This window comes from Erpetoichthys calabaricus, chromosome 17 (assembly GCF_900747795.2).
Source record: "Erpetoichthys calabaricus chromosome 17, fErpCal1.3, whole genome shotgun sequence".
Classification (NCBI taxonomy): Eukaryota; Metazoa; Chordata; class Cladistia; order Polypteriformes; family Polypteridae; genus Erpetoichthys; species Erpetoichthys calabaricus.
The window spans coordinates 23,416,087-23,560,265 of record NC_041410.2 but is presented as its reverse complement, the minus strand read 5'-3'; the positions used below and the strand labels follow the sequence as shown (position 1 = coordinate 23,560,265).

The 144,179-nt window shown below is 40.1% G+C and overlaps 3 protein-coding genes across 3 annotated transcripts; all 3 read right to left on the bottom strand.

The window, feature by feature from the left end:
• Positions 1-19,405: 19,405 nt before the first annotated feature.
• On the bottom strand, positions 19,406-35,619 carry LOC114667226 (chymotrypsin-like protease CTRL-1). The gene is made up of 7 exons (XM_028822440.2): positions 35,540-35,619; positions 29,981-30,084; positions 29,365-29,444; positions 27,150-27,231; positions 22,448-22,628; positions 21,576-21,703; positions 19,406-19,726 (listed from the first exon to the last, which is right to left on the bottom strand). The coding sequence occupies exons 1-7, from the start codon at positions 35,583-35,585 to the stop codon at positions 19,565-19,567; spliced, it is 783 nt and encodes a 260-aa protein (XP_028678273.2). The 5' UTR covers positions 35,586-35,619; the 3' UTR covers positions 19,406-19,564.
• Positions 35,620-46,048: 10,429 nt separating this feature from the next.
• On the bottom strand, positions 46,049-84,661 carry hsc70 (heat shock cognate 70). The gene is made up of 9 exons (XM_028822426.2): positions 84,494-84,661; positions 58,825-59,029; positions 57,931-58,136; positions 56,955-57,107; positions 54,348-54,903; positions 53,804-54,006; positions 51,730-51,928; positions 47,035-47,267; positions 46,049-46,624 (listed from the first exon to the last, which is right to left on the bottom strand). The coding sequence occupies exons 2-9, from the start codon at positions 59,027-59,029 to the stop codon at positions 46,439-46,441; spliced, it is 1,941 nt and encodes a 646-aa protein (XP_028678259.1). The 5' UTR covers positions 84,494-84,661; the 3' UTR covers positions 46,049-46,438.
• A 15,605-nt stretch (positions 84,662-100,266) lies between these two features.
• si:dkey-238d18.4 (TBC1 domain family member 15) lies at positions 100,267-128,638 on the bottom strand. The gene is made up of 10 exons (XM_028822430.2): positions 127,952-128,638; positions 116,861-117,046; positions 114,579-114,697; positions 113,359-113,462; positions 110,956-111,023; positions 109,019-109,165; positions 107,512-107,602; positions 105,666-105,814; positions 102,720-102,861; positions 100,267-101,195 (listed from the first exon to the last, which is right to left on the bottom strand). The coding sequence occupies exons 1-10, from the start codon at positions 128,220-128,222 to the stop codon at positions 101,036-101,038; spliced, it is 1,437 nt and encodes a 478-aa protein (XP_028678263.1). The 5' UTR covers positions 128,223-128,638; the 3' UTR covers positions 100,267-101,035.
• Positions 128,639-144,179: the final 15,541 nt, after the last annotated feature.

The following is a 144,179-nucleotide window of genomic DNA, read 5'->3' as shown; positions in this document are numbered from 1 at the left end:
GTAACAGAAATATGCAACTATTACATTAGCACTAATACAATGTAGGGCAAGTAATTGTAATCAACTGATTCACTTTACAATGTCCAGGGAAAAGCTATAGAGCCAACCAGGCGACCCTTTTTAACTTGCCAGTCTAAATAAACAAGTGCACAATGGCACTGCATAAACTTGAAACAGAAAAAAATGCCATCACTGGCTTCCACTTAACACCTTTTAAGTCAATCTTTGTAAGTAGCTTGCTCTAAGAGTGGGTCTTTAATTGGGAGCTCTGTCCTCACAGGCTCAGGTCCAAGAAATGACACCTCTTTGCAGGGTCAATCGACTTTTGTAATGCTGGCACAGAAAAGGCTGGGGCCTTCCTCGTATGCATCATGCGCCCTTACTGGAAGACGATGGGACAGAACAGTTGGCAACAGTGCCCCCTTGTGTTCTGAAATGGTATTACTTGCTTGCTCTGCGCTCTGAGGATGATCCTCAGACACCCATGTGTGACACAGTATAAAAATATATAGTCAGTATTACATTTGGTACATCATTCTTTGAGACAGTTTGTTTAGGTGTTATAATGAATGTACTGTATAAACAGAGTGCAGATGTATCCCTTTGTTAATTTCTACACAAACACAATACTTATGTAATAATACTAATTATCTGTGTAGATGCAATATTTGCTTGCATTTTTATGTTTTATATACAGCAAGCAAAAGTGACAAGCTAACCACACATTAAGCTAAGAGTGTACCACCACAGATCTGATATCATTTGTTGACACAGTCTAGTTTGTGATAAACAAGCCAGACGACTCTCACATAATATTCTAGTTAAAGTCATTCCTGTTTATTCACTTTGGATTAGATTCAATGGTCAGCAGTTTCTTGAACTGACTTCACTTAGAGGCCACCCTGAGAGAAAAAAGGACAAAATACATCACTCATTCAAATAACACATTCCTTTCAAGTGCAATATTGTTTGTTATTGTAAAATAGCTTCTGACACTTTGCAAACACCCTCACATTACAGTTGCATTTACTGATTTACTGATAAGATGAATGCCATCAACTTACCACGAGCCAGAGTCACAGGGAGCCAGCACCCACCCTGACTGCACGAGGCACCATGCAGGACACATTCGCTCACAGACATCACTCTGAACCCTGGGCCAATTGGATTTGTTAGCCATCATACAACTCTGTGTCTTTCTGTTCTTACAGAAAGCCTTTTAGAAAATCCTCATGAACATGGGGGGCAATGAGCCGAGCCAGAGAAGATAGTGATTGGCTTGTTTGTGAGCTCAAGTCTGTGGTATACAACAGCTATGAATTGCAAAAGGGCTTCACTGGTACATTACAAACACACAGCCAACAAATGCAAAGGGAAGTGGGCAGTAAATTTTGAAAGTCAGAGGGGTAGTAGACTTAAAAGAAGGGGGGGGGGGGGTAGTTAATAAAAAATAACAAGTGGGTTATCCATCCATCCATCCATTATCCAACCCACTATATCCTAACTAAGGGGTCACAAGGGTCTGCTGGAGCCAAATCCAGCCAATAAAGGGCGCAAGGCAGGAAACAAATCCCGGGCAGGGTGCCAGCCCACCGCAGACAAGTGGGTTATGTCTTTTAAAAAATAGGCAGGTTCTGGTAGTTTCGCATGCATGAAAAAGCATGTAAAACCCCCTATTTTTTTCTTTAATAATTTTCATTTAGCAACTTCAATTTTTTACTTACCAATAAACCAAATTAATTTCGATGCAAATAAATATGTAGCAGCCATCACTAATGATAAGGAGTAGCATTGCACACTACAGATGTTTTCATCATTTTCAGTTATTTTGTGCGGCAAATAAAACCAGCAGCATGCAAAGCCATGCAGAGAGCTTAGTCACAAGTTTAGTCGATCGGCATCTGGCTGTAATTCCCACCATCCTTAGCGTATATCTCAGGATGTAAAATTGCTGGAATGAAGAAATAACGCTCATAGTCGTCCACCAGCAAAAACAGCCCTTGTTATCGAATGTAACCAGCTACAAGAAATGAGCTCAGTCACGAGTAATAGTCAGCCGTTTGTCAAGCTGAAGATGAGTAAAGCCATTACGCCTCAAAATAAATGAGAGTAACTCAGCATCAATGGTCAAAACAAAGCCAAAAAGTCTCAAAAACATTAAACTATCACAATTCTCTTGATACACAATCAGCATCTATCTGTAATTTCTAGTTTGCTAAGTATGCATCTCATCCGTTTTTTACTGGTTTTCTGCTTATAGTCTTTTATTTAGATTCTTTATTTTGAAGTTGATCGTGTTTTCCTGTCTTTTTCAGTGTCGTTTTGTTTTTCTTCTGAGCATCGCTTGTTGTCACTGGAAAATTTCCCACAATACACCAGTGTCACGTGACAGTGACCTCATTGGCATATTCACATAAGGGTCACCTGAACCGGCCTCGTGCTTTCTGAGATCAGATTAATTTATTGTGAGCTACATGTTTTATTTTATGGGGTTGAGTTTTGCTGTGAGCTTAGGCTTTGGTTTTTAGGTTAACCTTTATAACTGTGGTAATCCAAGTGGCATTGACCATTTCCTTCTATTTATAATGTTGTCACTTTTCCCAGTCCTTCATATTTTTTTTCCTGTCTTTTTCTGAAATAAGCACAGTAACCAGGAGTGTACATCTGCAGAATAAGCCAGAATAAGCCTGAGTAGGCTGCTATCTGTTTAGCTGAGGATAAGTACGAATTGCAGCCATGTCATCTCAGAAAGTACAGCTTTTAGGAGGGGGAAGTGACACTCTTAGTGCTCCTTCAGCAAAGTCAGCATATCTCTGCTGGGGAATGAATCGTCAGCTAGTCATGGCTTTTCATGCCATCATTAATAGTTTTCCAACTCTATTAAGCAGATAGATAGTGTCACACACAGAGACAGTTTATGGGGTCAAATAAATGTGTTTCTCAACCAGAACCAGGGGTTGGCGCTTCTAACACTTTCTCTTTTGTCCCCCTGCAGACTATCTAAAGAACCTGCTTACTAGAACGCATCACTTCTGCGTCCTGTCTTCATCAGCCTGTCTATCAAAGATGTCACTTTCACCTCCTGGCCTGTTGAGCTCCCATCATTCTCACTATCACCTGAATAACAGCCATCTTAGCTCTAAATTGTCAGTTCTGTTTTGGACGTACGTCTGTAAAAACATATTGTTGTTTTTGCTTCAATTTTCTGGATATTCCAAGCATATGGGGTGACTACCCCAAACCTTATTCTATGTTCCTCTGTTTAATTTAAGATAGATAGATAGATAGATAGATAGATAGATAGATAGATAGATAGATAGATAGATAGATAGATAGATAGATAGATAGATAGATAGATAGATAGATAGATAGATAGATAGATAGATAGATAGATAGATAGATAGATAGATAGATAGATAGATAGATAGATAGATAGATAGGTCATTTAAAGCCCGTTTTTGCTCTTCATAATGCAAACCCTGATTGATGTTTCAGATTCCACTCTGGGGAAATTACTCTACTGTTTCATTATCAATAACTGTAGGATGTTTAAGCATAAGGTCAACATACTGCTGGCTCCTTTTAGTTTAAAGATGTATTTAGTTATTTAGAGTACAGTAATATTCCTTCATTCTCATTTTATAAATACATGAAAATATAAATAAATGAACTTAAAATAAGTAATAAAGCAGTGGCCATTTTTTGTACTTTTTCATTACATACATCATTCATTATCCACATGCTGCCTGTATTTTACTAGGCACACTTGAGTAGCATTTAGAGAAGATTGTTGCACTGATGTGGATTGAGTGGTTTTGAAAATGATAGGTTAAGTAATGTTGACATGATTACATCTTCAGCTTTCTCAACAGTTGCTGAAACCTTCTTTGCATTGTTGCCTGTTGCATCTCCATCAAGATACCCTTCACAGATATTTTGCCACTTAAATCCTGGAACATCTCAGGATGGTGAGGCAGTGGTCTGGGACATCTCCCTGCCACTCTCTGCACCTGGATTGAGATCCTCAGGAGCCCCCTTGACTCACTAGCTGATTTGTTAAGTCCCTTAATTCTTGTCTTTCCTTTGCAGCTACAGCCCAAAACTTACTTTCTCAGCATCCTCATCAATATCTTTCTTTGCCTTCTGTAGGTTTGAGGAAGTCATCCCAATGTCTTTTAGAAAGCACTTCACTGAAAAGCTCACACAGCCATGGCAGTTGGTTTTCCACTGGGAAATGTGTGACCCTCAAGCCCTCATTCTCAATTCTTGATGTCACAGACTTCTTTACTGCCCTCTTTCCAGGAAGCTGTTGGCTCAACCAGCAATGCTTGTGTATTGGTTATCACCCACTTGATGATGTCAGGTCTCAATGAGGGTATGGTGACCTCAGTTGGGAACCTTAGATGGTTACATATGTCTGCTCTTATGATTTAATCTTTCCCATGGGCCAAGATTGATGTCCTTTCTTGTGCTGATTAGAACTACACATCTCATGCTGTTACAGACAGCAGCTGGACACAGAGAATGTCACAATGCAAAATTGCAAATGGAAGCCACTGTTATGAATATTAGTTGCTCTGGTGAATTTTTTCTGGGTTTGAAACTTTTTTCTTTGGGACCTTTATTGTTTCTAAGTGGGTTTTGAACTATGTAGAATCTAGTTCCATTTTCATGTCTTACATTTTGCTTTAGCACCTAGCAGACTTCTTTTATCATTATAACCATGATGGCATCTCTTTTTAGTGTCCACTATAATGACATGAGGGATCATTGTTAAGGGCTTTGGTTTTCAAAATATTTAAGTCAGAACAGCATGGGTATCCTTGTGCAAGTTTGAGGTCCTTTACTCATATTTATGTCTTAGAGTTCTCAAGATAAAGTCACAATCCTAGTGAGCCATTATGTAGAAATATTGCTTTGGTATAAAGGAGCCCCGGTTGCGTTTCTTGACACACTTCTGCTGAATAATTCATTCGCTAAAAATCCTCAGTGTTAGTGTGTCAGAGAGAGGATGTGCAGCATTGTTCATGATGGCACTCAAGTTTGTTTTAATTCTCTTCAAAGTGTGATCTACAACTGAGCTTGCCCTTTGAATTTGCTTATGGATTCGGGGGGCCTCTCTTGAAGTGATGTTACCAGCCCAGCACACCACAGCTTAGAAACCTGCACTGGCCATCACAAAGTTATGTATTGTATGATGTGAACATTTAAGCTTAAATTGTAATATGCTCACTTTTTTTGTACAGTATATCTTATTCATATTAAAAGGCAAGGTCAGTTATGAGACGCACTCTCAACCTGCTGGAGGTAGTAGAGGAGAAGAGAATGAAGACAAACCTGATAACCATTATGAACAATGCTGCACATCCTCTATCTGACACACCAACAGTGAGGGTCTATCTATCTATCTATCTATCTATCTATCTATCTATCTATCTATCTATCTATCTATCTATCTATCTATCTATCTATCTATCTATCTATCTATCTATCTATCTATCTATCTATCTATCTATCAGCTCACATATCAGCTCACAAATTATTCTTTAGAAGAATGTAAAGAAACTCTACTTCATACCTATGGCAATATGCCTTTATAATGCCTCACTGGGAGTGTAACTGCTCTTTTTATTCTTTGGCCAAGTCTCTTTTGTTTTAGTTTTCTGTTTTTGAACAACTCTCATGTGCGTTTGTTTCTTATAATATTTATGTATTTATTCACTTTTTTATTTAGCATCTGTAAAAAGCAAAACTTTGCCTGAAACAAATAGAGTTCTATCTATCTATCTATCTATCTATCTATCTATCTATCTATCTATCTATCTATCTATCTATCTATCTATCTATCTATCTATCTATCTATCTATCTATCTATCTATCTATCTATCGAGTCAGAGCAGGCCATAAAGAAAGCTTTCTTATTCTTTTTAATCTGTCTGTCCATGCAGTTTAGAAGACCTGCAGCCTTGTTGCTCTCCATCTCCAGTGTGAGAGATGCAATTGCTAAATATTTTCCTGATCTCTAACTTAAAAAAGCCAAAGTATCAAAGGTGATTCTTTTTTGTTTTGCGTTTGTGAACATTTTGGCTTAAATGTTAAAGTCAATCAAGGACAGTCAAAGGATCTGCATGTCAGTGCCTTCCCTCTTCTTCATGGTGGTTTTCATAAAGTAGAAAAATAGGAACAGTGACCACAAGGGAGGAGTGCAGACTTTAGTAATAATAATTCTTCGCATTTCTATAGTGCTTTTCTTACTACTCAAAGCGCTCAGCAATTGTAGGTTAAGGGCCTTGCTCAAGGGCCCAACAGAGCAGAGTCCCTATTGTCATTTACGGGATTCAAACCAGCAACCTTCCAATTGCTAGTGCAGATCCCTACCTCAGAGCCACCACTCCACGTAGTGAACTAGTGATCCAGTCAGTCTACCAATAACTATAACTAATAACCTGACTCTATCTGGGCTGAGATTCAGACTCCTGTGAGGTGCTCACCAGTTTACCATCATTACCTTGTAGAAGTAACAAAGTTCACTCTCAAGAGAACATGGGAATCAGCGAGTACTTCATTGATTAACTTGTCAAAAAAGACAGCAGACTAACGCTATTATTGCTATTCTATAGCCATGTGAACACTGGATATGAAAATGAAGTACAGTAATCCCTCCTCCATCGCGGGGGTTGCGTTCCAGAGCCACCCGCGAAATAGGAAAATCCGCGAAGTAGAAACCATATGTTTATATGGTTATTTTTATATTGTCCTGCTTGGGTCACAGATTTGCGCAGAAACACAGGAGGTTGTAGAGAGACAGGAACGTTATTCAAACACTGCAAACAAACATTTGTCTCTTTTTCAAAAGTTTAAACTGTGCTCCATGACAAGACAGAGATGACAGTTCTGTCTCACAATTAAAAGAATGCAAACATATCTTCCTTTTCAAAGGAGTGCAAAGCAAGCAGTCAAAAAAAATCAATAGGGCTTTTTGGCTTTATGCGAAGCACCGCCGGTACAAAGCTGTTGAAGGCGGCAGCTCACACCCCCTCTGTCAGGAGCAGGAAGAGAGAGAGAGAGAGTGACAGAGAAAAACAAAGCCAAAAATCAATACGTGCCCCTTGAGCTTTTAAGTATGCGAAGCTCCGTGCAGCATGTCCTTTCAGGAAGCAGCTGCACACAGCCCCCCTGCTCACACACCCCTACGTCAGCGCAAGAGAGAGAGAGAGAGAGAGAAAGTAAGTTGGGTAGCTTCTCAGCCATCTGCCAATAGCGTCCCTTGTATGAAATCAACTGGGCAAACCAACTGAGGAAGCATGTACCAGAAATTAAAAGACCCATTGTTCGCAGAAACCCGCGAAGCAGCGAAAAATCCGCGATATATATTTAAATATGCTTACATATAAAATCCGCGATGGAGTGAAGCCACGAATGGCGAAGCGCGATATAGCGAGGGATCACTGTATCCCAAATACTGATCGGTCATCCTAACTCCTATTGATCAAGTCCTTGTGATTGGCAGTGCCTCTGTCCTAACAGAAACAAGAGCAAAAAAGTAAATGCAAGATGAGAATATGTATGGTTAAGGTAGCACAGTTCTCCAGAGTGTAACCCTTAACTGACTGCCCTCTCCTCCCCTCAGACGCTCAAGGCCCACACAAATGCTAGTCAATAGACAACTTTAACCAAATTGGAGACAAGGTCCTTTACTACACTTTTTTTAAGATTAGTCTTTCTTAAGCCTTTTGTACAGGAAGATTAACTTTCTCTCAGACCTTGAAGAACGTAACAAACATCAGATATTTTAACAGAACTCAAGTCTCTCTAAGTGTTTTACTATAAGATCAACACACAGAATTAATAAGCAAGTTAAGTGCAATGTGAGCTCCATGAGCCCTAACCGCAGAAATGTCCATAGAAAGAAGACTCCTGCAGTGGCGCCAGGAAGTTTCCTACTGATCTGCAGATTTGGACCCCTGCCATGTTATAATGCAGGAAAAAGCACAAATGTCCTCTCAAGCATCTAACCAGGGTGTGCTGTGCTTCTTATTAGTCCTTCATAATTAAATTGATTTCATTATTTAACTTTTGTTTTCTAAAAAATTTCACAATGTCCCCTCAGGGGCTCCGTAGTTTTCTAAACACAGTGCAATGGTAAATGCAGGTTGGAAGACTTATGGACGAAAATAATTTCACCAGTATAATTATTAGTTTATTGGACAGATTTGATTTAATAAGCATATATGATTTTGAAGTGCATGTCTTGAAGACCTAGTTAAAATTCATATGTTTTACTAATTCACCAAAGCATTCAATTCTGAACCTGCTTTTTCATTACATGGTTGTGGGACAGAGAACTCCCACCTGGCGGCATCAAGCTTAAGTGAGAAATCCACTGTGAATGGGGTCTTAATTCAAAACAAGGCAAAATAAATGTAGGAAATTAAATGTATGATGCCAAATTTTGGAAACGGTTAAAAGTTACAAAGCACTTGTAACGTTCATTCCTGTAATCTTAGATTTTCTGGCACATTCATCCATCCATCCATCCATTGTCTCCCGCTTATCCGAGGTCGATTCGCGGGGGCAGCAGCTTGAGCAGAGATGCCCAGACTTCCCTCTCCTGGCCACTTCTTCTAGCTCTTCCGGGAGAATCCCAAGGCGTTCCCAGGCCAGTCAAGAGACATAGTCCCTCCAACGTGTCTTGGGTCTTCCCCGGGGCCTCCTCCCGGTTAGACGTGCCCGGAACACCTCACCAGGGAGGCGTCCAGGAGGCATCCTGATCAGATGCCCGAGCCACCTCATCTGGCTCCTCTCGATGCGGAGGAGCAGCGGCTCTACTCTGAGCCCCTCCCGGATGACTGAGCTTCTCACCCTATCTTTAAGGGAAAGCCCAGACACCCTGCGGAGGAAACTCATTTCAGCCGCTTGTATTCGCGATCTCGTTCTTTCGGTCACTACCCATAGCTCATGATCATAGGTGAGGGTACGAACATAGATCGACTGGTAAATTGAGAGCTTCGCCTTGCGGCTCAGCTCCTTTTTCACCACGACAGACCGATGCAGCGCCCGCATTACTGCGGATGCTGCACCGATCCGCCTGTCGATCTCACGCTCCATTCTTCCCTCACTCGTGAACAAGACCCCGAGATACTTGAACTCCTCCACTTGGGGCAGGATCTCGCTACCAACCCTGAGAGGGCACTCCACCCTTTTCCGGCTGAGGACCATGGTCTCGGATTTGGAGGTGCTGATTCTCATCCCAGCCGCTTCACACTCGGCTGCGAACCGATCCAGAGAGAGCTGAAGATCACGGCCTGATGAAGCAAACAGGACAACATCATCTGGCACATTGCTTATCCGAATTCATGCAGTTCCTGCTGGGTTGTGAAAGTAAAACCTTCACACCTGTGCAGTGAATTGTGGCAAATATGCCATGTTCGGTGGCGGTCTTGTTCGCCGAATATATTTGTAGAAATTCCCTGTGCTGTTGACTTAAGACCAGCATTTGTTTCACTGTGCCCCATGATGCTTTGTGAAGCTAGCATGACAACAGAGAGCAGGTGCAGAACTTTCATGCACGCTGTCACACTTTTGCTCATGAGAGGCAGCTAAAGAGATCAAATGAAGGTAATTCCATGCCAGACCAGGGGGTGGCAGGGTACACTGATCCTTTCTCCTTTTCATCGGCAGACCGACCATGGGAAATTTCACCTGGATTCGATGACGTCACTTCCCCTGCCTGACTTTAAAACCGCCATGTTTGCCTGTCTGTTTGTTCTTGTTTTGGACTGAAGTCTGTACAAAATCAAACCACAAACCTTCACTATCGGCAGACTATTTCAAGCATACGGGCGGCTGCCCCCAAACCTCTTTCTGTGTCCTTTTGAGTTCTTTCACAATGTGTACTGTAAGATCGTTGCTGATATGCTTCGCACATGCATGATGCCACTATTTGAGCAGTACTCCAACTGGATTTCCACCATGCAGTTCCACTTGCAGTTTTTTCATTTGAGGGGTACATTAGCTGACCCAAGTGAGAATATTATGAGTACTGCCATTTGAAATATTATATAACACTGATCCCTGTGTGCTGGCAGGTGTACTCTGCACAGATTTGTAGATCTGCATGCAAAAATTGTCCATGTCCTGCAACTATAAGGAGCCCTCCCTTTCCCCCTATCCTTGTCAGAAACCACATGAGACCCTGTGAAATATTAATAACAAAAGATTTATTACTTGATGAAAGGAGAAAGAACAAAGCACCTGCACAGATATATGGGAAACAAAAAAAGATGTTCCATTTGTGGCCAGAGCTCATCTTCAAACAATGAAACAAAACAAGTCTCACCCCACTATTTCGTGGCTTGGCCAATATGTGCCCCTATTTACTTATTGCTAGTTTGTGGCCAGGGCAGCACGGTGGCGCAGTGGGTAGCATTGCTGCCTCGCAGTTGGGTGATCTGGGGACCCGGGTTCGCTTCCTGGGTCCTCCCTGCGTGGAGTTTGCATGTTCTCCCCGTGTCTGCGTGGGTTTCCTCCGGGCGCTCCGGTTTCCTCCCACAGTCCAAAGACATGCGGTTAGGTGGATTGGCGATTCTAAATTGGCCCTAGTGTGTGCTTGGTGTGTGGGTGTGTTTGTGTGTGTGTCCTGCGGTGGGTTGGCACCCTGCCCGGGATTGGTTCCTGCCTTGTGCCCTGTGTTGGCTGGGATTGGCTCCAGCAGAACCCCGTGACCCTGTGTTCGGATTCAGCGGGTTGGAAAATGGATGGATGGATGGATAGTTTGTGGCCATTTGTTGTACTTTGTTTGAGGTATTTGTTCCATCTACCTTTTTTGTTGTTTGAGGAACAGTGGCACAGTTTTTAGCCTGACTGCTTTAGAGCTCATGTCATATTTTAGTCCACAGTAATTGGCCCAGCATACTTGCCAGACACTTCCATAACCATCAGAAACACTTAAAAGACCATTGCACCATTATATTCCACTCAAAACTACTTCAGTTCCTTCTCTCCCATTGACTTGCAATGCATTTTGCAAAGTTTGTCGAAGTTCCCAAACATTTCCTTGATTTTACTAAACTCATATAAAAGTGAACTCCTCTGGGGTTACTTACCACTAATGGTAGGTTAGGATGGCTATAGGATGCTGTTATGGACTGACACAGGCTTATGACTAGAATGGTTAAATTCCATCTGCATTTTCAGGGTTATCACTATGGAGGTCCTGCAAGGGCAAGGCCCCCCATTCCAGACACATTTTCTCTCCAAATGAATATATTACAATAATTGTTTAGATATGTATATAAATTGTTAATGCATGTGTAATAAAAAAAGAACTGAATAAAAATTAGTATTTGGCAAACTGTAAAATGTGAGGTGCGCAGTCCAGGGCTTGTTCCTGCTTTGCACCCTGTGCTAACTTGGATAAGCTCCAGAAGACCCCCACAACCTGTTAAAGAACTAAGTGGGTTAGAAAATGACTGACTGACTATGTGATATCTTTCCTCAACACCAGTTAACTAATAGTTAATATCACCTCGATTTTCCTTAAGATGTTCACATATAATAAATATATACTTTTTGAATGTTCTTCAGATCCTGACAGATCCATCCATCCATCCATCCATTATCCAACCCGCTATATCCTATATCCTAACTACTATATCCTGTCTGATATGAGTCGGATTATCCGCAAACTTCACAACCATATTTGTGGCATGGATGGCAGAGCAATCATGCGTAAATAACGTGAAGAGTGCTGGGCTGAGCACACAACCCTGTGGCATGCCTGTGTTCAGAACCAGTGTGGCTGATGTACGATCTCCAATTCTAACCACCTGAGGCCTGTTGGTGAGAAAGTCCCTGATCCAGAGACACAACGATGTGGACAGACCCAGATTATGAAGCAGCTTTGTACCAGCTTGTCTGAAATTTATGTCCCCTTAAAGTTCCCAGTTTCTTCTTTCATAGGTTCTGGTTCTTCTGTTTTGCTACATCTTTGTGGTCCTACATTTTCATTTCTCTTTCTATCCAATTAGACATTACTATTCCTTGTCCTCCACAGCTTCCCCTACTTTTAAATGTTGGGAAATTAAGGCGCTTTCTAAATTAACAGGATTCTGAGAAATTAATTAATGCATTTATTTCTAGTAGGATTCGCTACTGCAATGCGGTGTTCACTGGATCTTCTAATTGTTCTTTATACAGCCTCCAGTTAATCCAAAATGCTACTGCAAGAATTATTACAAGAACAAGAAAATATGAACACATCACTCCAGTTCTTAAATCCTTTCACTGGCTCCCGGTTAAGTTTAGGGCAGATTTCAAAATCCTCCTTTTAACATATAAAGCATTAAATGGCCGAGGTCCGGCTTACTTGTCTGAACTTATCATGACTTACAAACCAGAGGCACATTAAGATCTCAAAATGCCAGTCTGCTTATGATTCCGAGGATTAATAAAATAACAGCGGGAGGTCGAGCTTTTAGTTACAGGGCCCCTAAACTGTGGAGTGGTCTTCCTGCAACTACAAGAGACGCCCCTTTGCTCTCAACTTTCAAATCCCGGCTGAAGACTCACTACTTCAATTTAGCACACCCTGACTAGAGCTGCTGATTAACTGTACAGACTGCATCTCTGTTGTTAGTCATTAGCACTAAAACATAAGTAACATCCATCCATCCAGCTATATCCTAACACATGGTCATGGGGGTCTGCTGGAGCCAATTCCAGCCAGCACAGGAACAAACCCTGGGCAGGGACAATTTAGGATCGCCAATGCACCTAACCTGCATGTCTTTGGACTGTGGGAGGAAACTGGAGCACCCGGAGGGAATCCATGCAGACACGGGGAGAACATGCAAATTCCACGCAGAGAGGACCCGGGAAGCAAACCCAGCACTACCACTGCACCACAGTGCCACCCCATAAGTAACATGATAGTTTGAATTTGTTATTAACCCTCACCTATTCTGTTTCTCTTCTCAGTACTCAAATGTGGCACTTGGTGCCACGGCCCACCTGCCAAGTTGTTTTGCTTGCCTAAGGTAAAGTCATCTCTGATGGAGGATCGCAGGAATCATCGGGTAAAGGGGTCTTTTGATCGGATTGGCTGGCCCAGCGTTGTCTCAGCTGTGGAATTGCCAATTGGGGGAGGCAGCTTGATGGCTGAGGTCTCCAGGACTCTAAACAAATCCAAATCATATTATGTGATATCATCTACTTCTAAATTCTGCTCCGTACTTGTAATATTTTTACTATTATACTGTATTGAGGATTACTTGTGTTTTGTTCTGTGTATCGTATTGTATTGACCCCCTTCTTTTTGACACTCACTACCTAACCTACCTGGAAAGGGGTCTCTTTTTGAAATGCCTATCCTAAGGTTTCTTCCATTTTCTCCCTGCTAGGGTTTTTTTGGGAGTTTTTCTTGTCTTCTTAGAGGGTCAAGGCTGAGGGGCTGTCAAGAGGCAGGGCCTGTTAAAGCCCATTGCGGCACTTCTTGTGTGATTTTGGGCAATACAAAAATAAATTCTATTGTATTGTAATGTATTGTATTTTAGATTTTCACAACCATTAACAAGAAGGTGATTTCCATACTTTACAGCTCCTAACATCCTTCTGGCAGCTCACTGGAAAAGTCAACATAAGTTCGATTCATGTCCAGTGGAATTTATTTTACAGCTTTTTAGCTGCTTGCATTCACTTCTTTTTTTATCAACTATGTCATTTCTTGAAAAGATACCACAGTTAGCAAGAACTATTTATGTTACTGTAAATGGGATGTGTAGGTGTCAGTGCAACTGGTCTCCTTCTCGTTATGCTTGCTTCTCTTCTCAGTTATTGTCTGAATGAGATGAGATTGTTAGCAGGTGGGGACTTTTCCCTTATTGATGCTTTTTTGTGAGTCGAGGTGGGCACACTGAGGTTTGATGGCAAAGATATCTGTGGAATGAAAGCTCCTGCAGTGGCACATTTGAAATGCCGCGATCTCCCCTGCGGAGCTGCAGATTGGCATCCTGCTATGTTATAATGCAAGAAGATGCACAGATGTCTTCTCAAGCATCTAACCAGCATGTGTTGTGCTTCTTATTAATGTTCCATGATTAAGTTAGTTCATTATTTACCTTTGTGTTGATTGTACAGTTTCTGTCAGTTAATTCCATAGTCAGTACAGTGGTCAGTCTTATGACTAACAACTAATGGGCTTTTTCTTCCCCGTTTGTTTCTTGGCAGTACTGCCATCCTTTGAGGAATGCTCAGTTCAGTTGAATTCAGTTTATGTTTCTGCGTGAAGGCACAGACTACTGTGAAACAAGGTCTCAGCTACAATGCAAATACAAATGACTAGTTTCTAATTACTTAATGAATACTCATAAAGATATGGATTTTGTTCAAAAAGGAAAACAAAAATATCTGAAACTCATTAACATAAATATAACCCAACAATATCTGTCCATTAATTGAAAGACATGGCACTCAGCTTACTGGCGTTCCTCCAGAATTATTGCACTGCTGCTGCACCGCCTAGACATTCGAGTCAGTGTGAGTTCAAGGCAGTCGGACAAACCCTCCACCTCAGGCTGTGATCTTCACACAAGTCATTATCTGCAACCTTGTATGGCTTGTCATGTTCGTGTGACTTTGATGCCTTCTTGAAGAAGTTGATGTGTGACTTCCTTGTGAAGACATCAAACCCACAAGATGGAAATGACTCTAAAAACAGGATGACCTCACATTGAATTTGAATTGTTTATCATCTGGCAGCCTCTCTACCCACCTTACCCGGCCTGTTGAAGATGACACTGACTTTCCAGGTCATATTTACAGGTTAATCAATCACGTTGCCACCACAGGTTTGCCCAGGTCAGGGATAACAGTGTTGGCACCTGTTTTGTCTTGGTAGAGTAATAATATACAGTATGTTGCACTACTTTCCCCTATTGTATTATTAATATGTAGCCTTAGAATGCCTAATCTCACAGATTTACCACTGTTTATAAGGTATTATTGTATATAACTTATCCCCACCTTCCTTTCTATATCTATAACCTCAGGCAATTAGATGTAGTAAAAAGACAAGCAGAAGTTAAGTTACAGTTTAAACAATGTATTATTGATAATATTCATAAATAATAACAAAATGCAAAGTATATTTGAATATTGGCAACCATACAACCTGATTAAATGGTGATATGTAGTTCAGGCGGCACACAGACTTGTAGTTACTTAAATGTCTCTAGTTAAGGTATCATTGGTGCTGTCAGCCACATGTCTGTTCAAAATGGCTGCTAAACTGTGCTCTTCATTGTGTTGTCTTCATCATCACAGGTTAGCAAGAGAGAGATACTTCTTCATCATACGTTGGTTGGTAAGAGAGAGATACTTCTACATCATCACAGGTTAGCAAGAGAGAGAGAGAATGTGGTTGAACACGTACATTTATAGATGTTCTGTCCAACCCCTACAGCCAATAGGACATCATGGTACCTAAAGGCCTCTGAGACAAGCCAATTCCAAACAGCCATACCTCAGACCAATGGGGGAATAGAACATCTTAACACCTGCCCCCAAACCATATGTTACAGTGCGGGGGGTAGAAATTACTTTAGCAAAGAAACACTCGGCAAACTGGTTTAAGACACATCCCCCAAATCCTGTCGTAAAATTCAAACAGACCCATTCCTGAGGGGGGGAGGGGGGGGAGGTAAACACTAAATTACATTGCTTTGCCTAAATTACAAATAAAGACATACAAAATATTTATCAAGTTATATGTAAAATCTCACATCACAACAGCACCATTTGGCATCTCTCCACTTATTCAGAAGGTGCTGACCAATCCATTCACCCTATGAACTCTAACCTGCCTACATTTAAAACCTGCCATGTTTCTCTTAACAAAGAGTATCTACCAGAGACAAGACGTAAAAGATGAAATGCACCGATCTTATTGACACATCGGAACAATAATTTAGTCATCTAATGTTCAGCCCAGCTCTTCCCTACTCTCCAGTCTGGATCTGACAACTTTCAGATGGAGGATCACACAAGGTGGCACAACAGTCACCTGCAAGAAGACTCTGTCCCTCTTCCCCTGAATGGCACTACTTGTACTTGTGCCTTGATGTCTTCTAGACTGACACAACCGCACGGATACCTCAGAATGTCAAGTCCAAGTCCCCAGTATTGGCTCATTCTAAAAATATGAGGGAATAGTGATTTTGGTTACTTCTGGGTGCAACACACACAAGGCAGGTGGATGTTCCATTTCTGCAAGCAAATCTTCAATCAGACAAATAATGCATTTTTTGAAAGGTCAAGTAGTGTGCCTGCTTGGTAACTGTAATAGATGTCACACGTGGACTGGCATCCCGACTGGGACTGAACGAGAATCCTTTACGCATCCGGCAGGTCAGTATTCAGGTAATTTGTTTTTGCCTATAACGCTAGGTAGCTATAGTAAGTGTATAAGTTTAATATGTCATTGTGCTCTGTGCAGATATATTTTATAAATCTGTCTTTTTCTGCTCACGTGCACAGCTGACACAGAGCCAGATTTAGCACACAGGGGTTCACCATACAAGAACTGCTAGGCAAGCATTATAAGACAAGACAAGTTAGGGACAACTGACAAATGGGCAGTCAGACTGAAGACCACTGTTTACTATTTCTGTGTGTCAAAGTCAGCATGAAACTGTATCCTCTTTGCATTGTTTGGAATTGCATGATTCACCTAAGTGGGGGCCTGCACATAAAGAAAGAGTATAAAGCCTTGGAACATTGCCCGGCACACCTTTGAAGCCGACAGATGGATGGGAGATAACGTCATCCGATCCTGAAAATCCTTCCAACGCAGCAATGAAAAATGGCAGACTCTTCACTCCCGAGCTGGGTTTTTGTCATGGCCTCCTTCATCTGTTATGCAGCGTAAGCCATCATTAAAGAAAGCTAAGATATTTCTCCTATGTGATTTCTTACCGCCATATCACTAAGGGAGGGGTATTGCCTTTTAATATTATATCTATATAGAAATGGGTTATGTAACACGCCACAATTACAAAAGAACTCATTCCAACAAGGGAGCTGGCACCCCCTGCTGGATACAGTAGCAGGGTCACTGGGTTTCAGTACCTATATGAATACCCACAGGGCATTTTGGGAATTGTAATCCCATGGAACAGCCCTGTTCGGTTCTGTAGGTAGTCCCAGGTGGTACCGAAGGGATTAATAGTCCCTACTTTATGGGACTTCAACCCTTAGCCAGAAGTGCTTCCTAAGGACAGTCTCTCAACACCAGGAGTACTCTTGGGCCCTGTATAAATGAAGCAGCTCCGTTTCACGACAAAGAGCCAGAGTCGGGTGGAAGTGAACAAAGCTTGCCTGGAGGAGTGGAAGAAGAGAAGGAAAGAGAGACTGAAGAATTGTAGTGGCTTTGGTTTTATACCCCTTCTTGTAACTTTTGTACCAGGTATTTGTGAGATTAAACCTTTTATTTAAACCAGCACTTGTGTCTGGAATTGGGGGTGTTGCATTGCCCCCTGGTGGTTACATAACACATATAAACACATAACACGTATAAAAGGTATTCACCCATTTGGAACTCTTTATTGTCATATAACATGAAATCACAGTTTATTTATTAGATTTTTTGACACTGATCAAAAGAAACTCAATGTCAAAATGAAAACAGGTCTCTGCAAAATGATCTAAATTAATTACAAATATAAAAACACAAAATAATTATTTGCTAAAGTATTCCATCCATCCATTTTCCAACCCACTATATCCTAACACAGGGGTCTGCTGGAGCCAATCCCTGCCAGCACAGGGTGCAAGGCAGAAACCAATCCTAGGCAGGGTACCAACCCACCACAGGGGACACACACACACGAGGGACAATTGAGGATCGGCAATACACCTAACCTGCAAGTCTTTGGACCGTGGGAGGAAACCCACTCAGACACGGAGAGAACATGCAAACACCACGCAGGGAGGACCCGGGAAGCGAACCCGGGTCTCCTTAATGCGAGGCAGCAGCACTACCACTGTGCCACCCTGCTGAAGTATTCACCCTCATCAAATCAGTATTTAGTAGATCCCACTTTGAATAGCCATGACAGCCTTAAGTGTGTGTGCACAGGTCTCTATCAGCTTTGTATACCTGCACACTGATATTTCTTCCATTTTTCTGCTCAAGCTCAGTCAGGTAACATGGAAATCACAAGTGAGCAGCTTTTGTCAAGCCCAGAACCGAGATCTGGACTCTGACTTGGCCACTCCAGGACATTCAAATTATTGTTTTTAAGTAGTGCTGGCGTAGCTTTGGTTTTAAGCTTGAGGTTGTTGTCCTACTGGAAAATAAATCTTCTCCAAAGGTGTAGGGTTCTTGCAGACTACATCAGGATTTCCTTGTATTTTGCTTCATTCATTTTCCCCTCTGGTCTCACAAGCCTTCTTGAGTCTGCTGCGGATGAGCATCCCCACAGCATGACACTTTTACCAGTGTGATTCACAGTGGAGATGTTGAGTGTTTGTTAATGTGAAGTATTTGGCCTACTCCAGAAATGGAATTTAATCTACTGGTCAATTTTGTTCTCATTAGACCATCAGATCTTTTTCCAGCTGATTTCGAAGACTTCTGTGTGCCTTCTGGCAAATTCTACCAGAGATGTCCTGGGTGTTTTATTTCTCTTTGCCCCTCTCCATTAAAGACGTGACTGGTGAAGCACCTGGACAGCAATTGTCGTCTGCACAGTCTCACCAGTCAGAGCCACTGTAACCTGTAACTCCTTCAGTATTCTCAGAGTCCTAACGGTGGCCTCCCTCATTTGTCTTCTTCACTCAGGTTTTGTGGATGGCCCACTCAAGGCCGATTTTCAGCTGTGCCTTACTCTTCCCATTTCCTAATGGCTGATTTAAATCCAAGGGATTTTCACTTACATGGATAATTTTTAGTCTCCATCCTGACCTGCGCTTATCATTTACTATTCCATGGAGCTGCTTGGAGTGTCCTTTTGTCTTCATTCTGTAGGTTAGGCCACCATACTGACACACTACAAGTTGGATCTTCCACAGATAGATGCATTTAGATGACAATCAACTGAAAGCCCTGACAGATGATCTCCATGTGACTTCTAAAGCCGGCTGGCTGCACCAGTGATGGCTTACTGTAGGTGTGTCATATTAAAGGCGGTGAATGCTTATGTGAGTATTTATTTTTTGTTTTGTATTTGTAATGAATTTTGATCACTTTGCAGAGATCTGCTTTTACTTTGACATTAAGGAGTGTCAAAAAAGCCAAATTAAATCCATTGTGAGTCATTGTTGTATAACAATATAATGTGAAAACGTCCAAGGGGTGAATACATTTTATAGACACTGTATATAAAGAAATGAACTGAAGTACGCAGCCTTACCTCCAGACAGAAATGTTTTAATGATCTTAATAATGCAGATAATGCGATGATTCTAAAAGCTACATCTATAAGCTGGTTGACAACTCTCTTTGGACATCTCACGGACATCTTTACATGCACATCTCTCAGGCTTGTCAGCTTTTGCCATTCTGGCTTTAATTGTTGGCCACAACCTGATCAATCCAACTGCGGAAGCTGGAAACACGGGCATAGACAGCTGGTGCCCGCACGTTGCAGTCCTGGGTGCCCCAAGACACGATGCCAATCAGGTCCCAAGTGCCGCTTCTTTCACAGACCAGTGGGCCACCTGAATCCCCCTGTATTAGGGAGGAAAAGAAAGAGTCAAAGATCCAGTAGGTGATTGGATTTTGTCCTTGTTTAAGTACATTTTCTAATTTTGCACTCATGCCCTTGTTTGTTCTCTCTTGATTGTAATGTTTGTAATTCTGCCCAGTCCCTTTCTACACTGTTACTGATAAACTAATGGAACACGCGGAGCCATGGTCTCAAAATAAAATGCAATTGAAAAGCAAATTAAAGATAAGGAGCTGTTGACACTTCTTATGGCTTCTAAATAGATATTTCTCGCAGTTGCTTTTGAAGTCAAAATGTATTTTATTACTTCTGGTGGCTCATCTTGAGTAAGCAGAAATTTTCTATTTTGGCAGCACATTCTTAAAAAATGCAGCTTGACCTTCACCACATTGTTGATGTAATCTTGCTAAACAGTAGTCTTTAAAGAAACATTGATGTAAGGATGTGAAATGCAGATGTGAAAGCAATGCATTCATATGGTAAGAGGTTTTGACTATATGACGATCTTCTCAATTGTTACCATGCATGTCTGCCTCTATGGCATTCTTGCATTCGCTGTTCTGGATTTTTTTCTTGCATGCCTATGAGCCGTCATGTTTATCTTCTGCTCACTTGCTCCATGGTCAGAATTACTTGGTCTTCTTCTTCTGTCTTGATGTTCATCACTTAATCACCTTTTGTGATATGCTTGACACTCAGCAGATGTTACTGTTCTTCTTTGTCTTTCTGCCATTATGGTGATTATCACTTGGTTTTGTGATCATTTTGCTGTAAACACCCAAGCACAGGTAAGTTTGCCACCCTTTATTTATGTTTAATAAAGTTCACTGTTTGATGGATAATAAACACAACAGTTACACTGAATTAAGAATTCTAGATCTGTATGTAATGTGTCCTGCAGGATTATCAGTAGATGGAATAACGCACACATTGGTTTTATTACAATAAACATTTCTGGGCACAAGGTTGTTGTAACCTAAAATGTCTTTAATTTCCAGAACATACAAGGCTTTATTCAGGATTAGACCTTGCTTGTATGTATGCTTTAGCATCTTGTCTTCTTATTCTTTCTTGTTCTTTATCCCTTAATCACTTTCTGCAATAGGCTGAATGCTCAGCAGATGTCACTGCTCTTCTTTTTCTTTCTGCCATTTTGGTGGGAATCAATTGTTTTCTCAATCACTGTCATAAACACATGAGCTCAGGTCCTTTTGCCGTCCTTTATGGCCACCAGGGCAGCCAACTCAAATGTTATATTCAGGATTACTTCATGTTTATCAATGAGCTCCAGCGTTTTCTCTTCTTATTGTTTCTCATTTGTTGTCACTTAATCCTCATCTGTGATATGCCTAATGATCACCTGATGTTGCTGCTATTCTTTTACTTTCTGACATAATGGTGATTATCACTTGGTTTCTCAATGACTCTGCCACAGGTCCTGGTCACCAGGTTTCTGCTACCTAAAAATGTGTGAATTTCTAGAACATATTAGTTTGTGAGTAATTGTGTGACAGATGGATGGACCTTAGCATTTTATATACTGCATATATATATATATATATATATATATATATATATATATATATATATATATATATATATATATTTAGGCCTTGAGGTGTGACCTAAGTAGGCCTATATAAACCCCGTATTGGCCTCAAGGTGGCTGATGAGACATTCTCTCCTGCTTAGGATTGCTCAGCCCCCTTCTCTGAAATCCTTTTGTGATTCTTGAAGGTTTTCTTTTTTTGGTTTTCTCAGTTTTCTTTAATTTCTTTCTATTGTATTATGTCTAAAGATCCCGGCAGCCATGTATGTGTTATGGTGCTGGATAGGCCTGCTGATGCTTACCTGGCAAGATGAGACCCCAGAGGAGCCAGCGCAGATCATCACATCAGAAATTTTGTTGCCCCAATACTGTCTGCAAGTGGCAGGAGACAGAAGTGGGAGAGCGACCTGCTGGAGACGAGGTGGGCTGGCTGTCCACAAAAGAAGATTTTATGTTAGAAAACTGACTGTAAGGCTGTTCACAATTTGTGACAACAATTGCATTTTTATTGTAGCAATGATCTTTGGACTTCCTGTGTAAAACCACTATAAAATGTGTATAACTTGTGAGGGATGGCCGGAATGCCCTCAACCTAGAAGAACAGGGGAGACAGCTTACACAGGGCTTTGTCTCCCCCAGGACACTAGATGGCAGTCAGCCCAGGCTGGGATCGCCTCATGGGTGCCCACGAGGCATGCTGGGTATTGTAGTCCCAGGGGACAGCACAGTTGGGCCCCATGAGTCCACCAGGGAGAGCTGTGGGATTTGGGAGTCCCTATACGCCATAGGGCTCCAATCTCGCCGAGGTGTTTTGGAGCCACAGCTTCATATAACCAGAAGTACTCCCGGGGATTGGATAAAAGGGGCTGCCTTCCACAACTCAATGAGCAAAAGTCTTGAGGAACATTTGGGTGGAGGAATGGAGGCAATGGCAAAATCAGAGAGAAGAGATGGAAAAGTATTGCTGTGTTTATTGCACTTGTGGCTGGGGTGGGAAACACTTACTTGAAGAGTTTCCCAAAATAAAACTCTTTCATTCCTTTTATATTTGTGTCCAAGGCTTTGTGTCAGGTGTTTAGGGAGCTGGAGCACCCCCTGGTATCCACAAACTGCATTGTGAATTTAAGCTCTACCTCCAAGGTAAAACAATACACTACAAGGAAAGGTTACTCACTAGTGGTGAGAGTGCGACCCCATCCAGTTGTCACACAACGGGTCCCTGATGGAATATTGACACTTGAAGGTGCAAGGCAAACAGGTGACACCCGAGCTGTGATTTGGGCTTGCGAGGACAACTTGAGCAAGGTAATGTCATTGTTGAAATTGGAAGGATTCCAGTATGGGTGGGTGATGGCCTAAATGAGCAAACAAAAGAGACTTTAAAAAATGGAATAAAAACATTGACTGGCACTTTGAAATCACTCACTTTTAATTTGATATAATGCCTTTCACATCAGTTGCATAGAACAGAATATACCACTCATAAGTCGACATCACAGTGACCGCTTGATGGTAACTTAATTGGTAATGCTATTGTGAGGGACAGCCCTGGTGAAGGCAGTAGGGGGGCCTTGAGTTATGCTGGATATTGTGGACAGAACCCTGTGAGGACAGCAGGTTCCTCTTGAGAGATCTCTGACCAGGTGTCTCTCTCCAAAGGACATTCCAGCTTTTTTTCCCAAAGTGTTACAGTGTAATATCAGAAGTATTTACAAGCTGGGGCTTACAAAGAGGCCTTAGCCACAAAGTCAATGAACTTGGACACTGGGGAAGAGCTGGACAAGAGTTCAAATAGTGAGTGGCAGAATGGCCTGGTGTGATTCAGAAAGGGTATTTGGGGTAAGAAAGAAAGTGTGTTGGTACTGGAATGAGGTGGGAAACTGCTATTTACAGTCCACCAGTTAGTCAGGACCTTTTACTTGTTACTCAGTGTTGCTTTCCTTCCTAGTGTTTATCATTTGTGTAATAAACCACCTTATTGTAGTAGTGTGATCTCTATAGTGTATTTTTTTGGGTTTAGGGATATATCCCCAATTGATCACAGTGTGTTATCACTTTAATAGCGCTCACAAAATTGTAAGATGCTTTACAGAAATACTTATTTGGGGCCTTCTAACGTTTCCACTATGCTATATGTAGATTCATGGCCTTCACTTCTAGTCTATTATGGAGACACAAGCTGTACTAACTGTCTAAGATGGGTTGAAATCTAAGTAATCAATGTAAACCCCAGCTTTAACATTTGAACATTTATTACAAATAGTAATAAAATGCATTGCATTTTTTCTTCCAACAGATGGCACATCTCAAGAAGTTGAAGTATTAAAATGCATTCCTACAAATTTTTGTGATGTGTCATCTCTTGGAATGACAAATGTAATGCATTTGTCTCTATTATTTGCCATTTGGTATGGAATTTGTAAAAGATTAATGATTGTGATGTGCCATCCATTGGAATGACAAACGCATTACATATGTCTCTTTAATATACTGTACTAGCTGTCCCCTGTGGCTCTGACCACGTAGTAGTGAAATGGGACATTGAGGAGGGCCCTGCCCGGCTCTCTACTCCTGAGGTCACGCTTCCACCTCCCCTTGGCACGCAGCCTCTGTCTCAGATTGGCATGAATATATCGCTCCTGCAAGTGAACTATGATTCTTAGCACGATGAGAGACGTCACAAAATCAACCGGAATGTTCAAGCAAATTATAGAAAAAAACATGATCTAAATCTGTTAAGTAGTTCTCTCGTGAAAGTGGACAGACAGACAGACAGACAGAGAGACGTTGGATTTTATATACAGTATATAGAGATGGCATTTGGTATGGTATTCATAAAAACTATTAATGTTTGTGATATGCCATCTGTTGGAATGACAAAGCCATAGCAACTGGACAAACACACAGATACACAGAACCACTGACACTTCTCCTTTTATTAAGGTGGACTACAGAATATCCATCCATCCTTTATCCAACCCGCTATATCCTAACTACATGGTCACGGGGGTCTGCTGGAGCCAATCCCAGCCAACACAGGGCGCAAGGCAGGAAACAAACCCCGGGCAGGGTGCCAGCCCACCACAGGGCACACACACACACACCAAGCACACACTAGGGCCAATTTAGAATCGCCAATCCACCTAACCTGCATGTCTTTGGACCGTGGGAGGAAACCGGAGCACCGGAGGAAACCCTCGCAGACACGTGGAGAACATGTAAATTCCACGCAGGGAGGACCCGGGAAGCGAACCCAGGTCTTCTAACTGTGAGGCAGCACTGCTATCACTGTGCCACCGTGCCGCTCTATCTAGCGTTATGCTAATTGTATATTATAAGGTCATTAAAGGATGAGTTTGAATTGGTTGCTTAAAAAGAAAGACGCAGCCTTCTAATAATAACTAATCAGTCCTGCCGTTTCATTTCATGGTTTTGCAGGCTTTGACTATGATCCCCACAGAGTGAGAAGTCTACTTAGAACTGACTTCACAAAGGTTCTACGCTATAACTCTGTTGGTATGAGCTCCAATATATGAGACAGCGACACTTTAGATCTTATGAAGAAAACCTGGAGTGGGAGAGATAAGTAAAATGTATGAGCGTTTAGTAATACTGGTGGCAGAGATGAAAGGGCATGAACGGGCTAACAGCTGGACTGCCAGGGATGGAGGCCGAGTCTGATCTCATTGGAAAACACATGTCCCCCCAATGCCCACTAGTTCAAGAAATGTGTCAAGAAGTCACAAGATTCCTTAAAGTTAAGGCTTATACAGAGGCTTAGTCTCTTTCTGACTGTCTGCTGCTTCATTCATTCAGAGGACCATCCATCCAAGGGTCACGCTGCGCTACGCTACACTAGAGGCCAAGTCAACATACTAAGACAGAGAGCCACCTGTTAGTAAGAATGTTGGATGCAAGATGAGCTGCTTATTATGCATTATTTTACCTGCCCTCATTTTACTTTATTGTGGGGACAAATGGAAATCCTAAATTAATCTGTCTATGAATAAAAAGTGTATTTTTTTCCTCCAGCTTGTTCTGGTGCTCTGTCTAATTGCCTGGAGTTATGGATGTAAAGGTAAGGAGGATGTGTTAAACTCTAGGAGACGGCAACTCTGACCATAACCAGTTAACCAAGGGCTATACATGGGATTTGGGGCATTCTGTTAAGGTCTACATAATAAGGAATCTGAAAGAGAAAACAGGGTCACCCTAGGACCCCAGCATGTCAAAATAATAATTTACAATGCAGACATTCAAGTATAGCATATTAGTGCCAGACTGACATAAAAATCTTCAACCCACTTAATTCAACTGAGCTCTGTGGAAGATGGAGTTATCTCACTAGCATTAGGTGTAAGACAGGGGTCAGGCCACTAAGGAGAATCAGTCCACTGTATGATCCACTAATACTGGGCTAAGTTTGAATTTCCAGTGTCTCCTGACACACACGTCTTTGGGATGTGTGGGGAAAACTGAAGCAACCAGAAAAAAATGTCTCTAAAACACAGGAAAAACATACTAACTGTCAGTGGAAGCTGAACCCAGAATGGCAAATCAACCAGCACTAATGGCTGTGCCTCTGTGCCTAGTGTTAGACTATTCACAGAAAAGATTAAAATGTGATCCAATAAAAAAAATCAATGATATGGGTTAAGATCTCTAATAACATTTATAGTACTAGGGTGTTGTACCGTGGTAGCCATTATAGAAATACAATTGGAACCTGTTGTGATGTGAGATTTTGTATATAACTTGATAAATATTTTGTATGTCTTTATTTGTAACTTAGACAAAGCAATGTAATTTAGTGTTACATTAGTGAAAAGCATTCATGTTTACAACCCAACCCCAGGACCGAGTCTCGTTGAATTTTACAGCAGAGTTAGGGGGAAGTGCCTGAAACAAGTTTGGTAAATGCTTCTCTGTAGTCTCTCAACTCCCACACAAAGCCAGGCTGCTTAACTGGCAAACTTTACCTTAACATATGGTTTTGGGAGATGGCAGGTGTTAAGATGTTCTATTCCCCCATTGGTCTGAAGTATGGCTGTTTGGGACTGGCTTGTATCAGAAGCCTTTAAGTACCATGACACCCTATTGGCTGTAGGGGTTGGACAGAACATCTATAAATTTGCTCACTCCCTCACTCTCTCTTTCTCTTACCAATGGATGAAGGAGCACCTCACACACACCATGAACTGAGAAGGACAACACAATGAAGAGCACAGCTCGGCAGCCATATTGAGACAGGCATGTGACCTGTTCTGAAGAAAGCTGACCACAAAATGATGCCTTAACTAGAGACATTTTTAAGTAGCTAACAAGTCTATGTGACGCCTGAAACAACACATCAACATTTATCAGGTTGTATGGTTGCCAATATTCAAATATACTTTGCATATTGTTATTATTTATGAATATTATCCATAATACATTATTTTATGTGTAACTTAACTCTTGCTTGTCTTTTACTACACCTAATTGCCTGAGGTTATAGATGTAGGAGGGAAGGTGGGGAGAAGTTATATACTATAATACCTTATAAACAGTGGTACAGGTAAATCTGTGAGATTTGAGGCGTTCTGACAAAGGGTACATATTAATAATACAAAAGGGGAAAGTAGAGCAATATATTACTTTACGTAGACAAAACAGAATTAAACCAAAAGAAGGCAGAAAATGTAAAGGTCAGAAGGTCACACACTAGTGCCAATTTAATGATGCTAATCCACTTGCATGTTTTTGGACTTTGGCAGGAAATCCACACAGACGCATGGAGAACATACATACATCACACAGGGAGGACCCAAGTTCTGGTCACGTTGCTGAGAGACAGCAGTGATACCACTGGGTAAAATAAGAGTCAAAAAGCCTACCCTGGAAACAGTCTTGATTTGGATGACCTCTGCGTTGGAAGACCTGTCATACTCTCCAAGAATTACACGGTGACGGCTGGGACTGGAAAGAAAAAGCAAAAAAAAAATAATTCCAAAGCAATTGAAAATCAATTTTGCTTCGCCTAGCTTATAATTCGTTTATGTTAATCACGCCATTCATCACCAACGTTCATGTGTTTTTAATGGTTCAAGCAAAGGCATTCCTAGAAAGGCTAAGGAATCTGATGCTTAAACTTAAATGTTGTGTGGGAGGTATGATTGTTCACATATGTCTGATGGCACTGAGCAGATGAAATCTCAAGGACGGGTTGCGTAACTCACATACTGTATCTGTCTGTTTCATCTGTCGCTCTTGGAGGAAAGTCTATGAGTGATGTGCCACTTCGTCATTGGCTGGTCCTTCATATTAGACGTTTAAGAAAGAAGTTACACCAACAAGATGTCATTCGGGGTGACCTAAGAATTGTGACAGGTTTGCCAATGCACTGTGCTTTTATCAGACACTATTCTGTTAATTAAGTTCTATTAATTAGCTGGCAAACACATGGGCTTTGCTAATGTCCTACAGGGACCAATTTAACTGTACACCAGAAGTAATGGAGAGAGGCTGACACCATCTATAATAAGGCTGGGTTCACATGTTATCAAACAGACAGGAAATACGAGTATCTGAGTCAGTAATTCCAAATAAACACCCTAGAAACTCGGAGTCCGAAAATAGAGATAACACAATGCTAACCAAACTATCCAAGTTGCAATGTAACGCTAACCTTTCACCTTACTCAATTTATATCAAGTAAAAAATGTAACCTGATCAGCCAGAAATGCATTTTTTAGTTAAATTACATGTGGAATAAAGTAATAAATTATAAGATTTTCTAAGCTGGCGTAATCCTGAGCAACGTCATGTGGGACTGGAGACTATTCCAGCAAGCATAGGGTGTAAGGCAGGATCAATCCCTGGACAGGGTGCCGGTCCATCACAGGGTGAACACACGCACATTAGTGCCAATTTAGTGATGCCAATCCACTTGCATGTTTTTGGACTTTGGCAGGAAATCCACACAGACACATGGAGAACATGCAAACTTCACACAAGGAGGACCCAAACTCTGGTCTCGTTACTGAGAGACAGCAGTGATACCACTGCACCACCATACCCCCCCAGTTCAAAGTAACAGACATTTAATATGTGTAGTTTGCGCTTTATTATCAAGAAACAAATGTCATTTATGTTTAATTACTTTTTTGGCAGGGCAGCACGGTGGTGCAGTGGGTAGCGGTGCTGCCTCACAGTTAGGAGACACGGGTTCGCTTCCTGGGTCCTCCCTGTGAGGAGTTTGCATGTTCTCCCCGTGTCTGAGTGGATTTCCTCCCACAGTCCAAAGACATGCAGGTTAGGTGCATTGGTGATCCTAAATTGTGCTTGGTGTGTGTGGGCTGGCGCCCTGCTCGGGGATTTGTTCCTGCCTTGCACCCTGTGCTGGCTGGGATTGGCTCCAGCAGACCCCTGTGTTAGGATATAGCGGGTTGGGTAATGACTGACTGACTTTTTTTGGCAAGTAACAAATCAATGGTAACTTTGCATTTCCCCAAAAAGTCCAAGTAGAAATAAACGTGAATGTAATGAAGTGAGAAATGGTGACATGTCACAAGTTGGGGCTCCAAAAAACTGATAGCTCACAAACACAGCTTAACTCTTTCTGTTCTCATTTCCAGAAGAAAGGAAGTCCTGCCCAGTGATCTGTTCATCCCGGATTCCACCTTTACCTCCATAAAAGGAAGACTTTAGTGGAAAAATGTTTGTCATTTGATCAACGCACCACTGGAGGATGAACCTCACAGCAAAGCACCACTATAATTTCCTCAGACTTATGTCTCACTTCACACCAATACTGCAAATAAACGGGACTCTCCCGGCGGGGATGCCAACACTCTTTATGCTTCATTCTTCTCATTCTTACACAGGTTATGTCTGATTCTTTTCACACAAGTGATACACTTAAAAACACAACAAAAATGTTATTGTGCAACAAAGCATAAAAAACTCTTTCTTGAGAATATTCTGTTATGTATTTAAGGGAACACAGGTGGAATGCTGGACATCAAGATGGTCAGGCAGAGCTCCGTAAGGTGGCATTAACAACAAATAATGATCTAATGATGAATTATTCAATTAAAAATTGACGCTTACTTGAAATTGCAGTGAGCTGCTGTCACAACCCAGTATGGACTAATCAGGGATCCTCCACAGAAGTGAAAACCATTGGTTTCCTAAAAGAAGAAACATCTTTTATTGAAAAATGCTAGAATGGCTTCTGTAATAGTAATAGTTATAAACAGTATTGCCACGTGTACCCTGTATTGAAATGTCCAAATTCATTTCCAAAAAATTCAAAGCAGGATCTTGAAAGCCTGCAAAACTATTATTAGTGATCTATAAGAAGCCACTCTATCACAGGATGCACTCATTCACTAAAGCTCTGACCAGAGTTGACAGTCAACCTAAGGTGAACATCTTTGGAATGTGGGATAAAAGTCCAATAATAGGAAAAAGTCCACATAGATATCAGTAGAATACACAAAAACAGAATTCAAGTTAAGTCTTCTGGTGTTGTTAGGTAGCAGGGTTAAGCACTGAACCACAAAGCCTCCCATTGTTATCAATTCTTGTATTAAAATTGGACATTCTATTCACTCCTGCCATGTTGTAGACTGAGCTTCAAAATACCAGAATAAACAGAAACTTCTTGAATTGTTAACAAGTAGTTGACTAACATCAGGCGTCTTCTTATGAAGTATTAGTTTACCTGCAGGGACACTTGCCAGGGCCAGGATCCTGGAACAGCATTCTCTCCATTAATGATTTTCGAGTAGCCACTTACAACTGGCCTTATAGATGGGACTCCACAGCCTGAGGAGAAAAGCAATGGTGGGAAAACTCGATAAAAGGAAAACCAACTCTTTTACATTTAACAGTAATCCATCCATCCGTCCACCCACCCATCTTATTTACTAACCCTCTTGTTCAGTGCAGAGTTATGGCGAACCAAAGCTGCCTACAGAGAAGGAACCAACACTGGACTGGGCATCACAGGGTGTGTGTCGTGAACATGTTCACTTTCAGCATTAGTTTAGATTCTCCAACTAGTCTAACACACATGACTTTGAGATGCAGAAGACAAACCAGAGTGATTGGAATTATCTAAATTATCTTTCATAATAATAGTAGGCAAAATGGGCAGCACATCCATATGTGTGGATCCCAGTGAATTTATTAGTAACTTTTTTGTGTATTGTTCAATGAGGTGATGAAGCATGATCCATTTAGAAGAACTATTTAATAACGATGACCGTTCTGGACACCTAACTGATTTGAATCATTTGGCTTATTTCATTGGAGAGATGATCATTGACTCACTAATTTAATTACATGTAGGACGTCCTGTCAAGGGTTTATCCCTGCTTTCTACCTGATGATGCTCCACCATTGAAGTAGTTTGAGAATGTTATCAAAATTGGATCCAAAGTGCAAAGCCCTACTTTTCACCCACCCATAAAATGTAATCAGCAGATTTGTAGTAGTAGGGTGTTGTACCCTTTTAGCCATTATGGATGTATTGAGAAGTCAAGCAAAATTACACCTTTTATTGGCTAACTAAAAAGATTACAATATGCAAGCATTTGAGACAACTCAGGCCCTTTCTTCAGGCGAGATGTACTGTAATTCTTACCGTGATTACATCTTTCCTGAAGAAGGGGCCTGAGTTGCCTCGAAAGTTTGCATATTGTAATCTTTTTAGTTAGCCAATAAAAGGTGTCATTTTGCTTGACTTCTCACTACATCAGCAGATTCAGAAGACTCATAATCAATTCTCTTGTCATTTTCACACTTATAATTATCAGGCAGTCACTTGATAGTCACCATGACCATCATCCTGTTGGATCTCTGACATGGAGATGTAGTGGGGCCGACACAAGGGACACGTCAGTTCACCTGTTGATTCATTCAGCATTTTAGCTTTTTAAATCATCACAAGTTCTTAATGATACTGTAGTGTTCGCATTCTGTAGATCTACTGCTTAAATAAAATCATTTTTGAAAAATATTTAGATTTCTGAGGGAAACTTGATCTGTTAGTTTATTTATCTATTTATTAAATTTTATTTCTGGACATTTGATCCTGGAGAGTTCAAATTCTGGTGTGATTTGATGTCATTCACGTAACTAACGGTGTCCATTCAGAAAGGAGTCACAGCTCTTCACCTGATCTTGTCTACCTGACTCTACCAGTGGCCTAAACGTTGTCCTCTTACGGCTCTTAAAATTGGCCCTTCCACCCTAAGTGTCAGCCAATATGAGATTTATTAAGCCATGTCTGATTTAGCCTTACAAGATCAAGCATCACTATGGCAAATGTAACATATGAAAACAAAAATAACCAACAGGTAAACCGTCAACAGCACGAAAGGGACTCTCCTTCATCATTTCTTGTAATTTGCATTTGAAAGGAAAATTGTTTACAACCCCCAAATATTTTCTACTCACATTACTAATTTTCTTTATGTTTTTTCCTGCTCACATTTCAGATTAGCGCTCTTTTCTAATGAATCCATCCTTCTTGTTTTAAATCATTTGCCTAACCATTCCTCATGTGGATTTTGCACATTATACTCAGGTTTGTGTGAGCTTTACTCTTGGTACTCCAATTATTTTCCCACATTTGAGTATGTTGGTATTATTGGTGATTCTAAATGTTCCAAAATGGACCTTACTATATGGTGTGGCTTGCTCTCCAAGGCTGTTTCTTGTCTTGAGCCCAGTACTGTTGGAATGGGCTGTGGAAAACAGGGGCAGGGAAATGATATGTAGTGAGTTCTTAGATCAGCCTAAATCACTGTTCATATACACCCCTTGGTACTTATGGTCCCGAACAATCTCCATTTCTACACCCCAAATCCACCACTAGTTCTTTAGCTTTATTGGTGTTGACCTACAGCTGACTCGGCTCACACCAGACAACAAAACTGTCCACTACTCTCCCATATTCCATCTTATCACCATGCCCGATACTTCCCACTTATCCAAAATCATCAGAGAATTTCTGCAAATGGCAGCTTTCTGTGTTGTAGCTAAAATCTGTAGTATACAAGGTGAATAGGAACAGTGACAGAACTGTTCCTTGTGGAGAACCAGTACTACACAGGAAAATGTCAGACACACTGCTTTGTAGGCACACATACAGTGGCCTTCCAGTTAAATAGTCCTTGATCCATGAGACTAAGGGAGCATCCGCCTGCATTGCAGACAGCTTACTCCCCAGTCTGGCTGGCTGGATGGTGTTAAAGGCAAATGAGAAATCAAAGGACATAATCCTAAGAGTTCCTCCTGGCTTGTCTAGGTGACTGTAGGCACTGTGCAGCGGGTAGATGATGGCCTCTTCAACCCCAATCCTCTCCTGGTAGGCAAATTGGAGGGAATCCAATGCAAACCTAACCAGGGGGCATTATTATCTCTCTATTATAAAAAAAATCTTGGGAGGGAGACAAGGGAAACGAGACGTGATATTCTGAGACGAAACATTATCTTCTTCGAAGACACTTTGATGTCACGCGGGACAAGGCAGTGAGACAAAAGGACAGCTGCTGTACAGGTTTTTAAATGATCGATAAGCAACACGACAAGTAGAACACGCAGCTTGCCAGCAGCAAGCCAGCAGATGATCTGACTGCATCTCCTTAGTGTGCGTTCAGCCCACCCCACCTTCACAATGCGAGCAGCCTTATACGTCCCGCAAGAATGAGATTTAACCACACCTGGGGCCGGAAATAAAGGACAAAGAGTAGATGACAAAGTAGAATGTCATAAAGAATTTAAAAATATTGGCGCGGTACACATGCACAACAGGTTAGAGATAATGGAATTCAAAAAAAGATGGCGCAAACAAATGAAAATTATTACTCTGTGAAATAAAGGAACAGCGAAAAGAGATCGAATATCCATCCATTTTTCAACCCGCTGAATCTGAGCGCAGGGGTCTGCTGGAGCCAATCCCAGCCAACACAGGGCGCAAGGCAGGAACCAATCCCGGGCAGGGCACCAACCCACCGCAGGACACACACACACACTGAGGACAATTTAGGATCGCCAATGCACATAACCTGCATGTTTTTGGACTGTGGGAGGAAACTGGAGCACCACGCAGACATTGGAAGAACATGGAGAGAACATACAAACTCCACGCAGGGAGGACCCGGGAAACAAACCCAGGTCTCCTTACTGCAAGGCAGCAGCACTACCACTGCACCACCGTGCCACCCCCAGAGATCGGGTATATTGTTCAGGTTTAAACTTTAAGTCAGAGACTTGTAGATCGTCTAATTCGTGTTGCCAGCGAAAATTAAAAGATTCCAAAAACGTTGTTGGGTATGAAGTCCCGTGAGATGGAGACTTTTAACATGAGATTCTTTCAAGTCACGCCCTATTTACAACTATTTGCAAACAAGACCAGGGTCATCTAACCTCAGTCATGTGAATGTTTTTGGCAGACACACTTCCTGTGCTCTCAGCTCTTATAGATTTTATCAGGACAATAAATTTATATGTTCCAGATGACACGTCAACAGCAAAGCGAAGAAAGAGTGTGGACAAACATTCGAGAAAGTCATTTTATTTATTAGAGAGAAAGAAACGATAGACACTCACAGGCAGATATATGTGGCGTTGTCACGATGTAAGTCCAAACAAGGAATCAAAATTCAATGCGATCTTGCAGAAAAGATAATTCCAAATATTGTTTTTACAAAAGTTTTAAGCCCTAAACCCTTAACTAGAACCTGTGAGTTTAGTAATAAAAATAATAATCATTCTCCAACACAAGCAATTGAAGATGTGAGTTCCAAAATCTGATGGAACTGAAGCGCACGGATAATCTGTACGACAGAGTAATTGAACTGTTTTTGAGGAAAGAGAGGAGGATGGATTTTGTTTATAAATAATCCGAATTTTTGGTGCGTAAAACGTTGCGATTTTCCTAAATAATATTGCAAGTTTTTATTGATGTTTTTTATGTGTGTCACGGACTGTAGCGGCAGTAGAAAGGAACTTGTTCACCTCTGGTTTGTCTATTCAATAAAGGCATTTATTGTGACTACAAGAGTTATCTATCTGCGATGCAACGGCTCTTTATACTGTATTTCTGCATATTAAGATGGTTTTTATAACCATAAATTAGTTTTTGAGGGGCGGGTTAATTCAGATGGAGCACTACTGAAGGCCTAGGTGTGAAATGCATGGTCCGCCACTGTGTGAATGTGACTTTTCATGCAGTTGGTCATGCATCGAAAAAATATTTGAGCTTCAAAACCTGCTAATTACAACAGTGTAGCGCTATAGTTTAAGGGATTTAGTTTCAAAATCTGTCTTACGGACCCAGATTTTCCTATTTATCTCCAAAATTTATCTTTTGTACTTAGCTGATTTTGGAACTGAGCTCTTCAATTACTCAAGGCTGATTTTTGGGTTCACTTTTTGCATTTATAAATCTGTGTAATGAGTCAGATTTCAGAGGAGAGCACTATATTAGACATTTAACTGCATAGATCTGAAGTGGGTTTGTCTTCTTATTTGTAGTCTACTTTGACTGATCTTGTCCCATCTAACTATAGATTGGGCCCAGGAAGTTAGGTGCACATCAATTATGATCAAAGCTACTGATGCAACTGATATTCACAAATCCTCAGTTCAAAGGGTTACTTTAACACAGACAGATTTGGATAGAAACAATGAGAACCATCACACCTTTCCATAGGACCCAGGCTTCAGTGATATCTCTTCAAAATGGAGGTGGTGGTTCACATGAAAATAATTTATTAAAGTCCACTAGAATATTGTTATACTGTAAATAGGTAGTTTTGCTTATTAATTCTCTGTCTGTGTTAACTGGTCATGTATTACGTGTGTGATGTCTACCTGCCTACACAGCACCCATGATTGATGTTTTCATCGAATGCCTGCCTGAAACAGTTTAACTCAAATCTACCAATGGACCAACCAATAAGCCTTCATTCAGTAGAGGTGCCTGCTCTACGTCTTTATGACGATCAAATGTTCTGTCTGAGAGTTTTAATAATAATAATAATAATAAATCTTTTCATTTATATAGTGCTTTTCTCACTACTCAAAGCGCTTAGCTCAAGGGCCCAACAGAGCAGAGTCCCTGTTGGCATTTACGGGATTCAAACCGGCAACCTTCCGATTGCCAGTGCAGATCCCTAGCCTCAGAGCCACCACTTTTTTTAAAGCTCAGTTTTAAAAGTGAAAGACACTTCGTAAAGAAGCATACAGATCAACTAGTTAGAAAACTCACCCAAGGCAGAGCCCACCAACGCCAGGCAGCTCAGCAACCAAAGCATTTCCACCTCAGTTCTTGACTACTAAGTACTTCAGGAGTCTGTGCAGGACCTTGGGTTAGGGGACCATTTTATTTTTTAATGGCAACCTTGAGCTTCGGACCTGTTATCACCATCTTTGTTGATAACATGAGAATATTTAGATTAATGTTCTTTATTTGTCCCCTAGAGGAAATTATATTTTACAGAGGCTCCAAAATATATAATATGATAAAAACCAAAAACAACAAGGAAAAAAAAATGTTTGCTTGGGTAATAGAGAGCTGCTACTGTCAGTACAGACTTGTAGGTGGCAGTAAGGTCAGACCTGCTTAGACTGTGTCACGGGTTGATATTTAGAGTCAATAATACTTGGATAGAGCAGTGGCCATGACTGAACAGACCTAACAGGCCTTGATTCCTTCTTTAAAATCAATTGATTCATGGTACAGAATGAAACGTGTCTGTTGCTAAGTCAGTCAGGATGATGTAATTTACTTTTCAGGGCAGTAACATGGACCAGGGGTCCCTAACATCCGGTCCTGGAGGACCACCATGGCTGCAGGTTTTCATTCTAACCCTTTTCTTAATGAGTGACCTGTTTTTGCTGCTAATTAACTTCTTTTGAACTCATTTTAATTGACTTGTTCTTGAAGACTCAGAACTCTTTTTCTTTTTCCGTAATTAGCAGCCAAACAATAATGAGATACAAAATGAGCCAAAACAACTGGTGTCCACCATACAATATGTGAAAATAAAGAAAGATGAAGGTCTCAGGAATGTCGATCTGCTCAGGTCCCCAAAATATTTTAACAGAGCTCCTAGAAGGAGAAAATCAACAATTTCGGAAATTTCTGCTATTGCACAATGCGCGCAGCAACAAGCCATGGAATTAAAGAACGAGTTTAATTAAGAATAAGAATCAGCACCTCATTAAGCAACTGCATGGAGTGAAATTGGTTGGAGTTTGAGGCCCTGACTTGGTTGGCCTTCTGTTGGCTCCCTCACTTCACATTTCATTTCTATTTGGGTGCCATTTAAGGCAAGAAATTAAGCAATTCAGAGGAACAATGAAGAAATTCAGAGGAACAAATCTTAAACAAGCAATCCAATTAAAATGAATTCACAATGAGTTAATTAGCAGCACAAACGAGGCATTCATTTTAAAAAAAGGGTTAGAATGAAAGCCTGCAGGACCGGAGTTGGCGACCCCTGACATGGACAAATTCAGTCTGCAATTCAATGCCTGGATCACACATTTAGTTTTAATTGTACTGTGCTCCCTTTGTTATCACTGCACATTCACAAAAAGCTCAAGTCCTCCTCTTGCTTTATCCACTCAGTCTGATGAATCTCGTCCAGCATTAAAATAATGTCTGAAATAAGAGGCATAAGCCAGTTCTCCACAGTACCTGAGCGCGCCATAACTCACTATAAGATATAACAGTTCAAATAAAGTGATACCAGGTCTGAATCCTTTCCATGTTGATTTAGTCCTCACCCCAGATGTTTGCCTCTTTGACCTCCAGGCAAGCCTGCAACCTCCATCTTTGCTTTGGACATTCGCCCCTTTGCCCAACTTCATCCACAGATGAGCAGCTCTTCCAACAGGGTGTAACGGAGTTCTTTTAGGCGACGATGAACGCATTGCTACCAAAGTAAATGCAGGAATGTTTAATACGTCCCACTTTACTTTTACTTTTTAGGGTCTTTAATATTCTCTGATGTTACAGACATTGGCAGCCATCAGATCTTTTACACTCACTGCGTGACATTTCTCAAGTTCGCAGCTTGTCTGAGAGGCAGGTCTGAGTTGACAGCAGCAACTCTTCAGTTCAGTTCAGTTTAAAAATTCATTAAAAAATGTATGGTAACAAGCCAGAGGCCAACATTTAACATTATAAATTAATAACATTAATTAATTACATTAAAACCATTACTACTTCTAAAATAATTCTAAATAAATTTTAAAACAAGAAAAGCGAGTCTGGGTGGCGCAGTGGGTAGCGCTGCTGCCTTGCAGTTAGGAGACCCGGGTTCACTTCCCTGGTCCTCCCTGCGTGGAGTTTGCATGTTCTCCCCGTGTCTGCGTGGGTTTCCTCCCACAGTCCAAAGACATGCAGGTTAGGTACATTGGCGATCTTAAATTGTCCTTAGTGTGTGCTTGGTGTGTGCCCTGCGGTGGGCTGGCGTCCTGCCTGGGGTTTCTTTCCTGCCTTGCGCTCTGTGTTGGCTGGGATTGGCTCCAGCAGACCCCCGTGACCCTGTAGTTAGGATATAGTGGGTTGGATAATGGATGGATGGATGGATGGATGGATGGATGGATGGATGGATGGATGGATGGATGGATGGAAAAGAGAGCCTTTGCTAAGGCTGCTGCATGGTGTGGCACCCTCTTGGGAAGCACACATTCCCAAATAGAAAAGCCCAACCATGTTTCATGTACTTACCTATTTACAGATTTTTTATTTTAATACTTCTAAGTGCAAGGTGACCCAGTGGTGCAATGGTACCAATTCTACCTCACAACAAGAAGCTCGAGTTTCACATCCCAGTTTGCTCCCACGGCCCAAAGACACGCAGGCGATGCAGGTGGATTGGCAATGTTAATTGGCCCTATTGTGTGTGTGTGTGTGTGTGGTGTGAGTGTGTCCACCCTGAAATGCACTGGGGTCCTGTCCAGGGATTGTTCCTGCCTTATGCTCTGTCTTTCCTACAATGCTGCTCAGTATAAAGCAGGTTAAGAAGATGGCTGGATCGGTAGCTCTAAGTGCACAGTGAGTTGCATGGCTGCAAGTGTTGAGGGGTATCACAGTTATAAGAATTAAAGTTCAATTTGTCATCTGTTACTTGATGAGCCAAGTCTTGTTTTTTGTCCTCTTCTCTCCTACATTCTACAAAGGAGCACATTGAGTGAAATTGTCCAACATGAGAGTTGTAAGTCAGTGTCGGATTGGGCGCTGCATCTGCCTGGCATCCTGGCTAACACTTGTACCGTCATTGTACTCAAAAAGAGCTGTGCACCATGACAGCATCTAGCCACCTACAATCATATGGACAAAGTGAGCTAAGAACATGTATGGATGGTAACAACAGACAGAGTACAGCATTTTGTGTCCTGGATGGAAGAGCCATCTAATCACTTTGATCACATATGAAAAGAAAGCTTTTTAAGGTTTTCAAACTTACTAAAAGCAAGTCTTGTTAATACTGTGAGCCCCATAAGGACATATATGACAAAGTCAGACTAACTCCGGGGTGTCTAACTCCGGTCCTGGAGGGCCGCGGTGGCTGCAGGTTTTTATTCTAACCGTCTTCTTAATTGGTGACCAGTTTTTGTTGCTAATTAACTTCTTTTGCTTTAGTTTTAATTGACTTGACTCGGGCCCTTTAGTTTTCTCTTTTTCCTTAAGTAGCAGCCAAACAACAATGAGACACAAAATGAGCCACCACATGACCAGCTCACATGTGCCCATCACACAGTATCACTCAGTAAGGTTGATCTCTCAGGTCACTAAAACATTTTGACAGTGTTCTAATAAAAACAGAAAATCAACAGTTTTTGGAAATGTCTGTCGTGACAGAATGACAGCAGCAACAAGCCATGAAATAAAATAACGAGTTGTTGAATTAGCAGCAAGAATCGACTTCTCATTAAGGAATTGGCTGGAGTTTGAAGCCCCAATTTAGCTGATGATCTGTCGGCTTGTTTCATGTCTCATTTATGGTTGGCAGCCATTTAATGAAGAAAGGAATCAATTCAGAGGAGTGAATCCTTAAAAACAAGGCTATTAAAATGAAGGGACAAGAAGTTAATTAGCAGTGAAAACTGGTCACTGATAAGGAAAAGGGTTAGAATGAAAACCTGCAGCCACTGCGGCCCTCCAGGCCTGGAATTCGACACCCCTGGACTAACTGGATCTTGTTTAGATTTTGCACATTTTGGTCTCCCTGTCATTTCCACCTGCTGCCTGATTAATGGCTCACTTTCATTTACTTTCCGCTCTGCGGAGTTAAAAAAACTGTCAGCAGCTGCTGCACACCATGAAAATTCCCACAGAAGTTGTAACTAATCCTTTTTATCTTTACAATTTGCTCCTGATTTGGTCTTTGTTAATTTTTTGCAGATTAACAGATGTCAGCGTCGAAAACATTCAAGTGGCAGGAGCAATCCATGCACAGGGCGCCAGTCCATCACAAAGTGAACGCACATACAATATGGATATCAGGGCTAATTTAGTATCATCAGTACACCTAACCTGCATGTCCTTGAGCTGTGGGTGGAAACTCACGCAGAAACAGGGAGAACATGCAAACTCCACACAGGGGGCACCCAGGATGTGAACCCTGGTTTCTTTATTGCAAGGCGGAATCACAGCACCGTGCCACCCAAAATGTAAATTCACACACCTAACATGTCTTAACCCTTCTATTCAAATCCTAGAGTTAACATTTGTGTTTGTCTTTTTCTTTTTCTTTAATACTCCACTGAGGAGGTCTGTTTTCAAACCTATTATTGCTTCTTCATTTAGTTAATCTTTACTCTAGTAGAGAACAATGGGGTTCTAGATTTAAATATAAAATATTTTCTTCCTTTTGATGGTTTCTGAGAGTGATTTATTTTTGATTTCACGGACTGAGTTGCAAACACTAACAATGGAGTATGTATCATGAACTCTCTGTTTCAAGTGCTGTTCTTATTTTACAACAAATAGAAACGAAGTGAGCTAATCACCAATTACAAAATGTCATTTGTGTGGTTATGTTTGGAGATTGTTATGTTTTAGCCAGGGTGTGTTTATTTTTGTATATTTTAAGACATTTAACACGGGAAAGGTACTATATAAATAAAATATATTATTATCATTATTATTACGATGTTAAAAACGTTTTCTGTCGTGTCTGTGTTATTCAGCCTTGACCACTCCCCTCCTCACTGCTCGTCCAATCATTACTCCTACTGCGCATATCCTCTCTCCGAAGCACTCTATGACACTCTCAGTGCTGCTAACTCGCCCCTCAACACAGTCATTACACTGGCAAGATAGAAAATCAATAATTATCTATTCAAGAACGATGAATTATAGATCGCAATAGAAAAAGAGCAGAACGACCTGATGAAGAACGTCGAAAAAAAGAAAATGAAAAAAAAGAGCGGCATTTAATAAAAATCAATAACAAAGAGAATCATCCAGTAAATGAAACAGAGAAAAATATCCCGAACAATATGCGAACAGAAATGCAAAAAAGTAACGTTTATAGAATGTGAGTTAGAGGATAAAGTAATTCATAATATTGTTTTGATGAGGTATTAATGTAATTTAATTTTTTATCCACTTTTTATTATGTGTTATTATGTATTACTTATTTACTTTTACTTTTTACTATGTTTTATTACTCATTGGTATTTAAAATAGACAGTTGTAGTGAAATATTCAAGTAACTGATTTTCTATCTATAATAACTAAGGACTAAACCGTCTTCCTCCCATGCCCTGCATACTCTTCTATATACCACTTCTTTGAGCAGTTCAGCCACAAGACAGCAAGTGCCCAGCACCGCCCAGGAGGGTTGGCAAGTGAAGCGAGCAGGTTCGGAGCCCCCTAGTTATTATTATTATTATTATTATTATTATTAAAGAAGTACTTTGAACATTTGACACCAATTCTCCTTGTGAACCTTTTTAGGCCAAAGCCTGCCTGTGGATTTGGGGTCAGGCTGCTTAGGGTGAGAACTTTCTGGACAGGATAGGGGAAAATCCTGGCCTGGTTTATGAGTTTTTGTGAAGCCATCACTACTTTCGCTGTTTGGAGTGCACTCAAGTCATGACAGAAATGGCACACCCAAACAAACGTTCAAGAAGGGTTTGAACAGCAGATATGTGTGTGTTTTCTCTTTAGGGGCTGATCAAAGGAGTCATCTGTGAAAAAGCATGTCACACACATTAGTTAGTCAATATTCCCTCATAAAAACCATCAATAGTATAAAATTGTCTGTCAAAAGTTTAAGCCGGTTTACTTTCTTTTGTCTTTGGAACCTAAGATTTGTTTCAGATTTTGTTTTCCTGGATTGCTTTAGCTCTCAACTCAAGATCTCCAACTTCAGTCCTAGAGCACTAGCATGGCTGCTGGTTTTCATCCTAGTCCTTTTTCTTATTAGTGATCAGATTTTGTTGCTAGTTAGTTTATTATTTCAGACTCAGACCCCTTAATTATTTCGTTTTTCCTTAAATAGCAGCCAAACAATAACGAGATACTAAACGAGACAACACATGACCAGGTAACCTGTGTCCATCATGCAATATCTGAAAATAAAGGAAGGTGAAGGTCTCAGTAATGTTGATCTGCTCAATCCACAAAACATTTTGACAGCAACCTTAGAAAAAAGAAAATCAAACAGTTTTGGGAATGTCTGCTATGGCAGAATGAGAGCACCAATAATCCACGGAATTAAATAACGTGTTTAATTAACAACAAGAATTTGTTGGAGTTTAAAGACCCAACTTAGCTGGTCATCTGTTGGCTTACTTCACATCTCATTTTTGTTTGGCTACCATTTAAGGAAAAAACAAGAAATTCAAAAGACTGAACCTTAAAAACATGGCAGTTAAAATAAAGGGAAAAGAAGTCAATGAACAGCAGAAATTGGTCACTGACTGCGAAAGTGGCAGGAAGGAAGAACTACAGCCACTGCAGTCCTCCAAGATCAGAGTTGGACAGCATTGCTCTTGACTATCACTGACCTATCTTTTGGAGAAGTTCCAAAATTCAAATTCAAGTTGATGTGCATGTCTGTCTTTTATAATGATGGTGCAGTGATGTCACAAACAGTTCACTTGGCTAGCAAAGGACATCATTGATGACAACAACATTGCGCTGCATAGAAAAACATGCTAAACATTGCTGCTTCTCAAAAACAAAAAAATGGTGATCCACTGACATCCCAAACATGCTCCTGGTAAAAGAATCAACTAAAATAACAATGGTAATAAAGCAAATAAAAGTGAACAATACAAGCCAGGATAGTAACCAACAAATTCCTGGCACACCCCGTATTAAACTAAGGTCATTACACTTTCCTTCACTCTAAGAAGGAGCTGCGCTTGGTAGAGTATTGACCTAACTGTAAGTTATTCCATTATCTTCCACATCAAATGAGCTTAATGGGGAGACGGGACAGCGAGGCTTTGCTATTTACAGTTAGACTTCTTTGAAGTGTTTGAAGTCGACTTCAAAGACTTGCTAAAACGCCCAATATTGCACTCAAGGAAGAACTGCCAGGGTGTCATGTCCTGAATGGCAAGAATTCAAACAAATGAGACAGAGTAAGAGAAGTCCAAAGGTGGAATAAAGAGGCCTACTGACTTTTCCTCAGCCAGACCTTTCCCTCTTGAAGGTGATAAAGAAGCTTCTTGGATGTACATTGCATGGTGGTAGTGCTAGAAATGGAGAGCTTCTGTCTCTAAGGATCCCAACTGTCTGTAAGACTGCCCTGTAGACATGCTGTTCGTCCTTTAAGCTCCTCATGCTCAAGCTGTCTGGATCTTCCTCTTTGGAATTCCCACAGGATAATCATGGCAGACACAATGAGAACATGCAAACCTAAGCAGATGATGCCTGACAAAGAAATTAAACCAGTGAGCTGTGAGGCAGCAATGGTAACCATTGTGCCATAGTTCCACTTCTTAATTGTTTTACATAAATATCCTATACAGTAGTTAGTTACAAATGGATTATCACTTGAAAGTCATCTCCTAAACAAATAGTATTGCAATTCTTATACTATGGGTTCTTACCATTCTCATATTTAATAATAATATACTAGAGTGTTGTACCGTGTTAGCCATTATGAATGTAGAGAGTAGAGAAAAGCCAAGCAAAATGACACCTTTTATTGGACATCTTGCCTGAAGAAGGGGCCTGAGTTGCCTCGAAAGCTTGCATATTGTAATCTTTTTAGTTAGCCAATAAAAGGTGTCATTTTGCTTGGCTTTTCTTTACTCTCTACAATAATTACATACTAAATAATAGACAGCTGGGGTATATGAGAGGAATATCCTGCCATTCCAATCTTTTAGGCTTTTTTGAACAGGCAAGAAGAATACCTAACTAAAATAAAGCATACAACATTATTTACGTAGACCTTCAAAAAGCCTTTGACTCAATCCCACACGAAGATTAATTCTGAAACGAGAATCCTGCAGGTAGGTTACCTGCAAAACTGGATCTCATGTTGGTTAACCTGGAGGAGAAAAGGAGTACAGATAAGAGGAGAATGCACCATGTGGAGTGAGGTCATCAGTGGAGTCCCCACAGAGTCTGTCTTTGGACTGTTATGTTTTCTGATTTATATTAATTGGTTCTTGTATAATTAACTTGTAAATATTGCAAATAATACTAAAAGAGGAGGAACTGCAGATGTTTAGGATACATCAAAAAGATCTGGACAAGCTTCAGAGCTGGGTGAACACCTTGAAAAATGTAGTTTAATGCAGAAAAGTGCAAAGTGCTAAATGAGAGCAAAAGGAACATCAAGTATAATTACAAGATGGGTGACACTGTCATACAGGAAGCAACCTCTGAAAAGGATTTAGGGGTTTATGTTGACACAACACTTTTATCATTTAAGCCACGGGTGTCAAACTCCAGGCCTCGAGGGCCACAGTGGCTGCAGGTTTTCATTCTAACCCTTTTCCTAATCAGTGAGTCGTTTTCACTGCTAATTAACTCCTTTTCCCTTCATTTTAATAGCCCTGTTTTTAAGGATTCAGTCCTCTGAATTTGTTCTTTTCTTCATTAAATGATAGCCACACAGAAATGAGATGTGAAATGAGCAGACAGATGACCAGCTAAACTGGGGCTTCAAACTCCAACCAGTTTCTTAATAAGAAACCAATTCTTGCTGTTAGTTAAACCTGTTATTTAATTCCACGGCTTGTTGCTATTCTCATTCTGCCATAGCAGACATTTTCGAAACTGTTTGATTTTCTGTTTTTTCAAAGAATGCCATCAAAATGTTTTGGTGACCTGAGAGATCAGCCTTACTGAGACCTCCAACTTTCTTTATTTTCAGATATTGTGTGATGGGCACAGGTGAGCTGGTCATGTGGCAGCTCGTTTGGTGTTGCATTATTGTTTGGCTGTGTGGGAGATGGCCGGCTGTTCATCCCGGCCAATACCCCCAGGCCGCCAGATGGAGCCCTCCCTGTAGCATGGAAGGGCCCCAAAGACCAACAGGGAATTACGGACAATGGAGTTTTTATTCCCAACCCTGCTGGACACCGTGGGGCCCACCAGAGGATGCTGCAGGGAGGCTCAAGGACTTATACGTGCTCTATAACCCGGAAGCACGTCATGATCATATGACCAGAGGGAACGACGTGTTTCCGGGTTGAAGAGTAGGACTTTTTATCTGACCCGGAAGTGATAAGAAATCACATAGACTGTAGGATGGGAAACACTTCCGGGTCAGGAAATATAAATGGACTGTGGGAAAGCCCAGACGCTGAGCTGAGCTGGGAGGTAGGGTGGCAAAGTGTCTGGGAGTGGAGGATTGGTGATTATTGATTATTGTAGTGTATGTATATGTGTAGTGTGGAGTGGAGGGTGCTTTGTGCACATAGTTATTATAAAATAAATAATAATTATAATTTTACCCGGTGTTTGGAGTGGTACCTGAGGGTTCAAGGGAGCTCTAGTGCCCCCTATTGCTACAGCTGCTAATTAAGGAAAAAGAAATAACTAAGGGGCCTGAGTCAAGTTAATCAAAACTAAGGCAAAAGAAGTTCATTAGCAACAAAAACTGGTCGCTAAAGAAGAAGAAGGTTAGACTGAAAACCTACAGCCACTGCAGCCCTCCAGGCCCGGAGGTCAACTCCCCAAATACAGTATAAGCAATTTGCTTAAGTAATTTAAAGGGCACATAAAATGTTAGGTTAGATTGTTAAAAATATTGAAAATAAATTTAGGGACATTATGCTCAGACTATATAGTGCACTAGTGAGACCACATCTGGAGTATTGTGTGCAATTCTGGTCACCATGATGCAAAAAAGATATAGCAGCACTTGAAGCTGTGCAGATGAGTACAGCCAACTGCATCCCAGGAATTAAGGACAAGTCCTACTCTGAGAACCTCAGAGAATTAAACCTGTTTAGTCTCGAGCAGAGGAGACTCCATGGGAACTTAATCCAGGTCTTCAAACTCATCAAAGACATTGATAAAGCAGACCCAGCAGAATTCTTTCAGTTTAATGGTGAATCACATACTCAAGGGCTCCAGTGGAAATTAAGGGGAAGGACATTACTGAAGTCAGGAAGCACTATTGAGACATGAAGATGAAGCAGAGACCGTGACAACCTTTATGAAATATCAGGATGAGATATTGAGACAGCTTCGCTATTAGCTAAACAAACAAACTTATTGGACTGAATTGTCTCCTCCAGTTTGTCAAATGTCTTATGTTCCTGATAAAGAAGACACTATATATTTTATATTATAGACATTTATTTATGTAGCCATTCACTCCATAAAAGAACTAAAGCAACAGACATCGTGAATTGAAATATTAAACATGGAAATCATTTGTTAACTATACTGATTTTTTTTCTTTTAAAATGACATACATTACCGCCCTTTAAACCTTTCCAGTGGGAACAAAATCTTTATCTATCAAATATTGAGAGGCAAAAATTTCTTTTGCAAATAAAAGTGTCTTATTTACTGTGAAAGGACAAATAATGACATTTGTCACTTCAAGCCGACAACCTTCAGGGGTTTTCCATGGAAAACAAATATGACAAGAAAAACTTGACTGCGTGGAGCTTTGGCTGAAAGACTTTGATTTTTGTGTTTTGTCCATTTATAATCCCATGATGTTTAGTCCACTTCTTCAATGGTGGGACCTGAAGAGGAACCTGAGGCGCCTCCAGCTCCTCCTGGGAAGCCCCCTGGCATTCCACCAGGCATCCCACCTGCTGCTCCCTGGTAGAGTTTGGTAATGATGGGATTACAGACCTTCTCCAGTTCCTTCTGTTGGTGTTCATATTCATCTTTCTCAGCCATCTGTAAAAAAAAGTTGAGTGAATTTTATTATTATAGAGAACATTAATGTAACCAATCCTGGAAAGTAAAGAAATGTGCTGGTGACAACAAAAGACATTGGACAGGTGGAAGGGTCAGAATGGACTGTCAGGGCATTGCTTCCAGGCAGCTTGCGTACTAACACGTATATTACATATAGTTAACTAGTATTTGGAGATCATGGAGATGAGGATCTGTTTTACAAGGTCACTATTTACTTTTGAAAGGACCACATTTTCCTAATGAATCAAACATTTAACAGGTTCAGAAAATGAAGGGATGGATGGATGGATGGATGGATGGATGGATGGATGGATGGATGGATGGATGGATGGATGGGTGTAAAACATGGCAAAGACCTCCAGCTGTCAACCTGGCCTAATGCTGCCCACCTGGTTTCTATCAAGCCAAGCAATGACTTCATTGCACTTGTCAATGATTGTCTTCTTGTCTTCTGGACTGATCTTGTCCTTGAGCTTCTCATCGTCTACCGTGCTCTTCATGTTGAAGGCCAGTGACTCGAGCGAGTTCTTAGCTGTCACTTTCTCTCGTTGTACGTCATCTTCAGCCTTGTACTGTTCTGCTTCCTGCACCATCCTCTCAATGTCCTCTTTGCTCAGGCGACCTGTTCCAAAGCAAGAGAAGAAAAGGTAAATACATGTAGACCAAAAACATTATAGTTTTATTGATGTTAATTAAGTACTTTAATTGCTCATTTTACTCTACTATTGTAAATTAGTTTAGTTGTTATATAATTGTGGGGTGAGGACTGACTGTTTTTAATTGAGAAGGTGCACAATGACACACAAGTTGAATTAATTACCCAGTTAGATATTTTTTCTATTTAAATTTTCCTTTATTAAGTTATAGTGTCAGTTTCTCTGTTGCCTCAGTTATACACCATTTGGTATCTATCTGTCCGTTATTTCCTACGTGACAAATATGTTTTGAGAGTTTTCTAATAAGGAAGACAGACGTGTCAAGGTAAACCTATATATCTATAGGATTGTCACCAACAGTGCTAATGTTTGCAATGCACCATCTGTTGGAATGAAAAGTGCAATGCATTATATCACTACATGCATTACAAAACACATTAACACTGAATATGTCCAATGGAGTGTAACTGTCAGACAGACAGATATTGACTTAAATTATATTGATGTTTTTTTCCTTCCTAAACCTCATGTTACGTGAATATAACTGGTCTACTACACAACCTAAAAATGGCCTATCCTACATAGGATAAGCTACACCCACTTATAGTCTGTCAGAGTCTGGATGATGCCTGACATTCACATCTGATAGGCAATGCACACTAATTTCTTCCTTTGGGTATTGAACCCATAATTCAAGATGTTTTACTGTTTCCATATGAATCTCTTTACTATTTTTGGGAAAGTAGGAATGGGGGAGTTTTAAGAGTTCAAGCATCCCATCCCCTTCTGATGACAGAAGATGGCTCCACACCACTAAATCACCAGTTGGAAAACAACAGGACATGTGCCAGATATGTGAAACTGGTCTGTTGTTACTCTTCGCAGCAACAGTAGAACTCGAGGATTTGAAAAAACAGGAAGGTAAAATGATGTTTGTTTACAGTGTCATAAAGTCACACTTCTTCTGTCTCAGAATACATAGGGGACCTCAGTGGAGGTGTCAACAGTCAAGTAATCCATCACTTAACCTTTAGCATGAGGAATCCTACCTCAGCACTCTCCAGACACCATGGCTCAGGAATAAGCTTTGCAATTTTGCACAGTAAAGTGTGAGAAACTATGTGCAGTGAGATGGTTCTGATGAAGTAAACATACAGCGTGAAAATGGTAAAAACATCCATCCATCCATTCATCCTCTTCTGCTTATCCGAGGTCGGGTCGCGGGGGCAGCAGCTTGAGCAGAGATGCCCAGACTTCCCTCTCCCCGGCCACTTCTTCTAGCTCTTCCGGGAGAATCCCGAGGCGTTCCCAGGCCAGCCGGGAGACATAGTCCCTCCAGCGTGTCCTGGGTCTTCCCCGGGGCCTCCTCCCGGTTGGACATGCCCGGAACACTTCACCAGGGAGGCGTCCAGGAGGCATCCTGATCAGATGCCCGAGCCACCTCATCTGACTCCTCTCGATGCAGAGGAGCAGCGGCTCTACTCTGAGCCATACCCGGATGACTGAGCTTCTCACCCTATCTTTAAGGGAGAGCCCAGACACCCTGCGGAGGAAACTCATTTCGGCCGCTTGTATTCGCAATCTCGTTCTTTCGGTCACTACCCATAGCTCATGACCATAGGTGAGGGTAGGAACATAGATCGACCGGTAAATTGACTGCTTTGCCTTATGGCTCAGCTCCTTTTTCACCACGACAGACCGATGCAGAGCCCGCATCACTGCGGACGCCGCACCGATCCGCCTGTCGATCTCACGCTCCATTCTTCCCTCACTCGTGAACAAGACCCCAAGATACTTGAACTCCTCCACTTGAGGCAGGATCTCGCTCCCAACCCTGAGAGGGCACTCCACCCTTTTCCGGCTGAGGACCATGGTCTCGGATTTGGAGGTGCTGATTCCCATCCCAGCCGCTTCACACTCAGCTGCGAACCGATCCAGAGAGAGCTGAAGATCACGGCCTGATGAAGCAAACAGGACAACATCATCTGCAAAAAGCAGTGACCCAATCCTGAGTCCACCAAACCGGACCCCCTCAACACCCTGGCTGCGCCTAGAAATTCTGTCCATAAAAGTTATGAACAGAATCGGTGACAATGGGCAGCCCTGGCGGAGTCCAACTCTCACTGGGAACGGGTTCGACTTACTGCCAGCAATGCGGACCAAGCTCTGACACCGGTTGTATAGGGACCGAACCGCCCTTATCAGGGGGTCCGGTACTCCATACTCCCGGAGCACCCCCCACAGGATTCCCCGAGGGACACGGTCGAACGCCTTTTCCATGTCCACAAAACACATGTAGACTGGTTGGGCGAACTCCCATGCACCCTCCAGGACCCTGCTAAGGGTGTAGAGCTGGTCCACTGTTCCGCGACCAGGACGAAAACCACACTGTTCCTCCTGAATCTGAGGTTCAACTATCCGACGGAACCCCTGAATAGACTTTTCCAGGGAGGCTGAGGAGTGTGATCCCTCTGTAGTTGGAACACACCCTCCGGTCCCCCTTCTTAAAGAGGGGGACCACCACCCCGGTCTGCCAATCCAGAGGCACTGTCCCTGATGTCCATGCGATGTTGTAGAGACGTGTCAACCAAGACAGCCCTACAACATCCAGAGCCTTTAGGAACTCCGGGCGTATCTCATCCACCCCCGGGGCCCTGCCACCAAGGAGTTTTTTGACCACCTCGGTGACCTCAGTCCCAGAGATGGGGGAGCCCACCTCCGAGTCCCCAGGCTCTGCTTCCTCATTGGAAGGCATGTTATTGGGATTGAGGAGGTCTTCGAAGTACTCCCCCCACCGACCCACAACGTCCCGAGTCGAGGTCAGCAGCGCACCATCCCCACCATATACAGTGTTGACACTGCACTGCTTCCCCCTCCTGAGACGCCGGACGGTGGACCAGAATCTCCTCGAAGCCGTCCGAAAGTCGTTCTCCATGGCCTCCCCAAACTCCTCCCACGCCCGAGTTTTTGCCTCAGCAACCACCGAAGCTGCATTCTGCTTGGCCTGCCGGTACCTATTAGCTGCCTCCAGAGTCCCACAGGACAAAAGGGACCGGTAGGACTCCTTCTTCAGCTTGACGGCATCCTTCACCGCCGGTGTCCACCAACGGGTTCGGGGATTGCCGCCACGACAGGCACCGACCACCTTACGGCCACAGCTCCGGTCAGCTGCCTCAACAATAGAGGCACAGAACATGGCCCATTCGGACTCAATGTCCCCCACCTTCCTCGGGACATGGTCAAAGTTCTGCCGGAGGTGGGAGTTGAAGCTACTTCTGACAGGGGGCTCTGCCAGACGTTCCCAGCAGACCCTCACAACACGTTTGGGCCTACCAGGCCTGACCGGCATCCTCCCCCACCATCGAAGCCAACTCACCACCAGGTGGTGATCAGTTGATAGCTCCGCCCCTCTCTTCACCCGAGTGTCTAAGACATGTGGCCACAAGTCCGACGACACGACCACAAAGTCGATCATCGAACTGAGGCCTAGGGTGTCCTGGTGCCAAGTGCACATATGAACACCCCTATGCTTGAACATGGTGTTCGTTATGGACAATCCGTGACGAGCACAGAAGTCCAATAACAAAACACCACTCGGGTTCAGATCGGGGGGGCCATTCTTCCCAATCATGCCCTTCCAGGTCTCACTGTCATTGCCCACGTGAGCATTGAAGTCTCCCAGCAGAACGAGGGAGTCCCCAGATGGTATGCCCTCTAGCACACCCTCCAGGGACTCCAAAAAGGGTGGGTACTCCGAACTGCTGTTCGGTGCATACGCACAAACAACAGTTAGGACCCGTCCCCCCACCCGAAGGCGAAGGGAGGCTACCCTCTCGTCCACCGGGGTAAACCCCAATGTACAGGCTCCAAGTCGGGGGGCAATAAGTATACCCACACCCGCTCGGTGCCTCTCACCGGGGGCAACTCCAGAGTGGTAGAGAGTCCAGCCCCTCTCAAGGAGATTGGTTCCAGAGTCCAAGCTGTGCGTCGAGGTGAGTCCGACTATATCTAGCCGGAACCTCTCAACCTCACGCACTAGCTCAGGCTCCTTCCCCTTCAGAGAGGTGACATTCCACGTCCCAAGAGCCAGCTTCTGTAGCCGAGGATCAGACCGCCAAGGTCCCCGCCTTCGGCCACCACCCAACTCACACTGCACCCGACCTCCTTGGCCCCTCCCATAGGTGGTGAGCCCATGGGAAGGGGTGGTAAAAACATATCCTGAAAAGTGAGAACTCCCTCTGAAGGCAAATTCACAGGAACAACAAAAGAGTAAAGGAAATACTAAGAACTGGAATAAACTGATCATCAAGTGTGAGCGAGGGTTAAGTTGTATTAAGTTCCCTTGAATGTTGTTCTAATGAACAACAGATATCAGATCATTTGGCACTTGCTTTGAGATCTGCTTCATATAGACTGTGGTTCTGTTACCTTTGTCGTTGGTAATAGTGATCTTATTTTCTTTTCCTGTGCTCTTGTCAACTGCCGACACGTTGAGGATTCCATTGGCATCGATATCAAAAGTGACTTCAATTTGTGGGACTCCTCTTGGAGCCGGAGGAATGCCAGTCAGCTCAAACTTCCCAAGGAGATTGTTGTCCTTGGTCATTGCTCTCTCACCTTCAAACACCTGTGCAGAAAAAAATGCAGTTAAAAATGTAAAAGTAATATCTTTGGATACCTCAACTCTGCCACAGAAACAGCAGGCAGTGTGACGTAGTGGTTATGGCACTGGACCACGTGTGATTTCAAGTTCAAATCTCACTGCTGACAATGTGCAACCATGAGCAAGTCACTTCACCTGCCTGTGCTCCATTTGGAAAGACAAAAGAAATGGAAGCAATTGTATTTCAAATGTTGTAGGATGCCTTGGACAAAGGCATCAGCCAAATAAATAAATGTAAATAAACATTAATGAATCCATTATTAATTGCCACACATGCTCACAAAATAGGATCAAGTCTCCTCAGAGTTCCAATCCCAATAATAGGAAAAATACTACAAACAGGAGATAACAGTTAAAAGTAATCAGTCAAATTCAAATGTGACATCATAAAGTAATACTGTGGTCATCATAGTGCCAAAGATTGGCAACTGGCTGCATATTGTTCAGGCATGCAAGCAAAAATGTATTGTACTCTGTATGTATTACAATACTGCTACTACTTCTGTTACTACTTGGTCTCGATTTGAAATCTCAGATTATTTCATTCCTATGTAAAATATTATATCAGGCAGCTAGTACAGTACTTGGAAATGTTCTGCGTCTGTGTCATAACGTGTCCTGTTAGGCTGCTAAACAAAGAAGAAGAGCTTCCTTCGAATCTCCTGTTGTGGACTTCACCAAATGTTGATACTGTAATTGTACTAATCTCTTTTCCAGTGTTACAGACCTCAGAACATAACAGCCATCACTAAAGGTGGAGCATTCCATTCCAGGTTTTTAACCTTATCCGGGTGAAGAGCTTTGCATGTTTGAGTTAACTTAGGGGTTCTGGCATCCACTGGCCCCCAGATGTTTGCTATAGGACTCACTAATGCAGAAATTGCCAAAGAATGGGCTCTAAATTAAAATTATCTACCTAAAGAGTTCCTCCTGAATTGGTTGCTTGAATAGAGAACATCGAAATTTTGGGTCCATGGCCAAGAAACTCCCCAGACCTTAATCCTATTGAGACCTTAAGGTCAATCCTCAAGAGGCGAGTTTAAAAACAAAAACCCACCAATTCTAACAAACTCCAAGCATTGATTATGCAAGAATGGGCTGCCATCAGTCAGGATTTGGCCCAGAAGTTGGTTGACAGCATGCCAAGGCGAATTGCAGACGTCTTGAAAAAGAAGGGCCAACAATGAAAATATTGACTCTGTGCATAAACGTAATATAATTGTCAATAAAATCCTTTGAAACTTATGAAATGCTATCCCGAAGGTTGCCAGTTCGAATCCCGGTCACTGCCAAAAGAGATCCTACTCTGCTGGGCCCTTGAGCAAGACCCTTAACCTTCAATTGCTCCAGGGGCACTGTACAATGGCTGACCCTGCGCTCTGACCCCAAGGGGTATGCGAAAAGTAACAAATTCTTAATATGAGAATTGTATAAGGTGAAATAAAGAACAAAAAAAAAAACATCTGACAAAAAGATCTAAAAACACTGAAGCAGCGAACTTTGTGAAAACCAATACCTGTGTCATTCTCAAAACTTTTGGCCACAACTATAAATGCTATGTTGTGCAGCATTTTACTTTCTCTGCTCTTTTTCCATAAAATGCCTTCAAATTAAAATGTCCAAGGAACTGTGATTTGTATATTTTGCCATAATGACACTTGCAACTTGTACATTCTCATGTTAGTATGCAATTATAATCTCTAAAGATGAGACTGCACAGATGATCAGTAGCAGATGGAGATGACCTATTTACTCTATACCAATCTGCCTTTTTATTCAGAAATAAGAGATGTTCACTGAAATTTCAAAAGTAAGAACTTAATCCATAAAAAAAGGTACCTGGATGAGCACACCAGGCTGGTTGTCCGAGTAGGTGGTGAAGGTCTGTGTCTGCTTGGTTGGAATTGTGGTGTTCCGCTTGATCAGAACTGTCATTACACCCCCAGCAGTTTCAATGCCCAGAGACAGAGGAGTAACATCCAGCAGTAAGAGGTCCTGCACATTTTCAGACTTGTCTCCAGCAAGGATAGCAGCCTGGACAGCTGTGCCAGAGACACAGAGATGAAAGTCACTCTATCCATGCAATGCAAAAAGAAGACTGAATGGCAGCTAATTAACATTCTGATCCTGTTAACTGTGCGTCTTTCCTAGGAATGTGTAAAAGGCTAAATCAAACACTTGGCATTAACTGTTGGGTCATGTAACTAATGCAATTTGTAATAAAACTAGAAAGAAGTAATACATTGATTTTATTATAGGAATGATTGATAATGATGTCACTGAGGCTCTATTTGGGTGACGCAACTCATTAGCTTTTTTTTTTTTTCATTTTTAATGCCGTCAAATACCAAAACTATCCAGAAATAGAAAGGTGGAACTGTACCTGCACCATATGCCACAGCTTCATCTGGGTTAATACTCTTATTGAGATCTCTTCCATTGAAAAAGTCTTGCAAGAGCTTCTGAATTTTGGGAATCCGAGTGGAACCCCCGACTAGCACTATGTCATGAATCTGGGCTTTGTCCAGCTTGGCATCCCGCAGTGCCTTCTCCACCGGTTCCAAAGTTCCACGGAACAAGTCAGCATTGAGCTCTTCAAACCGAGCTCTAGTAATGGATGTGTAGAAGTCTACTCCTTCATAGAGGGAGTCGATCTCGATGCTGGCCTGGGTGCTTGAGGATAAGGTGCGTTTAGCTCTCTCACAGGCAGTGCGCAGTCGTCGTACGGCCCGTTTGTTGTCCGTGATGTCCTTCTTGAATTTCCTCTTGAATTCCCCAATGAAGTGATTGACCATCCGATTATCAAAGTCCTCACCACCAAGATGTGTGTCTCCTGCAGTCGACTTCACCTCAAATATGCCATCCTCAATGGTCAGAATGGATACGTCAAAAGTGCCACCGCCAAGATCAAAGATAAGTACGTTACGCTCACCACCAACCTGTATTGGAAGAGAGTGACCACAAAGTACACACAAAGTCTCATTAAAATCTGTGAAAGGAACACAGTGCTTGATGTGAGCCTGAGGTCACCAATAAAGTCGGCAAGACATCCACAGCTTTTGGAAGGGCGTGGACCAGGAAAAGGAATTCACAAATGGAAGAGGCATCTTTAAACAGACATGCCTGAAGGACTAAATCAAAGTCAAACACAAAAGGTAAGAATGAAAGTCGGAATGAATATAATGAACGGTTCTTTAAGTTGATGCAACCTCCTCCAAATAACTCTAAGCCTTGCTTTGTAGATATGCTTCATAGACAACGTGGACAACAAGTGCTGTGTAATGCCCTCTTAAATAAGTTTCCAATGATGATGTCACGCACAACGATGCTGGATGAGGTGCTCAGTAGCAAAAATAGTAAGTTATAAGCAACATGGCCACAGTGTGAACATACAAAAAGGCAGCAATCACGGCGAAACAAAAAACACACGTGAAACTTTTAGAGAGGAGAGAAATTAATTCAAGGTTTCGAAAAGCAATGGGTTATAACACATAAAACCTGTGGTCAAAATCAACTTGTTTTTCATCCCTTCAAGGTGAAGGACGCAGAGCTGCATATTCAATTGCAGTCTATGGCTGGCTATTTCAAAATGGACGATTATCAAGTCATTTATACGATCGATTCTTTGGTCATGGAGACATGGATGATTTTTGAGACAGGCATGATTTTTGGAGGCCCAGACCCCTCATGGACCCCATGATCATCAAAGGTGACTGTGTACAGATGGTGCAGACCTATAAATATCTGGGAGTGCAGCTGGATGATAAATTAGTCTGGACTGCCAATACTGATGCTTTGTGCAAGAAAGGACAGAGCCGACTATACTTCCTTAGAAGGCTGGCATCCTTCAACATCTACAATAAGATGCTGCAGATGTTCTATCAGACAGTTGTGGCGAGCGCCCTCTTCTACGCGGTGGTGTGCTGGGGAGGCAGTATTAAGAAGAAAGATGCCTCACGCCTGGACAAACTGGTGAGGAAGGCAGGCTCTATTGTTGGCATGGAGCTGGACAGTTTGACATCTGTGGCAGAGCGAAGGGCGCTCAGCAGGCTCCTATCAATTATGGAGAATCCACTGCATCCACTAAATAGTGTCATCTCCAGACAGAAGAGCAGCTTCAGCGACAGACTGCTGTCACTGTCCTGCTCCACTGACAGACTGAGAAGATCGTTCCTCCCCCACACTATGCGACTCTTCAATTCCACCCGGGGGGGTAAACGTTAACATTTAACATTATACAAAGTTATTGTCTGTTTTTCACCTGCATTATTATTATTATCAATCTTTAATTTAATATTATTTATTGTATCAGTATGCTGCTGCTGGATAATGTGAATTTCCCATTGGGATTAATAAAGTATCTATCTATCTATCTATCTATCTATCTATCTATCTATCTATCTATCTATCTATCTATCTATCTATCTATCTATCTATCTATCTATCTATCTATCTATCTATCTATCTATCTAACCTGTCCTAGCATCAATGGAGGTAAGGCAGTAAGTGAACTGAAATGGGAGCAGCCCATCCTTCAGAGGAACGCGACCAAACTCATTCATACAATTCAGGGTCATCTATCTATCTATCTATCTATCTATCTATCTATCTATCTATCTATCTATCTATCTATCTATCTATCTATCTATCTATCTATCTATCTATCTATCTATCTATCTATCTATCTATCTATCTATCTATCTATCTATCTATCTATTTATCTATCTAACCTGTCCTAGCATCAATGGAGGTAAGGCAGTAAGTGAACTGAAATGGGAGCAGCCCATCCTTCAGAGGAACGCGACCAAACTCATTCATATAATTCAGGGTCACCAGTTGGCCTAATTGCACATATTTGGATTGTAGGAGGAAAGCCACATGAACAGGAGGTGAACACCTAAACTCTGCCATATTAGTAGCAGATCATTCATTTTTTTTTCCTATATGTAGGCTTTTGACCTGATTCTTAAATGACAGACAATGCCATTACCTTCTTGTCAAGCCCATAAGCAATGGCGGCAGCAGTGGGCTCGTTGATGATACGCAGTACATTAAGTCCAGCAATAGTGCCTGCATCTTTGGTGGCCTGACGCTGGGAGTCATTGAAATAAGCAGGTACAGTGATGACAGCATTGGTCACAGTCTAAGGAGAGAAGGAGGTTAGAGAGCATTATCATACGGTTCTTCAAAAAATCCTGATGTGAAAAATACTTAATTTAGTAAAACATGTCATATAATTTAGTTTCCATTTTGCCCTAAACTTTTTAATCTGTTTCTTTGCTAATCTAAACAGAACTAACACTTAAGGGGTATTCTTAGTAGTTCAAAGGAAAAACGAGGGTCAACATTATAAACATTGAATCCAATTTAAATGGAAATATTATGAAATAGTGTAATTTTTTCCAAGTTAAAAAAAATGAAATCAGTTAAGCCACTTAAGCGATTATTTTTTTAACATGTAAGCACCTGTATACTGCCTTGAGCTGATATTCAGTACAGAATGGTCAGTCAGTCATTGTCCAACCTGCTAAATTCTAACTACAGGGTCATGAGGGTCTGCTGGAGTCAATCCCAGCCAACACAGGGTGCAAGGCATGAAACAAACCCTGGGCAGGGCGCCAGCCCACCGCAGAGTTTAGAATGGTGCTATATGAAATAATGGGTGCCTATTGGATTCTATGTTTAATTATAAATTAAATCACAACAACATTAGGTTCCCTGAGGAGAGGAGAGTCTCTGAATCAGACTTGCAAAAATGAGACTCCCACAACTAAAGAACTAATGGCTGCCCTCAAATTACAGCACTTTTAGTGGGTATCACAATCAAAATGGTTTCAGATATTCGATCAGTTTTATAACTTCTCCTATATGGAAAACACAACTAGAAAATGGCTACAGCCCTTGTCCCACTGATTTCCATGGCAGCATGTAAAAGAATTAAAAAGTAATCTACTAAATACCCTCACCTTCCCCAGGTAGGCCTCAGAGATCTCCTTCATCTTGGTGAGCACCATTGAAGACACTTCCTCAGGGTAGAAAGTCTTCATCTCCCCCTTGTACTCAACCTGCATTTTGGGCCGGCCGCAATCATTGATCACTTTAAAGGGCCAGTGCTTCATATCTGACTGTACCACCTGGTCATCAAACCGCCGACCAATCAGCCGCTTGGCATCTACAAGAAAGCGAAACTAAACTAAACATGCGGAACACCACACAAAGCGATCAGAACTCAACAGGACACTTTAGAATTCTGGGAGGCAATTCCTTCATATCACTTCATGTGTGTAATACGGATATAATATGGGAAATTACATGATATAAAGGATAAAATGACATACAAGTTGAAATGGCGTGTTTCTTAATTTTGATTTTGAAAATATATTCTTATATTTCTCAGAGCAAAGGCTTCTCAGGTTTGGCGATTTTTTTTAATGTTTCATTTTATTTGGTCAGTTATGACCTTTTACCACAAGTGGGGAGAACTTTCACAAACCCCAGTCACAAAAAAAATGTTTAATTATTATATCTAATAGAGAGATTAATAGACGCATATGTAGAAAAGGAACTATATAACAGAGATGCCTCTGTGTTATGTGCAGCTTCCATCCAGACAGCAGCGATGAAACAGAATCCACCCAATAAAAAATATTTGCAGCAGACATTACAATATTGAACATGTAAAGAAGAGTGAAAAGATCTGCCAGAAATCCTGTACTCAGTAAGGAAACAAAGATTTCACAGTCTTACTTTTTAAATGTATAAAATCACTATAATTGTCCTTTTCTTACAGTGCTTCATACATTCAATAAAAACCTTGCTAAGTTCTACAGACCTCAATCCATTGTTGAAGCTGATCTTACCAAACACAGTGTTGGAAGGGTTCATGGCCACCTGATTCTTGGCAGCATCTCCAATGAGCCTCTCAGTATCAGTGAATGCCACGTAGCTCGGTGTGGTCCTGTTACCCTGGTCATTGGCAATGATCTCCACTTTGCCATGCTGGAAAATTCCCACACAGGAATAGGTGGTCCCAAGATCGATGCCTACAGCAGGTCCCTTAGACATCTGAAGGAAATGTAGAAGTATGAATCAAGATATAATTAACAGAAATGGTTTATTCTCTTCAACCAAGCAGAATGAAGTGCCTAGCCTTATCTGTCAAGGCTCTACAGCATAAGGATGGAAAAGTCAATTACATTTATTATTCAAATATCTGACAAGACACGCCACATTTGTAAAAATGAATAGCATTTCCAAGAGTTGGTTTTCTCTCATCACATATATGTTGTTTAGGATCATTTCCATTTTAAAATTAAGGGAATGGCATCTTAATACAAAACAAAAAATATTTTTTATCTCAGCCACAGTACTAATCTATCTCTATATTATACTGTACAGTACCTTTCACATCTATCTATCTATCTATCTATCTATCTATCTATCTATCTATCTATTATATAGTGCCTTTCATATCTATCTATCTATCTATCTATCTATCTATCTATCTATCTATCTATCTATCTATCTATCTGTTATATAGTGCCTTTCATATCTATCTATCTATCTATCTATCTATCTATCTATCTATCTATCTATCTATCTATCTATCTATCTATCTATCTATCTATCTATCTGTTATATAGTGCCTTTCATATCTATCTATCTATCTATCTATCTATCTATCTATCTGTTATATAGTGCCTTTCATATCTATCTATCTATCTATCTATCTATCTATCTATCTATCTATCTATCTATCTGTTATATAGTGCCTTTCATATCTATCTATCTATCTATCTATCTATCTATCTATCTATCTATCTGTTATATAGTGCCTTTCATATCTATCTATCTATCTATCTATCTATCTATCTATCTATCTATCTGTTATATAGTGCCTTTCATATCTATCTATCTATCTATCTATCTATCTATCTATCTATCTATCTATCTATCTATCTATCTGTTATATAGTGCCTTTCATATCTATCTATCTATCTATCTATCTATCTATCTATCTATCTGTTATATAGTGCCTTTCATATCTATCTATCTATCTATCTATCTATCTGTTATATAGTGCCTTTCATATCTATCTATCTATCTATCTATCTATCTATCTATCTATCTATCTATCTATCTATCTATCTATCTGTTATATAGTGCCTTTCATATCTATCTATCTATCTATCTATCTATCTATCTATCTATCTATCTATCTATCTATCTATCTATCTAAACATACACTTTTTCATATATTTTGATTATTTATACCATATCTTGCCATTACAGTATTATTCTGGTCCTGTGAAAAAGTATTAAAAGTGAGGCATCAGGACAGCACACAGGTATTACTTGTCTTGAAAATGCCCTGCAGTACTATGACATGCCCTCATGCCAAGAATGGGTGGTTTTTAGAGCTCAGCCACTCCTTGGGGGTCCTCCTGCTCCATTAGATGTATGTGTGGCAAACAAAGTGGTGGTATCACAGAGCCTGGTCAGCCCGCTCCTCTACACCCTCTACACATATGACTGTGTCCCCACTCACCATAGCAACAAGATTATAAAGTTTGCGGATGACACGACGGTGGTCGGACTCATCTCGGACAAGGAGGGTGAGCTAGCATACAGGGACGAGGTGGAGCGACTGTCAGAGTGGTGCACAGTCAATAACCTGCTCCTCAACAACAAAAAAACAAAGGAGCTTGTTATTGACTTTAGGAAAAACAAAACTGACATCCAGCCACTCACCATTGGCGGGGCCTGTGTGGAGAGGGTCCCGGTGTTCAGGTTTCTGGGTATGGAGCTGGAGGATGACCTGACCTGGAGTGCCAACACCAAGGAGCTGCTAAAGAAGGCACAGCAGAGACTGTATTTTCTGAGAATTCTCAGAAAGAACCACCTCCCAAAAAATCTGCTCCTTGCTTTTTATCATTGTTCCATTGAGAGTGTGCTCACGTACGGACTGTGTGTGTGGTACGGCAGTTGCACTTCCTCAGAAAAGAAAGCGCTTCACAGGGTCGTCAGGATAGCGGAGAGAACAATTGGTTGTACCCTCCCCACTCTGGAACAAATCTACACATCCCGAAGCCGCAAAAAAGCGATAGACATTTCGCAGGACTCATCACATCCCGGTCATTGCCTCTTCCAGCTTTTGCCATCGGGCAAGAGATACAGAGCTATGAAAACTAGGACAAACCGCCTTAAAAACAGCTTTTATCCGAAAGCAATCATGGCCCTGAACTCAAAATAAAACTGCTCTATATTATTCTTCCAATGTGCAATATATACCTTAGGTCAACAAGTGCAATTTGTATATTTATTACTATTCGGTTTGTTATTATATTCTGTCTTTTTGTCATTTTAACCCTTATTCCTCACACTGAGTTGATTGCACCTTCAATTTCGTTGTTCCTTTGTAAAAGTGACAATGACAATAAAGATCTATCTATCTATCTATCTATTAAAGGTACTGTAGTTAGAATTTAAGTTGTTGTTTTCCTACTGGCCAGCAGATGGTAGTGTTGTCATTCAGGCACAGAATGTTGAATGACTCTTGAGCCCTGAAGTGGCTTCCAGAAGGTCTTTGGTCTGCTCTTGCCAGAAGGTTCAGAACGTGGTTGTGTAATGCTATAGCTGTGAAGTAATGACATGTACAGTATCTCCAGGTGTCTGGCATGCCGTCTACAGTGGCCATATAATGTCATCAATTAAGCTTCAACAAATCCATGTGTTGTGAAAAACAAAAGTCATCTGACTGCCAAGATAAAATGGATCATTTTAAAGAGAACACTGTCAACTTTTAAAAAGCTGTAAAAAGCATAGTTGGCATACAGAGTCAGCAATAAATCTCACAAAATGTTAAAAGACGTCAAAGATGATCCGCAGGCCAGATGCCAAGAACTAAAAAATGGCAGGAACAGAATATCTTATGTTAAAAGAAGTGCTAATGGAGCTTCAAGTGTGAACAAGGAAGTGTAGCAGATGTTCACTTATATGGAGTTGGTAACCAAAGTCCAGGTGTAAAGGATCATTGTGGGAGCCCAACCGCAACTCAGGAAGCTGTTTCATGTGGACTGTCTCCCTGATCTCCTGAATAAACTGACAACTTCTTCATTTATGAGATTCCCCTCAGCTCCTCAGATTGTAGGCTTTGTACTTTTATAAAGGAGACCCTACACACAACCCTGTCACAACTTATAATGAAGCAAAAAAAACGTTTCAGTCCCAATGACACCACTTCCGGTTCTGCCCATTAATGGCGTGACTTCCTGTCTTGCCCTTTAAAGCCACCGTATTTCTCATCCTAACTCAGTTCCGTTTGGGATTTAAAACCTGTAAAGAACTCAACACGAATTACCCATTTGCAGCCAGGGCACAATATATGGGTGGCTGCCCCAAACCTTTTTGACGTCTTTGGACTATTCTTGTGACACTGTTTATATGGACCCCCAAGGTACTTGTCACTCTGCACCACCTCCAATTCCTCCTTTAGGATGGTGACTGGTTTTAAAAGCTCTTTGGCTCACATGATGAACTGGGTGCCCCATCCATGGTTAGTTCCTGGCTTGAACCCAGTGCTGTCAGGACAGGTAATGGCTGTCCAAATCTGGCTAAGAAGGTTAGAAAACGGACGAATGAAAATTAGAGGATAGAAGTCAGAAGTCCAACACCGTTTTGTTTCGCTGATGTTGCCCCCTGCAGGTGGTCCTCCCTGCACCACAAGACAAAGTACTCCACAAGCCTCCTGTACTCTGACTTGTCTGCATTCTCAATACAATCTGTGATGGAGGAATCATCTCAGACCTTCTGTAGATGGCAAGAACTGTTTTTATAATGGAAGTCCTTTGTGTAGAGGGTAAGCAGGAAGGGTTTTTATTTAAAGCATTTATTTTCTATAACTTTGTGGTCATGCAACTATGGCGGTACAGGAATGTGAGGAGTGAGAGTCCATCCTAGTAACTCTGAGTGTAAGGCAGGAATAACCTCTGGAAGGGATGCCGGCTCAGCAAAAGGCACAGTGACAGACATTTATAGTGTGCAAGTCAAAGTAAAAATATTTGTCTGGATTGTTGGTGGAATACAACGCCCCCTGGAGGAATCCCACATGAACTCGGGGAGAAACTGACGCAGATGTGAACTTGAACACAAACACAAAGAAGCAACAGCAGTAGTCATTGTACCGCCATGCCACCCTATACAAAATATGAATATCTCAGAAAAATTTAATTTCATAATATACAAGAAAATGGGTCAGATATTTTACTTTTAATTTAATTCCTACTCACTAAGCAGAGAACACTGGAGTGATGCCCAAAGCTTAACTTCTACGCTGTTTGCTATCAAATGCAAACTTTTCCATTTCATTGTTTGTGCCAAGGCACACGCTCACCAAGGGCAGAGCACTGGTCTCCTGAACGCTGTGAAGCGGAGCATTCCTTCATGATAAGGCAATCTTATGTGTTTGTGTGTGTGATGGTCCTGGCACCCATCACACACTCCGAGCAGCAGGCCCCTGCCACGCTGTGGCTTTCTTTGTTTTTACAGAATTTCTCTGGTAAATGAACGTGTATTTACTTACAGAATTTGTGTTTGCTCAGTCTCGACCTGGTCCTTGGTGAATGTTCTAAAATTAGAAGCCATGAAATCAGTGCTGTGGGGGACACGTTTGCACAAAGCAGACTGCTGGGAAGCTGAACTGCAAGTCACATTGTGGGCATTTCAGTTTAAGTGAAGTTGTGGCACGGTGGTTTGAGATGCTGCTTCACAACTCTGAGGACCTCAGCTCAGGTTTTGGCTTCTTCACTGTCCTTGTGGTCCTTGCATGCTCTCCCCATGTCCACATGGGTTTAATCTCATTTAAGATTCATGGGGAACCAGAGCCTATCCTGACAGCTTGAAGTGCAGGGCAGGAACCAACTGTGAATAGGATGGCAGATATGAGAACGATTTGATCCTGCTTTCTTCATAGTGATGTTGGGAGTGGCTCCAGCTAACATCTCAAAATTTAATAAGCATGCTGGATGGATGCTCAGATAGTGGGTCGGCGGTTTCTAACCATATGAGATGTCTATCCTCACAGGTGGTGCAGTGGTAGTACTGCTGCTTTGCAGTAAGAAGATTGTGGGTTCGGTTCCTCCCTGTGTGGATAGCGTTTTGAGTACTGAGAAAAAGCACTATATAAATATAATGAATTATTATTATTATTATTATTAAAGGTGGACAGCGCCCTGTGCTTCTCTATGATATGTGCGGTGCCTAAAAAGAAACTTAATTCAGTATTAAACGGGGCAGAGGCGGACTTAGGGGTGTGCGGCGCCCCACGCGGGGCCGGTTATGTCAAACGCTGTTACCGGTATGTGTGAACTGTATAAACTTCCGCGCGAATTTAATACAAATAATGTTAACATGCAACGGATTTGCTCATTACAGTATTCAGCTAAATTTTTGCAAGATAACACGCGGACTTTATTAAAATAAAACTGGAGAATATAACTTGACAAATTCGCTCGAATGGGACACGCGGACCTCAAAAGCGGGGCCCTCCAAATGCCACTCAGAAACGGGGACACAGCGGGCCATGGCAAACAGACTGTGTGCTCCAGTATGCTTGGCGCTGTTTTTATCGTCGGTGTCTCCAGGTATCCTGATCCTTGGTAGACCCACTTACTGGGCACCATAACATGTTTCTAAAGTTTATGTTCAACGATCCACACAATCAGATGCGATCAATGTATTAAGCCAGGGGTCCCTAAGAGAACTGCCGACAACGGAGACTCGCACAGTGGCTGCCCCCTTCACTGGGGACACTTTTCAGAACGCTAGGGGGGCGGGGCTTTGCAGCGGCTCAGAGAGAGGAGAGATACATGCACATACTCCAAGTAAAATTCCGTTACAACGAATATCTTTACAACGAAATTTTCATTATCACGAAGTATTTTTATGGTCCCGACAATTTCCCCATATTACATGAGTCTATGGAAATCTCGTTACTACCAAGTACATTCAGCAGATACTTTCATTACAACGAAGTGACCTTGAAATGCTTGAATGAATCATCCACCGAGCAGTTAGTTCTGTGGTCGCTGCTCAGTTGTGCACAACAATCCCCAAACAGAAACATTGTAAAAAAAAGTCTTTCTTCGAACTTCCTTCGTGTTTTTTTTTTTTTGCTATTTTAGTTTTCTGTGGTTTTCAGTGATATCTTTTCCTTATTGCTTGTCGACATTTGAAAAATATCCATTGAAATTTAACTCTTTGACACCCTCCTATAGAAACGGCAGACACGAAAAAACGATAACAGTTTATATTAGAAAAAAAAAAACTTTACATTTTTGCAGTTCTGGATTGCGACAAAAAGATTGAGACTCAGTCTCGTGTTTTGGGGTGTAAGACAGGGACTTATAGCGCAACCCCGATCTATTAGGATTCGCTTCAGTGGCGCCTCACTGCACCGCTGTGAGCCTGCTGTTATTTCACGCGTCCTCTGAGGAAGTCCTCAGAAATTAACACGACGCGTGCGCGAGTTGCAGTACCAGCAAAAAGTCGGGGGCGTAGTGTTCTAAAAGTTGGAATGTGACGTCAGAGTCTCTGTTTACTGTCTACATGTGACAGAAAGCCTCCATGCGGATCCTACGAGATCGGTGTGCGCGCTTCGATGTTTGATGAATGGTTCGATGTGGTGAAGCAAAATACCGACATACAGATGTATTCGTGGTGCCTTTATATTCAAGCATCGCACATTCCCGATTGTAATGACACGATACATTTTAAAATTTTTACCCCAGTCCCAAAGGTATCACGTCCTAGTGAGCTGAATGACTTTCGGCCTGTTGCTCTGACATCACATGTGATGAAGACCATGGAGAGGCTGCTGCTTCACCACCTTAGGCCACAGGTTCAACATGCCCTTGACCCTCTGCAGTTTGCATATCAGGAGAAGGTGGGAGCGGAAGATGCCATCATCTATATGCTACACCGATCCCTCTCTCACTTGGACAGAGGCAGTGGTGCTGTAAGAATTATGTTTCTAGACTTCTCTAGCGCCTTCAACACAATCCAACCTCTGCTCCTTAGGGACAAGCTGACAGAGATGGGATTAGATTCATACCTAGTGGCATGGATCGTGGACTATCTTAAAGACAGACCTCAGTATGTGCGTCTTGGGAACTGCACGTCTGACATTGTGGTCAGCAACACAGGAGCGCCACAAGGGACTGTACTTTCTCCGGTCCTGTTCAGCCTATATACATCGGACTTCCAATACAACTCGGAGTCCTGCCATGTGCAAAAGTTCGCTGATGACACTGCTATCGTGGGCTGTATCAGGAATGGGCTGGAGGAGGAGTATAGGGACCTAATCAATGACTTTGTTAAATGGTCCGACTCAAACCACCTACACCTGAACACCAGCAAAACCAAGGAGCTGGTGGTGGATTTTAGGAGGCCCAGACCCCTCATAGACCCAGTGATCATCAAAGGTGACTGTGTGCAGATGGTGCAGACCTATAAATATCTGGGAGTGCAGCTGGATGATAAATTAGACTGGACTGCCAATTCTGATGCGCTGTGCAAGAAAGGACAAAGCCGGTTATACTTCCTTAGAAGGCTGGCTTCCTTCAACATCTGCAATAAGATGCTGCAGATGTTCTATCAGACGGTTGTGGCGAGCGCCCTCTTCTACGCAGTGGTGTGCTGGGGAGGCAGCATTAAGAGGAAAGACGCCTCACGCCTGGACAAACTGGTGAGGAAGGCAGGCTCTATTGTTGGCATGGAGCTGGACAGTTTAACATCTGTGGCAGAGCGAAGGGCGCTCAGCAGGCTCCTATCAATTATGGAGAATCCACTGCATCCACTAAATAATGTCATCTCCAGACAGAAGAGCAGCTTCAGCGACAGACTGCTGTCACTGTCCTGCTCCACAGACAGATTGAGGAGATCGTTCCTCCCCCAAACTATGCGACTCTTTAATTCCACCAGGGGGGGTAAACGTTAATATTTAACATTATACATAGTTATTGTCTGTTTTTTTTCACCTGTATTATTATCATTCTTTAATTTAATATTATTTATTGTATCAGTATGCTGCTGCTGAAGAATGTGAATTTCCCATCGGGATTAATAAAGTATCTATCTATCTATCTATCTATCTATCTATCTATCTATCTATCTATCTATCTATCTATCTATCTATCTATCTATCTATCTATCTATCTATCTAAAAGTCTCACATACCATCTTATGTGCCGTCTTTTTTTCTGTGGCTTCCTCCGGACCTGACAGCAGCATCAAACAGCAATAGATCGCCACACAGAACACATTAAATGTATGATATTCCAGCTCTCTGCACATTTAGAATTCTAAGATGTATACTTGGTATCACTTTGGTGATGAAATGCATTAAAGTATGTATGTTACATTTTACAGATAAATCGTTAATTTTGTTTAAATAATGAATACTGTTAATAATTACACACATGGGGATGACACGGTGGCAGAGCGGTAGCACTGCTGTCTCACAGAGAGTCACGTCGCTGGTATTCTCTGCCTGGAGTTTGCATGTTTTCCTGCTGGGTTTCCACAGTGATTTCTGGTTTGCAGATTTGGTGACTCTAAAATGACGCTAGTGTATGTATGTGCTTGTGTTTACCCTGCGATTAGCTGATGCCTCGTCCGGGGATTGTTTCAGCCTTGTGCCTAATGCTTACTGGAATGGACATATCCCTGGATTGATGGATTTAATCATAAAACTTTTGATTCAGAGATATTGCGGTAAGGTGTCATCGGAATGTAATGGGTGTTCTAGGCAATTCACAACATAGCGAAGCCGAACCTGTTCTCACCGTGATGATATCTCTCACTGCCACCTGCTGGATTCATCCAGATTTATGTAAAGTGCGCGCGCAAGTATACACAGTACAACGCTTGCATAGCAGGAGAGTCCGCTAGAGCATGCGTCATGTCGCATAAAGCATAAACCCTGACGCGGCAATCACACTTCGGGACGCACTTCAGTGTGACGTTCCTGTTATTGGGGGGATGGTTTAGGGAGGGGGAGTTACCAAAAGAGTTCAGAAACCTCACAATACGAAGAAGAAAGAAAAGAATGACTCGGCTTCTGATTGATAATTGTGCTGCCCACAACATGCTTCCGCATTTCGATAATGTTCGTGTTGAATTTCTCCCACCCAATTGCACAGCAGTGCTTCGGCCATTGGGTTTGGGCATCATTCGCACCCTGAAAGTGTATTATCACAAGGAAATGCTGAGAAAAATTCTCGTCAGCATAACTTGTAGACAGGAGAAGATTAAAATTAACACGAAAGAAGCAATTGAAATGATTACAAATGCCTGGACGCAAATTAAAGAAAGCACTTATAGCTACAAATACAGAATCTCATTACTGTACAATGAAATATTTTTTAGGTCCCTGGCAGTTCGTTGTAATGGAATTGTACCTGCATTTGCACTACAGGCATACAGGCACTATTGGGCACCCCACCTTTACCCACTTTGCAGACTCAGGATCCAGCCAGGCTGGAGGAGTGCTGAAGGAGCCTGAGGAGGAAAATCTGAGGCAGCGATGGAGCAGCAGCACGTGGGGCAGAGGCAGAAGATAACCGTTGTTCAAGTTGGCAGATAAAGTGGCTGCTTTCAAAGCCAAACTTGATTTATGGGACTGACCAGTGAACACTGGGATTTTTGATATGTTTCAAACGTTAGTAGAGGTTGTTAAAGATACCAAGCCAAGGTCTTGTTTCTCCCAGCTGGTGTATGATCACCTATCTCAGCTTTCAATAGAGTTTGAGCATTATTCCCAACCACAGAAGACCCCCGAAATGGGAGGGAATGGATCCATGACCCATTTGTGAATAAGCCAAGTGAAACACCTTTGTCTGTGCTTGAAGAGGATCAACTGCTTGAGGTTGCAAATGATGGTGGCCTTAAAAGTATGTTTGAGACAACTTCAAATCTCCATACGTTTTGGATTAAAGTCAAGGAGGAATATCCTGAGGTTGCCACAAAAGCACTGAAAAGTCTGCTTCCATTTCCAACATCCTATCTTTGCGAGGAAGTGTTTTCTGCAGTGACAGCAACCAAAACGAGATTACGGAGTAGACTGAACATAAGCAACACACTTCGCGTGTCACTGTCTTCCATCGTCCCCAGATGGGATTGTCTGGTTGAAGGAAAACAAGCTCAGGGCTCTCTCGTGTATAAAAATGCCCTACGAACCCGCCCCGAATTTGCTTCTATAAAAGCAGTCCTTGGTGTCAAAAGGGTTGAGGACCACTGCATTAAGCAACATAAGGGCGAAATGGCGCCGTTGCTGGAAGTTAAAGAGGGAGATCCGCATAATAAGGGGTGCTGTTTACGTACCTCAAGCGATGAGCGATCCATAAAGTTATGTCCGTGCTGTGGAAAGTGAGGTCGTAGTTTTGGTAATGGAAAGTCAGGCTGTGCGCGCACCGGAGCTTCGTCCTTCCCCCATCCTTCCACGCTATTGATTACGAGGGTACTGCTTAGGTAACTAAAGGGCATCTCACAGGATCCAGAGGTTTACTTAGGGATTCTAGAACCTACTGGGGAGGCGGGGATTGATTGGCCATCGGCAACAACAGGACATTTCTTGATGGGACAAGCAAGTTCCCGTGTATACCCTTAAAAATTCTCATAAATAAATGCACGGGAATTTTTTTAGTAAATCCGTGAAAAGTCGACCCATACCCAAGTGGTATAACCCCGTTTTCAGGCCCGGCATCCATTCAAGTGAAAAATGAGGACACCCCTCGCCAAATGGTACAACCCTCGCGCGCGTAGAATTGAAACTATCCGACCATTCTTTTAACTCGCACACTACAGTTAGCCAATTTACGATGGACACCCAAAGGTTAAACAAAACATGAAAAGGGGTGCTGAGAGAACAGGGATTAAGCGAAGGAAGAAAAAAAAACGACACTAAAGGAGGAAGCAGCGTAATGTGCGAAAATATCAGCTTTATTTAGAACAGGTGCAAAAAGTTGTCATTCGTCCACTTTACAACACTGCATTGGTTTATATCTTAAGTAGCATTCGGTGACAGTAAAGTTGCCTGGTCGCTCCATTATCATGTGATGTGATGTGATGTTGGTCCAAGAGTCTATCGTATTGCTTAATAAAAGGCACTGAGTTTCTAGCATTATCAGCACGCCGTGTCGAGCTGAAGAACGACACCACTGTTAACGTCAGCTCTCTACATAACTTAGCGCCAATACAGAGCTTTCGTTGGTAGCTTTAGAATTTAGGCTATGCGTAGCCTGTTAAGAAAGGGAAAATGTTTAGTGAATGTACGATGCAAGTTTTATGGGTATCCGTCAATAAGGGCACGCACATAAAGGCGACCTTCAAAAGGGCGACCTCAATTGGGCGCTGCGAATAAAACCGCACATAAATAAAAGCGATCTTCAAAAGGGGGCGGCACGGTGGCGCAGTGGGTAGCGCTGCTGCCTCGCAGTTGGGAGATCTGGGGACCTGGGTTCGCTTCCCGGGTCCTCCCTGCGTGGAGTTTGCATGTTCTCCCCGTGTCTGCGTGGGTTTCCTCCGGACGCTCCGGTTTCCTCCCACAGTCCAAGGACATGCTGGTTAGGTGGATTGGCGTTTCTAAATTGGCCCTAGTGTGTGCTTGGTGTGTTTGTGTGTGTCCTGCGGTGGGTTGGCACCCTGCCCAGGATTGGTTCCTGCCTTGTGCCCTGTGTTGGCTGGGATTGGCTCCAGCAGATCCCCGTGACCCTGTGTTCGGATTCAGCGGGTTGGAAAATGGATGGATGGATGGATCTTCAAAAGGGCGACTTCAATTGAGCGCCGAATAAAGGCACGCGTAAATAAAGGCGAGCTTCAAAAGGATGACCTCAATTGAGCGCCGAATAACTGCGCGCATAAATAAAGGAGTGCTTCAAAAGGGTGACGTCAATTGGGCGCAGCGAATAAAGGCAAACGCAACAAAATTACAGAAAATGTATTAGATAAAGGCAATGATTGAACGTATAAAAAGGTGAAAGCAAGAATATTAAAACATCCAATTAATTAATGCATGAACTTCTAACGAACTATTTCTAAAGCTCTCTATATTTCCTTGTTTTCAAAATTACAGAAAATTAGATTAAGGCAATGACTGACTGTATAAAAAGGTGAAAGCAAGTTACACTTGAAGCTGTAGATTATGTGCAATGCCACGTAGATATTCGAGATGCGGTCTATTAGCATAATCAAGGACAATTAATTTAATTCGCTCCGAAGGTCATCCTTTTGAAGCGCTCCTTTATTTGCGCACGCATTTATTCGGCGCTCAATTGAGGTCGTCCTTTTGAAGATCGCTTTTATTTATGTGCGCTTTTATTCTCCGCGCCCAATTGAGGTCGCCCTTTTGAAGGTCGCCTTTTTGTGCGCGCCCTTATTGAATAGAACCAGTTTTATGCAACCAAAACGCTACCTGCTAGTAATGCCAGTGAAAAAAAACGCCGCCCGTGTTTTTACGGTTCTACTCCAACTAGCAGCCACATAATGTCACTCTATAGTGACAGTGATCAGGCAGGGATAGAGGGTCGTAAATAACGACAGCACCAGGTACACTCAACAATAAAGATGCCACTGTGGTTCTTCAAAGCGATGCAATGGGGGAACCATTTTTGGTTATCAAAAGACCCATCCACATGAAGGTTCCAGAAAGAACCTTTATTAATTTAGAACTGTAACAGGCTCCATACAGTAAATAACCATGAACAGAAGGCAACAGATTTGTGACATACCAATGGCTCATGATTTTAAAAGCAGTCTTGCAGCATACAGTAACACAGGTTAAGTCCAGGTTTTCTTAATCTGTTAGTGTTCTGATAGAATGCCTACCGAAATATTAAAGATTTCTGATTTTTCTACACATTAGGTGGTATTTTAAACACAAAGAACCAACTTCATATGCAAAGAACCCTTCTCAGAATGCAATGGCTATTTGTCCAGCAATTGTTCTGCAAGAAACTACATACATACACTACACTACAAGTGCTGTTGAAGAAACATTATTTTTAAGAGTGTATGTGCAACATTGTGGAGCTGTGGTGTGATGATAAAATGGAGGTATTTTTCATTATTTCAAAAAATATAAGACCATTATTATGACTGCACGATATGAAGAAATTATATGTAATAATATAGTATATCTGTACAGGCATTATGTATTATACATAAGTAGCATATGTATTATAAGTAGCCATGGTACATTGCAGTAGTCCTATTAATTACTTAATTTATTTGTGTCCCTGTGGGAAGGGAGGAATTTAGTTCAACTGCAGGATCCATGCCAGAGGCAAAAGAGAGTTGCACTTCTGGGTACAAAATTGAGGCAAAAGAGCCATGGAGGATAAAGAAAGAGATACTCAGGTAGGTGAGAGCAACATTAAGAAGGCTGTTGATGACTTTGCACATCCCCAGTCCAAAGAACTTGATCTGTTTTTCTGTTCTCACTTCCAGCGATCCCCAAGACAGAGTGTGTTGTTAATGTGTTAAAAGTGATTGAAAAGCGAGGGTACAAAGGTAAAGCTACATATGCTCAACCAGACAATATTCTTGATCATGGCAACATGTTGCTCCAGCATCTACATGAGTGCATTGAAAAGAGCAGGAGGGCGCTGATTTAGGAGTCGTGTGTCTCCTTTTCTTTTGTTGGTAAATACTGTTCTGTCTAGTAATAATGCTCTCCCTCTACCACCAACACTGGGCGTTTGGTCTATATCATGTTACGCCAGGGCTGAAAGATATTCCCACTCCGCCCCTGACTCCATCATTTTACATCTTGTCTGTCAGTCAGAGCCGATAAGCCCATTAGGCAACAACATAGTCCTGTCTGCCTACGGCACCATCATCTGAGGGGTGCCGTTTATGAAGATTGAGGGACACATGCTTTGAAATCTAAACCCCCTTTCTCCACTCCCCACTGTGGTCCAGACACCGGGGGGGGGGGGGACGGGGGGGGGGCACTGCATCATGTAGGGTCCTATATGGCTTTTGACCAGCACTGCTGCCAGTACCTTGTTGTTGCTCCAAATTGTAATGTGCCATATCAGTATATGGTACACTATAAGTGACTGACTAGATTCAGTCGTTTATTTTGTAACCTGCAAAACCAGTTCAAAGACACTCTGTCTTGGCAGCATTGAACACACGGCAGAATACATCCCTAAACCAGACCCCAATCCACTTCAGGGTATCCTCAGATCTGTCAGTTTAGAGTCACCAGGTCTTTGAGTGAAAGGAAAACCCACACAGACACAGAGAGAATGTACAGACTCCACACAGATGGAGCACAGGCTGGGCTTTGAACCCAGGTCGCTCAAGACAAGTCCCCAGGCAACAGTATTAACCCCTGTGCCACCATGAACTGGATGAGAAAAGTAAAACGGAGCACAATTACTATTTACAAAGTGTAAATGGAAATATTGACACCCCAGACTTGGGCTCTTGTGGGTGTCACAGTGGCGCAGTGGCAGATCTGTTGCCACAATAATCCAGCTTCCTAACTTCAAAATCCGCACCCTGTTACTGTTCATTTGGATTTAGCATGTTCTCCCTACTTTCCCCAAAGAAGCAGGTTTAAAGTGGCCTAGTGTGTGTGTACATGGAGCCTACAATAAACCAGCACCCTGCCCAGGTACTGATTCCTGCCTTGAACCCAGCACTTTCAGGACAGGCTCCAGTCCCCCACGTCTGAGTGTTTCATGTTTGGGGTAGCGAGACTGCCGTGTGACTGCGCCAAGGGGTGTCATCCACTAACATCTGCCAGGCCAGGGGTCAGCACTGGCACTTTCACTGTGAACACCATCACAAGCTACTTTGCAGAACAAACTGATATAAGAATACATAAAACTAGTCAAGGACAAGGTAAGCACAGGAGAAACATTAGGAAGGGCATCAAAAGTCCTCATTTCAAATGAAAATTGGAAAAAAAAAAACTGGAGTTGAAACATTTAAACTATGTTCTTGATTTTGACCCACTTTGTCCGCATGACTAAGCCAGTCTATTCAATCTGCTCAAACTGAAGTCCCCTCAGAAAGCCATTTGGCCGAACTCCCAATGGCTTCAGGCTGTAGCTCTGATTTGAAAGGTCACAAGCCTCTCAAGTCTTTGACAGAAGTGAACAGAAGTTCTAGAAAACTCTGTGGTTTGACCTGCTGCCATGACTGAGGCTTTCAGCGTGTGCACATCCTGCTGTCGGCGAGAGGGAGTGTTTTAAGCTTGGCACCGGGATGACAAATCTGTTAATTTGTTCATTGAACTTGTGACCCTGAGAGGGTCATTGGCTCCTTCATCCATTGAAGCTTCGACTAAAAGGGTCAAATCACTTGTTTCATTAAACCTGTGACCCTGAGAGTGACATCAGATGATTCGTTCATTTATTGGTTCAGGTCACTTAATTCATTCATTGAACATTTAGTTCTAGTTGTCTGCATCATGGATTAATGGAGCATTCTGTGAGTTTATTCATAACTGGGACTCAGCTGCCTCCACAGTTAAATCTTTTATGTGCAGGGACCCGTGATGCAGGCACTGCCTGGTTTGTGTGTGGTTTTGTGGTCAGTTAACATGGCTGCCATTCCTGTTGGTATGGCACCCAACGTGGGACGGGGTATGAGGGGCCCCGTATGGGCTTATTTCACATGTTGATTATTTCCCATGTTGAAACATTGACTTATTTTTGACTTTGTGAAAAAAAATAAACAGTTGATCGCAAAAAATCTTATATTTACCTCTGAAAGTCAGATCTGTTTGTTCAGTTGTCAAATATAGACATGATGAGAGTGCACAAAATCATGAAGCTGTGATACTAACAACTGTGCCGTCATGCTGACCTTGACAGAAAATGTATTTCTCATTAATTGCAAATTTTTCTCGACCACACATGAAGTGATCATTAAACCTTAAAATGTTAGGATTGTGTTAAGTCCCAAAAGAAGTATAGATTGTACATTTATATTACATACAATAAAGCCTTGTAATACATGATATGCATAATTGTTCTGGCTCCTTCGATGTTCAGTTTATTTTTATTTTAATGTATGCTAGTGAAACATGCAGACCTACAGTTCTAAAATAAAATGCAAATGAAAACCTATTTATGTTTTCTAAATAGTTACTTTTTCAGTTCCTTTATAAGTCATAATCCAGTTTTCTACTAGCCATTACCCGCCTAAGACAGGTTGAAATCTAAATAATGAACACAGACCTCAGCGTTAACGTTTGTAGTGCACCGTGCAATGCATATGTCTCTGTTATATGCCATTTGGTATGGGATTCGTAATAGCAGTGTCAATGTATGTGATGCACCATCTATTAGAATGGCAAATGCAAAGCATTTTATTATTACAAATGTTTGTGATGCGCCATCTGTTGGAATGACAAATACAATGCATATGTCTCTGTTATATGCCATTTGGTATGGGATTCGTAAAAACAGTATTAAGGTGTGTGATGTGCCATCTACTGGAATGGTGAATGCTGTGTATTTTCTTACTACAAAAATCTGTGATTCACTATCTTTTGGAATGACAGAGGTATAGCAACCAGATGGACACACAGACACTTATCCTTCTATTAAGGTGGACTAGCTAGTCAAAGACAGAGAATAGAATAAGTGTAAAAATATGTGGCTTCTCTTTCAATAATGTGTACTTTTAGTGCCTTTCCTCAGTATTCTTGTGTGTCTGAACCTCTCTTGACCAGTGCTCCCTCACTCAAACACATTCCTGTAAAACTTGCTTCTCAGACTCTGTTATTTCAAGGCCCCTTATGGCAATGTGCTGTATCAGTGCACACTCCCAACCTTGCTCACCACCTATCTGGTTTATACTTCCTGTCTTTGAAGGCGACTCACAGCCTGCCTCCTAAGTTTTTACTCCTGAGCGTGTGTCTCACACTCAAACATTCTCTTTTGATTCCGTTATCAAAGCCAAACTGACCAATCCGATTACTCATTGGAGCCGGACACACACACAGACCTTTGTATTTTATTATATAGTAGATGGAGGATCATCTACAACAAGCTGAACACATTGGTAATCTAACTTTCCTAAGTAGCACTTTTCAAATAAACATGAATCTAATGATGTAAAAGCAATACTTGCACATGGTTTTTTTGATGATCTTTTCATTTGTTAGCATGCATTTCTGTTTCATTGGCATTCTTGCATTCTGTACGCTGGACTTTGACTTGCATGCCTATGAGCCCTTGTGTTTGCCTTTTGCTTAACTGATGTCTTTTTATTTCTTGTTTTTTGTCATTAAGCACTTTCTACAATTTGTTTGATGCTCAGCAGATGTCATTGCCCTTTTTCTTCTTTTTGCCATTATGGTAGTGAACAATTTTTTTTTCAATTACTTTGACATAAACACACAAGGATCAGACTCTTTGCCTCTCTTTGTGTATGTTTAAGCTTGATGTTCACTGATAAATAAATGCATTCAAAATTAGGATGTTATTTTTATGAGCATAATTTTTTTAGAAGGTAAAGTGACAAGTCTTTTGAGTTAAGGAGTGGGGTGTGTGATATAACAAAAGGCTAGATAAAAATAGTAAACTCTCTGCCAGTTGTTTACACGCATTACAAACTCATACTTGATTATGAATTCTCATCATGTATTTAACGAACTTCTCGATTGCCGGCATGCATTTCTCCATGTTTGTTCTGTATCCTGCACTTAATGCTCAGCAGGTGTCACTGCTCTTCTTCTTCTTTTTCTTCCTATTATGGTGTTTTTCAACACGTAATTGGCTTCTCTGATTTACTTCCATGATTTGCTTGACACTCAGCAGATGTGGCTGCTCTTCCTTCTTCCCACCCTGTCACTTTGTATTGCAATCAATTTACCATAATAGACCCATGACTGTGTGTTACTTTGCTGAGGCTTTCCCTGCCTAAAATTGTTTGAATTTCCAGAACATATCAGGTCATAAACTTTGGATTAAGACCAAGATCAAGGCTTCAGCCGCAGTAGTCCACGAGTCATCACATAATAGACAGATAGACTTTAGCATTTTATATACAGAGATGTTTGAACCTCTACTAGACAAGCAAAGCGTGGAGGTTAGTGTCTCACAGCTGTAGAGTCCTGTCACGTCTCCCTGCTCCATTTCATTTTTTTTCTTTTATTTTGATTTTGAAATACTGTATTAATTTCTTGTGCTTTCACATGACCTTTGGGGTCAGAGTGCAGGGTCAGCCATTGTACAGCGCCCCGGAGCAATTTTCAGGTTAAGAACCTTATTCTGCTATTAAATTCATTGACAAGACTAAACTGGCCTGGAGTGAGTGAATATCATAATATTATACCACAGATGCTTCTTCCTTTGGCCTTAATGTGGGCTACACAAACTTTGCCTTGAGAGAATTTGTATCAAGAAGAGAGGCATTGATATAATTAGCCGGATCACAGTGCTGGCATATCTAAAGTTGGTAAGTTCATCCCTTCTCTAATCTGTGACTAGGCTGATGATTGTGAGGTTGTGGGCTCGAGTTTGGGGGAGACTTGCATGTGGGAGGCCAGACTAATGGTTTGAGGAGGATTAGCAATGCTGCTTTAATTAAATTATTCTCTAGCATTACGTCAACTTAATTTGTCTCTTTTGCGTTCGGGAACAAAAAAAAAAACAAACTTAAAACATAAACTACAATTTGCAGCTAACTTCATAAGGCTAAGAAAGGTGCATTTCAGCTTTGCAGGGGCCTTCCCTCTTTCCACTTGGACAGATAGGTTGACTGGTTTTGTGCTATTTTTAGCCATCCATCTCTTAACCAGTTGCTTTAAAGCTGGTGACGTTCATCACTATTTATGGTGTTTTTCAAGCCTGACTGACCATGTTAGAAACTTCTAAATAAAACCTTTCATCGCAAGCTGAGCAGCACAGATGGGGCATGGCTGCCAGTTTCTGCTAGAAAAGTGCCAGTGAGGAGAAAGTGGTTGAAGGCATGGCTTAAAACAGTTGGAAGATTGCCACTGCGTGTGTCAGTCAATCTTCATTAGGCCCCTTACATGCAGATGCTATTATAAATCGCATTTCCATGTCCATGTAAAGCAACAGCTATAAAACGGCTTTATGGGAAAACAATAAACAGCTATCTGTGAAAGGTTCAAGGCGGCAGCTGATCAAAGACATGGAGATCATCTGCCAGGGAAGACTGAAATCACTCAGGTGTTAGGATAAACACCAGAATGTGAGCAATAAGGAGAGAGAAAAAAAAAAGAAGACAACGGCCCGGGTCAGCAGCTTGGTGACACACACCCGCAGGCAGGCGAGTGCCTTAAAATATCACAAGCAAGAAGGTCCATTGAAATCCAAGCACACATAATCATTCAGCAGTCAGCCAGAAGTTAATGCACGCCATTCGATACTCTGTTTGGTTTTAGCTGCTTATTTGTCAAGCCAGCCTTTCTTGTAAATAATGGCCGTTGGGGATAAATACATTTGTTTCATATAATGCATTCACTTCCATATAAAGTCTTAGCTTTCAAGACGTCCCTTTTCCATTACAAGATTATAAGATGCAGGAGAAAATTCCAGCAGAATCAGAACCAATACTGGGTGGAAAGCCAGTTGATTTCATCACACCTATAAACATGTTGACATTCACTCATCCATCCATCCATCCATCCATTCTGGGGCAGCTCTAGGCATAGGTGCCATACCCTTAAGAAAAAACCCCAACCCACGATGGTTCAGGAGATGCACACTGATGTCACTGGTCGTCAATGTCAAATGCATTTCCAAGGGTGGCACCCTACAAGGGCTCCCCCCAGCTCAGCAGTTTAGTGTGTGATCGTGAGGACACCAGTCTTCAAGGAGGGCCCCCCTTCTTCTATGTCAACTTCAGTTACAGATCCGACAGTTCATATCTAAAAGTGGTACACTCTTTTGGATGTATCTTTTTGAGGACTTGCAACCAAGACTGCCTAGGGGAGCAATGTACCCTTAAACCAGCCCTACATATACCAATTCTGGCAGCAAAGGGCACAGGGTACCTGGCACCTGACCTCGATGGTCAATAAACACCCCCTCCATAAACACGAAGGTAGACAGCATCTCCACACCCTTCTGCGGCTGAGGAAGTTGAGCCTACCTCACCCCATTCTTACACCATTCTACATCGAGAACTCTCTGACCAGCTGCATTGCCATCTGATTTGGGAACTGCAGTGTTTCTGACTGCAAGGTCCAACAATGGATAGTGCACACAGCAAAAAAAAGGCATTGAGACTTCTCCGTTTTCCATTAAAGACATTTCATCAAGATTTTTAGCTGGAAAGCATAGAGCATTGTGAAATGCGGCCACCCTTGCTTAACTGTGACTGTCCAAACTTCAAACCACAGTCTCCTTGTCCCACTTCCATCTGGCAGAAGGTACTGTAACATCTGAACCAGCTCTGCCAGGTTGTGCAACAGCTTCTACCCCTTGGCCATATGGACTCTGAACTCTGCGCTGCCCCACTGCCCTGAGATCTGCTCCTAGTAGTTTTATTATATGCAGTACATGACCTAACATTTATCTACTTATCTATTTATAGTATAGTATACAGTAGTTCTTTACTTGTCCTGCTCTTGTCCTGTGTATATGTATATGTTGCATAGCCATCCTGTTTCCATGGTATTTCATGCCACTCCAATATTTTGCAATACTGTGCATGAATGGTATGACAATAAAGCCGTTTGACTTGACTTGACTTGAAGAAGGGATTGTGGACAGGCTGCCAGTTCTTCTCAGACACTCATCCACACCCCAGACCAACTGACATGACACACACATCACTGTTGGGGAAATCCCATGGAAGACCCTTAGAGGACATGCAGACTCCACAAAAGCAGTGAGTGCTAACTCTTAGAGCTGTGAGGTAGCAGCACCACCACCCCTTTACTTTTCTCTCAAATTCATTTATGTATTGTTTTATCTGTAATAAATCCAGTACAATTTACAGATGACTGATGTACTGTAGAGGACTTTTATAACTTGAAATGAACCAAAATTTGGAACCGCAAGCCAGTCAAAAATAACCGAAAAGTCCATTAATATAAATAACAACATATAACAGGAAATAGATGACCGCTCAATATAACAGTATTTTTTTTTTTTTTTACAACTAAATAGCTGGCTGCCCGGCCATCAAGGAATTGGAATTTGCCTCAGGACAGCTTGTAATAGAATTAAATTGAACAATTTATGCCAAGCAGTACATAAAGATATCTGGCCATCATTGCTATAATCATTCATACATCCACGTTCTGAAGCAAATTTCTGTAGTTTTGAATCATGTAGAGTAGAAGCCTTTTATAACAGAATCAGCAGCTAAAATACTTCTGCACTATATTCTGGTAAAGTGCCAGTAAATGTTGTTTAAACTAGTAGGTTTGTCAGTCAATCTACAGTACATATATATTATATGGTATCATTATCTATCCTAGCCATTATATTGTGCTTTTCACATCTATCTACCATATTTCATATCTATCATATAGTGCCCTTTACATCTTTCTATATATCTTATAGTGCCTTTCATTTCTTATCCTCTCCTATTTCTTATTGTAAACCAAGTTAATGGTAAGACTTAAGATACACATCAAATAAAGTACTTGATATCTATCTATCTATCTATCTATCTATCTATCTATCTAAAATAATTATGAAATACAACCTCCTTACACAAGATTTTCAGGTAAAAAAGTCAGAAGTTTTGAGGTAAGGTAGTGATACTCACTGATCATGACGCTGGATAATGGTTGTGTGTTGCATGTTGATTGGCAAATTTCACTGAACTCTGTACACATGACATTATTGACCCTTTAAACCTATAAATTTGTTATACTGTGCCTTTAAAATCCACCTTAATAAATGGATATGTGTCTGTTTGTCTGTTCATTTGTAATGAACCTGTCACTCCAACAGATGACGCATTGCAAACATTTTTAGCAATGCATTTTATAACTACAAATGTTTGTGATGTGCCATCTGTTGGAACGACACATGCAATGCATTTTATTACTTCATGCATTCAAAAATACATTCCAGTAGATGGTGCACTGCGAATGTTAATGAATATGTGCAGGTCTACATTGATTACTTAGATTTCAATTCATCTTAGGCGGGTAGCACAGCTACTCTGTTATATGATTCTCTTTTCAGTTATCTATCAAATCTATGCATCCATTATATGGTGCTTTTTTAAATCTATTATATAGTGTCTTTAAGAGATATCAAATTGTGCCTTTCATAGTTTTGTAGTTTCTGTAACATGTATCTAATAGTACCATCCATCCATTATCCATCCCACTATATCCAAACTACAGGGTCACGGGGATCTGCTGGAGCCAATCCCAGCCAACACAGGGCGCAAGGCAGGAAACAAACCCAGAGTAGGGTGCCAGCCTACTGCAGGGCACACACACGCACACCAAGCACACACTAGGGAAAATTTAGGATCGCCAATGCACCAACCTGCATGTCTTTAGACTGTGAGAGGAAACCAGAGCACCTGGAGACATGGGGAGAACATGCAAACTCCATGCAGGGAGGACCCGGGAAGAAACCCGGGTCTCCTTACTGCGAGTCAGCAGCGCTACCACTGCGCCACCGTGCCGCCCTCTAATAGTACCTTTCATATTCATTTATCTATTCACTGTGTAGTGCTTTTCATATTAATCTGGTTATCAGAATTAATGTCTGTTTATCTGTCTTACAGTACCTTTCATATGTTTGTATCGTATAATGCAGAGGTGTCCAACTCCAATCTTTGAGGGACGCAGTGGTTGCAGGTTTTCCTTCTTGCCACTTTCTCAATCAGTAACCAATCCCTGATGTCAATTGACTCCTTTTCCCTTCGTTTTGCTTGCCTTGTTTATAAAGACACAATCCTCTGAATTGGTACTTTTTTTCCCCTAACTCAAAAATGAGATGCGAAGTGAGCCAACAGCTAAGTCAGGGCCTCAAAGTCCAACCAGTTTCTTAATTAGAATCTGATCCTCATTGTTAATTAAGTCTATTATTTAATTCCATGACTTGTTGGTGCTCTCATTCTGCCATAGCTGACATTCCCAAAACTGTTGATTTTCATTTTTCTAAGAACATTGTCAAACTTTTTTGTGGACCTGAGCAGATGAGCATGACTGAGGCCTTCACTTGTCTTTATTTTCGGGCTAGCTGGTCATGTGGTGGCTCATTTTATATCTCATTATTGTTTGGCTGCTAATTAAGGAAAAAAGAAACAATTAAGGAGCCCAAGTCTTAAATAGCAAGTTAATTAAAATCAGTTAATTAATTGCAGAAACTGGTCACTAATTAAGAAAAAGTTGAGGTGTAAAACCTACAGCCATTGTGGCATTCCAGGTTCTGAGATAGACACCCCTGTTATAGTGCCTTTCACGTGGATCTTTTATGTTGTGTATAATGCCTGTGATAGAAACAACAAAAGTAACTAATTAGTTTAGGCGTACATGTATGTATGAGTATCCAACTTTCTATAATTAATACATTTAAGAGAAAACTGGAGAAGACTATTTCTTAGGGCGGCACGGTGGTGCAGTGGGTAGTGCTTCTGCCTCGCAGTTGGGTGACCTGGGGACCCGGGTTCGCTTCCCAAGCCCTCCCTGCGTGGAGTTTGCATGTTCTCCCCGTGTCTGCGTGGGTTTCCTCCGGGCGCTCCGGTTTCCTCCCACAGTCCAAAGACATGCTGGTTAGGTGGATTGGCGATTCTAAATTGGCCCTAGTGTGTGCTTGGTGGGTGTGTTTGTGTGTGTCCTGCGGTGGGTTGGCACCCTGCCCGGGATTGGTTCGTGCCTTGTGCCCTGTGTTGGCTGGGATTGGCTCCAGCAGACCCCCATGACCCTGTGTTCGGATTCAGCGGGTTGAAAAATGGATGGATGGATGGACTATTTCTTAATTGTTATTGTTTACCATTTCAAAAAGCAACACACGTAATTATAAAGCACATTCTGTAGTAACATCCACAGTTATCATCTATTGCAAATTTAAAAATAAATAAAAGTATTGAAAATACAAACACAAAAATTCGATTCACAAAGTGACTTAGACAAGCAGTTTAAGCTGTTTGTCATGCCAGCTACTTTGACAGAATGAATGGCATGTTCTTGTTTGTAAAATGTCTAAAGATTTTCAGGTTGTTAAATTAAAATCCCTGACATTTCTGTTTCCTGTAGCAGTTAGCAGGAGTGGCATGGGGGCAACCCAGGATGAGACTTCAGTCCATCACAGGGCACAAACACTCACACACACACTTGTATTGGGACAAAAATAATTTTTAAAACCCTCACCCTAATTACTGATGTCCTAATAAATAACTGGGCGGCACAGTGGCACAGTGGTAGCGCTGCTGCCTCTCAGTTAGGAGACCTGAGTTCGCTTCCCGGGTCCTCCCTGCGTGGAGTTTGCATGTTCTCCCCGTGTCTGCGTGGGTTTCCTTCCACAGTCCAAAGACATGCAGGTTAGGTGCATTGGCGACCCTAAATTGTCCCTAGTGTATGCTTGGTGTGTGTGTGTGTGTGTGTACCCTGCGGTGGGCTGGCAACCTGCCCAGGTTTTGTTCCTGCCTTGCGCCCTGTGCTGGCTGGGATTGGCTGCAGCAGACCCCCGTGACCCTGTGTTAGGATATAGCAGGTTGGATAATGACTGACTGACTAATAGATAACTAGAATAGAACTCGAGTCCCTGGATGTGTGCACCATGTTACACTCACATAAAATATAAATTAGTCGTTCTTCTTATCATGGGCTGTGAAAACAAAAGTCGCTTAGCCACTCTAATGCCACATTTACTTTTCTGTCATAAATGTAGAACTTCTAAGCAGTAGAAGTTTATATTAGAAACTGAAAATACTATTCATTTATAATTATAGAATAAACATGTACAAACCAAAAAAATTAAGATGTGAATGGATTTTGAAGTCATTAAACTAAAATTAAATAATAATAATAATAATAAATTTTATTTATATTGCACTTTATATTTTAGCAATCCCAAAGTGCTACAGAGTAAATTATACTTACAATGACACAAGCTTGTGTAATCAAGAGGTTAACGTTTTTAGTAAATGCCAAAGCATTTCCAACCTTTTGTGCAGCAGGAACAGCAAAGCCCTGGGATTAAACGTTTTCTGTGTGAGCGTTGAGTATTTGGGGTCTGTAATGGTGAAGGCTTGTGGCCGCCTCATAGCCAGGGGCTGAAACACACACACACACATGCACACACACACACACACACACACACACACACACACGTGCATGCACAGGTAGCAGACCCTAAAGCCCCCGCTGAAACACAGCATTATAAAGCAGGCCGGTTAGCTGAACTTTGTGCCCACCTGCCCCTGGTTTGCATACTACCATTGAGTCAGATGAATGTAACAAGCAGTCTAGCTGGGTGTTCAGCTCCAAAATGTTGCCCCCAAACATGCCCAGGTGTCCCGTCAGGGCAGACAACCCACTCATTTGTCAGCTAGTATTACCTTAGTTGCTCAGTGAGTGTGGAGTTGCAGACTCTTCGTCCCCAGTTGGCCGAGCTCCTGTGGGTGCTGTGCCTGCTATTGATAAGCCCAAAGTCGTTGACGCAGTCTGTATATATAAGTGTGCAGAGGGATTCTGTCAAACTCCCGAAAGTTCTGCACCCACTGCTGCTCATTCCACAGCTCTCCTCTTGACCAATAGCAGCCTAGCACAGTGTAGGGGGGGGGGGGGGAGTATTGAGGGGCGGACGTCTGTTTTTTTGGCAGTGACATCAGGGGCAGCTGTGCCTCTCATACTTTGTGCCAGGAGTTTTCTAGTGTGTTCTGTAACAAACTCATTCCTGTTGCATAAAGATTTGCACTTATCTGTAACGTCCATCCTCTTCAGGGCCGTTTCGAGTGCCCTTTGCAGAGGCCATTAAGTTGGCTCTGTAAGAGAATGTCGGGAAGAACTGAAAAGAAAAACATAAAGAATTCAGGTTCAATGTGTGGCATTATGGGAGTGAAGACTTCTTCAGAACCTGCTAAACGTCTTAGAAATTCCAGCAGTCAGATCAGCGAATTTGTTTTGGCTCGCATACCCTGGGCCTTGTTGGCTCATCACTAGAAGAACTTTTTTTTATTCCTCATAACTGATAAAAAGTCAAAAAATAGGCAATGCACACACAGTAAAACAGACAAGGCCTACATGTTTGCCCTTTTCTCGGTGCCTTGCAGATTAATCAGGCTCATCTACAGTAATGAAATCTGCTTTTGCCAGGCACATTGGATCACTGATGTATTTTTTTGTTGTTGATTACTAAAATATATGGTTGATACAAAGACAAATCATTTTCACAAAGAAAAAACAATGTCAGAAACTAATAAAAATAAATTAGCATTCATTTTTTAATTATTCAACCTAGTAAGACAGTTCAGGGTTGAGGATGATGGAGCTCATCACGACGGCATAGGACAGCTTAGCTATTAACTAAAGAAACGAGCTGGATGGGCTGAATGTCCTCCTCTCGTTTCTTATGTTCTCATGACATCAGGCGTAACCAAGCAATCAAGTTTATTCAATAAATTGAAAACTGCATACCAGTGAGTGAGGATGTGCACATGGATGCACCCTGCTCTGGACTGGCTGCCCAGTGTGGGAAACGAATCAATGACTGAATAAATATACTAAACATACAACAAACCAAATATGCAAAAACAAAACAAGTCGCTGAGTGTGTAACTGGTACACTCCCATCAGTCCCAAACGCACAAAATCAGCAGTTCACAAAACTGGGCATGGAAAGGATATAGAAAGTAGACTCTGGGGATGAAAATATACTATAAATACACAAGTGAAAAGTACAATAAACAGGTTCAAATAAAAAACAATAAGCATAAGGGTGAGTGACGGGAAGAAAAACCTGGCACAAATCAAGAAGAGGGTAAAGAGTGGTCCTATGACAGAGAAAGAGACAGACTGGCACTGGCACTGGCACTGGCCTCGTATGTAATGCAGTTGGTTATGCAGGAGTTTGGGAGCCACCAGCAGCAGTAAACCCGAGGTGCCCTCAAAGCCTAACAGGACGGGGCAGCATGGCAGGAGAGCGAGAGAGAGCAGGGGCCTGGAAGGAAACATATAATAATAGCCATTTTGTACTGTATGTATTTGGCTTGCACCTTTATGTAAGGCAACTGACATGATCATAATACTTTACATTTATTTGCTTACTTTTTTTGTAGCACAGAATGATGCAGAGGATAGAAATGAACTGACGAAACCTGTACTTCCATCCATCCATTGTCCAACCCGCTATATCCTAACTACAGGGTCACGGGGGTCTGCTGGAGCCAATCCCAGCCAACACAGGGCGCAAGGCAGGAAACAAACCCCGGGCAGGGCGCCAGCCCACCGCAGAACTTGTACTTTAAAATCCAAAAATATATACTATATATTGTGAGGTTTCTGGACTCTTTTGTGATTGCCACGTCTGTGGAGGACTGCTTGTCCATCGGTGAGGCAACCACAGGTTTGCAGCACCCCCACACAGCGCCAGAGAAACAACTACAAGCTGATTGTGGCTGCACTATAAGCACCTGTCACCGATGGGTAATGCAAGGAACATTATAAATACTGAGAGCAGTATATAGTCATATGAAAAAGTTTGGGAACCCCTCGCAGCCTGCATCATAATTGACTCTCCTTTCAACAAAAAAGATAACAGTGGTATGTCTTTCATTTCCTAGGAATATCTGAGTACTGCAGTGTTTTCCGAACAAAGATTTTTAGTGAAGCAGTATTTAGCTGTATGAAATTAAATCAAATGTGAAAAACTGGCTGTGCAAAAGTTTGGGTCCCCTTGTAATTTTGATGATCTGAATGCCAGTCACTGCTCAATGCTGATTACTTGCAACACCACATTGGTTGGATTAGCTCGTTAAGCCTTGAACTTCATAGACAGGTGTGTCCAACCATGAGATATAAAGGTATTTAAGGTGGTCAATTGCATGTTGTGCTTCCCTTTGACTCTCCTCTGAAGAGTGACAGCATGGGATCTTCAAAGCAACTCTCAAAAGATCTGAAAACAAAGATTGTTCAGTCTCCTGGTTTAGGGGAAGGCTACAAAAAGCTATCTCAGAGGTTTAAACTGTCAGTTTCAACTGTAAGGAATGTAATCAGGACATGGAAGGCCACAGGCACAGTTGCTCTTAAACCCAGCAGGTCTGGCAGGCCAAGAAACATACTGGAACGGCATATGTGCAGGATTATGAGAATGATTACAGACACCCCACAGATCACCTCCAAAGACCTGAAAGAACATCTTGCTGCAGATGGTGTATCTGTACGTCGTTCTACAATTCAGCACAATTTGCACCAAGAACATCTGTATGGCAGGGTGATGAGAAAGAAGCCCTTTCTGCACTCACGCCACAAACAGAGTCGCTTGTTGTATGCAAATGCTCATTTAGACAAGCCAGATTCATTTTGGAACAAAGTGCTTTGGACTGATGAGACAAAAATGTAGTTATTTGGTCATAACAAAAAGTGCTTTGCATGGCAGAAGAAGAACACCGCATTCCAAGAAAAACACCTGCTACCTACTGTCAAATTTGGTGGAGGTTCCATCATGCTGTGGGGCTGTGTGGCTAGTTCAGGGACTGGGGCCCTTGTTAAAGTCGAGGGTCGGATGACTTCAACCCAATATCAACAAATTCTTCAGGATAATGTTCAAGCATCAGTCACAAAGTTGAAGTTACGCAGGAGTTGGATATTCCAACAAAACAATGACCCAAAACACAGTTTGAAATCTATAAAGGCATTCATGCAGAGGGAGAAGTACAATGTTCTGGAATGGCCGTCACAGTCCCCTGACTTGAATATCATCAACAATCTATGGGATGATTTGAAGCAGGCTGTCCATGCTCGGCAGCCATCAAATTTAACTGAACTGGAGAGATTTTGTATGGAAGAATGGTTAGAAATACCTCCATCCAGAATCCAGACACTCATCAAAGGCTATAGGAGGCGTCTAGAGGCTGTTATATTTGCAAAAGGAGGCTCAACTAAGTATTGATGGAATATCTCTGTTGGGGAGCCCAAATTTATGTATCTGTCTAATTTTGTTATGATGTATATTACATATTTTCTGTTAATCCAATAAACTTAACGTCACTGCTGAAATACTACTGTTTCCGTAAGGCATGTCATTTATTAAAAGGAAGTTGCTACTTTGAAAGCTCAGCCAATAATAAACAAAAATCCAAAGAATTAAGAAGGGTTCCCAAACTTTTTCAAATGACTGTAGCTTGGCCACTGGCCTGGCCCCGGCCCTGTCCGTTTGCTGTGTCTGTGTATAGGAGAGTGGCAGATCCCACTATAATAACTAACCTCGCTGTTCCTGTTTCAAGTTAAATGAAGCTGGTTTTGCTATAATACTGAAACTAAGACTCCTTTTTGGGGTGCAAGATAATGACTCACGCATCACATGGTACCAGAAGTGGGGTCTTGCGTCAATGGAAACCCAAGAGGCATATAATATCCTGATACCAGTGGAGCAAAATGAGGCTTCTCCATGCATTTTGGTCTTCGCGCTCCCCAGGGATATGCTGGTGAAGATGGCTCCCTCGGATGACCCAGAGTGTTTCCTGTTCTGCTTTGAACGCACGGCAACATTGATGCACTGGGACAGGGGAGCCTGGCCAGGTATTGTGGCCCCGTTTTTAAATGGGGAGGCCCTACAGGTCGTGTGAAACCTCCTTCCTGAAAGGCTTGATGATTATGACTTCCTGAAGCAACAGATCCTCCGCATGGCTGTGAGCTCGGTGGCCAAGGGGCATCAGATCCATCTGTGGCATTTTGATCTGGACCACCCTATTCGAGGGCAGATCCAGGTTCAAAGCTGGATACGTGGAGACACTTTCAAGCACATTGTGGAGAAGCTCGCTATTGATGCAGTCCTGTCAGGGATAGACGAGAGCCTTTGTGATGAAATGCTATGGAACGACGTCCACTTGCTTCTAGACCTGACCCGCAGACTGGAGGGAGCACAAGCCACCTGGATATATATTTGCACACACTCACAGAGCAAATTATCAGGCACATGTATGCACCTACTGTACTCATCCATGCAATTTATCTAGTCAACCAGTCACGTGGCAGCAGCAAAATGCATTAAATCCTGCAGATACAGGCCAGGAGCGTTAGTTAATGTTCACATCAAACACCAGAAAACGAACATTTGTGATCTCAGTGATTTCAACCATGGTATGATTGTTGATGCCAGAAGGGCTTGTTTGAGATCTCTTGTAACTGCTGATCTGCTGAGATTTCCACACACAACAGTCTCTAAAGTTTACTCAGAATGGTGCGAAAACAAAACCATCCAGTGAGTGGAGGTTCTGTGCACAGACACACCTTGTTGATGAGAGAGATCAGAGGAGAATGGCCAGACTGGTTAGAGATGACAGAAAGGCTACAGTAACTAAGATAAGCAATCTGTACAACTGTGGTGAGCAGAAAAGCATCTCAGAATGCGTAACATGTTAAACCTTGAGGCGGAAGGGTTACAACAGCAGGAGACCACATCGGGCTCCACTCCTGTCAGCCAATAACAGACAGCTGAGGCTGCAATGAGCACAGGCTCACCAAAACTGGACAGTCTGATGAATCTCGATTTCTGCTGAGGCATACAGATTGAAGGGTCAGAATTTAGTGCCAACAGCTTGAATCCATGCAGCCAACCTGCCTTGTGTCAGTAGTCCAGGTTAGTGGTGGTGGTAAAATGTTGTGGGGAATGTTTTCCTGACAAACTTTTGACCCGCTGATATCAATCAATCAATCATCACTTGAATACCGTGGCTTATTTGAGTATTGTTGCTGACCATGTGCATCCTTTCATGACCCTCTTCTAATAACTACTTCATGATAGCATGATAATGCACCATGTCACAAAGCAAATGTCATGTCAAATTGGTTTAAAAAACACGACAATTAATTTATTGTCTTTCAGTAGCCTTCCCAGTCAATGGAACTGAATCCAGTAGAACACACTTGAGATGTGGAAGAACAGAAGGTTTGCAGCATGAATGTGCAGCTGACACATCTGAAGAAACTGCGTACTACAGTCATGTCAGCATGGACCAGAATCTCAAAGAAATGTTTTTAATATTGTTAGAATCCATGCCATGAAGAACTGAGGCTGTTTGGAGAGCAAACCGTGTCCCTACTCAGTATTAGTGTAGTGGTCCTAAGAATTTGCTCAGTGAGTGTATATACAGTTAGGTCCATAAATATTTAGACAGAGACAACTTTTTTCTAATTTTGGTTCTGTACATTACCACAATGAATTTTAAATGAAACAACTCAGATGCAGTTGGAGTGCAGACTTTCAGCTTTAATTCAGTGGGGTGAACAAAACGATTGCATAAAAATGTGAGGCAACTAAAGCATTTTTTTTTAAAACAATCCCTTCATTTCAGGGGCTCAAAAGTAATTGGATAATTGACTCAAAGGCTATTTCATGGGCAGGTGTGGGCAAGTCCGTCATTATGTCATTATCAATTAAGCAGATAAAAGGCCTGGAGTTGATTTGAGGTGTGGTGCTTGCATGTGGAAGATTTTTCTGTGAACAGACAACATGTGGTCAAAGGAGCTCTCCATGCAGGTGAAAGAAGCCATCCTTAAGCTGCAAAAACAGAAAAAACCCATCCGAGAAATTGCTACAATATTACGAGTGGCAAAATCTACAGTTTGGTACATCCTGAGAAAGAAAGCAAGCACTGGTGAACTCAGCAACGCAAAAAGACCTGGACGTCCATGGAAGACAACAGTGGTGGATGATCGCAGAATCATTTCCATGGTGAAGAGAAACCCCTTCACAACAGCCAACCAAGTGAACAACACTCTCCAGGGGGTAGGCATATCAATATCCAAGTCTACCATAAAGAGAAGACTGCATGAAAATAAATACAGAGGGTGCATTGCAAGGTGCAAGCCACTCATAAGCCTCATGAATAGAAAGGCTAGATTGGACTTTGCTGAAGAACATCTAAAAAAGCCAGCACAGTTCTGGAAAAACATTCTGTGGACAGATGAAACCAAGATCAACCTCTACCAGAATGATGGCAAGAAAAAAGTATGGAGAAGGCGTGGAACAGCTCATTATCCAAGGCATACCACATCATCTGTAAAACACGGTGGAGGCAGTGTGATGGCTTGGGCATGCATGGCTGCCAGTGGCACTGGGACACTAGTGTTTATTGATGATGTGACACAGGACAGAAGCAGCCGAATGAATTCTGAGGTGTTCAGAGACATACTGTCTGCTCAAATCCAGCTAAATGCAGTCAAATTGATTGGGCGGCGTTTCATGATACAGGGGGACAATGACCCAAAACATACAGCCAAAGCAACCCAGGAGTTTATTAAAGCAAAGAAGTGGAAAATTCTTGAATGGCCAAGTCATTCACCTGATCTTAACCCAATTAAGCATGCATTTCACTTGCTGAAGACCAAACTTCAGACAGAAAGGCCCACAAACAAACAGCAACTGAAAGCCGCTGCAGTAAAGGCCTGGCAGAGCATTAAAAAGGAGGAAACTCAGCATCTGGTGATGTCCATGAGTCCAAGACTTCAGACTGTCATTACCAGCAAAGGGTTTTCAACCAAGTATTAGAAATGAACATTTTATTTCCAGTTATTTAATTTGTCCAATTACTTTTGAGCCCCTGAAATGAAGGGATTGTGTTAAAAAAATGCTTTAGTTGCCTCACATTTTTATGCAATCGTTTTGTTCACCCCACTGAATTAAAGCTGAAAGTCTGCACTTCAACTGCATCTGAGTTGTTTCATTTAAAATTCATTGTGGTAATGTACAGAACCAAAATTAGAAAAAAGTTGTCTCTATCCAAATATTTATGGACCTAACTATAGATAGATATAAATTATGTATGTATATTATTTAAATATAAATATATTTATATATATATATTGTAACCACAAGAGGTGTCACTGAGTCCCAAACCACAGACACAGTATCACCAAACAAATTTCAAATAAAGGGTTTTTATTTTTAACCAACACTTTTCCAACTGAGTACCAGCCAAAGTACACAAAAATAATCACTGATTCTCTCCTTCCATCCTCTTGATGAGTGTCACCCTCTGAATCCTAGAATAGATGCGGTGGGTTCTTTTTAAACTGGAGCCAGGAATGGTCATGTGGAGCAATTCTGGATCAAATGGAAACAAGGGCAGTCTTCCCCCAACAATGCCCTCATGTGGCACCCAAAGACCCCAACTGGGCTGCTCCTCTACACTCCAATGCCCATGCAACCCTACGGGAGTCCTAATTGAGTCGAACATGGAGGGACTCAGCCACCAGTTGTGTGGGGGAATGAACTGCTTTGGGCATCTATGTTTTTTTGCCCAGTCTATCCATTTGCATTTTACACTGATTGGGAAAAATATCGCTAACCATCCCAGCGAGTTGAGCTCCTTCCATTATGACTTCCATGATGAGTGACGATTCACTGCCAGTCCATTTGCCTTTCTATTATGTATATGTATCACACATACATGTACAGACGACAGACAAACACACACACATATACTCAAGAATGGCGTTTGGGGGTGGCAAATGGGGTGACTGCCCCAAGCCCTGCGTACCCAAGGGGGCCCAGCTTTTGAGGTCCATGTGTCCCATTCGAGTGGATTTGTCAAGTTATATTCTCCAGTTATAGTTTGATAAAGTCCGCGTGTTATCTTGCAAAAATTTAGCTGAATACTGAAATGAGAAAATCCAGCATGTGTTAACATTATTTTAATTAAATTTGCACGCACATTTATACAGTCCACACATACCGGTAACAGCCTTTGATGTAACTGGCCCCGCGTGGGGTTGGTCAGCCATAGGCCCCGCAGACCCCTAAGGCCTCCTCTGCATATACTTCACATATATCTGTATACTTTATATCTGTCTAATAAAACGCTTAATGTCTGTGTGTGTGCCTGGTCCCTCCGAGAAACCCAATTGGTCCACTTTCCTGTGGTTGCTCAGTTAAATGCAATCAAGTCAGGAAGTGCCAGGTGAGGCAGGTTGACACCTAAAAGTATACCAAGGAATAGCATAGGAGAAACATAGAGAGTCACTTTCAAACACAGAAAATATTCAGAAGAATACGAATGATGTTTTCACAGTGATGACAGAGCCATCTACCTATGATTTAGACAGAATTTGTACCGGAGTCGAGCAATGAACCTCGAATGACAAAGTTTGAGAAGTGGCCAAGACTGTTCGATACAGACGAGGGTATCGAAGAAAGGTGTCGGACGAAACCTGAGGATACACATAAGGCAAGAGATATCAAATATTTCTACATTTTCATTGCTAGTATATATATTTTATTTTATACATATACAGTACACACCTTTTCATACATACAGTACACTGTATATGCACTAGCATTGTAAATTAAAGTACCCCCTGGATGATAGAGGAAGCACAAACCAAGAAAGGTGGGACCATTCAAGAAAGACATCTAGCAGAAGGGCAGTCATAGTCATCCTCTGGAACTTTACAATGTGTAAACAAGTGACCAGGCGAGCAACTATAATCACTGCAGCACCATGCTGCTAAATTTAAAAAAACTTGAGAGACAACAGATAAGCTGATGCACAGGTCTTTGGGATGTGGGAGTAAAACTGGAGTCCCTAAAGAAAAATCCACAGACCATAACTGGGCTAGAATAAAAAACACAATAGATACAAATGAACTCCACAATAAGTGTTGAAAAGAAGTTAATAACTAAATACACTGTGAATGGGAGGACTCCAAGATTTATAGTATATTAGAAGTACTAGATGTCATAGACCAGCAGTTCCTGGTATATAATTAAAAAATATCTAATAAATAGTTGTGTGTGCACCACATCGGTATCCTAAATGTCACCATTTACAAAAACAGACCATTTTTAATGTGAACTTTTAAAGTTCACATTAACATTTATAACCCAGGATTCTTCAGCTATGGGGCAGCAGTGTGACTGTGCCTTTGGAGTAATATCTCTTACAAACAAAATCAGTGACGTTTGACAAATGTGTTAGACTGGTATAAAGTCAATAAAACTTGTTAGAAGTATTTGGATTGACACAAAGCTAGTGCTGTGATGGACTGGTACCCAATCTACGGCTGGCTCCTGCCTTATATCCAGGCCCAAAGGGGCAGGCTCCACACTAGCCTGAAATGGATTAAACAAATTCAGTAGCTGATGGAGCAGTAATAACGGTATAAAAAGTGAACAAATAACATGTTCATTTCAAACACAGCTGGAATCAGCTGCATGAAAACGTACAAGTACAGCAGAACCAGGACTAAGCACCCTTGCTTTATATATTGCAAGGAAAAATGGCTTCCATTCACTCTATTATAGATAGATAGATAGATAGATAGATAGATAGATAGATAGATAGATAGATAGATAGATAGATAGATAGATAGATAGATAGATAGATAGATAGATAGATCTTTATTGTCACTTTTACAAAGGAACAACTAAATTGAAGGTGCAGTCAACTCAGTGCGAGGCATAAGAGTTAAAAAGACAAGAAGAGAGAAAAAAATAACAAACCGAACAGTAATATACAAATTGCACTGGGTAACTTAAGGTCTATATTGCACATTGGGAGAATATGAAGCAGTTTTATTCTGAGTTCAGGGCCATGATTGGCACTGCGTACACTGAAACACTGAAGTAATGCTGCGTTCCATTTGAAGTTGGAAGTCAGGATTTCCAAGATCCTAGTCAGAACTTTCAACCAGAACAGCCCCTGAAGATCCAATTTCCAATTTGGAAACTTGTGGCTGGTCTGTCAAGTCCAAGTTTGTCCAAATTCAGATCAAGACATCAATCCAAAATATAGGTGTACACTGCAGACTTTCAAGAGCTGTAGTTTTATATTGTTTATTTGCACTTCTGTCTGTTTGCGTCTCATTAAATCAGTTGTACACACAGTACTGTCCAACATCTGTCCGTGGACATGCTATTACAGTGTTTGAATGCATAAAACACTATGTAATATGTTGTTATTAACTACTATTTATTCTGATGGGGCAAGCGCAACAAAAAGGTTTTCCTGGACACATCCATATTGGTTTTCCGAATGTTTTACATTTATGTATTTGGCTGACACCTTTATCCAAGGCGACTTACAACATTTACGTATGATACCTTAGGTTTTCCATTAGAGCACAGCCAGGTCAAGTGACTTGCTCATGGTCACATAGTGTCAGTAGCAAGATTTGAACCCATAACCTCAGGGTTTGAAGTCCAAAGCCTTAACCACTACACCACACTGTTTTACTGGAATGCGATCAACTCAGGTGTGATGTCATTCCCATCTCCAACATCTAAATGAAATGCAGCATTTGCCCCTAAAAAGCACAAGCGCTGAGCGAAAAAACTTATTTGTCAGTATGGCTATGTACAATTTAGACGTACTGTATTTAGCAACAGCTGTTAAGCAGTAAAGTAAGAACTAAAGTAAAATTGCTAGAAATTAACAACTTTAATTAAAAAAATACTTAAAACTGTTTACCTGAGTTACTTTGGTTACCAAAGTAATTGACAAAATACAAGTGAGATATTTAAATTTGTTTAAAAGTAAATTCCACCAGAACATGAAAAGGGGAGTTTTACTGACGTATGTCTAATTTCATCTGTGGCCCAATCTGTCAATTGGTTGAGCACTATGACTGTACAAATGGATTAATGGGCTGTTCTTCATGTTATCAATATTACCCATGGGAACAAGATATTAACGGGCAATTAGAAAACCACATTAAATATGTAAATGAGCATTGTACTCCCACAACAGCCACCTATTTATTTCAACTGCCTGTACCTAAACAGCCTTAAATTAACCTTAGCTGTAATGTAATATTTGTTTCTCAGTTGTGATATTCTATCTCGTAAGCACTGACCAAAAACAGTCATTTTAGCTAGTGCTTCTCTTACATATTGTTTATCAGTTACAAATCTCTGAATTATGAAATGTCCACATGATGACATGTGGCTATTTCTCTTTCACCAAAGACTGTCTAAGATGACTAGTACAATACTTCAGCACTAAATGAGGATAAGTATTCTGAATTTAAGGCTGGTGAAGCGAAGGCAGTAGACACGGTGCACCGATACTTTATAACACTGCACCAGGGTTTAACAAGTTCAAGTTTCACACACACTTAGCTAGCTCGAGTGTCATAGTGGACTAAGCTCTCTACACCTCTGTGACACTACAAGCATCTTTCAAGAACTGCCTTCAAGACTATATTTAGCTGTGCATGCAATCTGAGCATCTCATCCATGGAATGGATAGGCTGAATTCAGACACGTATAAATAGCCTGTTGAGTACACAAGAGAGGACCTTGAGGGAGAATCCCCCTCCATGTTCCTTTTAGGTCAGTTCAGTGTAATGTATCGCATGCAAAAGCCCAATTTACAAAATCTCGAAATAACAGGGTGACCTCAAGAACAGACAACATATCCCACTTGCTCTTTCCTTATCATCAGCTGCTTGGATGAACTGCATTGATGGAACTCCTCAACTCTGTGCTTTTTAAAAGAGACTGACAGTGACTATAACCTGCACTGTGCTAATTCAAAAACTAAATAATTGTTCTTTCTTACTTTCCATAACAAACAGTAAACTGCTCTTTACCACTGCTTCATACTAGAAGGACAGAATAGTAACAGCTTTATTAATTGCTAGCTATGTTTTCTATCAATGACACGTAATAGAATACATTTAAAAATATCTGATATTTAATATCTCTTGCACTACATGTACTTTCAGTGTTCCTCTTATGCCTTTCGTCAATATTCTCAAGTGTCTCAAACTCTCTTGACCAAAGCTTCTTGTAAAGACTGCTTCTCAAACAGTTTCATTTTGAGACTCATTACCTGCCTCATGTTTACTTTTTGACCAGGAATTGTAGATGGGCCCTCATGTTAATGTTGTTGAAGGCTACATGGGTCACACCTCGTTAGTACTTAACAATCCAATGTTGCTTGGTATGTTATTTGCTTTTTTTTATTGAAATCCTACATTTTAACTTTGTAAAAAATATTTTTTTAAAAATTGTCACAATAAGGAATTGAACTTTGCACACTTAACGCATCATGTCATCACTCTACTACTTGGAGTGCTTGGAGAGGCCACACAAACACATACACACAGAGAAAGTAGTTTTTTGTTATATAGTTGCTAGATTTATTCTACACTTCACTTTAGAGAATGAGCACTTGAGATACAATGTATTAAAACAGCCTTATTTGATATGTCCTTCTGAAGCATGGTGCAATCATATTGATAAAATAACCATCCACTTTATTCTGCTCAATTCAATACAAGGTGATGGGGAGTTAAACCCCATTCATGGAATGTCGAGTGCAAAGTAATTTAAACAAAAAAAAAAATCAACTCAGAACAACACAAAAGTGCATTACCGAGCACATGCTTGCTCACACACAACATTTACTCAGTACTGGCCAATGAACCTGATACGTAGGTCTTTGGGATGTAAAGAAAAAGCCACCTAGACATGGGGAGAATGTGTAAACAAATGACCAGGCTCATGCTAGAGTGGTAAGGCAACAACTATAGCTACTGCAGTGCCATGCTGCTAAATTTAATAAGGAAACATTTTGTAAATCAACATTGTAAAATGTCTACCTATATACACGCTATCCACCTTAATACAGGTAAAAGGACAGGTTTCTGTCCAGTTGCTATGTCTCTGTCATTCCAATAGATGGCACATCACAAACAGTTTTAGCAAATAAACATTATAAAATGATAATAAACAGATACAAATAACAAAAAAAAACAAAATAAGCAAATAAAAATAAAACACTTTTAGCAATAAAATGCATTGCATTTGTCATTCCAACAGATGGAACATCAAAAACATTAATACTGCTTTTACAAATCCTATACCAAGAGGTACAGTATATAACAGAGACAGACACATAGTATGGCACACTGCAAATGATGACGAGGAGGTCTACATTCAGGTTGCACTGCTAATCTGTCATGGTTTGCCTCCATCAGGACATCTAATGGGCATGCAGTATGTCACAAGGAGAGCTTCTTAGACCCTTATTTTTGCCTATGGATTCATGAAATCCAAAGGGAAGCACCCACAGTAATCATTCAGAAGATGGACCACACCTCATTAAATTAACTCAAACTAGAAGTGCCCAACTGACTAACACCACATAAATAAGGATTTACATAAGAGGCCGCCAATGGCATTCCAGAATCTAACCTTCGTAGAAGAGAACAGCATAATATTCTGTTAAGTTATTCTGGCTTATAGTGAATAGCTATGGACAGAATTTTATGTCCACTACATGTAAAAGACTACCTTAAATTGCAGGAAAGAAATCAATGTAAAAGTTACGTAATGGAGATGAAGGTCATCATGATCTTAATCACTTTTTGGTCAAATATAAACATATTAAATTGGACTAAATGTATTTAAGAGTCATTTTGATAAAGAAAATCCATCATGTATTATTATTACCAAACTCTTACTATGTTAATATGTTTAAAAGGTAACTGGTCTCAAATATTTGCCCAACTACATTGTTGCTATTCTAATGTACAAGTAAGCCCCCGATTCTCTAGAGAATCGTAAATCCAAGAATGGCAATCAGTTTCTGTTCCGTCCGATATTTGGATGGATGACATATCATGGAGGGTGGGTGCGTCTGGGGAAATGTCATTTAATTAAATAAGCATATCTGTACTAAGGCAGTTTCGTTTTGTGGAGACGTGATTCCGTTGCCTTTGCTGACACCGACTGCTGGCAGAGTGGAGCACAGCAAGTTTAGGTGTGGGCGGTCGCGTCCGGGAGGCTGTAGAACCTGGCGTGCACGCTTTACCTCATGTTTAGTTCACAGGTCGTGAAGTGGGTGCCACCTACTGACTCTGGGAAGCCGCTGCGTTTGACTCTGGGGCGCCGCGGTGCATTTGTACTACAGCGGATTCTTTGTGTGGGCGCCTTCGTTCATTGTTGTTGCGTTCATTCATTGTATCTATCCATACGCGCTCCTTTTGTATTTCCGTTAGTTGAGCTCTTTCATTGTGGAGCCGTGATGTGTTTGCTTCTGGTGTGTCTGAAGTGGGCGCCACCTACTGACTGTGGGAAATCACTGCGTGTGAGCGCAGTGCGCATGCGTTTCAGTGCGTCCGTGCATAAATTAAACTGTGGTTTAGTAATATAGATTACTGATGAAAACATTCTTCTTTAGAATATAAAAATTCAAAGCTATGAAAGATCAGATTGTCCAATGCTGATGACAATAGACATTATCAAGACTATGGACACAGACGATAGCAAAGAATTTGCAGTGGTAAAGGAGTTTGGTTTTTTTTTTTTTTTTTTGTTTTTTTTTAAATCCATCAAGAAAAATGAAAACTAGCTTCACTACACTACTGAATAAACTATAAGAGCTAGAAGGTTAAACGTAAAGCCTGTGGCACGCGGCTGGGGGTAGTACCCAGCCAGGACACCCAAGAGGACCGGAGGAGGGCTTATGCCTCCTTCAGACCACGGAGTTGGGGGGTGTGCGACCGCCCTGGTGGCTTTGGGGACCACGGGTAGACAGCTTTGAAGCTCAGCCCTGTAGGGGCCCGTGGTCACCGCCAGGGGGTGCCCCGATGCCTATGGAGCCCTGGACATCAGCACTTCCGGGAGTGCTAGGTGAAAGAGGAACGGGGACACCCGGAGTGCTTCCAGGTACGCAGCCGGCACTTCCGCTACACTGGGGAGTGCTGGCAGAAGATTGTTGGGAGGCACCTGGAGCACATCCGGGTGGCTATAAAAGGGGCCGCCTCCCTCCATTCGATGGCTGGAGTCAGGAGGTCGAGAGACGAGGTCTTGGAGGAGACAAGGAGGCAGCCTGAAGAGTGAAAGAGGCATTGTTTGTTGGCCAGGACTTTTGGGGGAGTTAAGGGGTTTGTGTGCACTGTGTTACTGTAAATAGTAGTGTAAAATAAACGTGTGGTGGTGTTTTTAAACATGTCTGCCTGTCTGTGTCCGGGGCTTGTTCCACAAGCCTCATCATTTCATTTACCGCATATCAGCAAATGACTTTGGAATGTCATTTATTTCTTTGACAATTAAAGTAAACAGTGATGTTAACAGCAAAGTGTTGTATCTACACATTTGCATGCTGGGCATACCTACTAAAAGCAGATGGCTGATTGCGACAAATCTAGAAACAAAAGCATACTACATCTGAATAGACAGCTTCTACCGGTCATGAGTGGGAAATACTTAGACCTTAGATACAGAGTGAGATCACTTAAAGCCAAGGCAAAATAAAACCACTTCAGAGCTACAAAGGCTGATACATGTGGGTAAGAATAGACAGTGAACTGATCCAACCACCATAGCATAAATGAGATGATGAAGAGGAAGAGGAGGACATTGCCTGTGAGCCCATTGTTCATGACTGAGCTCGGATATGCTCTATCCTAAAGTAATGGTAACTAATGATCAGTCTTCCTCAGGTAAACAAATTCAGAATGAAAATAAATTCCCATTTAATCAAATATTTGCTTTCCTTCAAATTAATAAATGTTGTGCATCACCGGATGCACATTTCTTACCTGGTGACTGATGATATGCCAGCCAAAGAGAACAATAAAAATATAACACTGAAGATTGACATAATTATAAGTAATGTTCAAAATATTAAAATTTAATTCACAAAGGTTTGTTTGAAAAGCATCTTATTCTTGAATTGTTAAAATGTCATACTTTCTTGATACTGTTTTAAAATTTACATCTTCTTGACTTTTATTATTTACCCTTCACAGATCCATTTATTTCCATGATAGATAAAACAAACTGAATCAAGTATGCAGCTTGTAGTTTTATAAAAGTCCCCTCATGTTGCCAACAAACACTGATTCCTCTGCACTGCAGAAGTTGTCTTGAATAAGATTGCTATTAAAATAGCCACCAACATAGTTATGGCCACACAGTCATCAATCGCTCAAGAGAAAAGGCTCCAAAGTTGAAATCCAAAAGGTTCTCTGCTTGGAGACTCCAGGCTGAGCTGATTAAAATAATCCAATACTGATTTGCGGCAGTAGTTAAAGAAATGTTCCTCTGCTTTATGGAGTGTTTTCTTCAAGTCTAGTTTGCCTTTCAGACTGAAAGAAAAGCACAAGAAATACAATTCAGTGACACCTTAAGTGAATTAAATTCCTAGATTTTAAACAGCACCTACTGAAGGCTCAGCCAAATTCTCCAAGCTGTTATTTGAATCTGCTTAAGAGAACTCTAGACATCTATAAATCTACTTTAGCTTTGCACCCAACTGAAAATGTCTGGCCTTCTTACTCTCCCCCCCTTGTAAGCAATCGAGTAGTCAACATTCACAAATGTGTTATATATACTTATGAAAATGGAAACTGGAACAGCTAATGTTCCAAGTTACGCCAAAGTTATAGCAAATTAAGGATTGTTGGAAAAAAATAACTGAATTTAATTTTCTATTAAGAGACAATTTTTTTGTGTAAACTGTTGACTTATGAAAATTTACTTTTTTAGTTCCAGACTTGATGAGAGCAAAGATGGTAGACCAAGCAGAGGATAAAATGTCATTTTATGATATTATCAAACAAATGGTGGCACAGTCATTCACGCTCAGCCAAGTCCAGTCTGGTAAATGTCACTTTGGAGTCTCCACATTGTTCTGAAATCTGTAGACAATATCCTCATGAGCCAAAGGTGCATATTTGGTAATCAGGCAGCTAGGTGTGGCCCTCCTTTGTGCATGCTATTGTTGGGTTAGTCCCCAGGGACCTCATCATATGGAATGAGCACTCTCAGATAACTGATGAATATGTTTTTGTCACAACAGACTTCAAGGTCACAATGTGAACCATCATCTTTGTATTTATGCTTTTTACCAGCTCCAGGGGCCATTGTTGTTCAGCTGTTGTATTGTGCTTATTCACATCAAACCAATACAATGCAGGCTTCTGTGACAATTTTATTAGAATAGTGATGACCATGTATTTTATGATGCTTTGTAGCTGTAACTCAACAAAAAAGGATACTACAGCAACTAATTATTGAGTAACTGCTGGAGGCATCATAAACCTATTAATACCACCAAATAAGATTATTGGAAGTCCTTTCCAATTTACAGCAACTATTTTATTTCCTATAGTGGGAATGTTTATCCTTCTCAGACTTAGCTAAGAGGCAACTTCTATTGCAGTGAAATGGCTCTCACTCAGCACAGTTTGGACAACTACTATAAAGTGGATCCTAGTGTCTTAAAAAAAAACATAAAATTAAACATATCTCCTTTGCATCCAGATAGCTGCAATATTTCCAACAAGTCAATATACTGTGTGTTTCCAAGGTTTTCTCTTAAAGACCCTAAAATTTATTATGATATTTGTGGTACTGGTCTCCTGAAGCTGACACCAACAAGCAATCTATTATTTTTGTAACAATCAGTTTACATTTTTAATACACTGACTTTCATTCCAAACATCTCAAGCTACTTTATAGGCCATAATAAAAATACCAATTAACCAATTAAACACTGTGCAACCACAACAACTGCAAAATTGTAAATTACCGAAAAAATAAAAGTAATACACATTTTATATTCAGATATCCGAATGTAAATGCAAGGCAAGAGAGATCTGGAGTCTCACCTGTTTGTAAACTGGATCAATTCTGTCTCACTTTGACAACTCAACAGTCTCTCGCGGTTTTCAAGGAGAATAGCAGCACAGACAAATAGGTCAAAAGTGAATCCCAGGTTGATAGAAGGCAATTCTGGTCTCACTTCACCTGCTGGGGTATGAGAAAAGACCCAAAGCAAAACACTCTCAGAGATGTAGCACTTGGAACAAATGTCTTTACTCTTTAGAAATTTAGAACACAATGCACATTTCATGCAGGTTTCAGACAAGCTTGGACCACATCAAAATCTGAGGAAGTGTTATTCTAATGGTAATGAAAAATGACCTGTCAGTTGGATTTACTGTTTGCAAGAACTAGGATTCAATGGCTATTTAAGTGTGCTGTCCATGGTGACAAATGTGTAGAAGTGATAGAACTAAGTATAAAGTTTGCAAACTTAATGAATCCTGATCTGTTAATTTTTCTACAGATAATGCTCACTATTTAAAATAATTATCTATTCACTTCAAATTTTTATAACTGTTAAAAGGGGAAACATACCTTTACAATTTAAACATTAAGACTATTTGGTTTGATAGTATATTCATTAGAAAGGTCATTCATTCAGACTACACTTCAGTGGATCTTCTAAAACCCAAAAAAGCAGACTGAATAAGGTCAATGTTTTAAATCTCATGGCACACACAAACTAGTTATTAAAATTCTGTGGCACACCAAAAAATATATTTTTTTCCGATCTGACAAAAAACAGGTATATTTTTCATTGATTTACAAAAAAAAGTAATAATAGTAATTACCCTTTTTGCTCCAAAGTTTCTGTTTAAAAAATCTTTTCTGAAACTATTTATTTATGACACCTTGTAATAAAACAATAATACTCAAATTATCAGGTGTCTTTATGTGTTTTATGAGCAGGTAGCACTGCTACCTCACAGTAAGGTGATCACGAGTTTGTGTCCTGGGTCCTCCCTGCATGCTATTTGCGAAGTGCTTTTAGTAGTGAGAAAAGCACTATCTAAATGTAAAAATTATTATTGCTATTATTATAATGTGTGTGTATGTGTGATCAAATTCAGCCATGTCATAGTGGAGAAAAAATAGTGAAACTAGATGTGCTCAACAATAAGATACTATCATTGAAATAATTACACAGCACGGTGTGCATGCAACATAAACAATGTGTATATTACTGGAGGAAATGTTCATATAAATTGATTATAGAAAATAATTTTTAGTATACACATTTTTAACAAGATGAGACATTTAAACTGGTTATAAATGTATGAAATTATACATTTATTGCTTTATACAGGGTGGGCAAAAGTAAGTTTATAGCTATGATTTATCTTTTAGGTAATTTGAGCACTTACGAGCACAAGTGCATTGTGCAATGGGACATTCTTTTTAGTTAATAAAGCTATTGTAATAATCATAACCTGCATGTCTTTTTCCATACAAACAACTATAAACCTACTTTTGACCACCCCTGTATTTCACATATAGTATATTGTTAAAATGATATATAAATCATATAAAATGGTAAAAAACAAATTTGCATTTCAGACATTTTTTTGTGTCTTATTTCTTTAAAGAAGGTGTTTAAAAAAAAATTGCAACACACCCGTAGACCATTCATGGCAAACCGGTTGAAAATTGCTGTTTTAAAGTAATCTTACTAAGTGACCACAAAAGTGAGTGTCTGGGCTTCACCCGATATCAAGACTAGATTATAAACAGCTGAAACAATACAAACCTGAGCAAATATCGACCTACTCCAAGGTTTGATTTTTGCAGAGCTAATCTTAAAATATTGGTGAAGTTATTAATGTATTATACAGCCTAACACCTATAAACTCTAAAGCAATAATTCTCAAGATCAGTCATGGGGGCTCCTGTGGCTGTAGGTTTTCATCCCAACCCAATTTTGGTTTTAATTAGACTCTGACCACATTTTATCAAGCTGTTAGTTCCCAGTTTATTTATTTAATTTTTTTGTATTAGTCCTGAAATTACAAAATTAACACATTAAATATTTACAAAAGAAAGCAATAATTTATGTGTGTTATTAGCTAGGAAAGAATTTGTTCATTTTGCTCTTTAATAATATCTGGTTATTTAAGAGGTTATTTACTAATACAAGTGGGTAATATTGAAATAGCTGCCCTTTAACCTTCCATATTGTTTGCACTGGTGTCTGTTCAGCTTATCATTAATTATTTGTTGCAAACTTAAAAAAAAAAAGTGAATAAAAAAGAAAATGAAAAAAACAAGTTGAACACTGATAAATACAACACAGCAAAAATGTATTTTTTATAAACGTAAATCTCAAACTACTACTGAGATCAATCAAAGGAAAAATGACTCACTGATTGTGAAAATGGTTGCAACAAAAACCTTCATCAACAGGGGGTTCCCAGGACTGAACTTGAGAACCACTGTTTTAAAATACCAGCTTTCCAGTAATCTTTGTGTATATCAGACAGCCCAGTAGTAGATGTGGATAGCGCTTTGAGTACTGAGAAAAGCGCTATATAAATGTAATGAATTATTATTATTATTATTTCTCTGAAGTATCAGTCTTAAACACATAATTGCTGTATCAGTGTAAACACCACGTCAGGCCCATAAACTGTACATGTTTATAACAAAAACATAAATCAAATAGCCTTTTACTGTCAATTCACTATATGTGCAGAACATACAGGAGAATCGAAATATTGTTTCTCTCTCATCTTCGTAGTACAATAAAATATATTAAAAAAAAAAGTATAAAAATATCAACTTAGTAAATTTTTTGTTACTATTGTGCTTTGTGTTTCTATTTCTAATAGCTCACACAATAAAACTTTACTTTATGACATGTAGTTCTTCACCTGAATAAACCATTAATACATTAAAACATTTTTACTGTTTCTGTGTTACTGTAATGACCCATGTGCGTTGTCTGTTCTTACCTTCTCGTTCGATGTGGTATAGTCGCTCTCGGTCTCTAGCCAGCTCTCCTTCCAGAGAGTTCAGTTCTAAATGATTTGTGCTCAAAACCTCAAAAAGACAGAGTGCATCGCTATGACTGAATTCACGCTGGAAACCCAGAAGTAACCACCTGTCAAAAACAGCTCATATACATAAATCAATTCTAAAAACAGTTGACCATGTTTGCAGCAAGAATGTTCTGCTTGTAAGCAATAAAATTCCCTTTTCTAAACAATTTTGTCAACTGCCACAAAACCTTTCAGTGCCTCACCAATCTGGATGAAGCAATATCCTTACAATTCACAAATGTGGCAAGGAGCATTTTAAAATGAGTCATTTTGAAGAACAAGGAAGCAGCTGCACAAAGACAAATGTATACATCAGAAAATTAGTTTAAGGATGTCTGTACCCATCATGCAATGTACAAGAGAGAAGGAAAATCCATTCTGAAGTCCTACAAGCAAGATCAAATGTCATTCCCTTTGCCTAGAATAGGGCTCTGAAAGGTGTCAATTGAAAATGTCAGAACTAAAGCATAGTGTGGGCTGGTTGATACTCGAAAAAGAATGCAAGAGTACAAGAATAACACCCAACAAGGAATAATAACAGGAAACGTCACACCAACAATTGTAAAGTACCATTAAAGTCAACTCTCTGAGCTCACCACAGTCAAAGAAGCTTTTGATGACTATCAGAAAGTCACTAGAGAAAAGGCTGATAGGTGGTAACAGAGGTATCTTAACTGCAATAGCTTGGACTTTGATAATTGAAAGAGAGAGAGAGTCCAGATACTCCCTTGGAGGACTGAGCCTACACTATGAATGATCCAAGGTTTAGCCCAGAATAAAACTCTAAATGGGGCTAAAAAGCCACTCTGTAACAGTAACTTTTGAGTCTAGAATTTGGAAATGTTTTGATAAGAATACTCACTGGTAAAGAATACATAAGAGGTGGAAAGTGAAACTAGTGGTACAAGGATGGTAAAGTGGAAAAGCCATCCCTCCTGAAAAATGATGAAAGTAACCTATTTAGTTAAGCTAAGATAGCCAGCTATAGTTTTGTCTCTTCTATTTTCTGTTGGTGCTTTATGTTCATTAACTAATTTTCTATTGAAGAAATAAAATAGGAAAATATTGGCCTTATTCTGGCATTAGTCCAGATGTGGTAAATACACCCGTTTAAGTAGTTTTGAATTTTGTTTATTTGGGGTTGTAGCATCTTTGCTTTATGTAAATTAATCTTGGTGATAAAATAATACAAGAGAAATGTGATTTATAAGAGAGTAATTGGTTAAAAGTTGAATAATCAACAAAAAATATTTTCTTGTGGTCAAAGTATCAAGATTAAAACATGTTCTAGATATTCTGTGAAGTGGGATCATACTACAGTGAATAGTAACAAAGCATAATTTTATACATCGAAGGATAAAAATGCTTGCAGCAGTATGCTTTTTTAAACGGAGTTTATTCCTGTAAATATGACATTGAGCTTAAAATTGAGAATATCTTGCCTCACCAGGTGATCATGGACATGGTCAATCAAATGACTTAAACCTGTAGGAAAATGTATCCTATATATAGCATTTGCAGTGCATATGTAATTATGTATAAATATACTAAAATGGTTTTCACTGTGAAAAAGTCACATAAAACAGAAGCTCTTTAACTGATTAATAAAAATATTTTTCACTATGATAAAAATGTTAGAGTTGCAGCTGTCTCTTCTGTTTTTGAATTAGTTAAATAAGCACTCTCTCTTCAAGACTCAATGAACATAAGTGTAAAACGTCAATAATGTAATAAATATAACAAACATAATATAATGTACCTGTGGCAAAACGCCAGACTGTCCAGCTCATCTCTTACCAGATGGGCATAAAGCAATGGGTCAAGTTCTTTAAGCAGTTGTGCCTCAAGCTCTGCAGAAGAAGAAATGTAATAATAAGATGAGACTTAAACAAATAATAGTGTAACTTAAATATTATGTTCATATTATTGAGAACTGAAGCTTTTAATAGTTTTTCACACATTAATTGGACAAACTAACATTTCAAACTGGTCCTTCACCAACATACTTTAAAAATTAAACATCAGCAATGATCTGTATACTCATAACATACTATATCAATAAATAAACAAACCATATTTAAAACATTAGACATTTTGGTTCTATTTAAATTATTATTATAATTCTAACATATGTGTTTTACAGACATAATTAAAACTATGAACAGTAAAATGCTTTAAAATATTAACTTTAAGACATCAGGCAGCTTGAAAGGCAGGCTAGCTGCTTAGAAAAACTGGATGACACTTAATTAAACATGGCTCAGTGGTTGCCAGTGACTTGTTAAAACTGCTGTGCTAATACTAATTTTTGCCAAAACAATCTGACACAGTCAGAGCAAGGGATAGAATTATAAACTGTTTTACACAGAAGAGAGAAATTTTGAAAATGGGAGTGATTTGTTTATTCAAGCCTGTATGTTGTTGAGATTAGATACTAAAATACTTCTAATACTTTTATTAATTCCTAAGACACGATTTAAACTCTGAGGGGATAGGGCTTTTTCAGTTGCTGCTCCAAAACTCTGGAACGATTTGCCATTGCACGTTAGGCAGGTGCCTTCACTTGTTTTAAATCTTATTTAAAAACACAGTTTTACTCCCTGGCCTTTGAACCAGTGTGAGATGTTGACTGGGTCCTTAGTTGACTAATTTTGTACTTATGAATTTTTTTTCAGCTTTTGTGTGTTTCTGTTTCACCGTTTTGGTTATTGTGCGTCTTATATTAGATAGATAGATAGATAGATAGATAGATAGATAGATAGATAGATAGATAGATAGATAGATAGATAGATAGATAGATAGATAGATAGATAGATAGATAGATAGATAGATAGATAGATAGATAGATAGATAGATAGATAGATAGATAGATAGATAGATAGATAGATAGATAGATATGGCGCCATCCCTCAGATGAGATGTAAAACCAATGCCCTGACTTTCTGTGGTCATAAAAGAACCCTAGCCATCCTTTTTAAAAAGCAGGGTGCATCCCAATGTCCAGGCTAAATTGCCCTCCATTGCCTAGTCATTCTGGCCCCCTAATTATCCCGTGTCCCTAACTGGCTAGCTAGCTCTCACACTTTACCAACTAATAGCTAATTTCTGGTGAGCATAATGGTGCAAAAATGGCTGCCATTGCATCATCCAGGTGGATGTTACAAAATACTGGTGGTTAAAGTGGCTCCCCACTCACTAAAGCGCTTTAAGTAGTGGGAAAAGCATTATATAAATGTAAATTATTATTATTATTATAGATAACTTACCAATCTTACGGCACATTCCATCTGCTTTAAAGTCGCTGGAGAACTTCTCCATATAGGAAGCAAAACACCAATATGCATCCACTTCAGAATCCAGAACTTCTAGAAACCTGCTGCAGAGATCATTCATGCCTTGTGCATAACTGACATCTACCAAAAAACAAAAATGTGTTGGAACCACTATAATAGAAAAATCCAGCCCAAGCATTTATGTAATAAACATAATAATTCAAAAGTTAAAGTGTGGAGTTAACCTCTAGTTTATACATAAATCCTTGTTAAGCTTCTCTTTATAGAGTACCGGAGAGTTCTAGAATAGAGACGAAGGTTCTGCTACTGAAATTTTCTTGGATGTGTTCAAGTGACTGCCCTAATAATAATATTTTTTTAGTCATCCCGCCAAAGAAATTCTACAGTAAATAATGGGCACCATGGCTTCCATAATGAACTAAACTGTTAAGTTTTAAAGGATAGTAACCTTCACTCTTAAAGAGTCTTGTAAGTAGTTTTAATAATATGACTTACAATATTACTGTAATTACTTCAAAAATGGTCTACACATTTCCATGTTCTCCCATTATTTGAGAAGGTTTACACAAACTTTTAACAACTTTTTAGGCAATTCTAAATTCTTCATGTGTAAGAGTGTGAGTGTAGATGTGTGTGCAAGTAGGCCCCACAGTGAACGGTCAATTGACCATTGGTGGTTCTTGCCTTGTATCCAATTCTGTGGTGATAGATGCTAACCCTGAGTGATGCTGAATTAGATAGAGTGGGCTCAAGAATACAAAGCTAATTTATTAGTAACTGAGTGCTAATAGTATCTGACTGTACATTACACAGTAATATTCAGGCCTGCTGAAGCATGACCCAAACCAATTATAACAATTACAATAGTTAATATTACATAATTATCATCATCTTCACTGTAGGTTCTCTAATACAGCCAATCTGGCGTTTCTGACTACATTTTCAATATCTGAACTCTATTCTGGACAGGCTAAAGCAAGTAACATAGATAACTATCACTCAATTATTATTTTTTCATGTGCCTTCTTTTTCTAAACTAACTGGTCTGAAAGTGACGCACTATTAAAATGACCATCAGATGGCAGTATGCTCCACATCAAATAATAAGGATTCATATAATTAATTAATATCCATCATTTAAACTGAAAAGCTACCAGTATCTCTATAAGATACAATTGTTCACTTTTGTTTTCTGAAACTAAAAAGTTTTGACAATTCTTGCATGTAATGTGGGATTAAGATCATCAAACTATCTTGGATTTTAATGTTTTTATGTATTAAGTTCAAAGGGGGAGCACCAAGTACAACTACCAACAATGCATTGAGAAAGTGTGATACTGGAGCAATGTTGTAGCACTTTACTAATTATTAAATGTGCTATTTATTGTGTAGCTGCCTCTTTTAGTGGATAGTGAATGAAACAATATTTAATTGTGGTTCATTTTATGTTAATTATACTGATATCTGCTTAATTTTTTTGTGATTGTGTTTTTACATTTACCTCACACATTTTTAATTATGGGGCAACAATCTGTCCCTTTTCAAGACACTACACAAAAGGAGAGAGCCACAGAGAACTGTGCTATAATTTAACAAAGAAACGCTAAGGACTGATAGTGATAGCATGGCTTAAACCTGTGTATGCCATCAGTTAAGGAGATTATAAATTAGAAGGGTGCCCTGGCCACCAAAATGTAACATACCATTTCTATGCAGGTGCAGGGATGTCATAGTCATTTCTGATAAGCACTGACTGTGACCAACTCTTTATTTCAATAAACTTTTGATTTTGGCATCTGTTCTTACCAAATAGTCCCCCGTGACTCTCATCCCAATGTTTCATTTTTCAGTCCCTGACAGGAACATTATCATGTTTATCTTTTTAAATACTGTATAAAGATACAGGTTACCTGGGTGAAATGCTGCAAATGTGATGAGAATATCCCTCAAAACCAGTAGATTGGCTGAACCTTCTCCCCTACAAAAGCAAAAGAAATAAAGAAATAATAAAAGTGTAGATTTTTCCAGTGCTGGTCCTCAAGTAGTCGTGCACACTCTAGTCATCAAATAAATCCAACTTACTATTTTATTTATTGGAATTTTGGTATGTATATTTTATTTATTTACTATTAGTTAACTTTCACAAATTACATTTTAAATATTTAAATAATTGCATTTTTACTAGAAAAGTTTTCCATTATATAATATTTTTTATTACAGTAATGTCAAACATTATTGGTAATGTACATTCATTAAGCAACATTTGTGATTGCCCAAAGCTAATACTGCTATTTGAATCAGTGAATGATAGTTATATTAAGATCACCTCAACAACATAATTCATCAGAATGTGTTTGAAAACAGAAAAAGGTGAAAATTAGTATATGAAAACATAAAAAGAGACAATCAAAAAAAAAGTGCAAACTTTAAAGAAGTTAGTAGGAAAAATAGCATGAAAGTTAAAAGGAATTCAAATACACTTTATGCAAATAGTGGTTATCAGGAAGTACAATGGCTGAGATTATAATTATGATAAAGTGGTCGTGGTGTGCCAGGGAAAAGTGCAAACTGCACTTGAGAATAAGATTCACTCACTACTAAGCACTTTATGAACTTCTGCGAAAGAATGGAAAATTGGAAGATCACTTTTTACAAGGCCAAGATATGTAAAATATACATAAAATGTCCCTGGAAAGATCTATGAATCCAGCATTCCCAAACTCCCTGCAACATTCACTCATGACAAAAATGAAGGGTCCATAGTGGACGGTTGCTTGAAGGGAACTATGAACAAAAGAATTATGTGCACTGGGCATGTAGATCAGCACACCCAGAAACAAAACATTCTGCAATTTATGAATGAATCCAAATAATAAGGTTGTAAAGATATAATGAACAGTCCATAGGTAAAAGGCAGAGCAAGACAGGGAAAAACATGGGAAAGCAAAAATGACAGAAACATTTAAAACGTAGACTCGAGAAGTTATGTATGTTTGTTTAACTTAAACTGGAATAACCTTAAACTACAATAATGTTAGATCTACAGAAATAATCCAAAGATATTAGATCTACATAATACGGGTCACAACAGAAATTATCTTACAGCAACTAGTAAATCAATTAAAAATATTTTAGAAAAAGATCTGGCCAATGTCCAAGCACATATCAGGTTAATGTTGGTTTCTAGAGGATATGACAGATCTGTAGAAAAATTCCATAACATCTGCTCGCTCTCTTCAGAGATATTTCCTTCCCATTTTAAGGAGCAAAGTGGAGAGCTCTCTAGCTATAAGTTTACTATATGAATCTACTTCACCTTAAATATTTCTGTAGAATTTAAAGAAACCTGTTCAGTGAATCTGCTAGACTTTTTTCCCTAATTTAGCAGAAAGAGAATGACAGGTTGTTCTTGATTACTCAGCCACAAATTTTTTAAATTTCTATCTTTATTTGCATCCACAATTTCGAAGAAATCATCCCATTGTATTTTTGATGACATATCTCTGTGACTAATGCAGTTCTTTGAACTTTGTAACAATGTTTCACTAAAGTTGAACCACAATATATTTAATATGCCTTGAAACAGAAGAGACATTTCTTTTAACTGTATGAATGCTAATAATGTAGCTACTATTCAAGAGTAAAGGACAGCAGCTGAAGACAGCATAATGATGTGTAAGATTTTTAAAGGATTTTGTTCTTGTTTGCTTAGAAACATGATCAAAAAAGTCACTGAGCTATGTTACTGCCAAGTGTTATTTGTTGTGGCACAGAAAAGAATCTTAGGATGGACTGGAGAACAACTGCATTCAACTTGCAAGCTTCATGAAAAGAAATAAAATTTTTAAGGATCTAATTTTTTGCAATCCACAAGAAGAGGACTTTTCACCCTGGACCTGGTATGCGGTCTGTCAGCTTGACAGTAAAAAGAGAACTGGTAAATAAAACAATGACACTGAATTTTACAGATTATTCTGTTAACTTCATTAAATACTGATTTGGAATAAGAGGAGTGAGAAATGTACATCAATCTGGAATTCAATTGGCTCCTGCAAAATTTTACAGGACTGTTTTGTCTCATGGAAGTGAGGTATTCAGTTTTAAAATTGAAAATAGGTAAAAACTGTTTAACCTGATCTCATTTCTCAAAATTAATGTGTTGCACTTTATTTAAAGGTTACTCCAAGTATCAGAATATAAAGCAATTAATGTACTGTATACTGTAGAAGCTTTCAGGGTCACACAGTGAATGAAAACAACAGAAGCATCAAAAATAGTTTAACCGAATATTGTTTCTGTACCAATTTACCTACACAAAGTATGGAAGGTCCCGTTCAGTCCTTGGAACATCTTTATCTATAATCCGGATTGCCTCTTGTAGGTTTTCAACAATGAAATGTGTCTTGTCAATCAGGACCTAGAAGCAAAAAAACATAAAAAATGTTTCTGTTTCTGCATGATCAGAAAATACTGTAATTGTTCTCCTCTGTGTAAACTACAGATTCAAAGGTGTACACCCCTGATCAAAATACATTTTCGTTATTGAATCATTCAGCTGGTGAAAAGATATTTAAAAACATAAGATACAACAAAAAAACACTAAAGTATGGTGTTGGACATGGATCAGCTTATACTGCTACACTGAAGCAGCTTTAAACTCATCATTATAGGAAACTGCAGCTGTTATATAAGCGGTTACAAAATACCAAGATTTCTGTAAACATGTCCTCAACTAAGAAAACAATTGCATTTATAACTAAAGTGAGCTTGTCAGCAGTTAGAACTAATCTACCCATGTGCAAAACATGTGGCACAAAAAATAGAGTTTGTAGCACAATGCAAAGTCACCTTTCTTCAGAAGGAAACAAATTATTCCCGTTTGTAAAGCAATAAGACATAATATAAAGTGTTTTAAAACATAAGAATTAAGGCTACACCAAACAAAGTATTTGAGGAATCAGTTATTAAGAACAATTTCTTTACTGGTTATCTGAAATCAAAATTTACTTTACAAACTCTTTCTTTAATGTTGGGAAGGGTAAAAAGATCCACAACCTTATATATCTTAATATTCTCATCAAGTGTATTAACTGTAAATACATATTAAGGAGCATTTTTTATGATGGCAAAAAATTACAAAGTAATTACAAAGTTGCAGATAAAGCCATGAATTGGTTGTTATATTGACTGTTTTGGGATGCTGAGAACTACTGGAATGCTTTAAGGAGATGGTATATGTATATATTTTTTCCATCCCAAAAAAAAATAAGCATTTACATTTTTGTTGTTTATCTTAGTCAATTGATTCCAAAAAATTAATTTATTACAAGTATGCTCAGTTTTTTATTTTTGAAAAATGTTACCAAAGTATTAGCAGTAACCAAATGAGCTACTGGGACAACTGCTATACCAAAAAGAGTGTTAAAAACAAACTTTGAAATAGAGGCTCCAAATTCATCTGTCCTGTTTACAACTGCTTCCAACATTTTTACCCCATGGTAAACTTCTCCTCCCCTCTCCTGTCATTCATCACCTGTGCTTGTAGTTCCAAAAATGCAGTTCTTTCCTTCATATCTTCATCGTCATTTGTTGAATTACATAGAGTTTTACTGCTCTTTTCTTCATAGTACTTCAAGGCAGCGATCAGTTCATCTGCAGAGAGAAATCCTTTCGTAAAATGGACTGCTTAAATAAAGACAGCATCATATTTGTATAAAGAGCTATTCAGAAAATGTAGGCATGTACTAAGAAATCATGTGCAAGTGCAATTCAGGGCTTGAGTGGCAAGACTAAAACATTTAGTGGCTTGAATCAGTATGATAGTCTACATCATGAACAGAAATACTGGTTAGAGTGATATGACCAAATATAATATATTTTTCCAAATCATTTGATCACAATTATTATATTCACTTCATGATGCTCAACTTTAAATGTAATTATTATTTTGAAACCAAAAGAACAAAAAGGCCTATTATTATGGTGTAATATACAGTACCAAATAACACAATATTAGAATTAAATATTGGTCAGCAAAAGTAAATTAAGTGACTATCTAAATTTTAAACACCTTTTGGCAATTGCTATAACAACCAACAGATATGAATGTAAACTTATCACCAGACATTTATCAGACTTCAAGGCAATACCTTTATCTTAATCAATGAAAACAGAAATACAAGACAATGGTTCAAGTGTAAACAATAGAAGAAGTACAGAATATTAGCCTCATGTAGTGAACAACAGGGTCATTTTTATTTACATGTTCTTGGTTAGAAATGCTAATGTGTGTACTATATCTGTTCTTAGGATGCTCTATGCCAGAATAAAATGTGTGCTAAGAACACTATCAGTAGCTGGTGGCAGGATGCATACATATAAAAGATTTGTCAAAAGAGTCATTCTAGAAAAGCATGTTTTGTGGATCTTCCTCAGGAGTGGACATAGAAATTAACAGAAAAAATTATAATTTGAAAGTGATAATTCTTATAATACAAGTAAATACAGTACAGGTTTATGTACTCTACAAACTACAATAGAAAGATTACTTTTCAATTAAAATACAATTCAAGAGAATGGACAAAGAATCAATAGAATCCACATCATTTTTGCATTCAATTTTATTTGTTCATGTGTTTAATAATTGTAAGTTTTTTGCATTAAATAAATAAAAGTGTGTTCCTCTCAATATATTTTAGCACATAGGTTACATGACCAACCATTTATCTGATTCAACCTTAAGAAGCACGTATTGTGCTGTGTTTGCTTGGCAGAAGCAACATCAGTGAGCAAGTAAGCGAACAAAAAAACTGTAGTTTTATTTGTTCAAGACAGCTGAATACTTGCCATTGAATTTAACAAGCAGTTTGAGGGATAAAAGGCACACCAGTGTGCATGCTTGTACATGTGTTATTTGTTGAAAAAAAAAAAAAAACACTTTCAGTCTGAAAAGTGCATATAAATGTATTATACTAGTATCTACCAACACCGTTAGAAATTTTATTATGCCATAACATTCAGGTGGCTATAATGCTCACACCTACAGTCATGAACAGCAAAGCATAATAAACAGTTCACTTAGGAACCACCTAACTTGCATGTCTAACCAAGATCCATGAATATTGCAGTAATGGATAGGAACTCTAGCAGTGAGATGGCAGAAAATCTGGTTGGATACAGTGGTAATATTTTGAGTATATTCTCTTTGCCTAAATCATTAAAAATTATCACATTTGAAATGCAGTGCAGGATTGCAGGTAATGCACATTATATTGTAAAACTCTGCACATTTCATCATAATAAAGTGTGAAAAATTTTACTGCCTTTTGAAGACAATCAATCAATGAAAAACATTTATTATTGTCAATTTTTATCCATGATGGCAAGAGCTCAAAAATAAAAGCTTTGCATATAGATTGAGAGAGTCATATTAGCTGGGAATAGGATATTACAAATAATACTGCCAATGAAAAACACCATACTGATAAGCTATGTTTCTGCCGAAAATCTGTTTTTGAATTTTTGACCATATTGTTGACTGTTCACTGAAGTTGAAGTGTTTGATTACTCAGTACACTGACGTTTTTTATCCAACTATGTGTTTATATCCTTTGAACTTACAAGTCACATCAAGGAATTTTATGCACAAGACCTCAGTTTCTGACATTTTCCTGCCCAAAAGGTGGTTAACAAGAGACACTAAAAATAAGTTGAAGATTTGGTGCTAAATGGTGATGTGACCTCACAGTGACAGAATACAAAATCAAACTGCTAACCATTTCCTGCAGAACTAACACCTGTATCTCCGCTACATACCGTCAGTGCCATTAATTCGAATTCTCCTAGCTGTGGGAAGCAGGCTTTGCCATTTTTTCTTCATCAACTGATAACGGATCCTTAGTTCCTCCTCCAGAATAGTTCGCTGCAAAGCTGTTGAGCTGCAGGGGTACATGCCAAAAAGGAACTTCCACACAAATGTGCGAACACTTGGGTCTACTCCACCTGTTGGAAAGAAAAAATATCAGAATTAGTTGGGGGGAATCGTAATAGGGCTACTGCCATCTACTACCTTTCACATTGCTTATAGTCAGAAAAACCAGAGGCTTATTGTCTCAAACAAACTGGAAATGGTGATAAAAAGTTGATATGTTTTTCTAATTTTACTCATCGCTGTGGTCAAGAGCTCCAATACTTCCTAGAAAAACATTAATTTTTGTGATTATTGTTTTATGATTTTAATAAACAGAGTACAGAAAAACAGAACAATGTATCCAAATAAATTACATAATGAAATAACCACTTGCCTTCCCCACACAAATCCATATTCTCCAGAAACTACTGTATGTAGTAACAAAAGCCAGAGTTGACAAGCAAGAGAAACCGCTAAATCGACTGGTGCCTGGAGTCCTAGAAGTACTTTCTAGATCAGAAGTGATTTTTATCTGAACCCCTATTCTGAATGATTTTAACAAAGTGCTACCACTTTTTAATGTTAGTCCCATGATGCCCTTATAATACGTGATGCCGATAGCCCCAGTAAGTTTAAATAAAGAAAAGAGGCTTTCCAGATTGAAACTGATAGGGAGTCTGTGGATTTCCAACAGGTTATTAAACAGGATTTAGGAGCAATAAAACCAGCAATCAAACTCTGTTGAAGAAGACTCCTGTGAGAAGAATGAAAGAATCAAACAGAAGAAAAGGGTGAATAATTTAACATTTCCTGGTAAGAAGCTGACAGTTGATCTCAAAATCTCAAAAGTACTACCAAGGCCAGTGAGCACATTGCATTCATGGAGTTCAGCAATTTCCTCACCTTATCAGCCATAACCAAACCATCAAGCATGACAATATCATCAGCGCATAATGAAGGAAACTGCATATCTTTAAAATGATGGTCATTATTTAATGAAGAACATACCGGATCAGCTTGAAATAAGTTGGAAACAAATAACCAGAAGTGAATGTTTATTTGCAATAGTTACACACAATAGTTTCAGATTTATTTTAATAGCTGGAGTGCTACCAAATATCTGGCATTAATGCAGTCTGAGGGCTAATAATTTATTGGGTTTTGTACCTGAAGAGTAATATTTAGCATGTGTTCTATGTAAGTCAAATTCCACTTTCTGAAAAAGAAGAAGGGTATTTAATTCAGATCTGACAGATGAAATTTGAAGCTCATAATTAAAGTCCACTGTATGAGATTGTTGCTCCTCTAAGTGCGCAAGGTGCTTCTCCAGACCATTTATCCATTTTCTTCCTGTCTGTGACAAACTTGATGAGTACACAATTTAGTAATTACAAATTGCACCTTTAAGTGCCACCCAGACAGAGAAGGTTCTTCAACAAAGTGGATATTACTTGCTAAAAATGCACTAACGTGAATGTCATTTTTTTATAGAAATATGCATTTATTTTAAAAGAGCTGTATTAAACCCTTACCGGGTTATCAGTAAAGTAAATTGTGATAAGTGTAATTCATCCAATACAGCTCTCAAAAATAAATACATAAATAAATAACCAGGCATAACGTCATGTAATCATTTTTTGATCCATCCCAGATTGCACATTTTGCACTGTGACAACTGTTGGTGGTCAGCAATGAAGCCGTGAAAGTCTGGATTACAAGAGCCCTCAGAAGCAGTTTCCCCAAACAGTAAACTAAAAGAGAAATCCACTAGCTGTTTACACAGGGACTGGCTTAAGCAACACAAAATGCAAAGTGAAGCGCTCCCTGGTGTCATCAGCTGAGCATGTTCACCTGCCACCACCACACCAAATAAGACCAAAGTAAAAACATTCGATACAGAATACAGAAATTACTAATGTAAATACAGAAAACGAAAACGAAAAGTTAAAAAAAAAAAAAAAAAAAGTAAATGTGCCCGTAAACAACATAGCCATAGACAGAGCATTGTTGTTAAATAGAGTCAAAATGCTAGCAGACTTCAACAACAAAACCACTTCTCATTAAAGAAATAAACAGGAGATATCCTGCATATCAGTGTATTGAAGTCTCAAAATAAACAAATTTCGATTGCTAAAATTCACCCTGGGGACAAATAAAGTTGATTACATCTTGCCTGAAGAAGGGGACTGAGCTAACTCGAAAGCTTGCATTTGTAATCTTTTTAGTTAGTAAATAAAATGTGTAATTTTGCCAGACTTCTCACTATATCTAAAACTAGCCGTCCCCCATGGTTCTATCCACGTTAGTAGTGAAACAGGACAGTAAGGAGTGGCCCTGCCTGGCTCCCCACTCCTGACGTCACACTTCTCCCTCCCCTCAGCCCACAACCTGTCTCAGATTAGCACAAATATATCATTCCTGCAAGCAAACTATGATTCTTAGCACGATGAGGGGAATCGCAAAGTCAACTGAAATGTTCAAGCAAATTCTAGAAAAAAAAACAATCTAAATCTGTTAAGTAGTTCTCTCGTTCGCTAGCTAAGCGGAGGTAAGGAACACTCCGAGGCTGACACATGAGTGAAGTGGGCCCCGTCCCTCCTCCCCTCGGCCCACTGGTTGTCTCTCGGATTCACGCAAATAAATCTGTACCGCAAGCAAACTATGATACATAGCACAATGAGAGAAGTCGCAAAATCAACCGGAATGTTCAAGCAGATTATAGAAAAAACCCGATCTAAATCCATTAAGTAGTTCTCTTGTAAAAAGCAGACAGACATTGAATTTTATATATAGAGAGATGGTAAAACTGAACTAAAAGCTATTTATTGCTGTTGGTTAGTTTCTTTTAGTGGAATGCATCATTAGATATACATGTATACACATAGACGTTTGTCATAATGACCAGTTTCTAATACAATACTAATATTTGGAAGGAGAACAAAATGATTTACAGACTGATGTGATATGACAGTTTTTATATTGCACCTTATGTTTTATTCTTCTGCTCTTATACAAAGTATTCAGTAAGCTTTTACTATGTGTGATTTTTTAATATGTTTATTTTTTGAGCCTTTGATATTACTTCCTGTGTGTGAAATGAACCTTTATTTTCAGAATCTCTTTCTATTTATTTTTATATATACAGTAATCCCTCCTCCATCGCGGGGGTTGCGTTCCAGAGCCACCCGCAAAATAAGAAAATCCGCGAAGTAGAAACCATATGTTTATATGGTTATTTTTATATTGTCATGCTTGGGTCACAGATTTGCGCAGAAACACAGGAGGTTGTAGAGAGACAGGAACGTTATTCAAACACTGCAAACAAACATTTGCCTCTTTTTCAAAAGTTTAAACTGTGCTCCATGACAAGACAGAGATGACAGTTCTGTCTCACAGTTAAAAGAATGCAAACATATATTCCTCTTCAAAGGAAACAGAGAGTAAAGCAAACAAATCAATAGGGCTGTTTGTTTTTAAGTATGCGAAGCACCGCCGGTACAAAGCTGTTGAAGGCGGCAGCTCACACCCCCTCCGTCAGGAGCAGGGAGAGGGAGAGGGAGACAGACAGACAGACAAAAACAAAGTCAAAAATCAATACGTGCCCTTTGAGCTTTTAAGTATGCGAAGCACCGTGCAGCATGTCCTTCAGGAAGCAGCTGCACACAGAAAGTAGCAACGTCCCTATCATCTAGGTGTGCGAACAGCCCCCCTGCTCACACCCCCCCTACATCAGCGCAAGAGAGAGAGAGAAAGTAAGTTGGGTAGCTTCTCAGCCATCTGCCAATAGCGTCCCTTGTATGAAATCAACTGGGCAAACCAACTGAGGAAGCATGTACCAGAAATTAAAAGACCCATTGTCCACAGAAACCCGCGAAGCAGCGAAAAATCCGCGATATATATTTAAATATGTTTACATATAAAATCCGCGATGGAGTGAAGCCGCGAAAGGCGAAGCGCAATATAGCGAGGGATCACTATATATATATATATATATATATATATATATTGTGGTATATGGCCGGCCGTTCATCCCGACCAATACCCCCACACCGCCAGATGGAGCCCTCCCGGCAACATGGAGGTGCCCCGAATTCCAGCAGGGCACCATGGACCTTGGAGTTTTTCTTCACAGCCCTGCTGGATACCATGGGGGTCGCCAGGGGACGCTGCAGGGAGGCCCAGGAACTTGTACTTTCCATGTAGCCCGGAAGGACTTCCCAATCATGGGAACAGAAGAGATGATATACTTCCGGGCGGAAGAAAAGAGGAGTTTTGATCTGACCCAGAAGAGCTAAGGATCACATGGACTGGGGGGATTAGAAGCACTTCCGCGTCATGGACTATAAAAAGGACTGTGGGAGATCCCAGCAGTGAGCCGAGTTGGGAGGAAGGGTGACTGAGCTGCTGGGAGTGGAGGATTGTGTATTGATTAATTGTAGTTATTATTGATTGTTTATTGAGAATTGTGGAGTGGAGGGTGCTTTGTGCACTGTTATTATAATAAAGTCAATATTTGGAATTTTATCTGGTGTCTGACGTCTGGTCTGAGGGTTCAAGGGGACGACAGCGCCCCCTATCTGTAACTATATATATATATATATATATATATATATATATATACATATATATATATATACATATACATACACACACAATATATATATATTGTGGCAGATAGGGGGCGCTCTCGCTCCCTTGAACCTTCAGACACCAGATAAAAGTCCAAATGTTATTTTTATTATAACAACAATGTGCACCAACCACCCTCCTCTCCACAATACTCATATAAATCAATACAATACACTAATCAATAATCCTCCACTCCCAGACGCTTTGCCACCCTGCCTCCCAACTCAGCTCGTCCGTCTGGGATTTCCCAGAGTCCTTCATAGTCCTTGACCCGGAAGTGCTTCTGAACCCTCAGTCCATATGACTTCCTACCACCTCTGGGTCAGATCAAAAACTCTTCTTTTTCATCCCGGAAGTACGTCATTCCCTCTGTCGCTGTGACTAAGACGCACTTCTGGGTTACAGGGCACATAATAGTCCCTGAGCCTCCCTGCAGCAACTCCTGGTGGCCCCCATGGTATCCAGCAGGACTGTGCATTAAAAGTCCACTGTCCATAATTCCCTGCTGGCATTCGGGGCATTGCTGCAAGGAGGGCTCCATCTGGCGGCCTGGGGGTGTTGGCCGGGATGAATAGCCGGCCATATCTCACTATATAATATATATATATATATATATATATATATATATATATATATATATATATACATACATATACGCACACACACACACACACACACACACAAACACACAAGTAACTTAACTACATCCACTGAGCAATTTTTGCTTGTTTCTCCTGATTGTTATTTTTGCAAATTTATGGTCGACTTAATGTTTCGTATGTTGAAATCTCTGTTTATGGTAATACATTTTGAATTTAACATCTGTAAATCTCTCTCTTTTGTAAATCTTTTAATTTTAAATTTATGTCTGTACTTTTTCTTATTTACTATAATAGATGTTATTTTGTGTTCTCTTTATTACACCACTGCTCATTACTACTTAATATATTATGCAACATATAATACTGTCCTTTCTTAACTATAAAATATTTTAATGATATTCAAGGTCCCTGATAATCCTTTCTTTTTGATTGCCTCCAATTATAAGCGGGTGGTATTATCTACACAAACTGTAAATGGTTACCAAAGCCTATAATTTCAATTACAGAAAAGAAAGGTGGATTTTGCATTTCACAAAGTTTCTTACAACTGAAAAGAATTATAGTTGTTTTAATGGGAATTTCACAAATAAGGTAGTCAGTGTTAGGTTCCTGCTTTATCCCTTTTATTAGAGATTTAGGCAAAGGCCAGCAACACTCCTGAATAAAGTAAAGCAGGTACAGGAAATAGTAGAACGAGTGTATTTGGCTTTTTGTAAAATAAATAAATAAAAAGTGTATTTATTTATTAACTTGGGGTTTTAATGTCCCTCTCTAGCCTCTCAAGGTCAACATCTATGCCAGGGCCTTGGTTAAACTGCAAATTGATTTTAATTTTTTTGTCAAGTTCACAGGAATATGCAATTATTAGCCGTCTTTTTGTAAATATCATTTCTGGAGCTCACATATAAAAAGGCCATACAGGATAACAACTTGTAATAGCACAGTAGTTAGCACTATTGCCTCACTGCTCCAGGGACCTGCTCCTAAATCCTTACCTGTCCACTTTATCTGTACCTTCTCATAACAATCCACTCCCCACTCCCACCTGCCATCTCCTGTCTAGGCATTCATATTTTCTATTTTTATCCCAAAGATTGGAACGTTAAGGATGCGCCAACCATAAGTAGGTCTCGTTGGATGCTATCTGTGTTAAGACTTCAACTTACAGCTTTGATATGGAAATAGTTTGTTCATCAAATGAATGGATGATCACAAAAAAAGTTGAAAATCACTAAATATATATTTTTTTTTATTCTGCATACTTTCCTTCAAGTATATTTACAAAAATATGCAGCACTACTGGAATGAACCATGGATCCTGAGAATACAAGATTTAAATGTGCGTATAGTATAAAGAAAGTACAGGCAAGTCACCTTGAGAACTAAAGTAAAAAAATGTTCCTTAAAACAAAAACCAACTCCACACCCTTGGCAGAAATTGAGAGCATTTATTTTGTTCCAGTTTTAATTTAATGTATGCCACATCATTACTTATTGTGTTCTCTACATAATAGTTTCTTTATAAACATAGGTGCCATTTCATTTCAAATAAATGATCCTTTCTGCCATGCCTCTTTAAAATGAACTAAGACTTAATTGAAATGAGGAACGTTCATATCAGTTCATATCACTGGAGGCCACCTATTGTGAAAATGGCAACAGATCCCCTAGTTATCTCCATAGGATAATCATTCCTTTCCTTTACCAGAACCTGCCACTTAACAGTTAAACACCGTTTGAAATTTTCAGGAACTGCAAGATCCCCCTGGCCTTACATTAAGTCCTTAAACCATTTACAGTTTCAGAATTTGAATTCTACTCAAAAATATCTGCATAATGCCAACCATGCAAATAGTTAATACTTCCCCTTTGATTTTCACCAAAAAATAACTTAGTGATTACAAGGGAAACTTTAAAGAAGCAACTTAAATCACAGATGCCTAATCAAATCTGGTTAAAACTAAGGAGAAAATATCTTTAAACAATTAGCATTTGAAATCTTCTTTTTTTAATGAGTACTAATAAAATGGAAATAATTTAATTTTGTATTAATAATTAGAACCACAGTTTTGAATGTTAAACTATGCCTGAATTCAAGCATAAAAATGGTAATGCAACAGGAATTTGCTTCTTTCAAAATAAGGAAAAATAGCCATTAGGAGGTGCCATTTGAGCAGCACAGTTTTACAGCCATTACGATACATTCCAGCACTACAAGAAGATTTTACAGAGACAATGATTTGTTGTTCAAGATCTGAGATGGTAAGCACTTACCAGGCACCGCATCAATCTCCCATAAAGATATGTCTCAACATGCTAACCTGGATTTGAAACATTTGCCAGAGCATGTAATTAATTTGGTGATGTTATACCTAAAGGAATTTTTGAAATACTTGACTCACATTTTACAAGAACTGGACTTTTATGGCTGCACCTTAAGAAAGCTTGCAAACATCATGAACACCCACAGTCTCCACAAGAGCACCTCTTCAGCAGAATCGGAAAAACAGAAGATTCATTACAGTCTTTTAATTATGAAAGCTTAAAGATTTAAACCTACGGGTTGTATTAGCAATAAAATGTAACATTAAGAAAAATCACGTCTTTGACTGCCTTTGTCTTTTATGTTTTTTTCATACAATATTGTTACTGTCTAACAAGCAAAATATCAATCCATTTATTTATTTCTGAAACCACTTAATCCTATGCCACGGTTGGTGGGAGCTACAGTCTGCCCACCAGCACTGGATGCAACACTGAAAACAACCTTAGAGAAGGTCTAACTCATGCATACACCCCAATAGCAGTCCGCTTTAGATGTACCAATTAAACTCTTGAAGATGTATAAAAAAAAAAACTACAGTATCTAGAGAAAAAAAAGGGAGAATGCACAAGTACAACACTGATAATGACAGGGTAGCGATTTAACTTCAACCTCTTATAGCGGACAGGCAAAAACACTAATCCATGGTACCAACAGGAAAAAAATATATATTTTTAATCAACTTTAAGGCAAGAAACGCTTGCATGCGAAATCAAAATATATACATACAGTTACTATTTGGGTGCTATGTGCAGACTGCACTCTCTAAAATGGATTCTCCTGCATGCAGCTTCAGAGTTTCCCCTTTGTGTAGTAAATTAATGCATTAAAAATATTGATAAGAAAGACCAATGAACACAGCTTTAAAGAAAACAAGTATGGCAATTAAAATTACAATTTTGTCAGAAACAAGCAGATCAAGAATGTTTAAATGTGTTGTTTGTTTCATGTTTTTCTCGGGAATAAATTGTGATTTTAAATAGGTTTTAAACTGTGATTGATTTCAACCTTTGTATTAAAAAAGACATATTAAATATTCAATACTGACTTGTCAGAACGCAATTGACACCATTTGTGAAACAGGTTAAAATAAATACAACTATAGAACTTTCCAGTTGGCTTATATAGAGTTATCAGATCAAGATATCCAATCATATTTTGGCTAATCAAATTTATAGAAAGCTGTTTAAATATTTCATTCACGTGCAAATTATATTTCAACTAGTCAAAATGTGAAGTCAAGGAAAGGATCCAGATTTTACAGAAGTGCTTTGGTGATTCTAAGCCCTGTAATAATGTGTGTGTAGCAAAGGATAAAATATGTTTTTGCTTATTTGGATATTTTTTTGATGCATACAGATTTGCCAGGACTATTCATTTTTGATTCTATTATTACTTCAGACAACCAGCTTATTGTGTGTTAATTTCTGCCACTGTATTTAGGCTTTAAAATATGGGTTCATTGCTATGCGTCAACCTGTTAAGAAGAGCTCTATATATAAATTAACTGTAAAATGGCTTGCTATTTGTCCAAACAGTAACTAGATTAGCTATTAAGATAGTAACTATCACTGAAATAAATACATGAGTGACATTGACTAAAAGATCTTTTTTAATTTAAAAACTGTTTTATTATTTTTAATAATAAAAAGGTTATTGATGAAACAGAAGCTCAACATTTGTAAGAGAGCTGGTAACAGTATTAACCAACACCCTGGACACATACCCACATTCACTTACACCAGGACAAGTTAGTGTGGTTAACTGGTCAGATCTTCATAAGGAAAAAAAATGTATGCATGCACAAGGAAAATGTGCAGAATAAATACTGTCACAGGACACGTTTGAAGTGGAAGGATCAGGGGAGACAGCGTGAACTGGATACTATCTACATCGAATCACTAGATGGCACCCTCCCTATGGTTGCTGCACTCCAGGTTCTCACAGGGCTTCATGGGAGTTGGAATTTGGCACAGCCCTGTTGGGTTCAATAGGTGCCACCAAGAGGGTGCTGAGGGGAGTGTGTAGCCATTACTTCATTGGGCTCCCGCCTCACCCAGAAAAGCATCTACAGATAATATTTACATAATTGTGATCCATGTGTTACAAAGACCAAAAACAATACACAGTTCAACACTACAAAACCATCCATCCCAGCTTCACAGGGTGCAAGGCAGAAAGCAATTCCCTGTCCACTGAAAGTGACAAACATACTATAGACAGACATCAACATTCTTTCACTATTTAATATAAAATGCACATTTTTGGGTTGTGTAAGGAGGGCTCTGAGAAAAAGCCAACAGATAAGGGGAGGCAATGCAAACTGCACACAGACATTCACCAGACTAGGATCTAAATACAGGCTCATTAAGTTAGGAGGAAATAATGTTGACTTCTTACCCACCATTTCATCACATAAGCTAGGCCTTAAAAAAAAAAATATGCCATTTCCTACTCGCCATAATGTAGTACAGTCTTTATAATTGATTAACAATGCGTATATTCATTTTCTAAAAAAGATTTTTCCCCTTACAGGGTAACACAAAGCCATAAACTGTCATGGCTGCATCCTTGCAAGACAGGATACAACCATGAATAGCATAGTAGTCCACCACTGGCCACATTCACTCATTTGGGGTTAATTTAAAGAAATTAAGCCACATACACATTTGAAAAGTGGGGAGAACACTGGATTGCTCAGAGAAAGCCCAAACATGCATGGGTCAAAGTGGCTACTGTGAAGAGACTATGACGAGGATGAGAAATGGACCCAAATCCCTAGAACTGAGACACAATACCACTAACCCACTAGCTGCCAGTCAACTTTGCTTAACTGGAAGACCACCAAACAGCATGTAGTCACTCTGTGTAAAAGCCACAATTGTGGGATCCCAGGTTTGTCAGGATCATTTCAGTACAGTGGTTCACCACCATTATGCAACAAAATGGGAGACCATCTAAAAAAAGCTTGGGTTGCTGCAGGAAATGGTGTTGGCAAAGCCATCGGGGCACTTATTGTACCGTGTGGTGTGTGTGTGGATATCAATGCCTTAGTGCAGTAAAACTGGTGGTTAAAGTTGTTCCCCACAACCTATGTAAAGCGTTTTGAGTACATTAGAAAAGCCCTTTACTGTATACATGTAATTAATTATTATATATTAACAGCTCCATAGTCCACTGTCCAAAGAGAAGCATGAATTGACTAGGATCTCCTTATTGTGCTTGGCTTGCCATGTCATGCACTGGCAATCCATTTGGAGATGATGCCTCCCTGGTACCCTTTGCCAAGACCGAGTGCAGCTCACAAACTGTAGGTTTTGCATTAATTGTACAAAATAAAGGGGATAAACAGGTTTCTGGAAAGTAGGTACATGTGAATGTACCCCCCAACACATGCATTAAAATGGATCCCTCGCTCCCGTGCACGGGCAGACGCAAGATACCTTGCTTAAAAATGAGTGTCCGAAGCCGAGACTCGTCCACTCGCCCCTCGGAATCCGTGAACCCTCGCAGTCCACAGCTGCCATCCAGCGCCCGCGCTGGCCCGTCCAGAGATGCGCTCAAGCTCGCTGCTCGTTCATGAGTGTGCTGCGGCTCAGGCGAGAAGTGACTTCGGTACAACGTGAAGCCGGCGGCGGAGTCGTCCCCTTCATCGCTCATCTCCGCTGGTCCGCTGTCGCGAGTGGGCGCTTCTGCCTGGCTGGTGTTTTCCATGCCGACCAGCTTCGCCTACTGCCTGGCGTGCTCCGCGTAACCAATCGTCGGCTGGCCACTCTTAACCAGCTGTGGACGGGCGCTCCGCATCTCAATCCCACGCGGGTTTTGGGTTTCCGCGTATTCGGTACTCGCGCCTTTGTGGCCGCCTTTCGCCTTGGACACACTTGCGCCTCACTGGCAGCTAGTTCATTCGCTCGCCCGAGGCGGCGTGAGGCCGGAGAACAATGACCCGGAGAAGCCTCTGCCAAGTAAGTCTTTTCCTAAACACGTCCTAAAAACAGCCACCCGCTCGCTAGCTTGTCCGGGCTCATCGTGCCGGATGTGGATTGTTTGAAGTGCGATAAGCCCGGCGAGGGAGGGAGGGAACGCCCGTCATGCCAGGGGGTAAAATATACAACAACTCAAATGCGCAGGTTATTTAGGCCTTCCCTGTTTGTCTCGTTTTTAACACATTCCCAAATAAGGATAACCAGAAAGTGTAATGCAATGTTAGATGACGGTGGGAAAAATCCCATACAATACGTCTAGGGAAACCCCTACAATTTATTAAAAATGATAAACTTGAAACTACAAAGCCTAATGCCGTAAATGGTGAAAATATATTGAATAATGATAACTGTATCAATTACGTTTGTCAGATCCAAGAGGACAGGCCAAGATTCAAGGACTGGTATCTTTTTTTTCTAGTAACATTGGAATAAATCAGACGTCCAAGACTGGGAGATTGGTCAAGCTGTAGTAGAAATAACTTGGAAAATGCCACCCTGCTTCTGTATGCGGCTGGGTAAGCAATCTGAAATCACTCAGTTTTAAGGAAAACGGCCCAAAATATACCCAGTGGCTTCAGAATAACCAAATACTGGCCATGAAACTGCCCAATTCAGCAAATATTGTTCAGATTTGTTTTGTAAATGGATGGTCTTAAGGACAGTGGTTTCCAATTTCAGCCCTGCTTGCAGGTTTTTGCTCCAAACAAATACAAATTGTGGAGGACAGCCAGGGCTCTCACCCAGCCAGGATGCCTCCATGATGGAAGGACCAGGGGAAAAAACATGCACAGGGCATTACCTCTCCAAGAGCACTAGATTGCTACAGCAATGTAGATTCCCACAAGGTTTCATGGGAGTTGGAGTTCGGCACAGCCCAGTTGGATTCCATGGGTTCACCAAGAGGAGCCGCAGAGTCCTACTTCACATCCACCTCACCTGGAAGTGTTTCCGACCTTGCTAATGGGCCACCGGAAGTACTCCCGGGTGCAGGATAAAAGAAGCTCGCTGCCTTCGTTCCAAGAGCCAGAGTCGGGAGGATGAGGACAAGGCTTGCTGGGAGGAGTGGAGGCAGATAAAGAGGAGAGAAAGACGAAGAGTGCTGTATTGCTGTGCTCTACTGTGGATTTGTACTGTACTGTGGGAAATGCTTTCCTGAAGAGTTTCCCACATAATAAAAAATTTGTATGTATGTCTGTGTCCGGTTTGAGAACTGGAGTGCCCCCTGCTGGCCACAGAATAAAAATATTTGTACTTTTCCCATAGTTTTATGTTCTTAATTCTTCTGTCATTTTGTTACTATAATTTAAAATTTTCTGTACAGTTTGCTCTGTTAATCATAATCTAATAATGAAAACTAACAATTAGTGGGATATACACCAGGGCAAATGACACTGAATGGTGAAATGTTGCAGTTCCTTCACCCTGGTCACTATAAAATAACAACTTTAATAACCAGAGTGTGTGATGACAAAAATCGTAAAAACCACAATAAAAAATACAAAATTACTACTGAGACTCTCAGACATGTGGCCCTAAAATAAAAGGCAAGTAAAAACCAAGTTAAAAGGTAAGGAGCTGTTGATACTTCATATGTGTTCTAGGTACTGTAGTTAACATTTTTCAATTTCCTTTGAAGTTCTAATCTGTTTTCTTACTGGTGGTGGTGGCACGTGTAGAGAGCAAGTAGAACTTGGGCTTGGGAGAACTATGCAAGCTAGAAATGAAATAACTATTTACTGGGAGAAAAAAAATACAACAATGAAAATATACATTACACCACACTTGTCTGTGTGCTTCAGTGTCATGTCTGGATTTTTTTTTGTTTGTTTTTTCTGTCCCCCCTGGCCATCGGACCTTACTCTTACTCTATGTTAATCAGTGTTGTCTTATTTTAATTCTTACTTTGTCTTTTATTTTTCTTTTCTTCATCATGTAAAGCACTTTGAGCTACATTATTTGTATGAAAATGTGCTATATAAATAAATGTTGTTGTCGTCTTGTTGTTTTTCGTACTTTGTCATTTAAGTGCCTTCTGTGTTTTGCTTCACGCTTAGCAGTTGTCGCTGCTCCTCTTCTTCATGCTGTTATGGTGGTTAGCTTCTTGTTTTTTGAGCATTTTGCTGTAAACACACTACTACAGGTCACTTTCCAGTTCTTTATGTATGTTTAATAAAGTTTTAATGTTTGATGATCAATACATATACAAACATCTATTTTTGAATTTATTGTAAGGCACATTGTTTATAGAAGGAAAAGTACAGAAGTTTTCAAGTTAGGCAGGGGGTTGTGAGACAAAAAGGGCTAGATATAAAAGAAATTAAGCTCTCTGCCTATCATTTACACACTTGAGAACTTACACTTGATTATAAATTCTGAACATGTATTTGAATATCGCCTTGCTTTTCGGTCCACATTTCTTTGTCTTTGTTGTTCTTGCATTCTTTATCTTGCACTTGACACTCAGCAGATGTCACTGCTTTTCTTATTATTCCTATTATGGTGTTCTTTACCATGTAATCACCTTGTACAATTTGCTTGACACACAGCGAATGTTGCTGCTCTTCTGTTTCTTTCTATCATGTCACTTGCTTTTGTGCCTTTGCCATAATAAGCACACAACCACAGGTCACTTTGCTGAGGTTGCCACTACCTAAATTGTTTTGAATTTCCAGAACATATCAGGTCATAAGCTTTCGATTAAGACTAAGGTCAAGTTTCTAGCCCCATTAGTTTGCAAGTAATTGTGTGACAGTCAGACAGACCTAAGTATTTTACATTTATAGCTATCCATGTACCACATATTAATACTTGCTACATTCCAATAAAATACAGAAAACCCAGTTTTGAAATTCTGGTGTCAAACTTTTTGTCATTCTGTATTGTTTGTTGCCATGTCCACTTCGTTCATTGTTAATTGCCATTATTATGATACAATTTAGGGGGAAAAACTAAACAGAAAAATGGGGGATTAATAGCAAAATGACAAAAGAGAGTTGAGACCTTAAAGCTATGTCCAAAATTGGAATATTTTTAGATTTTGTATAAATTTAAATCTCACATTAGTACTCTTTGCTAAATGCAGATTAAGAGAAGAACAATGACTCACTGATTGTGAAACTGGTTAGAACAAAAACATCTAATTTCAGGAATTCCCCAGGATTGAAACTGGAAACCACATCTCTATAAGAATTTGTAATGAAACTGGAGTTACTTCTATCAGTTCAATCAAATTCAACTTTAGAATAATCTTACTACCCTGTCAGCTACTGTAAGTTTGAGAAATCCTTGTTGTGTATCCACTCTTGTCCTAACTCATCAAGTGTTGGGCTGTTAAGAGCCAGTGCCCAACTCTGTGACAGTAGGTGCATGGCAGGAACTAACCTAAAAATGGTACCAGTCAAATGCAGGGCACGCTTACACACAGCCAGTTTTCCAGTCATAGGAAAGCTCTTCGGTATTGTAACAAATGCCAGTGTTAAAGTAACACTTAAAATCTTTCCGTATGTTTACTTTGCAAGGATTACTGTAACACACTAACAGCTATTTTCATGCAGGAAATCTTGCTGTGTAGCATTTCCAATGCACAGTTCTTGGAGACCCTTTCAGTCCAAGCTGAAGTACTGTCTTGTCTAAGTGGTACTGCCCAGTGTTCTCAAGTTTCAAGACACAGTCCATGTGTGGTTTGGCTAGTTGGCCAAGTAAGCCAATTATGCAATACACTAAACTTTGTCTAGTATTGGCCTTTACCATGAATTTATTAACTTCCCCAGATCCTGCATGCACCATGAAACTTTGTGGTGGAGAATTTATGTGCTCAATGTTATTTAGTCAGGTTATACAGCTTCCAATAGCATACCTGTGAGGAGCACGCCACAGCTCTGAATTCTCTTTAGTGCATTTGAAAATCATTATGGTACGTTTAAGGAGAAGCAGTGTATATATACCATTACTCTGAAAAACAATAGATTAATCATTATTTCATTTAAAGTTCAACAGTTTATTTTTTGACTAGGCTAATAACCATATCTATAATCCTTGTGTATGAAAGTCATTTTGTTCTGCAAATTAATCTTGGGATGAGTCTTAAGTAATGACCCGACATGTTTTTGCTAATGCCATAAGCAAATATTACAATGGTTAATATGATATAGGTTTTATTTTATTATACCAAATTCTTAGTGATTTGTCAAAAATATTTATAAATTATTTTTCTTAAAACATTACTTTTGTATATTTTTAATTACATGACATTCATATCTGTCTTTACTTATTCATGTAAAATTAACTCCATATATACAGTAAATTCCTCCCCCAGGTTCCCAAATTTAGCACTCCTCTGCCCAGTTACCTTCAGAGCTATAGTATGTCATCAAAAGCTGTGTGCACCAGATAAACTTGCACTTGGTGCTAACTGGTGTTAGAGAAGAGACCAAATGTGAAATGAGATCGGTGGCAGAGGGAATTTAATGTCAGTAAATGTAAAAATGTTAGGTTTGAATACACAATGGGAGGTCTGAAAATTGAAAGTACGCCTTATGAGAAGGATTTAGGAGTCATAGTGGACTCAACACTATCAACTGCCAGACAGTGTTCTGAAGCCATGAAGAAGGCTAACAAAATGTTAGGTTATATAGCACCTCGATGTGTACAGTACAAGTCAAGGGATGTTAAGCTGAAGCTGGTGAATACTCATCTGGAGTACTGTGTGCAGTTTTGGTCTCCAGGCCACAAGAAAGACATAGCAGCGCTAGAAAAAGTCCAGAGAGCAGCCACTAGGTAGATTCCAGGACTACAGGTGATGAGTTATGAGGAAAAATTAAAAGAGCTGAACCTCTTCAGTTTAAGCAAAAGAAGATTAAGAGGAGACACGACTGAGCATTTAAAATTATGAAAGGAATTAATACAGTGGATCAAGACTGTTATTTTAAAATGTGTTCATCAAGAACACAGGGACACAACTGGAAACTCAGCAAGCGTAAATTTTGCAGAAACATTTGCACTTTTGAAATGTTCTCTTTCTGCCATCTAGTGGTGGAAATGTTTAAGCTAACGTCTCTCCTGGTACACGTAAGTGCAGGGAAATATGGGCAGAGCTAAACGTTTAACTCTGCCCAGGGGTACTTGCTTATTTGTACTGTTAGGACTGATCCGTTCACATTTTTGAAAAGAAATGTATGTATTTTTTTAAGTCAGGTTCTATTCCATTTTTAATACTTACTAAAAGTAAAGCCATTTGGATCTGAACAATGAAGACCCATCTTTATAAACTAGATATTAAGCTGGATGTTCTGTGTAATGACATGTCTTGAGCTATATGAAACTAATGTAGTGCAGCAGTCAGGCAGATGGTGTAACCTTGAGGTGATGGGGCCGAACAATAAAGCCATAAGTTTACTGGAGTATTCTCCAGCGCTAATACACAGTTTAACCTTGGGCATATTGAGACAGTGTCATTGTGATAAGTAAACTGCAATAACTGAGACATATGCAACGATGTGATGTCAAGATGTGGCTGACAAACATTGTGTCTCAGTGGCTTGGGTCAACCTGTGATTCATTTATTTTGAGGCAAAGTAGCTTTGGCATTTGTGATGGTGCTGTATGTGGTGAACGGCTTGTTGGTAAGGTAACTGGCTGAACTCTCAGTGTTTCTTATGGGCTGTACTATTTATTTTAACAGTGGTCATGTCATTCCATATGTCAGGTGATAGTGGCTACCCACTCAGTTGCTGGTGCCTTATGTCTTTCCCGGACCCCCAGTACACAGAGGAGAGGCTCTATAATGCTGCGTGTGTATAGTGCAACTGTCAGTTGTGGAGCTCAGCTGGATAATCCTAAATGCAGGTGACGGGGTCTCGATATGAGAGGACCGAGGGTGCTCTACCAGTCAATGAGGTTCTGCAGCATTGTGATTGCAAATGTATGAGGTCGATTAGCATACTCCATATGTGGATGCTTCAGGATGGCGTTCAAGGCATGTTCACATACACACATTTACAAGGGGATTGTTATTTACACAGTATAAATTGCGTAGAAATGTGTCAGACCCACTAAAATGTTCATTAGTAAATAATGGATTAAATAACCAGAACACTTAGAAAAGTAGAATGAAAATCATGATGGTGATGAACATCTTAAAAGCCTGGTTAAAAAAAGACAAAATTTCCCTCATGTTACGTGTTTAAATGCTTGATACATTCCACTAAAATATTACCAAACTTGATTTTGCACACAAACAGCTTGCTAAATTCGACAAGGAGTCAAATTACAAACAGAAATAGTTTGGAACAAAAACTTGCAGTCACAGGGCATCCCCAGGACTGAGTTTGGGAAACACTGATCTGCGATATGATGTGGTAAGTTTCAATATTTTGTAATAGGCAGATTTGTTTGAACATGTAGTCTTAATTTAAACACAAACATTCAGTAACCACTGAAAGATATTTTTGACAAATTCTACCTTTGGACAATTTCTTCCTTTGAGATTAAATTTTTTTCTCAGCCATCATTACAAACTACATGGGGCAAGATATTTAAAAAAATGTATTTTTTCGGTGTAGTATTCCTTTAACTGTTTTGTTGTAGAGAGCTGCATTCCCACAGTAGTCCCTCATAATGTGACTTTTTTTGTGGTGTATTTTTACTGCTGTGGATATGAACAGATAATCAAATAAAAAGATGAAAGACTAATTACTTAAAAGTACTTTTTCAGTTGCTACATAAATCTAAATGGTTTTAAGCTGAACTTCAGAGTTTTAAGCAGTGTGAGCCAACACAGCCAATGAGGACAGAAACAACAGGACACACTTCAGTCATCCCTGAATCTGAATATGTATCAGTGATAAACAGAGTGTTGGCAGAACAAACTAAAAGACTGTTAGCAATGTTGGAAAGGAGCTTACAATCCATAAGTAGTATGTTTGTGGTTTGGTGGCCCCCAGTGTTTGAAGATGACAGGAACAGTCAGGAACACTGTTCAGCTACTTTTAAAGATTTAATTGAAGTTTTCCCTTCCTATACTGTCCCTTTAATATCTAAACCCTCATGGTACACTGAGTGCTGGTCCTTCATATTCCAGTTTTAAGATCAGCAGTTCCTTTTCCTTATGTGTCAAGTCTATGCAGAATGTGTATGAAGAAATCCAGTTTGGAGTATCAATTTAAATCACAGATTGACAGATTTTGATAACACAGAAGCTTGAGGAGTTCAGATTGGTCAGTTTATCATATGGGAGAGGTGAATTGTTTGTTGTATAGAACTGTTCAGCATGAATGTAGCAGTCCACTTTAATTGCTACATATGGAAACACGCTGTCTTTATTGAAAAAATAAAAGAGGGTGGAAAAAGCTGAGCCAAGCTGCAATAGTACCATAAACACCAGTGATCCCTTATCACACCCTATCACTGATCATTGTGATTTGGATACAGAAAATTCTAAACGCCACAACAAAGACAACATAACATGCAACCAAGATGATTGTTCAAAATGCTGGACAAAGGAGCAGTTTGATTATTTCAAACAAAGTTACGACAGGCTGCTAATTCATAAAGGGTAACCGAGATGCAGCAAATATAAACCACTGAATTTACTTGGCCATTCTGTAAACCAAGAACACAAGCTGTCTGTTATGTGTCCACCAGATCATGTCATCTATTTTCTATTTTGGCTTCTTCTTGATGTGTTTTCTATTTAATTTGAAGTGCTTTTATATGTTTATAGTAGTTATTCATTTTAGGTTCATGAAATTTCTTATATGTATAATTATGTTTCTGTGTGGAAATATGTGTTCTGTTGTGTTTCTTGTGTTTTGTGGATGGTTCCCCAAGAGGCAGGGCCAACTGTACATCTCCATGTAGGAACTACCCCCATACCCTATAAAGGCTGGTCAGACAGGCAAGTTGATGACATACAATGTATTAGCTTGATGTTGGTGAATTTCCACTTGTGTTTTGTATGTAATTTGTTATGATTACTGGAATTTGACCTTTTTGCTCTGTTTTGTGACTGCTCTGTTTTAAGATTACATATTGAGACATTGTTTGCTTCTGATGTACCTATGTTTAGACAAGTCCATCTGTGCTTTTAGATCTTTTTCAAGGCCTTGTTTATTAAGTGTTTAAGAAAAATAAATATTTTTATTTATAAAGATTTCTTTCACTACTGGCTTTTTTGCATTATAATATACAATGAGGATCACAAGTGATTTTACAACAATATGGAAATATACGTAATATGCAGATCAAAAAGAAAGTTAAAGCTAAATTAAATTAGTTTCATGTAAATTAATTTCATTTGAAGTAAATACAACTGCAGGTAATATATCTCACGTTGCAGTGAAATGTAGGTTACAACAATATGGAAATATACGTAATATGCAGATCAAAAAGAAAGTTAAAGCTAAATTAAATTAGTTTCATGTAAATTAATTTCATTTGAAGTAAATACAACTGCAGGTAATATATCTCACGTTGCAGTGAAATGTAGGTTGAAAAATGAACAGTTTGATGTTTCAGAGTTAAGACCAGCGCCAAACGAATGACAATTGTGTTGTAAGATTTGAAAGACTGATTTCTCAGGGAGAAATTTGTTTTTTTACAGAAGCTCTTTTAATAATACATAAATACAGAGATACATAAATACATAACATAACTATGGTCTGAACACACATCAGAATGACTTAAAAGCAAGATAATTAAAAAGAAAGAAAATATCTGACTTGGCTGTCACAGTGAGGCATCATGCATGCATATTGCCCTTGTTTGTCCTTTTATAACAAGCTGAAGGTTCACAATCACTCTTTCATTTGTAGAACTTTTAGATATATTTTTAGACTTTACCAAGTTGTTTTGCCAGCTTCAAGATTATGGGACCTGCTGCAGCTGAAGCCAGCAGGTTGCCTCTGGGCCTGGATGAAGTTAAATTTATCTCTGCTGGACAGATTCAGTAGGGTTCTGGCCTGCCTCATAGCTTCTTCTTGGAGATCTCACCATATTTTGCTCTGGTGGAAACTCCATATCAGGACAGAAGCTGTCAAATGAAATGAGTAAGTGGAATTGATAGAGTCAGCAAACTTCTCCAATAAAGAAGATAAATATTCACGAAGAATACAAAATGTTCAAAAAAGCCTTTACAATAACTCATGAAAGAAAAAATTCAGAAGTAATTCCAAGCTGTGGCAATTTTTGAAGCTGCTTCTGGATGCCCAATTTAATTTCTGTTTTGTTTCATATTGTGCTTCGTATATCAACTAATTGATAATAACAAATACAGAGAATATTCTTAAATTAATAAAATTCTAAATTGATTTCCAAACGGTATAGACCAGGGGTAGGCAACGTCGGTCCTGGAGTGCCACAGTATGTGCAGGTTTTTGTTCCAACCCAGTTCCTCAACGAGAACTCAATTATTGCTGATGAAGCACATATTGCTTAAGTGACATTTTAATGCTTCATTTTAGTGGTCTCGCTTGTTAAGGTTCTGCAACCTTAATTGCTTATTTCAATCTTAAACTGCTGCATTCAGTGTTTTAATTGCTCCTTATTAGCAATAAGATGTAAAACAGGGGTAGGCAATGTCGGTCCTGGTGAGCCGCAGTGGCTACAGGTTTTCATTCCAACCCAATTGCTTAATTAGAAACCAATCATTGCCAATCTCAGACCTTATTTAATTTTATGGCTTGTTAGTCTATGCAATGTAAGGCTTTTATATCGTAGATTTTTTTCCTTTCCAAGGATATCATCCAAATGATTTGAAGCCTAAAACAGATCGTTTTCAGTCTGTCACATTTTTCTATTAAGTGTTTTATTAAATCAAACCGTGCATGATGAACACACACAGATGTAATTGGAAAAAAGCTAGCTGGAGAACTGCTGGCTGCTTTGTCTTTTACATCTTATTGCTAATAAGGAGCAATTAAAAAACTGAATGCAGCAGTTTAAGATTGAAATAAGCAATTAAGGTTGGAGAACCTTAACAAGCGAGACCGATAAAATGAAGCATTAAAATGTCACTTAAGCAATATGTGCTTCATCAGCAATAATTGAGTTCTCGTTAAGGAACTGGGTTGGAACAAAAACCTGCACATACTGTGGCACTCCAGGACCGACGTTGCCTACCCCTGGTATAGACTATTGAAGTTGATCTGATAAATTCGAATTAAATTGCATCACAATTTCCGACAAATTTAGTTCATCTTATGTGTCTAAGTTTCTGTTTATGCATGACTTAAGGTGGCTACAGGATTGTTGTTTATCTATTTTAGTTTCCTTTGGCTTTCTTCATTTGATTACTTTAATAAATTTTAAAAAATGTGTTCTTGAGTATTTGTTCTCTTCATTTGGCTTCAGGGATATTGCAAGAGTGAATTTCCCCATGGGTTTAATAAAGTTTTCCTAATCTTTTATCTAATTACAATACATGCACAAGTTACATAAATAAGAATTTTCAAATTAGCAGGCACATACTGGTCTTTTGTGACCGTACTTTAGCTCACAACCTCCAGATGGGGGATGGCCTGTGTCAAAAGAGGACACATTGTGTATATCCTGTGGAAGAGACACTGAACAGTGGCCTTTATACAATGTCATCAGCTGACTTCCACATGCTAAATTCAGACCTCAACTGGGAAAATGATAACATCCACACTTCCTTTGACCCCAGTAGACATCTTCATGCTAAATTTCCACTTTTACCCACATGCTGATAGATTTTTCTCTGTGAAAGTGTACATTTGATTAACCGACAGATTATTTATTAGTTTTTCATAAATACCTGGGAATAACAATGCACCTATATGTGCTGCTTTGTAATGTGCATTGGTATAGTGTTCACTGTGTTAGACACTGTACAAATATTGATTATCTGATTTTAGGCCATAATCAAACAGAATTAAAAAACAGATACAGTATGTTCAACAGGTAGCCAGAAAGGATAATACACTGACTTGGTGCCCAAACAAGTTCTTGATAGTGTGGATGCCAGGGGGTGCTCCAGCTCTTTAAACCCAACGCAGACAGATACTGGGCACAAGTTTAAAACACAAAGTGCCTTTTATTAAGTGGGAAAACTCTTCAAACCAGAATTTCCCACCACCACAGCCACAAGTACAAAAACAATACAATACACAATGACTCTTCTTTCTTCGTTTCTATTGGTCACTACAACAACAACAACAACATTTATTTATATAGCACATTTTCATACAAAAAGTAGCTCAAAGTGCTTTACATAATGAAGAAAAGAAGAATAAAAGACAAATAAGAAATTCAAATAAGACAACCTTAGTTAACATAAAAAGGAGTAAGGTCCGATGGCCAGGGTGGACAGAAAAAACAAAAAAAAACTCCAGAAGGCTGGAGAAAAAAATAAAATCTGTAGGGGTTCCAGGCCACGAGACCGCCCAGTCCCCTTTGGGCATTCTACCTAACATAAATGAAATAGTCCTCTTTGTAGTTAGGGTTCTCACGGAGTCACTTTATGCTGATGGTTATACAGACTTCTGGCTTTTAATCCATCCATCATTGTTGGAACATCATGGTGCTTTGGGTAGATGGTGGTGGCACAAGCCACCACCAATAGGACACCGGAAAAGGAAACAGAAGAGAGAGTAGGGGTTAGTACAAATTTTGAATGAATAGTTATTATAATGAATTGGATATACAGAGTGTCAGGATTAAATTACAGTGAAGTTATGAGAAGGCCATGTTAAAGTAATGTGTTTTCAGTAGTTTTTTAAAGTGCTCCACTGTATTAGCCTGGCGAATTCCTACTGGCAGGCTATTCCAGATTTTAGGTGCATAACAGCAGAAGGCCGCCTCACCACTTCTTTTAAGTTTTGCTCTTGGAATTCTAAGGAGACACTCAGTTGAGGATCTGAGGTTGCGATTTGGAATATAAGGTGTCAGACATTCCGATATATAAGACGGGGCGAGATTATTTAAAGCTTTATAAACCATAAGCAGAATTTTAAAGTCAATTCTGAATGACACAGGTAACCAGTGTAGTGACATCAAAACTGGAGAAATGTGTTCAGATTTTCTTTTCCTGGTAAGGATTCTAGCAGCTGCATTCTGCACTAACTGCAAACGATTGATGTCTTTTTTGGGTAGTCCTGAGAGGAGTGCATTACAGTAATCTAGCCGACTAAAGACAAACGCATGAACTAATTTCTCTGCATCTTTCGATGATATAAGAGGTCTAACTTTTGCTATGTTCCTTAGGTGAAAAAATGCTGTCCTAGTGATTTTATTAATATGCGATTTAAAATTCAGATTACAATCAACGGTTACCCCTAAGCTTTTTACCTCCGATTTGACTTTTAATCCTAATGCATCCAGTTTATTTCTAATAGCCTCATTGTATCCATTATTGCCAATCACTAAGATTTCGGTTTTTTCTTTATTTAATTTTAGAAAGTTACTATTCATCCATTCTGAGATACAGGTTAGACATTGTGTTAGCGAATCAAGAGATTTGGGGTCATCAGGTGCTATTGATAAATACAGCTGTGTGTCATCAGCATAGCTGTGGTAGCTCACGTTATGTCCCGAGATAATCTGACCTAATGGAAGCATGTAGATTGAGAAGAGCAGCGGACCCAGGATAGAGCCTTGTGGAACACCATATAGAATATCATGTGTCTTTGAGTTATAATTACCACAACTAACAAAGAATTTTCTCCCTGCCAGGTAGGATTCAAACCAGTTTAAGACACTGCCAGAGAGGCCCACCCATTGACTAAGGCGATTCTTAAGAATATTATGATCAATAGTGTCAAATGCGGCACTCAAATCTAAGAGGATGAGAACAGATAAATGGCCTCTGTCTGCATTTACCCGCAAGTCATTTATTACTTTAACGAGTGCAGTTTCTGTGCTGTGATTTGTTCTAAAACCTGACTGAAATTTATCAAGAATAGCATGTTTATTGAGGTGCTCATTTAACTGCATAATGACTGCCTTCTCTAGAATTTTACTTAAGAAAGGCAGGTTAGAGATGGGTCTATAATTTTCAAGAGCAGAGGGGTCGAGATTATTTTTCTTAAGTAGGGGTTTAATTACCGCAGTCTTAAGACAGTCTGGGAAGACCCCCGTATCTAATGACGAATTTACTATGTCAAGAACATTATCAATAAGCACACCCGATACTTCTTTGAAAAAATTTGTTGGTATTGGGTCAAGGGCACAGGTGGATGGTTTCATTTGAGAAATTATTTTATGTAAATCAGGTAAATCTATCCTAGTGAAAGACTCTAATTTATTTATTATGGAGTACTGGGGTTTCGGGGGATCCTTAGTGTTGGGGAGATATACTATGTTATTTCTAATATCATTAATTTTTTGATTGAAAAATACAGTCACTACCTCATCCACTCCTCCCAGCAAGCTTCATCCACCTTCCACCCAACTCTGGCTCTCCTCTTTGTGGCACTCAGAGCCTTTTATGTTGGCCATCCCGGAAATACTTCTGCTCTTCTGCCTTCATGGTCTGTAAGCACTTCCGGGTGAGGTGGAAACCACATGCCATTGGCCTCTTCAGTCCTTGCAGCACCCCCTGGCGACACCCACAGTACCCAATAGAGCTGAGGTAAAGAACTCCAAGTCTCATGATGTCCTGTAGGAATCTGGGGGACCACTGCAACAAGTGCTCTATAAGCTGCCTTCCCCCATCTTTATATTTCTTGAGCGTCCCAGCCAGGTTGGGCTGCCAGCCATCTTTTACAATATTTATGTAATTTTTATCAGGTGACACATCCCACCAGTTTTATTCTACATCCTAAAGACATACAGGAAAAATTGCAACTCCAGACTGGTCCGATGTGAGTGAGAGTTAGTGTGTTTCTCCAGTAACAGATTGGCACTCCATCGGCACTCTTGCATTGCAAGATAGACTGCCATTACTCATTTTCCTGTGCTTGTAAAATGAGTTATTGGCCTAAAATCAAATGTCAAATACTGTTAATGTCAGTTAAGGAGCCTCAGTCCTCCTAACTGGGCCTCCTTGGAATGCACACTCTGTGCCTTATCTGATAAAATGATCAGTCATCAAGTGATACCCCAGAGATGTCTCTATGAGGTACTATCTAAGTACTTGCTCAAGGCCAAAATACCATAACTCATGGGCAACATTGATGGACAAAACCTTGCACCAAATGAATGTTCGGGCTTATGTGTATCCCAGATTCCAATGACAAAATGTCTATTCCTTCCTTTAAAAACCCTTGCAAACCCCACATCTGGCACTCTCTCTGTCAAGCTCACTGCTCGGCCTGGCTTTAACGTCTGCTCTGTAAAGTGGGGACCCCATAGCCTAGGTTGTAGCCATAACTAAGGCTGGCATGATCCATTTTTCTCTGAAGGGCAAACTAGTGGTGGACTGGAAGAGTGGAAGACTTGTCTGTAGTGGAGTTAGACAAGGGTCCCATTAGTCTAAACCTTGCTAAGGAAAAGCAAGTGTACAAGCAAGAGAGAGAGAGACCATACATAATAGCCACACATTCGGTTTGCTAAAGACGGGAGCTGAATGATCACCATCTGTTGTAACGGAACTGAAAAGAGCTCCTGAACAAAGAAAAAATAGAGCGTCGAAGATTCTTCCATGTGTGCGGAGAAGGATGACCAAGAAGGAACAATGCAATACCTATAGCAGAACTGTAAGTACATATACTGTGATTCTGATATATATTAATTGTAATTTAATAGCCAGGATAAAGCCAGCTAATGTATTAACATATTGGTATTTGTGTAACTGACAAATAATAACTTTTGTGAAAAATAAGTCTTTAGTGGTTATGAGTGTTTTCCTAAATACGGTAGGAAAACTCAGAGCAGCAACACACACACAGCGATACACAGTATGTTGGGTGTGAACTCGGTTTAGACTAACTGTGAGCAAATGAATGACATGATATTAACACCAAAAAGCTTAATAATTAGCTGAAGAACCTACCATCTTGACCACATGAATTGAAAGATCAGAATTCTTTAGCTACTGTATGTGGCTTTTTCTAGAGAGTGTGGTGTGTGGCCGGCTAAATATTCCTGCCATCACCCCCAGGCCGGCAGGTGGAGCTCGCCCAACAGCGTGGACGTTCCCCGAATTCCAGCAGGGCCTCATGGACTTTGTAGTTTATATGCACAGCCCTGCTGGATACCATAGGGACCACCAGGAGTCACTGTGGAGAGGCTGCTGGACTCTTACTTGCCCTATAACCCGGAGGTCATGATCACATGGCAAGAGGAAACAACGTGCTTCCGGGTTGAAGAAAGGAGCTTTTTATCTGACTCGGAAGTGTTCATGATCACATGGACAGAAGGGAGAAACACTTCCGGGTCAGGGACTATATAAAGGACTCTGGGAAACCAGTACGCTGAGCTGAGCTGGGAGGAAGGGTGGCGAAGTGTCTGGGAGTGTGGAGGATTGATTATTGTAGTGTTTATTGATTTATGAATATTGTGGAGTGGAGGGTGCTTTGTGCACATTATTGTCTAAATAAAAGTAATATTTGGACTTTTACCTGGAGTCTGGAGTCGAGTCAGAGGGTTCAAGAGGACGACAAGGGCCTCAAACTGTGACAAGAGAAAATTCAATTAAGCTATCATAATTTTACAATTTACTTTGTTAATGTCCTTCTATATATACCAATATACATATCTGTCTATCTATATACCTGCATATATCCATCTT

Coding starts and splice junctions, on each gene's coding strand:
- LOC114667226 (XM_028822440.2), bottom strand. CDS start 35,585: ATGCTTTGGTTGCTGAGCTGCCTGGCGTTGGTGGGCTCTGCCTTGG. Junction 21,704..22,447: donor GGGTCGCACTCTCACCACTA/GTGAGTAACCTT, acceptor TTTTGTGGACAG/CCAGCCCACCTCGTCTCCAG. Junction 19,727..21,575: donor CTGGGGTCTCATCTTGCCAG/GTAAGCATCAGC, acceptor TCCCTAATACAG/GGGGATTCAGGTGGCCCACT.
- hsc70 (XM_028822426.2), bottom strand. CDS start 59,029: ATGTCTAAGGGACCTGCTGTAGGCATCGATCTTGGGACCACCTATTCC. Junction 54,007..54,347: donor AGCTGTGGCATATGGTGCAG/GTACAGTTCCAC, acceptor TCTCTGGCACAG/CTGTCCAGGCTGCTATCCTT. Junction 51,929..53,803: donor AGCCTGGTGTGCTCATCCAG/GTACCTTTTTTT, acceptor TTTTCTGCACAG/GTGTTTGAAGGTGAGAGAGC.
- si:dkey-238d18.4 (XM_028822430.2), bottom strand. CDS start 128,222: ATGGAAAACACCAGCCAGGCAGAAGCGCCCACTCGCGACAGCGGACCA. Junction 113,463..114,578: donor TTTTGGAACTACAAGCACAG/GTGATGAATGAC, acceptor TTTTGCTTCTAG/GTCCTGATTGACAAGACACA. Junction 109,166..110,955: donor ATTTGCAGCATTTCACCCAG/GTAACCTGTATC, acceptor GTTTTTTGGTAG/ATGTCAGTTATGCACAAGGC.